The 144179-nt window shown below is 36.2% G+C and overlaps 8 protein-coding genes, 1 long non-coding RNA gene and 1 other non-coding gene across 11 annotated transcripts; 3 read left to right on the top strand and 7 right to left on the bottom strand.

Moving 5' to 3' along the window:
• Nucleotides 1-19899: 19899 nt before the first annotated feature.
• On the bottom strand, nucleotides 19900-19972 carry TRNAV-AAC (transfer RNA valine (anticodon AAC)). Its single transcript has one exon. It is a non-coding gene; the product is annotated as a tRNA-Val (tRNA).
• Nucleotides 19973-20630: 658 nt separating this feature from the next.
• On the bottom strand, nucleotides 20631-41969 carry LOC140756549 (organic cation transporter 1). The gene is made up of 12 exons (XM_073092072.1): nucleotides 41215-41969; nucleotides 31899-32089; nucleotides 29972-30062; nucleotides 29263-29373; nucleotides 26604-26707; nucleotides 24943-25136; nucleotides 24414-24534; nucleotides 23818-23953; nucleotides 22878-23496; nucleotides 22250-22381; nucleotides 21627-21808; nucleotides 20631-21334 (listed from the first exon to the last, which is right to left on the bottom strand). The coding sequence occupies exons 1-12, from the start codon at nucleotides 41344-41346 to the stop codon at nucleotides 21155-21157; spliced, it is 2193 nt and encodes a 730-aa protein (XP_072948173.1). The 5' UTR covers nucleotides 41347-41969; the 3' UTR covers nucleotides 20631-21154.
• A 7151-nt stretch (nucleotides 41970-49120) lies between these two features.
• On the top strand, nucleotides 49121-58791 carry LOC140756546 (facilitated trehalose transporter Tret1-like). Its single transcript, XM_073092068.1, has 9 exons — nucleotides 49121-49260; nucleotides 49902-50011; nucleotides 54344-54463; nucleotides 54948-55103; nucleotides 55458-55625; nucleotides 56096-56225; nucleotides 56736-56965; nucleotides 57321-57515; nucleotides 58005-58791. The coding sequence occupies exons 1-9, from the start codon at nucleotides 49200-49202 to the stop codon at nucleotides 58254-58256; spliced, it is 1422 nt and encodes a 473-aa protein (XP_072948169.1). The 5' UTR covers nucleotides 49121-49199; the 3' UTR covers nucleotides 58257-58791.
• Nucleotides 58792-59234: 443 nt separating this feature from the next.
• LOC140756739 (uncharacterized) lies at nucleotides 59235-61977 on the bottom strand. Its single transcript, XM_073092286.1, has 3 exons — nucleotides 61618-61977; nucleotides 59753-59906; nucleotides 59235-59410 (listed from the first exon to the last, which is right to left on the bottom strand). Exons 1-3 carry the CDS (start codon nucleotides 61975-61977, stop codon nucleotides 59235-59237), a joined length of 690 nt encoding a protein of 229 aa, XP_072948387.1.
• A 16776-nt stretch (nucleotides 61978-78753) lies between these two features.
• Nucleotides 78754-81543, bottom strand: LOC140756738 (uncharacterized). The gene is made up of 4 exons (XM_073092285.1): nucleotides 80773-81543; nucleotides 80074-80154; nucleotides 79424-79586; nucleotides 78754-78917 (listed from the first exon to the last, which is right to left on the bottom strand). Exons 1-4 carry the CDS (start codon nucleotides 81541-81543, stop codon nucleotides 78754-78756), a joined length of 1179 nt encoding a protein of 392 aa, XP_072948386.1.
• Nucleotides 81544-82246: 703 nt separating this feature from the next.
• LOC140756664 (uncharacterized) lies at nucleotides 82247-95554 on the bottom strand. 2 transcript variants are annotated; one of them, XM_073092218.1, is made up of 9 exons: nucleotides 95318-95443; nucleotides 89037-89154; nucleotides 88042-88168; nucleotides 86673-86830; nucleotides 85812-85866; nucleotides 84970-85169; nucleotides 84472-84623; nucleotides 83341-83463; nucleotides 82247-82940 (listed from the first exon to the last, which is right to left on the bottom strand). In XM_073092218.1, the coding sequence occupies exons 2-9, from the start codon at nucleotides 89152-89154 to the stop codon at nucleotides 82758-82760; spliced, it is 1116 nt and encodes a 371-aa protein (XP_072948319.1). In that variant the 5' UTR covers nucleotides 95318-95443; the 3' UTR covers nucleotides 82247-82757. The 2 variants fall into 2 exon arrangements, with proteins under 2 accessions (XP_072948319.1, XP_072948318.1); XM_073092217.1 differs by lacking the exon at nucleotides 95318-95443 and adding an exon at nucleotides 95483-95554 and having other exon boundaries at nucleotides 82248-82940.
• Nucleotides 89317-92694, top strand: LOC140756737 (uncharacterized). The gene is made up of 3 exons (XM_073092284.1): nucleotides 89317-91268; nucleotides 91998-92180; nucleotides 92608-92694. Exons 1-3 carry the CDS (start codon nucleotides 89562-89564, stop codon nucleotides 92692-92694), a joined length of 1977 nt encoding a protein of 658 aa, XP_072948385.1. The 5' UTR covers nucleotides 89317-89561.
• Nucleotides 95555-104393: 8839 nt separating the features above from the next.
• Nucleotides 104394-111712, bottom strand: LOC140756667 (uncharacterized). The gene is made up of 5 exons (XR_012103909.1): nucleotides 111683-111712; nucleotides 108242-108338; nucleotides 106720-106849; nucleotides 105507-105595; nucleotides 104394-104686 (listed from the first exon to the last, which is right to left on the bottom strand). It is a non-coding gene; the product is annotated as an uncharacterized LOC140756667 (long non-coding RNA).
• A 14367-nt stretch (nucleotides 111713-126079) lies between these two features.
• LOC140756666 (uncharacterized) lies at nucleotides 126080-139295 on the top strand. Its single transcript, XM_073092219.1, has 9 exons — nucleotides 126080-126207; nucleotides 130752-130848; nucleotides 131917-132049; nucleotides 134087-134172; nucleotides 135062-135119; nucleotides 135937-136136; nucleotides 137089-137240; nucleotides 138444-138566; nucleotides 139123-139295. The coding sequence occupies exons 2-9, from the start codon at nucleotides 130752-130754 to the stop codon at nucleotides 139288-139290; spliced, it is 1017 nt and encodes a 338-aa protein (XP_072948320.1). The 5' UTR covers nucleotides 126080-126207; the 3' UTR covers nucleotides 139291-139295.
• A 694-nt stretch (nucleotides 139296-139989) lies between these two features.
• Nucleotides 139990-142717, bottom strand: LOC140756736 (uncharacterized). Its single transcript, XM_073092283.1, has 3 exons — nucleotides 142560-142717; nucleotides 142069-142268; nucleotides 139990-140165 (listed from the first exon to the last, which is right to left on the bottom strand). Exons 1-3 carry the CDS (start codon nucleotides 142715-142717, stop codon nucleotides 139990-139992), a joined length of 534 nt encoding a protein of 177 aa, XP_072948384.1.
• Nucleotides 142718-144179: the final 1462 nt, after the last annotated feature.

The raw sequence follows: 144179 nt of genomic DNA, 5'->3' as shown, positions 1-144179 counted from the left end.
AATGTTCACAATGCATTATATGGCTGCTATAATATCAATTAGTAAAAATAAAAATAAAATAAACAAATGTTTTTGTGGTACGGAACCCTCAGTGTACGAGTTCGATTCGCACTTCACCCATTATTTGAATTGAATTTAAATTGAAGTTGGAATTGAAAACGTCTTTTGTCTCGAGAATAAAAACAATTGACGTCGCCTATAATAGTAGGGGAGCCCAAGACGGGATTTCGAGAGTGACTCGAACGCGGCAGATTAAGATATGGGAGATACCTTACATCCTATAGAGTATCTTAAACTATCCATTTGGGGGGTTCAACCAGGGAAGTCCATCAGACTATTAATAAAAAAATGTATTATCTATAGTAGCTTAATTACATTCTGAAAACAATAAATTTATAATCTGATGATTTGAGGGCGGCGTTAGGGAGTAATAAGGTTGCAAAAAAATCTATACCTGGACATACTCGAGTGCGGTAATTTTTTTAATATAAAGGAAATAATGCTAGAAAATATGCACTATCTGATAGCGCCATTTATTAGCTTGGATCCCTGGAAAGTAATGGTGTATAACAAACTAAAGGAAAAGGCAAATTTTATGGAAAATACATTATTCTTCATACATTCTCATTCTATTTTTTTTTCAAATCGTCAGTATAGAAAACCCCTCCACTAAATCGTCAGATGAAGGGTTATGATAAGTAAAACATCAGTTGGAATTTCCTGTATAATAATCTTATCCTGTATAATAATCTTCGAAGAGTCACTGACAGTCTTTCGAATCGAATCGTCAGTTTTTTGAATGGGCGACTCATCTGAGGTAGCTTCATATCCCCTTTGAAAATCTAATGCGCTGGTTACTTTTTTTTCCATTTTTACCTCTCGTATGACTATCCCAAACCAGCAGATAAACATATTTCCGGCATCAGAGATATATACTCTATCACTAACCTGCCGCGCCTTGAGTATGTCTGACTCTGCTTTTAACATCTTTCGAATCATCTAGACACTATTCCCACGGTGAATCGAAAAATATCACACAACCTTTTCTTCACTCTAACGTGTAATCTACACAATCGTATAGGACCTATCGGCGCTCGAGTTTCTACCCATTTAACATCATCGGCTCCCCTACTACTCTTACATTTCGCGGACAGAAACACAGATTCATTAACGGCAAATGTAACTTTGTCATCCTATATAACTTATATAGGATACAAAGTTATTTAATGTAGTTGGTGTATCTAGATAACTGGACAGAAATTGCAAAATATTTTAGTTTTCCCATGAGTTATATACTAAACACTAATTGTATTCTCAATTTCAACCTTCTATGTCTGCTAGAAGTGCCTTAAAGTTTTGATGATCGGTCAGTCAGTCAGTGAGTGAGTGACAAAATTACGAACTTTGACTACTTGTAATTCTTAAACTACTGGTTCAAATTTAATGAAATTTGAAATATACCGTGTCTACACAATGCTTGCTTGGCTCCTGAAAATTCAAGCTTCTAGCTTCATATGCAACGAAGTTACAGGGGGTCGAAAATGGGCCGAATTGCTTCGAGAAAAGTATGCTACGGCCGTGCCGCTTTTTTTGGCTTTGGCTCGACTTGGCGGAGGCACTGCCGTGCCTCCAGATACTAGTTTTCCGCTGGTTGGCGAAATTCGAGTATAATTATTATAAATATTCTGTGAATTTTTTAATTGATAAAAGTAAAACTTGTCAATACATCCCAAAAAAGTAATAGGGTTCTGATTTTACCCATTTAGGAACGGAACCCTAAAAACGGTTGACAAACAAAAGGGTAAAAGGTTAATACTGTGTTGTTATTGCCTATGTATTTGGGAAGGTGGAGGAACCCTTTGTAGTTCGACTTCGGGGACATCAATGTAAGGTGGTGTCGTAATGGATATCCCTTACGACAACACCTTCCACTCTGGAACGTTGATAGGTCTGGAACCTATCAGAGGCGCTCCAGCTTAGTCTTCAAGGGTAGCAAGCAATCCATCAGTGAACAACGTCAGATAAGACTATAATTCTATGTGGTTGATCACAAATATCCATGGGCGGCAGTAGCCATTTACAGCCATTTGCAGGCTCAATTTCATAACAAAAGCAGTAAAATTAAATAAAATATAATTTACAAATTCAGGTCAAATAAAGAAAGTAGGCATATAATAATGACTATATTTATAATTAAGCATTTAATTAATAAGTGGAAGTGAAAATTTAATAAATTGTCTTTTGTTTTAATATTTTAAATATTAATAATTTTATGTGCAGATACCGTTAAAATCCTACCATTTTATTTTACATTTAATTTTACGACCTTTTACACAATTTCTAGGGTTCCGTACTTTACGACAGAAACAGATAAACTACGCAGTCAACCTAATGGTAAGTGGTTACTGCCGCTCATGAACATCTGTAATCATCATCAAACCATTACCTACTTTCCCACTGCTGGTCACGGGTCTCCTCTCATAATGAGAAGGATTAGGCCATAGTCCACCGCGCTGGACAAGCGCGTTTTGGTAGGACTTCACATACCTTTGAGATTTTTTTTTTAATTTTTTTTTTTATAAATCTCTCAGGTTTGCAGGTTTCCTTCACCTCACGATGTTTTCCTTCACCGTTTAGCAAGTGATAATTAATTTCTAATACGTTTATGTACGTAAGAAATTGAAAAATCAGCGTTGCACGCTTGGGATTTGAACCTCGGACCACTCGATCGAGCGGCCGAATTTCTTAACCACTAGGCTATCACTGCGTTAAAACAACCACAACATCTGTAATCAACCTCGAGTCCTACCTGAGGTATTTGTACCCAACAAATATGTTTCTACCTCAGATAAGATGGACCGCCTTGCATTAGTTTGTCTCTCTTATCACACTAGAACACAGTTGCTGTTATTAGACATAAATGGGTCTAGGGGTATAGCCTTGTCCCTGTAGTTCCGGGACTAGAATAGGGCTACGGTAACTCCTGCCTGTCGTAAGAGCCGACTAAAAGGGGGCTTCCGGGGTTGCGGGCGGCAAGAGTGGGAGCTCTAGCCGTCCAGTAAGCGATCCCGGGAAGGACGGCGGTATGTGTGGTCGCATAGCGTCATGTACACCAAATGGTGCGGGAGGAGCGAAAACTGCTCCCCCAGGGCAGAGCCCGATCGGGGCATCGCGCTTGGAGGACTCCGGTTGCGTTCCGTCGGAGATCCCGGAGTTCTCCAACAAGCGTTGAGGACGGCCACCGGGGGGGTTTTAGTGCGGTAAGAATCCCACATAACCCGGCGTCGCTCCCACGTCGTCGGGTACCTTTTGAAGGTTTCCCCCTCGTTAAGAAAAAAAAAAAAAAAAAAAAAAGGGTATAGCCTTCGAAATCGAACTACAAACGGTTCTACTCGTATCACCCTTAATAAATGCTGGTTCCATACATATTTTCAAAATTTATTTATTTACTAGTGTTTGCCCGCGGCTTCGCCCGCGTATAAAAGAAAATAATATAACATTCTAACATACATAAAACTGTAAATTCGTATCTTCAACTTTACTAAAGATCATCACTTGATCAAATACATAGTTTACGATTTAATCCCTACTAATATCGATTAAAATAATCTATGTATTGGTCCCTAGTTCCCGTGGGATTTCCGGGATAAAAACTATCCTATGTCCTTTCTCGGGTCTCAGACGGTCTTTGTACAAAATTTCATTAAAATCTTTTCAGTAGCTTAGGCGAGACAACCAGACAGACAGAGTTATTTTCGGATTTATAATATTAGTAAGGATAAGGATTAATATATAGGGGAGTCCGGGAGAGATGACCCGCCTTCCACTAAAATGCTCATAAATCTTTCCATTCTTACAAATTTGCTATTTCTATAAATTGTATCTGAAGCCTCATTATTTATCTATATTTTCTTATAAGAAAGTTTAATACATTATTAATAGTTTATGAGTAATTAACGATTTCTACCAAATTGACATTTGGCTAATATCTCCCGCCTGGGTGGGAGACTTGACCCTCCAACTAGGGAGCCTTTACCCGGGTTTAAAAATAGGCAAAATAATTATTGAAAATTGTAATTCTACAAATATTGTAATTCTACATAATGCAAATTGAATCATAAGAATATGGTACATAATGTTACATAGTAAATGAGGACACGAACAAGGTACTTTGGGCATCTTTGATATATATATATACATTGAGATTCCTCCTCGGCCAAAATTGATGGTGAATTGGCCATAGACGTTTCATTCATGAATACTGATGCTGATGTTGAAGGCTCTGATTGACGTTGTACAATAAATGTTGAATGTAATTCGATAGTGGTTACATTTGGAGGTAGTTCTGCAGCTACTGAGAGTTAAGAAATCGAAGAAACATCTTGCTCTTGCAGTTCTCTAGTCATTCCTCTATCTGTTACCGCGTAGCATAAAAAGTCTTCATCTGCAAAGGTGTCGGGGTTAAAGGGGTGTATCCCAGTTTTTCAAAATCCACTCAAAATATTGGATTAGCTAATAGTCTACGACATAATAGTTCTTACAAATCTGGGTATATTGTAGATCGTAACAGTTCGTCCTGGGTTACTTATCATGCAATTATTCATGGCTGAGTTATATCTAGTCTTGAAAGATGAATAAATGGCAACATGTTTGTAATGGGGTGGTAAAGTCAGCAAAGTTATTCCATTTGATTTTGCGTATTTCACGACTTCAATAACGACATGACTTTCGTGGTTGTCGAGGATAAACAGAACACGATTTTGAAGAGACGCGTTGGAATATTTCACAAAATGCTCCCTAAATTTGACAAAATCTTGTTGGTTTGAGGTTTTCAAAGAAATCAGTAACGCTTTTTTTATTAAAGCTGATTTGGAAAAACTTGTTGCTTATCAATATCGCCTAAAGCATTTCTTATTACTGACAAATATAAATTACTTCTGTTTCTATCTGTTTCTTTCTTTTTATATTTGAAAGGATTTTTGGATGATTATCTGAAATAAAATAAAAAAAATATTGCGGGAGAAACGAGACTGATAGCGGGAGAGATTACCCTGGGTAAGGTCTCCTCCCAACGCCGGGGTAATGTCTCCCACCCCACGCCAAGCTGTCTGTTATTAAATTTTTATAAAAAACTATGACACCTAAGTACAAGCTGTCTGCCGTGAATGTTACTAGGATATTATCAATTACGATGTATATAAATGACGTGCTGAAATTTAGTCACAGTAAACAATAGAAATCAAATATAGAAAATTGAAAAAAGTTACTTTCCGGGCACGAAAACGTATTATAATTTCTCACTTCTAAACCAAACTGCCGATTGCAACGGCATCGCGTAAGCGAGGTGGGGGGCGCCTATGGAGTTTAAGAAATTTGACAACGTCGCAATATCTAGTTCTACAAAGGTTCTTTGAGCAGTGGCTAATATCTCCCACCTGCTAAACTCTCCCGGACTCCCCCTATACTCCAATTTACTCAATGTTAGAACCTACAATTATTTTTTAATTCATATCAAAATCAGTACAGTAGGTAATATACTATCTCTACCACCGTTAGGCTACCTACTTTAATGTACCACATTTAACAACATAAACACATCACATACCCTAACATATACAAAACTAATCTAGGAAGCCTAAACATTAATCTCTAGGGAAATACACGAAATGGGTCGACCACTAGGTCTCTACTCGATTTTACTTTCAGCGGACAGACCGTTCTGCATACATTTGAATATATTTGCATAGTTACGTATCGCAATTTCTCGATTGAGTTTAGTGTTAATGGTAAAAGTTTGATAATACTACGCAATGCATACTTGTTTGGGTTAGGTTGTAGATGACTAAACGTATAGACTCCGTACACGCTCGGGTATTAAAGTGCGTGCCAAACTGCTAGTCCGCTCTGAAGTTGCGAGCAGGTGTAGTCATAAAATTTGCTATGGCGTCGCGATTCTATATTCAGAGCGGACTAGCAGTTTTACGCGGACTATATATTAGTTAAATTGATCTGATATAACAACGCTAAGAATATTATTAACCGCATTATATTAATAACCGCATTTTATTATTAAGTTAGGTGGTAGAATCCGTTTCGATCGGGAAGGTCCAAAGTCCAAACCTAATTCTAGTGTGAAGCAATTCTTGCTTTTCGGTGGAAAGGTGTGGATTATCTTAAATTATCTTATTACGTGATTATCTTAGTCTTCAGACATAGCAATGCATCTATGGTCGGCTTCAAATAGAACCATGGTAACCATAGCTACTTCAATCTTCTAAATAGCCTATACTACAGATTTTACTTAATATTTCGTGGTATGGTATTAAATTTAGGTCGCGATTGCTTTGTCGAATCAGGGAGCTCTACATACAACAGACTGAAAACAACCTTCTTGATATAAATCTAACCTATTTTACCAAAGGACAAAACCTTTACTACTCAAGATCGTTCCGTCAATTTGTTTGTTCGCGTGTTGAGGTCTTAGCTTCCTGATAAATAGAGAAAAAATATTTTTCCTTGCTAATAATTCTTAATTACTCTGTCAAGTTATTATGTAAATTATGGTCTAATCAATGACGCGCAAACATGATTGTTTGTTGATAGAAAAATAAAAATACACTTCCGTGAGATGTTTATTAATTATTTTTTTATATTTTCGTCCCTTCGAAATTTGACAAATATTCGTCGTCATATCATTACTTACTGGGCACGGGTTTCCTCTCAGAATGAGAAGGATTAGGCCATAGTCCACCGCGCTGGCCAAGTGCGTATTAGTAGACTTCACATACCTTAGAGATATTTTTATAAATTTCAGGTTTGCAGATTTTCTCACGTTTTACTTCGCCGTTAAAGCAAGTGACAATTAATTTCTAATACGCACATAACTTTTAAAAATCAGAGGTGCCTGGGATTTTAACCTCGGACCCCTCGATCGAAAGGCCGAATTTCTACGAGGCTATCGCTGCTTTTTTCTGTCGATTTCTATAGTTAGTAATTATCAAATCTTTGGCAGACATTACACAGAATAATTATATTAACAACAGGTGTTATCTTGTATATAAAATTCTCGTGTCACAATGTTAGTTACCGTACTCCTCCGAAACGGATTTACCGATTTTCACCAAACTGTATATGTTTATTCAGTAGGTCTGAGAATCGGCTACTATCTATTTTTTATACACCTAAGTGATAAGGGTTGTTCACTCTTAACATTTTTTATTTATATGGCAACAACATTTGCCGGGTCATCTAGTTATTATATAAACAACATTTATATATTCGGCATTAGTTTATAAGATGCTAGGATGGTTGAACTTTATGTGGTTCGACTCCTGCGGCACCACCGCCACACCTATTTCTATCTAATAACAGCAGTGTTAAGCGCTGTTGTGTTGTGGTTTACCTTCCAACTTAGTCCTCAGAGGTAGCTACGCATCTGTGGCCGATCTCAGGTCGATCTAATCTTATCTGGGGTTGACTACAGATGTCCATAGGCGTAGAAGCTATTTACTATTAGGTTGATTGCTCGTTTGTTACTTACTAAATTTTAATGTAGCAGTCTATAATATTTTTCGTAACTCATCGTCCTCGGCTTTACGCGTTAACTGAATTGGATATGCATTTTGTTCAAATTATTTTAGTATTAAAATTTGGATATTAACTGGTTATTAGATTAAATAAACTTAGTTATTTATAACAGTCCTTAACGAAATTGGTCCTGAGTTATCGAATAGGTAAAGTTAAGTATTCTAACTAAAATTGTTAATATAAACGTTCTGAAAATGAACATTGCACGATTTGTCCTAAAACGATGTATTTGAGTTTGAGGGGTCGGTATCCAAAGGGTAAAAACTTTATTACTAACCCTCCGCTGTCTGTCCCCCTGTCACATGGTTCAATCTCTTGAACTATAATAGATAGACGCTTGAATTTTTTACAGTTATAAATAGTGAAAATTTAGTAGTACGGAACCCTCCGATTGCGAGTTTGACTCGTACTTGGCTAATTATTGTATCCTTAAAACGACCCTAATTTGCGACTATTTATTTAAAAATCTGTTATTTATTGGTCTTTTTTTCTGGTTGTTTTTATTCGGTACCCTTAACATACCACTGTAGAAAGCCTGTTTTTCTACTAATGACCAAATCCAACTACCAAAGATACATAAAATAAAAGAGGTTTGTGATAAAAGTAGACCACCAGTACTTATAAGGTAACGTTCGAATTTTAAAATTCCTTACATTTAGATTGTAGCATTCAATTATGTAATCTTTTCCTCGTGAATTCATTAAAATTACCACAAAGTAAATCTTAACCGTAATTACGTATACACAGAGTGTAGGTACATTCAATACGAATTAGGGATGGCGATTTTTTCAACAAAATCGATTCTTAAATCGACTCCGACTTAAATCGAATCGAATCGAAATGATTTTACAAAAATCAAATTATTTTCGATTTTGTTTTCGTATTTTCAATTACATTAGGTGCAATTAGAAAATAAAAAGGTTACTATAATAAACGATTTATTATAGTTTCAGTAATTTAAGTTATTTTTGTAATTATATATATTAAAAAAAAACAACCATTAGGTGCAATTAGAAAATAAAAAGATTACTATATTAAACGATTTATTATAGTTTCTGTACCTAATTTAAGTTGTTTTTGTAATTATTTAAAAAAATACAATAGATTTTTTATTTCTTTTTAGTAATAATCGAAACGAAAGAAATCGAATTTCGATTATCTAGTATGAAATATCGATTCACTGAATCAATATAGTACTATATGTCGATTAGAAGAATGAATTATTGGTCCAAAATATCGATTTTTTGATCACTCGATCTCAGATCGCCATCCCTACTACGAATGGTATTTTCTTTTAACAATTAGCCAACGTACGAATGTCTCGTGGGACTATTCCCAACGTAATTGTAATAAGAACTCCTAACGACTTTTGATCGCCTGGTACTTTGGTCGTGAACAATACCGGAGTCATTTTGACTTTTTTGTATGAAATTTGTGTTTTTCTGGTTATATTTTTGAAAAATAATTCAATGAGATTACAATTTTGTTTGTTACATTTACAATATTGTTTGTTATACTAAGTTAAAAGTTTTAATGAAAATCCCGTTCGATTCTGTTTAATTTTAAAAGGTTGATAGATTTTTGCTTTTCGAGTTCAAATCCAGTAAGCTCAGACGGAATTGATCACTACGTCATTCAGGTCATAACGAACAAAAAAAACCAATGACGTATTTAATAATAGTTTTACATTGACTCATCAGGTAATTGTTTTTTTTTATTTAAAAAAGTATCATGCAGTCCACTTGTTAGTAAGTGGCTACTGCCGCATGGACGTGTGTAATCAACCCCAGATAGAATTAGAGTCATACTCTGTCGTCGACATGTGCTTTGCTACCCATGAAGATTAAGTTGGAACAGTAACTCCCTTACCACATCCTTTAAACCGGAACACAGCAGCACTTTTTTGTAATATAGGAATAGCAGACGAGCATGCAGTCCACCTGATGGTAAGTGGCTACTGCCGCCCGTGGATATCTGTATTCAACCCCAGATAACCTACCTGAGGTCGGCCACAGATGCGCCGCTACTCCTGAGGACTAAGCTGGAACGCCTCGAAAGAGTATGTCGCCCTTACCACACCCTTCAAAACGGAGCACAGCAGCGCCTAACACTTCTGTTATTATGCAGAAATAGGTGTGGTGGTGGTGCCGTCGGAGCACATAACACTACTGTTAGTAGTTTCTGTTTCCCTAATTCTCCAATTTTTTCTTCCCTACCCAACGAACTGCAAGTGCATTGTCCGGAGCCCGAGGGCCTCGGAGGCCCTTAACCCCGGTGAAAGTACTGAGCCATCTCGCCCAATTGGTTCATTCACTCCAGGAATAGGGATGGCGTGGAGTAGGTACATAAAAGTTTCTATTTAAAACTTTTACAAGTCAGGTAATATTTAAGTAATGACACCAATTAAATTAAGTTGGAATTTTAAGTTAACACTTTTTATGTATAATTTTTTCATGAAATGACGTCATACATACGTCATAATACATTATATATTATATTTCATTTTTATAATAAAAAAATGATATTATAAGCATATTATTATATTGTTTATTTTTTAAATACTCTATTTAAAATGTTTTAATCGACTTAATCATATTTTCCTTTTGAGAAAGGGTATAAATCTATTTATGATTTAAATAATTACAAAAAGAGACGAAATAATTATGAAATATTTTAACCATCGACGTTAGATATTATTTGTTACTTGTTAGTTATGTTTTAATAGGATAAGACATTTAGTTATACTGAATCTCTAATTAAACATTTGACTCATCCATGAAAATTTAGCAAAAAACATTTTTAAATGTAACACAAATTTGTCTCTTAATTTTCAAACACAACGCCGTCTCTATACCACCTCTGTCCCGAGCCTCCAAGGCTGCTGGGCGGAAGAAAGCTCGGAAAGGGACAGTGGAATTCCTCCCCCCACCATAGAGTGCAATGCCTTAGGGCATTTCTCTTTGTAACTGGCCGATAGTAAAAACAGGATAAAGTAGATACGAGTACGTATTAAGTAATAGCGTAGTGGTTTAAAAAGTCTCACGCAGGAGTCCGAGGTTCAAATTTCAAGCATGCACCATTGATTTTTGATTTGAGTGATTGAATTTATGTACGTATAAGAAATTAATTATCACCTGCTTAAACGGCGAAGGAAAACATCGAAATAAAACACATAAAAAGTTCTCAAAGGTATGTGAAGTCTACCAATACGCACTTGGCCAACGTGGACTAATCCTTCTTATTCTGAGAGAAGCCCGTGCCCAGCAGTGGGACGATAATGGATTGTCGATACTGTGGAAGTCCACAGCCGATTGGTACTGGTACAACCACCTTTAAAACTGGTGTCTAAAAGAAGCGAAGAAATTAAAGAATCCTTCGTGGTGACACCATCGTCACACCTATTTTAGTCAAGAAAATCTCTGCTAAGCGCGGTAATATTTTGATTTGTGATAATTTTATTACAATTATTTCTTATCGTCTCATCCCCTAATTTATTATTCATCTCTCTTTCATTTGACTAATAACTCGAAAGTGAAAGTGTCTATTTATTTTAATGTAAGGGATCATTTTCAAGGTCCTTTTATGTAAATTAGATGGTTGTTATAAATTTGTTATAAGTGTTATAACTCTGTGGTTCAAATGTGTTTCTTGCAATACAATGAAATGTATTGCAGTTTGCATGCAGTTCACCTGATGGTAAGTTTTTTTATAATATACGAATAGCCGACGAACATGCAGTCCACCTGATGGTAAGTGGCTACTGCCGCCTATGGACATCTGTAAACCACCCCAGATGGGATAATATATTACTACCTGGAGCCGGCCAAAGGTGCGCCGCTACCCCTGAGGACTAAGCTGGAACGCCTCGGAAAAGTATGTCTCCCTTACCACACCCTTCAAACCAGAACACAGCAGCGCTCAACACTGCTGTTGCAGAAGTGGCAGAAGTAGGTGTGGCGGTGGTGCCGACGGAGTCGAACCACAAGTGGTAGCCAGGAAAATCTGTAATTAACCTACGATAAGATTAGATTCCTAACTAAGGTCGGCTATAGATGCGTCGCTACGCCTGAGGAGAAAGCTGGAATGCCTCGAAAAATATGTCTCCCTTACCACAACCCTTCAAACTAAACAGCAGTTTAACACTGTTGTTATTAGGCCGATGTGGCGGTGGCGCCGCCGGAGTCGAACTACAAAGAGTTTTTTGTATAGTTTGGTACAGAGGACCCTCAGATTTTGTCTATTAAGGTAAGATGTAGGTGTGTGAGTACCAAAATCCCTTCTAACGAACCTATCTAGCAGTGCGGAGGCTGCGCGGGCGTCGGTCGGCGACCCGGCCTTGCACGTGCTGGGTACAGGGCAACGATGTTTTGGAAACTATGTGCGCCTATATATTTAGTCTATATATGTTGTAGATATTTGCCGTTATTGTCCATAGTGCTGGTCAAGTTCGTATTGATAGACTTCACAGGGTGTGTGGTTGGAACTCTTCTTTTTTAGAACTTTAAGGCGCTGAATACCATTTCTTTCATCGCATAAGCTAGTGATCATTAATGGATTATACACATGTATCTTTGAAATGTCTAGAGTCAGAGATCTAGGATTTTAATCTGGAGAGATATATATGTATATGTTTTCTTTTGTGTTTATTGCGATATCTTGGAATCTGATTACATTATTAAAATATTTTGTAAAATGGGTATGATCTTTCTATTATTTCAGATTTTTAATCTGGATATTCAATGCATAAAACAATGATTCTATGCATCTCGTATCATCGTATTTTAATATATACGATTATGGTTATAAAAGAGAAGAGGTTGTAATGCAATAAATCTATTCAATACTGATTATATTTTTCTACAATTTCATTAATGTCATTTATATTAATTTCATTTCATTTCACATAACTATTTTAACGGGTACTCACGATATGCGGTTTTAATTTCTTAATGGCCGATATTGAACCCAGTTGAAAGATAACGGTAATAATTACATAGTAAAATGTATCAATTCCGCGATAATCTTCTTATATATAAAATTTTCGTGTCACAATGTTAGTTACCGTACTCCTCCGAAACGGCTTTACCGATTTTCACCAAATTTTATATGCATATTTCAGTAGGTCTAAGAATCGGCTATTATCTATTTTTCACTCCCCTAAGTGATAAGGGTTGTTCACCCTTAACATTTTTTTATTTATATGGCAACACAACGTTTGCCGGGTCAGCTAGTTTTAGTCTAAAATTATATATCTTGCTATAGTTCATTCCAAAATGTCTTGCGGGCGTGCATGCGCGTGCGCCGGCGGTGCGTTGACTCCACTGCAGTTTCGTGATCAGATACTGCTCAGATGAGATGCAGTGACAATTACAAGTTCATTAGTTTTTTGTTTGAACACTTTTTATTATTAGAAAGAACCTAAATCGTTTCGATAACAACAAAATTCAATTATGATACTAAAATTGATATCTTTGTTATAAAGTAATTTATCAAACCAGTATTATAGTTTAATGAGCTTTTGCCCGCGGCTTCGCTCGCGTTACGAAGTAATATTTCCATCCCCTATTTTATCCCCTCGTGGGTAGAATTGGTCAAAATCCTTTATTAGCGGATGCCTACGTCATAACATCTACCTGCATGCCAAATTTCAGCCCGATCCGTCCAGTGGTTTGGGCTGGGCGTTGATAGATCACTATGTCAGTCTCACCTTTGAATTATATGTACCTATTTAGATTAAAACATATAGGAATTGCATTTCGGATATTTTAATGTTTGGTCTAATCGTTATCACTTTTACAGAGATATCCAGAATCCTTCGTGGTTCGACTCCAGAGGCAACACCGTTACCAATATCTATCTTATAAGAGCAATGTTAAGCGTTGCTGTCTTTCTGTTTAAAGGGTGTGGTAAGGGAGACATACGTATTCGAGGCGTTCCAACTCAATCGTCAGGGGGTAGCAACGCATGTGTGGCCAACTTCATGTAGTACTCTAATCTCCATTATCTGCAGTTGAGTAAAGATGCACATGGTTTGTCATTTACCATCAAAAACAGGTGTGACGGTGGTGCCATCATAGTAAAACCATGAAGACTCAATCTTTAAGTAATTCGCAATAAGGTGTGACAGTAGTGCCCCCATAGTTAATCCACGACGGCTGTCACCTTTTAAAAAAATCGCAATTTATCTAAAGTACCAGGCGAACAGAACTCAGTAGGTGGTCTCTGACTAATTTATAAAGAAAATCGGTCCATTCATACAAAAATTCACTTCAACATCATTCTGAGAAGACATCGCCTTACCATTGTTGGTGGCCTGGTGCTGACTCAGATCAGATTCGTTGAAGACATGTGTTTGTTTGTTGTTATTTTGTATGTTTAAAGGTGCTCTGGTGGTAATTTTTTGTCATTTTTGTAGCTGGTAGAAAACCTTCGTGGTTCGACTCCGGCGCCACCGCCACTATTTCTGCCTCATAACAGCAGTGTTAAACGCTGCTGTGTTCTGGTTGGACGGGTGTGGTAACGGAGACATGTCATCCATGACCGACTACAATTGCTCAGCTACCCCTTAGGACTAAGTTGGAACGCCTCGGAAAACATCTCTTTTACCACATCCTCGAAATCAGAACACAAGAGCGCTTAACACTGTTATAGGCAGAAATAGTGAAATCTGTGATGCCAAAAAAATGGCATTATAAAATATTACTGTAATAATTGTTTTATTAAAAATTAATTATACGGGTAGGTAAATTGTACAGTCTGCGACAAACTTATATTAATATTTGTTAATTAGGTATATAACTTATATTTTGCATGAAAGTTATTAAACTCGCTATTTTTCGATTTACTTCAGTTTTAAAAAAGAAGATTATGTTTTTGCTATAAATGTTACAAAACTGTAGTTTATATCTGTTTGTACGTATAATAATAATTCAAAAGTTAATCACGGCGATGTCCGACATAGGTCATGTAACGCCATCTATTGACGAGTTGCGCAAAGTTTCTTTGTAAGAAACATTTTTCTGGAATTATTTTGCATTTAAAAAAATACTGGCCTAATACAGGTCGAACTCTATACGGTTCCGAACCACCGATTTTTTTATAATTTATTTTTAGTATTTGTTATCACAGCAAACATAGAAATAAGTACAAAAAATTATACTATAGATTGTATAAATTTTGGTATTTTTCGCTTTATCTATCGAACCATATATTAGATAATTTCTAATATATGGTTCGATAGATAAAGCGAAAAAGGCAGAACAATACAGTTTCTTGTACGGCGATCCCCGTTTATCTTCAAGCTTATGATTTTTTCGTATTTGTTGTTACAGCGGCCACCGTTATACATACGCTGTAAAAAAATCAAGTCTATCTATACGGTTCAAGAGAGAGAGAGAGCTCTGTGACAGACAGACAGCGGAGGCTGCATAATAGGGTTCCGTTTTTCCCTGTGGACACGGAACCATAAAAAACCGTCTACCGTGTACGCGTGCAAGGTAGCGGAACCGCGTTCGTTGTGAGATGGTCCGTCTGATGTAAGAGTTAATGAAGTGAAATGAAACTTTGACCGTGACAAACTATCTCATTTATTTTTCAGGGTTCCGTATGTAATGTTCTATTATTATTTGACTGATAAAACGGTGTGGTCTAAAGTAGCTCAGCTTCACATGTATAGGTTAAGTTTACCACTGTAAAATTATTTTTAAAGAGTGTTATGGAATTTCTTTCGCCGCTTCTTCTCCATAACGAAACACCTTGTGATGTGGCGGTAGATGTATTGACATTCAAAAAGTGATCTGTAAATAACCTATTTTGAATAAAAAAAATTGATTTGATTTGATTTAGAATACTAGGCACGGATATCTTATTTTTACCTAACAGCGGAGGGTAATGTTTTTCGAGCCTATATATCGACCCCTCCTACGTATAATATCGTAACCCACAAAAGTACCGTTTCGTTTTTATTGCATAAATTGCCTTATTTTAATGTGTTTTATCGACATTAGTAACGTTATATAGCGTATAAAATAAAAATTATATACCAAATTTCATAGAGATACATGAAGAAATGCACATTTTAGCATATTCGAAACTTTGAAACGCTCTCCTGTAAAGTTGTCATTTTGCAGTTACGATATTATATGTAGGAGGAGTCGATTTGTATCACTCATTCTTTGTCACGCCCTGCTGTTATTCGAAAAATATGTTCAATGTTCATCATTGTAAAATTGCAAAATAACTAAGTTACGGGACCAACGGTACTCAAGTGGAACTGACTTGAAAATTTTGACACTTTTTGTTATCAACAAGCGTGACACGTAATAGAGCAATGGCTATCCGATCGCCATAAAACATAGACATTGCTACAGGGGGTTATATAAATTTGCAATCGTCAACTAGACCGGAACGTTTGAGATACAGTATGTTGTTTTTTTGCGGTGAGATATTGTTATATATCATTTGTTATATAAATATTATTTATTTTTAGCGGATATTGATTTATTTTCACAAAATATTTAATAACACGGTTGACTGTACCTAACTATATGTATGTTTCTAGTTCAATAACTAAAGTAATAGATAAACCATTTTCCTGTGTTATATAACAAGGTATTTAATGGTGGTAGAGCTATTCGTGATTCAATTGTGTTGGTACCACTGTCACACTTATTTCTTATAAATTTGTTTATAACTATTTTTAGTTTTATACATTACGGTTTGACAGTGATACTTATATCAGTGTCTACTATGCTGATTTGCGCAGGGTCTCCAGTTCAATTACCATTCAGTTTTTTAAGGATATTTTTTGAACTTCTTATTGGGCTATGATGTGAGTATTTATTTTTAAAGATAGTTTCAAATATCAAGCGTATTTTTATTCAAACTCAGATCTCCTGTGAAGATATCCAATATCCATTACTATAAGCTTTTAAAATCTCTTTTTGATTTTTAGATTTCGCGTTTTTAGCTTAGACTTTTTGATCAACCTGTAGCTATTTCTTATTGCAACCACTTTTACGCAAGAAGACCGAGAGGAATCGGCGATCATTTCCTGATCTACCTTCATAACCTAGGACACTTTGACACCATTACCGACCCTTAGAATCCCCTATCTAAATATATATAACTCAAAGGTGACTGACTGACATAGTGATCTATCAACGCACAGCCCAAACCACTGGACGGATCGGGTTGAAATTTGGCATGCAGGTAGATGTTATGACGTAGGCATTCACTAAGAAAGAATTTTGATCAATTCTACCCCTAAGGGGATAAAATAGGGGATGAAAATATTACTTCGTAACGCGAGCGAAGCCGCGGGCAAAAGCTCGTAAGTGATATAGTCCACTGTACAGAAAAAACCCGACTACTTAAAAATAAAGCCTATGTCACTCCCACAATTTAGACGAATCCAACGACACCTCATATGTTTAAATCCGTTAAGCCGTTTGGGCAGCAGGGCTTGCTAAAGAATAAGACATACATACATGCGTTTGAAGGTGGTAGAATTCTGTGCTTCGACTCCGGCGACACCACCGCCACATCTATTTCTACCTCATAACTGCAGTGTTAAGCTGCTGTGTTCGGTTTGAAGGGTAAGGTAAGACATATTTTTCTGGTAAGGGAGACATATTTTCCGAGGCGTTCCAACTTAGTCCTCAGGGGTAATGGCGCTTCTGTCCTCAATGTAGGAATCTAATCATATAGACTTGATTACAGATGTCCATGGGCGGTAGTAACTACCATCAGGTGGGCTGCATGCTCGTGCTAGTCATACCTTATAAAAAAAGCTTTAAAACATTACCATCCACAATCGGTTAAAAATAATTTCCGCTGTTAATGACCTGATAATCTGAGTTGGTTAATCTTCAACACATAATGCAGTTTGCTGACCTCTGAAATGCACTTTTATCAGTCAATGCATTTTTATCGGGCGATACCTATCGGTTATATTTTTTGCTTGATGTAGAGATAAAATATCTGCTTCATAATGCATTACTATAACTATCTTTATATGTGAAGATCATGATCCTTTGAACATCATTTGTACGAATAAAATCGAAGTGTTTGTCTTTAATATCAAAATAACAGCCTTTTCTGAACACGTATAAAATTATATGCGGTTCCTCTGACGAATAAACAATTATTACATTTTTGTCATAGGACCGTGAATGGTCAGAAGTGCCTTTTTTTCTCCTTCAAAACGTACCCGGTGCCATGGGAGCGAATCAGGGTTATATGGGATTTTTACTGTACTAAAACCCCCGATGGCCGTCCTCGGCGTTGCTAATAGGATTCCGCGATCTTCAACGTAACGCAACCGGAGTCCTCTGAACGGCTTGCCCCTTCGGGCTCCGTTCAGGTGAGTTCAGCTCGCCACACCGTCTGGCGTTCACGATGCTATGCGACCGCACATACCGCCGTCCTTCCCGGGGTCGCTTGCCAGACGGTTCGATCCACTCTCGCCGCCCGCAACCCCGGAGCCCCAATTTAGTCGCCTCTTACAACAGGCTGGGGATACAGTAGCCCTATTCTGGTCCCGGGACAAGGTAGTGCCTACCACGCAAATCTTCCCGAAACGTCTAATTTCATTTGCGATCTTTCATATATTTTTTTACGGAACATAGGTACAAGAGTAAAAGCAAAAGTCTTTGTAACATCGCACAGGGGCCTCAGATAGATTAAAATTATTACGAATAAATCTAATTTTAAAGACAAATATAAAAATCCGTGTAGTAGAAATTTGGGTTATGTTTTCTACATATTTTCACCTATGATGTAGAAAGTTTTTTTTTTAAATATAAATAATTCTTAAAACTAGCAAACTTAAGCCTTATTTTGCACTCTTCTTATAGAACCACTGTTTCGTTGACATGTAGCTTGCATTAAATTACACAAAAAAAAAAAAACAATTTTGATTTAATTATTTAATTTTCTCCCTTATACATTATTATTTTTGGTCGGAAAGACCAGATGGCATAGTTCTCAAACAATTGTATTTAAGTACAATTAAAAATATTATAACTAACTCGAACTCGACGATCTGCGCCGTAGAACAGTTACCATAGCGGTCTGATGCGGGTTCGATCCCCGGCCAGACCAATATCTGAATGAGGAATTTAGATATCTTTTCGGGGTGTCGGTGTTTGTGTACCTACTCATCTTTGTGTGTTCATGGCACACACAACACAATGCAAGGGCTGTGAGTGTAGAAAGCGTGTTTCTAATTAAAAACAATTTTTCTACTTGACTCAAAACTATTTTACTACTTAATCTACAGTTCATATAAACTTCATGTGTTAAAAATAATTGCATTACCTTATATTCCTGCATTTTTATCAGTCATTGCATTTTTATCGTGCAATGATCTTTTATGTTTTTTCCTGAAAATGCAACGCAAACTGAGTTTGCGTTTGCTCTGCAAATAGATGAACGATAAGGATACATTATGCATTGAAATTGCAATACAATTTTATATACAATGACGTCCTTTCTTGGTTATTAGTAAAACTTTATGAATGAAATTTACAATATGAAAATTAAGTCGCATTTTTTATGATTTATTTAAATATTTGAAGGTGGTAGAACCCTCTATAGTTCTGCCTTATAATAGCAATGTTAAGCGCAGCGGTGTTCTGGTTTGAAGTGTGGTAAGGGAGACATACTTTTCGAGGCATTCCAGCTTAGTTCTCAGGGGTAGCGGCGCATCTTTGGCCGACCTCAGGTAGGAAACTAATCTTATCTGGGGTTAATTACAAATGTCCAAGGGCGTTAGTAAATTACTGTCAGGTGAACTGCATGCTCGTTTGTTTTCATAATATTGTAAAAAAATAATAATTCACATTATTCTTATTTACTCAATTGACTAAATAAATCGCGACGTAAAATTAATAATTATATCCCGTAAAAATCATTTAACTTGCTAAATATGTGAAATAGTATTTTTCTAAAACTATATTATAGTCGATAAATAATAAGTAATAATAGAATAAACATTTAATTTTATTGTTATCTTTGTATATTGACATCACAGCGACATCTAGCGTCTAATGGCAAGATATATGCTGACATCTAGCGGTGGAAAGCAAGTAACTGTACACAGTACCATCTATGAACACATTTTTTACATCGTACTAGTCTTAGGTAGTTTTCTAAGTTGTTAATAGATGGCTCTGTGTACAGTTTACTATGAATAAGTCCTGCTTGTTTGTTTATTGATATTATAAAAAAAAAATGGAATAAAGTTTGGAAAAGCGTAAAAATTAAAAACATTTGGTAACAGTAAAAAAAAATTAAAATAAACAAAAACTATGTTTCCGCCCGGGATCGAACCGGGGGCCTTCTGCGTGTTAGGCAGATGTGATAACCGCTACACCACGGAAACGATTGAGAGTAAGTGTGAAATTTTGACATAGAATTAATGTATGTAAAAGTCGTCATAATAAGGTTAAATGATCGAAGGTTATTAACAATTAAGTGCGTCATACTATCAATCGTCACTATCAAAACAGTGTGTGTATTGCATTAATTGTATTGCAAAATTAATAACGAACTACGTATTTGGAAAATAAATAAGTTTGAAGCATTTTTGAAGGTGGTAGAACCCTTTGTGATTCGAGTCCGCTTGCACCACCGCCACACCTATATCTACCTATTAAGAGTAGTGTCAAGCGCTGCTGTGTTGTGGTTTGAAGGTTGTGGTGAGGGAGACATACTTTTCCGAGGCGTTCCAGCTTAGTCCTCAGAGGTAGCGCATCTTTGGTCGACCTCGATGGGAATATCTAGTACTATTTGGAGTTGATTACGGATGTCCATGGGCGGCAGTAGCCACATAAAATAGCCACAGTAGCCATATATAAAGAAATGCTGTACAGCAACGACATCAGTGTCACACAATAAATACCAAAAGACCGGTTATTCTGATTTTGGGAAGCGGTTTTTGCTTAAGAGTTGTAACTAGACAATACTGTTTTTGAGCACTTCAAACCAGTTTCACTCAATGGGAAATTTGAGGCTTAATGAAAATGACAATAATTGTTAGACTAAATAAAATTTATTATTAATAATAATACTGATCTAAAATAAATAGGTCGATTTTTTTTTAATTCTATTAACATTGTTATCAAAGATAAGATAGTAATAAAAATATTATTATAAACGTAACTAAAAAATGCCTTAAATAGGTACTTATAATAAATTAAAATATTTACAAGTATTTTTTTCAATAATTGATATTACAAAATACTAAGACTAGAAATAGGAAAATTATTTCTTATAATTAAAAAAAAAACACATTTAACTTAACATCGACGAAGTAACAAATAGACACCTAACTCAACAAAACTCTTCTAAAAGACTGTTATAAGTATTCAGTTTTCCCTACCACTTACAATCTATTTTATGTTAACACATAAAACACTTGATGTTTAAAAGTCAACACTACTCCACTTCTTAAATCCGTTATCTTAACACAGCAAACGTCAAACATTTTAAACCCACCTCAACACTGTAAGCTATCCAGACGAATACACTTTTTAAATTTTGTGAAGTTAACACATATATTTATCTAACACTTAACACTCTGAACACAACTCAACACTTTGAAGTCTCTGCCGAACATTTCCCCATCTTCAAGTGTTTGTGGCAACGGCATGTTGAGGGTCTCTGGTAGAAACAGTGACGTCACACCACCCAACATGCTCAGAGCACCCATAGTGATCAAGGGCAACGACCTCGCGTAGACCGCCTGAAAGAAAAAGAAAACAAATTTACGAACTAAATTTTCAAAAACTATGTTGTTAGTTTCTTTGGTCTGTGAATTTAAATAATTAGGTACTTGAAGTAGCAAAATTAGTTCTACCTACTCTTTTTTAGTCTTGAGTGCGGAACCCTTATGATGAAACCTTGCGCAGTAATTCATATATTTTTTTTAATTAATAACGGTAAACCACGCGGGTCGTCATAATAATAAATTTATTATGACGACCCGCGACTCAGGCTTCTCTCAGGAGTCCCGTAATTATACTTAATCCACTCACCAAATGAACAATATACGGGCAAGCCAGCAGACCCAAGCCGGCTATGAAAGAGGCGGCTCCCATGGCCTGGGATCTCAGGACAGTTGGCAGTAGCTCCCCAATCAGCACGTAGAAGACCGCGAATGATGCCGCCGCACACAACCGACCCAGCATCGCTAGGGCTACTGTCACCCACGGCGATTCTGGAACCAAACTTTTTATATGTCGCGGATCCTGCTAGAATTTCTTTTTTTTTATAATATAGGAGTAGCAGACTAGCATGCAGTCCACCTCATGGTAAGTGGCTACTACCGTCCATGAAAATGTGCGGAACATCAGATAAGATTAGAATCCTGCCTGGGGTCGGCCCCAGATTCCCCGCTACTCTGTGTAGCAATCTCTTCTTGTTCTTGAGAGTAGCGTAACATCAGTGACAAATTTCATGCAAGACTCCTATTTTATAATAATGGATTTTGTTAAAAAGAAACAGCTCAATTATTAAAATACTGAATCGTCCTAAATACATTGATTTTCTCATATATACAAGCTCTAAGATGAACAAAACGTAAGCACATCAGTATGATTATGGCATCTACTGTAAAATCACCTTTTACCAAAAAAACTATAAATGTCAAACAGGTTACCTTCAGATACAAGCACACAGCTGAGACAAGCCAATCCCCCGATACACATGAACACACAGAGGGTCCAACGCCTTCCAAAACGCTCCATACACCGCCACGCGATAAAGTATGACGGTAGTTCTACAGCTCCACCTAAAATTAAGCGTGAACTTGAGCATAGATGCATGTTCGAAAAACCCTCCAGAGTCTGGAACGAAATATAGCGTTGGATATAGCTTGAAAATCCGGACTTGGATATACGAGTAGTTTTTGTTTATAATACAGGAGTAGCAGACGAACATACAGTCCACCGGATGGTAAGTGGCTACTGCCGCCCATGAACATCTGTAATTAACCCCAGATAGGATTAAATATTCCTACCTGAGGTCGGCCACAGATGCGCCGCTACCCCAGAGGACTAAGCTGGAATGCCTCGGAAAAGTTTGTCTCCCTTACCACACCCTTCAAACCGGAACACAGCAGCGCCTAACACTGTTGTTATTAAGTAGAAATAGGCGTGTAGGAAATTTATTACTATTCGATAAAATTGAAATATTGTAATCATTTTGACTATAAAAGTCACTATATTATTACAGTATACTTAAGCATAATTCATAAAAAAATTAGATACAGACAGTTCGGTACTTACCAATAAAGAACGCTAAGTAGTCATCAACACCCAGATTAGGAGTGTTATAACTAAGGCTATTATATACAACACCTAGCGCCACCCAATCAAATGTGAGAATGAAGAACTTCTTCCTTATATTTGGATATCTGAATATATCTAGCGGAGACGCCTTGCAATCTCCTTCTGAGTTCTGATCATCCATTCTTTTATTCTCCATGATATCTTCTTCAGCTTCTTCTCTCATGAACATTCTGCTGACAAATTGAAATGACTTCCTCCTTAACGTATTAGCTGGTGATTTGGGTGACGGTTCAGTTTGTGTCGATTTTTGCAATGTCTCCGTATTCAAATGTGTTTCTTGTTGAACCTTATCTTCTTTACGCTCATTCCTCATTTTGGATTTCTTATTCACTATCTCAGCAACTTCTAGAGCTAATATTCTTTCTAAGTTATCCGTTCTGTAACGTTCGTCTACATCGGATACTCTTCTAAAATCCGGTTTGAATGTAAGCATGTTACTTATTCTTCGATCCAAATATTCCTCTTTGTCATTTGGTATTTCGGAGAAGTTAATTAAGTGGCCATTGACGGGAAGCATTGATACTTCTGCATCGCTCAGCTCTGTTTTAAGTCTTTTCTGAAAATATTAATGTGAAATGTTGTAATATATTTCAACATAACATAACTTATATAGCGAAATTTTACTACATTTATTATTCTTTGTTCTAAGCCTCTTTCACCCATTTGCTTGTTAGTATCAAGCCTATTGGTTTATGAGATTCTCTTTTAGATTTTGCTTTTAGTTTGCTACTGTTACTGTTATAAGTTTACCGTAACACCCAAAAATAATACCAGTTTAAAATAGAGTCTTAAAACAAATTTGTTAAATATGACAGTAGTCTAAAATATCTCATGAAAATCACAAGATTTCTTTTACTTACAAGCAGTAAACACTTACATGAATTTCTATCAGAAATCCTCTTGATAGCGTGATTCCATTCTTCTGAGCGAGGTCTCGGAGGACCTTTTCAGCATCAGCTATTCGACCTCTGCCTACCAGCCAGCGAGGAGATTCAGGGATGAGCCAGTAATAGCTGGAAAAAAGTCGCAGTCCTATAATACGGTATTCTAATTACACGTTGAAGTCAACACGACCCGAAAAAGAAACTATAAGAATATTAAGTGACAAAAAATCATGAATTCATCATCAATCTAATCATGAACTAAAATCTGCAATTTTGAGTATGTCATTATCTACTGTCGTATTTAAAAGCAAATTCAGATATAAACCATCAGTATTCATGATAGTATTTGTAAGCACCACCAATTAACACTGAAGTTGATTAAGGATCACTGATGCATCGCTGCCTTAACTAAAATGGGAATGCTTTCTATATGTATTTGATCTTTACCCTGAACACGGCAGCGCTTGATCCTGCCGATTTGCCTAAAAATATAGTCTTTGTACTAAATGTAGTCTGCCCTTGCGAAGACAAACCATTAACATCTACAACTTGTCAGACACTTATAAATGAATACCATAATACAACTTACCCATAAAGTAGCACAAAAGGAAGACTGGTGGCCAGCGAGAGATGGAACCAGTCTCGCAGAGCGTACGCCAGGATGGCCAGCAAACACATGCCTGCTGCGAACATCATGCCCACGACTATTCCTGAAATACAAATAAAGTTACAAGCTCTATGTTTAAAATACCATGTGTTAAAGGTAAATAAATATGTAAGGGCTTGAATAAGAGTGTATTACGTAGCTACGAGATTAAAAATATGATTGACCACCAACGATTATCTTGAGGATTCATTTACATTGCTTTACATACTATTCAGACATAGAGCGTATCAGACACGTATCTTGGTAGACAAAAACTAATTGTGTAGGAATCCGAAGATCGGAAAATTTGTAGTGATAACGCTACTGTGTTTTGGTTTAAAGGGTGTAGTAAGGGAAAGACACTCGTCCGAGGCTATTCAACTCAGTTTTTAAAATAAACAACGCATCTGTTGCTTATATAATATCAGGTGAACTATATGCTGGTTTGCTAATTTTTCATCATAAAAAATACCTGTATAGGTCCTGCGGGCAGGTGGCATGAGCTCCAAAGCTAGGATGAAGGGTAGTTGGTACAGCGCTGGGAAGAAGAGGCCTCCAGCAATCCTGAGCGCTACGTAGGTCCAGTAGGAACCTGGGAACGACGCAGCAATGGTCAGGGGAACTTGTAGGAAGATCATCAGCAGGATTGTTGGCCGACGACCGTATCTGGAATATAAATAGTGGAATAAATACTAAATGAGCAGATTTTTATGCCATTAAATTAATGTAGGTGGTCTATAGTAGTAGTAGTTTGCGTAGGTGGTCAACATTTTTAAACTATTGAAAATTATAAAACAGTATTCTTCGAACGGGGACGTGCTCCCTCCACAGACATTTCGCTAAAAAGTTGCGGAATTGTGGATTTTTTTTATAATATAGTCCACCTGATGGTAAGTGGCTACTGCCGCCCATGCACATCTGTAATCAACCCCAGATAGTCGTGAGGTCGGCCACAGATGCGCCGCTACCCCTGAGGACTAAGCTGGAACGCGTCGGAAAAGTCTGTCTCCCTTACCACACCCTTCATAATGGAACGCAGCAGCGCCTAACACTCCTATTATTAGGTAGAAATAGGTGTGGCGTGGCGGTGGTGCCGCCGGAGTCGAACCACAAAAGGTTCTACCACCTAAAGGCTGGCTGGATGCTGGCTGCCTGACAAATGAGGTAACCTTAGTAATCAAAACCCTCAAGTATTGCAACGCAATGTGTAATTGTCATAAGGTAGAACGTTTTTCTAAATGGAGTTAGTTCAAGATATCCACTTACTGGCGACCACTTATCATGAAGTGCTACTCTATGCTACTTCAAACTTACATGTAAAAAAGTAGGTTGGGTTATTTTGCCTTGGTTTTGTACCCAGAAAGCAGATAGCGACCGAGATCTTGGAAAGTGAGTTCATTAATCAGTGTTTCAAATACCCATAAAATGACACGCGTGGGATGAAAGACAGCCCATAATTAACTGGCAAAGTGAACGTTCGCGCTACGTCCAATAGTAAGACTGATGACAAAAGTATATTTTCTTACATCGAGATATACATTTTCAACATCTTCATAATACTCAGTATGAGTAATCCTCTTTTTGTTTATATTTAAGAGATAAAAGGAATAAATGAGTGTACCTGTACAGTCTTAAATGGACACAAAGATAAGATTAGATTTATCTGAGATGCGTTGTGTGAACTAAATTTGAGTCGACGAAGCGGATATCCCACCACACCGTTGAAAGTGCCTCAAACTATGTTTAATAGGTATATAGGGGAGGTAATGATACAGTAATCTAACCCTATGGTACCCTACTGGTACTCCCATCTTGAATGTCATTTGTAGATTTTAAGGTAATTGAATGTAATTTGTAGTGTGTAGAATTCTTCGTGGCGGCACGACCACCACATCTCTTTCCAACCTAATAATAGTAGTGCTCTGCGCTGCTTGGGTTGAAGGGTGTGGTAAGGGAGACATACTAATCCGATGCGTTCTAACTTAGCCATCTGAGAAGATAGGTTTCTAATCTTATCTGGTATTACATATGTCCATTGTCCATGGGTGTTTGTAACCACTTACCATCAGGTGGGTTGTACCTGAACTGAAGTACCTGGAAGCATATATTGAAGCAGGTTATATCAAGTATTACCTATCAGACATCCATCCAAAAAATAGATTCCCAAAAATAGAGCCGACCCAAAATAAAGTGTTGCTTGTTCGCGGCAGCCAATCATTTTCGCAGACTAAGGAGAACTGGAAATTAAAAATATTTATAAATATATGACAGTAATATTTAGGTGTGTATTTTGGTGGAATAAAGTATGGTTCTACTGAAAAGGTATAATCTATTTCTAGCGTTATGCAGTTCTTGCGTTTCAGTGGAAGAATGACTGACCTACATATGAGGCGATCATCGTGGCAACATATTAGTGATCAACTTCAGGTTATCCTGTTCTATCCAAATATGGTTACAGAAATCAACGAACGACAGTTGCCTCTTATTGTAAGGTGGATTGCATGCTTATTTATTGTTTAATAACAAAATTACCGTCATTCCTTGCATTTGTTATCGTTAACTCCATAGAAAGTAGAATAGAATCAGACGTAAAACTCAGATTTCAATTGCAGCCATGCAATCACCCTGCTTTCCCAGTTTTCAGCTGTCTCCTGTGACCCAGAAAGAAGTGATGACAGCCATTACGTCAATTAAATCAAGGGCCATGGGGTGTGATGACATTAGTAGGACCATGATTTGTCAGATAGTAAAAAATCTTTTACCAACAATTACGCACATTATAAATTTTTCTTTACTATCGGGCCACTATCCTTCTATTTGGAAGAAAGCCTTTGTGCGACCTCTTCCTAAAGTCTCAACTCCTTCCCTACCAAATCACTATCGCCCAATCTCTATACTTCCATTCCTTTCTAAAGTTTTGGAAGTCTGTGTTCACAAGCAACTTTCCTCTTTTGTGTGTAACCATAACCTACTGAGCGTATATCAGTCTGGGTTCCGTCCTGGTCATAGCACCACTTCTGCATTGATCAAAATCACTGATGATCTAAGACGGGCCATGGATAACAGAATGGTCACAGTAATGGTGCTAATTGACTTTTCAAACGCTTTTAACACAGTCGACCACGATATTCTCCTTTCCATCCTTTCGCACTTAAATTTCGCCCCATGTACCCTTAAGTGGTTTGCATCATATCTTCGCGACCGTCAGCAGGCAGTTCGTCTAGAGCGCAAGAGCTCTAAGTGGGCTGACCTTACTGCTGGGGTTCCGCAAGGCGGTATACTTTCTCCTTTATTATTTTCGTTATACATTAACTCCATCACTTCACTTATTAACTGTTCGTATCATCTATATGCTGATGATTTACAATTATATGTGCAGACAAGTATCGGTGAAGTTGACAAAGCTATTCAGGCTATCAACAGTAACTTACAGGCTGTGAAGGATTGGTCTAGTCAGTATGGTGTTTCTGTTAATCCTTTGAAGTGTCAGGCCATTATAGTAGGTAGTTCGAGACTGCTGTCTAAAGTCGACTTTGCGAATTTACCCGCTATTACATATGACAATATCACTATTCCTCTGTGCAATGCCGTGAAAAACCTTGGGCTTGTCATTGATAGTAGTTTGAGCTGGCGAATGCAAGTCACCGAGCTGAGCCGAAAAGTAAATGCCACGCTACAATGCCTATATCGGCTTAAAAATTTTCTGCCGCACAGAACTAAAGTTGCGCTAATTCACAGTCTCGTTCTGCCTGTTATTGATTACGCGGATGTGTGTTATCCAGACCTGACGGATGAATTTCTTGATAAGCTAGAGCGCCTTCTTAATAATTGTATCCGATTTATTTTCAACCTACGTAAGTATGATCATATCTCTAAATATAGACGTCAGCTTAAATGGCTAACTATTCGTCAAAGGCGTAACTCTAGAATTCTCCTGGTTCTGTATTCTATTTTACATGATCCAGCTTCTCCTCCGTATCTAAAGGAAAATTTTCAGTTTCACTGTTCGTTTCACGGCAGTGGACTACGTTCGTCCAGAATTCTTAAAGTCAATATTCCACCGCATAATAGTGGTTTTTTCCAGTATTCCTTCACAGTACAGGCGATACTACTTTGGAACGCCCTGCCCGAAAACATTAGGAAAGCCACTTCTAGGAATACCTTCAAGAGAATGGTTCGGGAGCATTACTTACGTATGTCCTCCAATACTTGAGTCTTTAAACTCTCCTTAATTCACTGTGTTGTATATATTTATTTGTATATATTATATTTTTATTATATATTTATATATTATTTATTTATATTTATTTATAATTATTATATGTAGATATTGTATGTTTTTTTCCATAGTTGTATTTATTGATATTTTATTACTGCTTATGTTTATGCCTACCACATGCTATCGCCATCACCCAGGGTCGACTGGCAGAGAATGCCATTAGGCATTAAGTTTACCCTTTGTAACCCTTAGTTTAAGGTGTACAAAAATAAATAAATAAATAAATAAATAAAAAAGTACGGTATTATCCATTCATTCCGTTCCTAATGTATTAAATAAATATCTGCATGCACACCGTAGACATCCGCTCTCGCCGACGGCTGTGAGAGAACTGACCATCGTACATCAGCTGTCACTACCGCTGTCAGTCAGCGGGTAGTCAGCTGTCACTACCGCTGTCAGGTAGCGGGTAGTCAGCTGTCACTACCGCTGTCAGTCAGCGGGTGGTCAGCTGTCACTACCGCTGTCAGTTTGACAGCGACGTAGAATACCACAATTACCATTTGTACAGACCTCCGTGACTAGGGTCCGTTTATAATGTTCCTTGTCGAATTGCCAGCCGTTCGTGCAAGCCGCTGGTATCGGAGTCCTTATAGCTGGGATCACCTTCTTCACTTTGGATATCTAGAAAAAAATATCCAAATATTAGTATTTAAAATTACCCACATTTGTAAAAACTCGAGAGTTCTTTATAAAAGCTTAATAGGTCAGCTCAGCCATTGAATAGTTCAGCTCTATAACAAATTTTTAGTAGCTTTTAATAGTGTATTTAATGTTCACGTTTAATAAAAAACATTATCATATGTTATATCATTTTGTTTTTGACAGCATGACAGATTTTAACATATAGGGTATCGTTTGATTCGACTAAATTCGGGAGTAACGTAGCGAGAAAAATGTAATTGTCTATGGGGTAACCACGGAACAGAAAAAACTAATATTTACTGTTCCGTGGTTACCCCGTGGTTACATAACAGAAAAACTAGTTTTTACACGCTTTATATTAGCTTCACTTGTATGTTTGTCAGTGAGTAACTCCGTTTTTCAGTAGAAAGAGATCAACATACATCCTTATCTTACCTTACCTTTTTTAGTTCATTTTATCATAAAAGCGTGTTTTTTAGTTTTTTTGAACTATATTTATTTCTGTTCCGTGCTAGTAACCATAGACTATATTTTTAAGCAGTTATAATAATTTCTAGATTAAAATTTAAATGCCTACTTGTTTGTCTCGTTCCTCATTTCCTAGAGCCGCTGTTAATTGTCGAATTCTGACCATCCGTAAACTTCCTGCTTCCCGGACGAGTTCTGACCTGAAAACAGAATTTTGTGTAAAGGCCGAAGACCCTTTGTGCTAGTGTTGCACTGTGACATAGTAACTAGAAACGTGGAAGCGATGTTTCAAAAATAATAATTTATTTCTGTAGTGCAGTGCTAAAAGCGCTGCTGTTCCGCTTTGAAAGTCGTGGTAAGATGTTTCAGCTTAATTATCAGGTGTTTAATCATATCTGGAGTTGAATACACCTGTATTCAACTCTAGCACTCAAGGCACCTGCCTATGAGCAGCAGTAGCCTCATTAGGTCGACGGCATGCTCGTCTGCGAGTCCTGTATTATAAAATAAACATACACTAGTAAATATGTCACTACGTCGTCGTAAATATATCACTTACGTGGCGTGGCGTGGTCGTGATAATATTGACATTTATTATTCTGGGTTCCATGCCTGGTTATGCAAGCTGATTAATATCTAAATAATGAATATTGACATTGACCGTTACTCCTTCTAGTATACGTATATTTTTATATGTGTGCCTTTGGTACATATAGGGAGTCTTGTAGTCGGGATGTGAGTGTTTAAAGTGATATTTTAAAATTTTAAATTTTAACTAATAATTTCATATAATAAAATATGAAAATTGAAACTGTGCCTTTATGTTTGAATTCAGAAACACTGTTGCCGTAAACTTTGTTTTTGCTTACTTTTAAACACAACATTTAAGCGGTTATCTTTAAGTGCACATAAATATAAAGACGGCCTCTAAATAAAAACTCGTAAATTTCAATTTTAGAACTATCTTGACCTATTTATTCGCCATAAATAGTCTATCTTATCTCGCCACGCGCTCGCTACGACATAACCCTTACCCCGAACAAGTATTTGTGTTGTAGCGAGCTGGCATTCTTCCAATGTTTGGTAATGCGTCGAAAATCAGACATTCTATAGGTAACCCGAATACTGTTTACAATTCAACGCACGGCACTCGTATGCCTACGAATTGGCAATAAACATGTTTACGTTTAACCAGCACGTTGTAGTAAACGTTAAACGGCTTAACGCGTTTTATTCGGTTTTATTTGTATGTAGAATCCTGTGGTTCGACTCCGACGGCACCACGGCCACACCTATTTCTACCTATAACAGCAGTGTTAAGCGCTGCTGTGTTCTGGTTTGAAGAGTGTGGTAAGGGAGACATACTTTTCCGAGCGGTCCAGCTTAGTCCTCAGAGGTAGCGGCGCTACTGTGACGGACCTCCGATAGGAATCTAATCCTATCTGGGGATGATTATAGATGTCAATGGCCGGCGGCAGCCACTTACCATCAGATGGACTGCATGCTCGTCTGCTACTCCTAAATTACTCGTAAAATAAAAAACGTTGGTATAGTAAACGTTAAACGGCTTAACGTGTTTTACTCGGCACAGACCTTTGTATGTAGAACCCTGTGGTAAGATTCCGGCGGCACTACAGCTACACCTATTTCTGCCAAATAAAAGCAGTGTAAATAATTATAATCTATCAAATTAGAACACATGAGCGCTTCACTGCTGTTTTAAGAATAAATAATGTAACGGTAGTGACTAATCGTTTGCCGATAAATCTTTAATTTAATATCTTTTGTGTTGCTAGAGTCGTACACTCCATCCTCATCCTGGGGTATTGTGAGCGACTATCCTAATTATGTACCAGAACGAGTATAGCACATAAATCTATTATAGTTACCTATTATCGTCCAAAGCAGCATATAAGCTCTTCGAGTGAATCACGTATTGTCTGCAAGTGTTGTACACTCCATCCTCATTCTGGGGTATCGTGAGCGACCATCCTAAATTATGTAGTAGTGCAAAAATCAATTAAAATTAAAGTTACCTATCATTAACATATTCGTCCAAAGCAGCATATAAGCTTGTTGGGTCTATCACATATCCTCTGCAAGATTCATACACTCCATCTTCATCCTTGGGTATCGTGAGGGACCGTACCAGGTCATTTGGCAGGCCGAGGACCTGGAGTTCTGGAGGCGGCGCACACCAATGGTCCGGGGTTGCGTTTGTGAACACCTGGAAAGATAATAGAAGTGGACTTTTACTAGTCTGCGACAAGAAGATTTTGGTTTTGGAGTGTGTATAATTATGTCGCTGGAAGACGGAAGGTTGGCAGTAGAAAGAAGTCGTGGTTACGTAACATCCCAGAGTGGACCGGAATAGCCAGCGCCGCTGAGTTATTTCGCAGAGCTAAAAGCAAGGAGGATAGCAAGAAGCTGATAGCCAACCTTCAATAGTATGGAACAACAGTCAAAGACATAGATAAGTGTAGATATCTCACCGCCTTGTAGTTGAAGGAAGCCATTAAATGACTTAAACGGCTAACAGAAATGTCAGCCGTTTACTGGCTGTCATGGTGTAATTTACGCGGAACAATGCCGACATGCGCAGTTAAGACACGAAATCGAAGAAAAAGTGCGATGAAATATCGTTTCATTCGTAAGTGATCTAAAAACTATTTTTTTTAATATTGTTCAAACACGAAAATAGATGACAGTGACAATTGTTAAAAGGTTACATTTTCTTGTTAGGAGCGAGTAATCTTTACTAATCTATGGTCAAAGATAAGGCGTTCCAACGCGTAGCGAAAAAAGTCTAAGTCTATGATTCAAATCAAATCAAATCAACTCAGTCTTTATTTGCAAATAAGGTTATACAATAGGTGTTCAATTGATACAATGATCTCTTATTTTGCTAAATAGCATGCAATTATATAAAATTATAGTTAGTAGGTATTACAATTATTAATTATGTTTATGTCAATTATTTTATAAAATATATTTTAGGGTCAATTTTAACAATGTCAATATTTTATTTACTAAAGTCACATTGAAATAATTTTATCATTTAAATATTCATTAATTGTGTAATAACATTTTCTTAATAATAATTTCTTAAGTCTACGTTTAAATAGTTTTATATTAATATATTTTAGTTCGTCGGGCAAGTGATTAAATAAAATTGGTCCCATTCATAATAGTACGAGAGCTAGCAACGTCGAGAAAACAAGAATTTCAGGTAGGCCAGTTTTTAGATATGCTCTCTCTCTCACTCTCCCGGACATCATACGGGCTATCTGGCTGGCGACAGTGGTTGCGCTCATCAGTGCGCATCGTACCTGTACAGGTAAAATATCAATTTTTCAAATCATTTTAAGAAGTTTTTTTTTTTTTATTGTTTTTATTGGACTTTTTGCAGTATGAATCTATTATTGCCAGGCATTTTTAGTGTTGTTTTAATTGTGCCAAGCGCCAATTTTGAATGCAAAAATTTTTTTTTTTCGAATTATTTTAGTATGGCTGAAATTTTAATATGATGTTATTTAAGTAACTAAAAACACACATTTAATTTGCCAAGCAATAATTCGATTGTTAACCTTCGGCCAAATCGATCTAAAATTGAAAAGTGGAGTGGTATCATTTTACTTGGTATAGAAATAGTTGTCAAATAAATTACAGAAAAAGGATTGAAAACTATTAAATTAATCTGTGGATTAATACGGAATCAAAACAATAATTTATTTTTCTACAAAATCTCGATTTTTAATCAATAATTGTATCACAAAAAAAGGGGGGCATTTTGATAGTCGTCGTCATCATCTTCATCACTGCTGTCATTTTCATTGTCATCATCGTCTTTTGAATTGGTATCATCTTTTTGTAATAAATTATTATCTGCAATAAAATGAAAAATTTTATACTTTTTTCGGGTAAAAAAATTTATAAGTGCTTTTATTTTTAATTTTTACCTTTAATTATAATGTCGGCAACTAATGATGGTAATTGTTCCCCAACAAACCAGATAAAATCGTATTTTCCGTCATTTATGGTCCAACCGGAAGCTTGCGGCGATAAAGATGTTGGATATTTTAAATATGCATTCCTCCAGAACTTTGTTAACCGTCAGTGTCATTAATTTGCTCTGGTAACTGTACACTATCATATTTAAGTTTAAAATTTACACGTATTTGTAGAACTTCTTTACACTTTTTCAGTTTATCTTCTACAAAAGAGATTATTTTTCCATTTCTGTCCTTACAAAAAACACACTTCAATTTTTCACTAGCCATTGTAAAACAATTTCATTAAAAACATTAAAAATACCGGCAATAAATGCATCGACGTGACTAAACTAACGCCATCTTGACTACAAACAGCTGTTGTCGTCTATCTCGCTTGCGCGACTAGCACGTGATTGTCTGCACTCCTCCAATATGCCCAATCACTTTTCAATTTTAGATCGATCTGGCCGAAGGTTAACAATCGAATTATTGCTTGGCAAATTAAATTTGTGTTTTTAGTTACTTAAATAACATCATATTAAAATTTCAGCCATACTAAAGTAATTCGAAAAAAAAAAAAATTGCATTCAAAATTGGCGCTTGGCACAATTAAAACAACACTAAAAATGCCTGGCAATAATAGATTCATCCTGCAAAAAGTCCAATAGAAACAATAAAAAAAAAAAACTTCTTAAAATGATTTGAAAAATTGATATTTTACCTGTACAGGTACGATGCGCACTGATGAGCGCAACCACTGTCGCCAGCCAGATAGCCCGTATGATGTCCGGGAGAGTGAGAGAGAGAGCATATCTAAAAACTGGCCTACCTGAAATTCTCTCTCAAAAACGTTGCCAGCTCTTAGACGATAAACTTAGAATTTTTTCGCTATGACATCCTATATCTATGGTCCCATTACATATATACTTTTTTTGAAAAAACTAGTTTTAATGGTGTGATGCGGCAGTACATAATATTTGTTTCTTGTTTTACGATGATATTTGGTGTACTTGATTTGAAATAAATCCATATGTTCATATACAAACGAACAGGCCTCCAATATATATAATGCTCATGCTCAGGTAACTCACCAATGACCGATCTTCAATAAGACTTCAGTGCTATTTGCGACAAATGTATGTATGGTGGTGATTGTTTACTGTAGGACTACCATGAGTTTACAAAAGTATTACTCGCTAGCGACTGCGTAAAATAAATGTATGAAAAATTGTACAGCGCCTCTAGTGGTTACTCGTAGAACTAAATTCCGTAGTGACGTAACTCGATACGTAAAAAACCTATCGAAATCAAATCGCTAGCGAATGTCATTATGATCTATTGCCATACAAATTCGGTCCCATGAGTCATTAATTTGACAGACGTTGTCAAGAAATACCGTAACGATAGTAGTTATGTTATTCACTAGCAAAATGACAATAGTTTTCTATTTACAATTTCTATAGTGGCGTTTCTATGCCAACTCATGGTAGTGCTACAGTTTTATAAACAAAATCTATATTCGTACAAAAACAATTTGATATGATTTGATTTGACATTACACTCAATGCGCAATAAAATACTGTTTGTCAAACCAACACTTTTTGTCCTGTATTCTTAGTGTGAGTTTTTACGTTTTTACAAAAATGATTTTGTATTTGTTTACGTATTTCCCATACATTTCCAATCGGTTCTGATACAGTTCGCTCGGGGCGCTGATTGGAAACGAATGGGCAAATACGTAAACGAATACAAAAACAGTCATTTTTGTAAAAACTCATACTAAGGGTACAGATTCATATTTAGAGTACTTAGGTACTATTATATAACGTCGTCTGATAATGTCGAAAGGTAAATTCGCGGTGAAATCAAGTTCATATATCTTTTACAGTAGTAATAGTATTTGTCGAATTTTATGTATTTCAGTGGTTAGTTATTTATTACAAATTGAGAGGAATGAAAGTTGCCTAAAATGTTTTACAAGATGTGTGAACTTACATGTGTGAAATATTATGGCCTAATACGGTGTTCCGCAAAGTGTGAACGGTGGCACACTGGTGTACCGTGATCATTAGTTGGTGTAACGCGGAAAAATAAGGTAAAATTATTAACCGACTTCAAAAAGGAGGTGGTTATCAATGCGGCCGGTATCTTTTTTTTTATGTATGTACACGAATTACTCCGCCGTTAGTGGACCGATTTTAATAAAATTTTTTGATTGTATAGAGACAAGCCGGAAGTTGGTCCCATTTAAATATGGTTAGGATCCATCTATGGGTTCTGGAGAAAATGAGGGGAACTCCTCCACCCATGTAAATATAATTTCGTTGGATAACGATGTAAACAGCGTGTCTAAATGAGCGCCGACTTCAGAAATATGTACTAAACCAATATTTATTTGAAATATTTTTTACTTTGTAGTGACATAGAAGTCGGTTGTATTTTTTGTTAATTTTTTTTTAGTAAGTAAGTAAGGGTAAGTAAATACCTACAATAATAACGCGAGCGCACGAGTAAGGCGTTTTGTTTCGTTCACCTAATTCTTTGGTTTCAATAAATGTTCATTAATATTACTTAAAAACCTATTTTTCATTTGAGGTGTACCTCCATAAATTTTAGTTTTCCTAGAAGTACCTTGAAGACAAAAAGTTTGCGGAACACTGGCCTAATAACCTCTTCGTATTCTGAGAGAAGATTAAAAATACTATAATTCTGCTTACGAAATACTTTATTGACACCTTACATATGTGTACCTATTTACAAATACGTGAAGACGCTAATCCTCACAGCAAATGCTGTGAGGATTAGCGTCTTCACAACTTTATTCGTCAAATAATCGAATAAAGTATCGATACTACACTAGTGCACTAATGCAGTGATAGCCTAGTGGATAAGAAACTCAGCCTCTTGATAGAGGGGTCCGAGGTTCAAATCCCAGGCACGCACCTCTGATTTTTTAAAGTCATGTGTGTATTAGACATTAATTATCACTTGCTTAAACGGTGAAGGAAAACATCGTGAGGAAACCTGCACACCTGAGAGATTTATTAAAAATATATATATATCTCAAAGGTATGTCAAGTCTACCAATATGCACTTGGCCAGCGCGGTGGACTATGGCCTAATCCTTCTCATTCTGAGAGGAGACTCGTGCCCAGCAGTGGGACAATAATGGGTTGTTGTTGACTACACCAGTAGTTTGCAGAATAGTAGTTATTACTTATCGGATTATTCAAACTCGTTCAATATGTCATGTCTGACAAATGATAACGGTTTTGGCCTTGAATCAAGAATTTGAACTCAAAAAATACACTTGTTTATCCATTACTAGCTTTGCTGTGCGGTTTTACTCCTTTTTTTTGTGTACCAGGGGAAACCTTCAAAAGGTACCCGGTGTCGTAGGAGCGACGTGGGGTTATGTGGGATTCTTACCGCGCTATAACCCCCCCGGTGGCCGTCCTCGGCGCTGCGTAGAGGGCTCCGGGATCTCCAAAGGAACGCATTAAGTATTATCCTTGTTTGAAGATTTGAACTAAGTTTGAAGGTGGTAGAACCCTTTCTGGTTCGACTCCGGCGGCACCACTGCCACACCTATTTCTACCTAATAGCAGCAGTGTCAGGCGCTGCTGTGTTCCGTTTTGAAGGGTGTGGTAAGGGAGACACACTTTTCCGAGGCGTTCCAGCTTAGTCCTCAAGGGTAGCGGCGCATCTGTGGCCGAGGTAGGAATATCTAATCCTGTCTGGGGTTGATTACAGATGTCCATGGGCGGCAGTAGCCATTTACCATCAGGTGGACTGTATGCTCGTCTGCTACTCCTATATTACAAAAAAATACATACTTAAAATTAATCTACTTAGTGATCTCTTTGTAATCGCCGACATATCTCTATTGTATGAAACACATTCGGATCATTATCTCAATTGTAAATATGACGTCGGTATTTCTCAATAATATCTAATATATACTTAGTTCTAAAGCTGCAGAAATTGTGTTTTGCTTGTACTCGCTGATTTAACCTTTTTTATATTATCGTTACTATTATCTTTCTTTTTTAGTCTGAGACAAAAACAAGGAAAACTGATAAGTAAAAGTGAAAAATTGGCAGTTATATTCCCGGCGTTGGCGTCCATTTCTTACAAGTTCACAACTAAAAGAAAATATTTATTTTGGAACGTTTACGATTATGAATGTGTTATTGACAAACTATATTTTACTGCCGACGTATAGCCGTGTTTACTAGTATGTTTCTTATAATATGTCTATCAATGCTAGACATAGACATCTGTAATTAACGTTTGTTAAAAAAAACAGTGTTAGCCTAGTGGTTAAGAAACTCGGCCTCTTGATCGACGGGTCTGAGGTTCGAAACTTAGGCACCTCTGATTTTCAATGTTATGTGCGTATTAGAAATTAATTATAACTTGCTTAAATGATGAGGGAAAACATTGTGAGGAAACCTACATACCTGAGAAATCTTTAAAAAAAGTTTTCAAAGGTATGCGAAGTCTACCAATACGCACTTGGTCAGCGCGGCCTAACCCTTCTCATTCTGAGAGAAGAGCCGTACTCAGCAGTGAAACAGTAATGGGTTGATGATGAATAAACGTTTGTAGGTGTTAGAGCCCTGTGTGGTTCGAGTCCAGAGTCACATCTACCATCTAATTCTGCTTATGATTAGGGTGTAAGAGTGAGGATGACCCTTAATTGCGTCCTCAACTCCTCCTCCTCAACCGCAATTTTCAAAATCGGCGGCAGCAAAAGCAAATCTAGGAAGCAAAAGTGGCGACAGACCACTTTTGCTTCCTAGATTGCCCCTGCTGCCATAACATTGAAGTTGGTAGAATCCTTTCTGGTTCGATGGCGGCACCACCGCCACACCTATTTCTGCCTCATAACAACAGTGTAAGCGCTGCTGTGTTCTAGTTTGATGGGTGTGGTAAGGGAGGCATACTTTTCCGAGGCGTTCTAGCTTAGTCCTCAGGGGTAGCGGCGCATCTGTGCCCGACCTCAGGTAGGAATATCTAATTCTATCTGGGGTTGATTACAGGTGTTCATGGGTGGCTGTATCCATTTACCATCAGGTGTACTGCATGCTCGTCTGCTACTCCTACTTATATTATAAACTACCTGACCCGGCAAACTTTATACCGCCTCAAAATCCATTTATCAAATATATATCATATAAAATATAGCCGATGTTACTCGTGGATAATGTAGCTTTCGAATGGTGAAAGAATTTTTTAAATCGGTCCAGTAGTTTTTGAGCCTATTCATTACAATCAAACAAACAAACAAAGTTTTCCTCTTTATAATATTAGTATAGAAAAAGGCACGTGTGTAGAGATACTCCCGATATCGCCACGACCGCCATGTACCCTAGATTGCCCCTGAAGCAGATGTGTCAGTAATCCGTCTGAGTTTATTGTAACTCGTAAGTTACCTCCGACACTCAAAACAACCCAACAAATGCATAGAGGAAATACCAAGGATTAGAATATAAACAGAAGTGCATTTACATATAAATACCGCGAACTATTATACCTACATCGAACTAAGCTTTGAAAGACTGAACTGAACACGTGTTACACCATTTCTAACCTAACTACTTTAGTTTAAGTCACGTTACCTTATAACAATATGAACGTGATGATGAATGTAGTGTGTTGCTTAGACACACCATTTATTAGTAAAAGCAATTATGAGCTCTTAAATACTTATTCAAACTGACATATTCAAGGTTAAGCGTCTAAGGAATGTAAATTATAAATAAAAAATGGCCGAGCAATTTATGGTTTGAGAAAAAGGCGCGCATGAATAATGAGGTACGTACTGGTACGTATAAAATAAATTTATTTACAAAATATATTATTTTTAAAATAGTAAATAATAATAACGTTTATTTCAGACGTTGGTACATCCATATGTCGTTAGTGTGTTAGTAATAATTGTATTTATATTATGTTAGTATTGTTAGTTATGATGTTTATCTTATACCAATTATTATACATTTATCTTAGACCAATGGCTATCTCCATACAGTGCCTTTGAATAGAGTAGTCCGGTCTAGCGCAATCATCTTTAGGATGCTGTTGGGGCTATTACGCAAGCGATGTAAAAAGTTACAAACAAATATGACTATATCTGATTGTAACTGCCGCCCACGTACATCTGTAATCAATCCAGATAAGATTGGACCTACAGATGCTTACCCTTACCATGAGTTTTCAAAATATTCCACAATTTTACGTTACGTTTACTCAATCCATTATTCTGTTCCGTTTGCTTCAGTAGACTGAGTAAATGTAACAATAAGTAAGTGCTCAAGTCTTTTTGTCTGCTTCACATGTTCGCAAAAAACAGAGACAAAACATAAAGGGCCATTTTATCAATATAGACATTTAATGTTACGTTACTGACAGTATAGTTCTGATACAATCCGCAAGGGGCGCTGATTGGAAATTGTATGGGCAAATACGTAAACAAATACCAAAACAGTCATATTTGTCAAAACGTAAAAACTCCTGGTACGGGTACTGACCTGAGGACTAAGTTGGAACGCCTCAGATAAGTATTTCTTCCATACCAAACCCGAACCGAAACACTGCTGTTATGCTAAAAAATAGGTGTGGCGATCGCACCTACGAAGTCGAACCACAAAGAATTTTATCACTATTGTAAGTCCAGATTTTCACGATGATATTTTGTGACTTTTTTTACATTGTCACATTTTTTTTACTTTTACTCCTGAGGTTTGCCAATTTGCATTTGACGACCTTAGTGGACTATGGAAAACACCTTTAAGTAAGGAGACACATAACCAGCGTCGCCATGAGCGTCTCTAGCAAGATTTGAAGTAGGCATCCCCTCAAATCTGAAGATTTTTGTACCTACGATACTGCTGGAATCAAATGGAATGACTTCTTTTTATAAAATAGATTATCAGATGAGCACGCAGTCCACCTGATGGTAAGTGGCTACTGCCGCCCATGGACATCTGTTATAAACCCTAGATAGGTTTAGATTCCTACTTGAGATCGGCCATAGATGCGCCGCTATCCCTGAAGACTAAGCTGGAATGCCTCGGAAAAGCATGACTCCTTTACCACACCTTTCAACCAGGGCTTAACAGCGTTAATAGAAATAAATAGATGTGGTGGTGTTGCCGCCGGAGTCGAATCACAGAGGGTTCTTCAAATAAACGTCAATAGGGAACTGCTTTCTATCAGGTAGTATAATAATTACAAAGAATAGTTCATACCATGAAGAGTCCTGGTTTGAAGATTTGAACCCTTCGTGGTTCGACTTTAAATACGCCACGTGTTTGAACATCTTTACATCAAAAAGTATTTAGTTTAATCTTACCTGAGAAAATACAAGAAAAGAAGTAGGTATAGCCGCAAGTCCACACAGAAGATAGAAGAGCAGAATGTGCCACGTGCCACTCTTAGTGGCAAGCACCGCTGCCTCATCAAGCTCCTTGGTCCAAGAAGACATCTTGGTGGCACGCGATCACGAATTATCAATCACTTCGTTCAGTTTGATGATCACGTAATCAATATCACTCATTTCAATATTATTTTGTGTCTAATTTTAATATTATTCGGTGCCTAACAAATAAAAAGAGAAAAACGAATGAACACTTTTGTTAGTCAATAAATCACTATATTTAGATTGATTTAATTATTACCGTTCGAATAACGATACTAAAATATTAAGTTGAATATTATTTATAGTTTATTAACATTTGAACTCTAGTTTAACAATGTTTTTTAATTATTCTCACCACCTATTCAATTAAAAAACTGCACTATAAAATATTCACAAGCGGTATATTTAGAAATAATAATAGTTTATTTGATATTTAGGCTTCCACGAATTAAAGATTTAAGCATCTTCAATATTGTTTATTTTGTTTAAATTTAAAGTCTATTTCTTAAATAATCACAGCACTAAATAATATTCACGCACAAAATATTTAATATTTATTTACAAGTTAAATATTCACATAGCATTAATATTTTAAATTTTAATTTGAATAGCCGAATGTGAGTTACGCGTCACAGTTACGTGCGGTATTGGCAATATTTCATTCAGAACTGAGTACTCAATGAAGTTCACTACCTACTGTAGTGTAGTGGATCGAAATAATGCTATACGCGTTCAGTGGACACTGTTTCGGTTTGACAGTTCCGAGTTCGATTCTCGGTCAGAGCTGTGTTTAGGCCAAGTACCATGCCGAAGTGCTAAGGTTTCCAACACCTTTTAGATGCTTTATTATTTTTTGTCTCATTATGTTTTTTTGTATTTCACATTATTTGTAAAGCAACCTACGAGTAAATGGCTTAACGGATTTTAACATATGAGGTGTCGTTGGATTCGTCTAAATTGTGCGACTGACATAGGTGACATATTCATAAGCAGTTGGTTTTTATTTAAATTATTACAGAACATTTGCATCTATAGCGTCAGCAAGGACTCATGTCTTATGTAGGTTTGACAGATTTCCATGGGCGGCAGTAGCCACCTCTACCATCAAGTGTACAGCATGCTCGCTTGCTATTTCAATGTTTTGAAAAACAAATAATGTATTTTTGATATATTACTTGTATGGTATTTGATAGTAATTGTATGAATGTTTAAATGAATATGGTAATTAATAATTAAATGAGTACAATTAATACTTATGAATGTAAATTATGATAATGAGATTTCTTTTTCTTCTTAAATGATTTGTAAGACGTCTTGTAAATTATGATATTTGTATACCTGAAAGGGTCGAATATAGCGAACTTTGTACTTTTTAATACCTGTAAGACCTATATTCACAAATAAAGAGATTTGATTTAATTTGAAATCTCTACCATTAGTAGTATACATATTATTACTATTAGTAGTATCACTATCATTATAGTAAATGGAGTAGCGTTTGCAACTCTACATAACCTAGAGCCATAGCGCATTTCATTCCTGCCGATCTAGGATGCATAATTTACAGTCCTGACGCATTTGACCTATTTCATTACTGACCTGCTACTCTAAGGTTAGGTTTTAAGGTCTTACTCTATCTCGGACCGTTATAAAAACATAAATCATGTAATCTGTCTTACTCTATCTGAAGCGTAGTTCCGCGATATATACAGCGTAATAGCTGAGCGACTCTGGCAAGGTTTCAATTTTGCACCTCCAGATATATTTCAATTTTGTAACTTTCACAAGGTATGAATTTTGTGCCCCTGGCAATATTTGAATTTTGTGACCCGGGCGATATTGAAAATTGACGCCTCTATGAGTCGATGTGTTTATGTGTACAAGCGAAAATTTGAATTTTTGTTTCCTCCAAAATTTGAATTGTACACCGCAAGGCAAGATTTGAAGTTTCCGCCCCTAGTAAGTTTCAATTTTGCAGACCTAGCAGGATTTGAAGATTGCACCCCGGACTTTACATCTGAAAAGAATTATAATCTTGCTGACCTAATCAATCATAATCTTGGTAACTTTTTTCGTCGACTTATTTAACTTCACTTAGAGGTTTGAAAACCTTCGTGTATTATTGACTTATAACCCGTACTATCCTTACAAATTTAAAGAGCAGCGTGATGAAGAAAGCTCTGGTTCTTCCAATTGGACAACCCACGCCCAGCTTAGGGGTAGACTACAATGATGCTTACTTCGTTACTGGCATTTTTATGTAGATGTAAGTCAAAAATATAAGTTTTATCATGAGGATTATGATGACAATCAAAACCTTGTCCAGAAGGCTAGCCAATAAGAGAATGCTACATGCTTGACCGACCCGAGCAGACCTTACATGCATCGGTAGATACGCATCGAATCATACGAAATGAATGAGTTATTGAGTGTGTTAGATACAATACTATGACAGGTGTGTTTAAGCAAAATGGGTCTTCTAATTTGTTCTCTTTTTGTTATCTTTTAGTTTTACTCTTCACAGACTTGCGGTGGTTAAGAAACTTGGCCTCTCATTCGGAGAGACTGAACTTCAAATTCCAAGCATGCACCTCTGCTTTCGAAGTTGCGTAATAGTAAAGTTATCGTGAGGAAACCTGCACTAAAAATCTTGACGGTTTGTGAACAAATAGGCACTTGGCCAGCGCGATGGACTATGGTCTAAGCCTCTTAGTCTGACAGGTCCGTGCCCAGAAGTAGGATGATAGCGGTAGGCGTGGACGACGACACACTTTTTATCTTTGTTCAGTTTATAGCAACTGATTATTCATTTTTAACATGCACATAACTTTGACGTTTCTGAGGTACGTACATAGGAATCAAATATCGTACACCCCAATTAAGAAGCCAAGTTACAACCACTAAGCCAATCTGAAGGTGGTAGACCCCTTTGTGGATCGACTCCGGCGGCACCACCGCCAAACCAATTTCTACATAATAACAGCAGTGTTAGGCGCTGCTGTGTTCCGTTTTGAAGAGTGTGGTAAGGGAGACAGACTTTTCCGAGGCGTTCCAGTTTAGTCCTCAGGGGTAGCGGTGCATCTGTGGCCGACCTCAAGTAGGAATATCTAATCCTATCTGGGGTTGATTATAGATGTTCATGGGCGGCAGTAGCCACTTACCATCAGGTGGACTGCATGCTCGTCTGCTACTCCTTTATTATAAAAAAAAACTAAGCGATCACTGCTTCACTAAAATTCAATCTTCGTCTATCCGTCCAAATTCGGCAAAAAAAAAACTGTTTTAAGAAGTTTCTCCAAATTTCCGTCGAAACTTAGTTTTCAAATTTCCGTTTAAAGAACTTTCTCGAAATTTTGGTCGAAACCTCAATTTCATACCAAGTACATAGCAATTCCAAGATGGTTGACATTCAACTTCATTGTTCCGCGTTGTCTATTGATTAATGGCTGCAAATTGGGTATAATTGGTCCCTCGTTACGACCGGACCATGTTTACATCCAATAGTGACACGAAAACATTAGAAATCATCTGGATAGCTACAGGCTGGAGTCAACTTAATCAACCCATTTCTGTTCTACCGCTGAACACGGGTCTCTCAGAATGACAATTTTAAAGGTGGTAGAATCCTTAGTGGTTCGACTGCGGCGACACCACTGCGACACCCATTTCTACCTAATAGCAGCAGTGCTAATCGCTGTTGTGTTATGGTTTGTATCTGCATCTGCGGCCGACCCCAGAAATCTAATCTGGAGTTGATTACAGATGCCTGTGGGCGACAGTAGCTAAGTAGCTACTCGCAAGTGCCATCCGATTGGCTGCAGGCTCGCCTGCTACTCCCATATTATAAAAAAAGAGGGAGAAAGGTTTAGGCCATAGGCTAATTAATTTCACACACTTTTGAGAACTTTTTTGTGAACTCTCAGGGTTTCCTGTCGATGTTTTCCTTCACTGAGGACGCTTATCCTATTTCGGATTAGTTACAGGTGACCTTGGGCGACAGTAGTCACTTACCGTCAGGTTACCAACTTCAATAATATGTAAAAAATGAACCGCAAACTTGTTTACGTCTGTTGTTATTTACTTGGTTACGGTTGTGTTTGTTGTTTGTGTTTGTTACGTGTTGTTTGTTGTTGTTGTTCTTCTTCTTCTAAGTTTTTATTAGCGTCTTCTTACTTAAATTTTGACATTGAAACTATTTTCAGATGGACAACTATTATGTCTAGTTTATATAACATTAATCATGATTGTAACGTGGATTAAATTGGTCTTTCGTTAATTACGTCTATTGGTCTTATTATAATTAAATGTCATGTGAGTAGTAAAGACAATTTATCTTCGTTTAATAAAATTGTGACTTTGGCGGAAGCATACACATAAGGGGAATATAAAATTTAAAATTATAGCCCTTTTATTTTTTTGTTTATGAGGGAAAACTTCGAAAGGTACCCGACGACGCGGGAGCGACGCCGAGTTATGTGGGATTTTTACTAAAATTCCGGATGCCCTTTTTAATCGCCTCTTACGACAGGCAGGGGACACCGTCGCCCTATTCTGGCCCCGGGACTAAAAGGACATAAAACAATATATTCTAGTATTTTAAAATCGGACACTCAGTTGAAAAGTTCGATTTTCAAGTCCTTTTTTGTTATCGAGGGGGAAACCTTCAAAATTTACCCGGTGCCGTGGGAGCGACACAGAGTTATGTGAGTTTCAGTGTTTCAAGTCCTAGGCACGTGATTTTACAAAGTTATGTTGTCATCAACCGATTATTGCCCCACTGCTGGGCACGATTCTCCTATCAGAATGAGATGGGTTTTGACCATAGTCCATCGCGTTAACCAAGTTAATCCAAGGACCAATTTGATCCAAGATAGTGATAGCTCGATCGAGGGGTCCGATGTTCAAATCCCAGGCACGCACCTCTGATTTTTCGAAATTATGTGCATATTAGAAATTAATTATCACTTGCTAAAACGGTGAAGGAAAACATCGTGAGGAAACCTGAATACCTGAGTGATTTTAAAAAAAACTCAAAGGTATGTGAAGTTTACCTACGCACTTGGCCAGCGCAGTGGACTATGGCCTAATCCTTCTCGTTATGAGAGGAGACGTGCCCAGCAGTGGGACAGTAATGGGTTGATGATGATGACGATGATGTTAACCAAGTGTGATTTGATAGACTGGTAGACCTTTTAGAACTTTTTTTAAGAACCATTAGTAGTGTTTCCGGGAAGGAAAATATAGTGAAGAAACCGGCATAGCTGGGAGATCTTTAAAAAAATTTTCAAAGGTATGTGAAGTCTGCCAACAGGCGCTTGGCCAGCGCGGTGGATATAGCATAATCCTTCTCATTATGAGAGGAGACCTGGATGTGGAGCAACAATAGGTTTACGACGATCTGTGGTAGAAAGAACATAAACAGATTGATTATTAATAATGGATGTAAGTGACACATGATGATCCGTAGAAACCTAGCACCTTTCCGCAACATCGGCGAAGCGCGAACAATGACGTCACGTTGACGTAGGCATCTTGATTTATGTCGTATGTAGTCCATTGTAATGTTAAGCCCGCTCCACATTCTCGCGAGAATCTTGCGAGAATCTCGCGTGAACGCGAGAACACCCGTTTCGTATAGGCTCCACATTCTCGTTTCTCGTGCTTTTCTCCCGTTCTCGCGAGATTCTCGCGAGAATGTGGAGCGGGCTTTATACAATTGACGTACAAAAGTTGTGTGATTTCCTTATATCTTTTAGCATAAGCATAGACCTCAACTTGCGTTCAAAATTTGGTTGTTTTTATGTTTTAGAGGCATCACCGCCGCACCTATTTCTGCCTAAGAACAGCAGGATAAAGCACTGTTTCGCTTTGAAGGTATCGTATAGGACAGCGTTCCCCAATCTTTTTCAGTCCACGGACCCTTAGGAAATCAAGTAATTTTTTCACGGACCCCCTTAATAGAATTAGGCCCAAAAAAAAAACAATCCCAGCCAAAACATAATTTGAAAGAACGGTTTATGTATTTTGTTTTTGTTTTTTTTTAATATATTAATTAATAATAGTGCTATACATCATTGGATGCATCTTTTTTAATTTTTAAAAATACCGTGTGCTTATCACGTTTTTCTAACAAAACTGGTTTGCTGATTTTTCGTTTTGCGGCCCGTTTCCATTTAATAAGCAATTTATGTATGGTCCGGAGATGACACCGCAGACCCCCATACATATACTCGCGGGCCCCCAGGGGTCCGCGGACCACAGGTTGGGAAACGCAGGTATAGGAGACATAATTATCCCAGGCGTTCCATCCAGTTACCACTTACCAGGTAGACTGTGTGCTGGTTTGAAAGAAAAATGGCTTATTATTTCGCGCCAAAAATCCGGCACTTAGATTTTTTTCTAACATCTATCTAAGGACACATGGATATTTGAGAACAATGTAATGACACCTGTGGAAATTCATCCATCCGTTTGTTAGATCCGAGGGTATAAAGAAAGACAAACATACAGACATAACAGACATCGGGTAAAAAATAGCATAAGTTTACAGAATAGAATATATCGCATACTGAAAATGATATTAAAAATTAAATAGTTTTTATCAATAAAATTATACTACATACATGACCTGCCATCTAGTGAGCAACTATAGAACTAAATAGCTACACAGAATGTTATAGTTACTGTAGTTGTAATTATGTTACGTGTCACTAGATGTCGCTATTTACAATAACTAGATTTGGAAACTTATCTAATTACTCTACAAACTAAAACATTTTATTAAACAATTGTATAAAAGCGGTATTATTAAGCAATCCATATATAGATAAATAGACCTTCGAGAGTTCCATAGCTTTGTGAAAAATAATTAACATTTATATAATTTCAAAAAAAATCAAGCAATTATTAGCTAAGCTAGCTTTAAATCAATAATTAAAAATTTTCACTAAATTTAGAAGTTAGTAGGATGGTCAATTTTTAAGACAATTAATTTTGACCGCCTTTTATTTCGTAATTCGACAATTTCTACCATGGAATAATTGTTTTAAATATTGTATTAAATAGCTTTTATAATAATTGTTTTAAATAGCTTCGATCAACAATACCAACTTCTTGATCGAAGGTAAATAGTCAAAACATTGTGTATAGTGTCAAATTATTTGAAAATCCCGACGTCGGTAATACCGCTTTTTCGATACGATAATATCGTATCGACAATGATTATTTTATATCGATATTATTGATAATGCCGGACTCCAAAAAAATCTACCCACTTTTAAAAACAAATCACAAACAATTAAAATTAATATGTCAAACAGTACTATTACAGAGAGTTATTATAATAGTACTGTATTATTTAACGATTACAAAATAAAATTAATTACATTATTAATATTAAATACGAACTCAATCGTTTTCATGTGAAATTGTAAATTACAGAATTGCGTATAAACCATAGATTAGTAAAGATACTTCGCCGCCTTGAAATTGAATGAAGCCGCAAATGGCTTATTATAGTTAGTTCTTTTTTTGAATTCTTGACAAATAAAAACATTTTTAGAGAAAATTTACGAATAAATAACTAATACTGCGTAATTTTCATGATAATTAAATAATTTATAATAATAATTTCAAATATTTTAGGGACATTTTAGCACGGAGACGTGGCAAATGTTTTTTACGCAACTGTTTCAATTCTCAAAACTGGGTACATTTTCTTGTTAGGAGTGAGTAATCTTTACTAATCTATGGTATAAACGGTAACAATGGAGTTACAAAATTGTGTAATTTATTTATGCATACCGACATAATTTTGTAACAGTTGAGCATACTGGGATTATTGTAAGAACAGCCTTCGTGCCGTTTTCGTGTATTAATTGTGTAATTTTTAAGAATTATATTATTTTAGTGTTTGTAAAATGTATACATTTTATTTTCGTGAAGGGAGTAAGGTGAATCAAATATTATGTGCTATTTTAAGTAAGTAATATTTTATTTATACAGTTTTATTTGGTTTGTTTACTTTGAGAATGTTTGCATTTTTGTGATAAATTAAACCGGTGTTACTTTAAATTAATTTGACTTTGAATTTACCATGAAAATATTTAGATGTACAATGCTAAAATTAATATTAATAACTATAAATAATTAGAAGCTTTTATTTATCTTTGTTAGAATGCGGAAGACATTTTATAACTAAATTTTAAAGCAGTGATCCTCAACCGAACTGAGCTCAATGGAGCTGAAACGCATTCGCTCGCTGAAAAAGTGAATCGGATTATAATACAATATTATTATGACATAGAGCTGATCTGATGATGGTGACGGAAGGTTGATAGGAAAGCTGTAGTAAAATAGTGTAACCTTACCGAGTTTTGGTTCGTTTACATAAATTTAATGTCAACTGCATAGAAAAATCTCCATCTATAGTAATCCCGCATAATCCTGGGGTCCTGGGTGACATTGATACACAAAAATATCCCTACTAAGAAAAACAAGCAAATTGATAGGACCGTTTGCATTTCATACCGATATGGTGGCCACTCCGTTACGTGAGTCAACCGAAAAATACAGATTAATCAAAAAAAAAGTATAAGTAATTTAAGTACTATGTTTTCCAGTAAATCTTCCCGCTTTCGGCTATGGGATGAGTATGGGCTGGATGTCTCCCATGACCCTGCTACTTCAATCTAAGGATTCCCCAAAAGACATCCCGATTAGCGACGGAGTGGTATGTAAAATCTCAAATATATAAACCACTAGCTTTTAACCCCCGGCTTCACGTACGGTCAGAGGTCGATGACAACAATATTTCTTTTTTCTTTTATATTTGAGCCTTTTTTTTTTGTTTTCGAGGGGGAAACCTTCAAAAGGTACCCGACGACGTGGGAGCGATGCCGGGTTATGTGGGATTTTTACCGCACTAAAACACCCCCGGTGGCCGTCCTCAGCGCTTGGTGGAGAAATCCGGGATCTCCAATAGAACACAACCCGAGTACTCCGAGCGCGATGTCCCGGTCGGGCTCTGCCCTGGGGGGAGCACTTTACGCTCCTCCCGCACACCTGGTGTTTACGACGGCATGCAACCACTCATGCCGCCGTTCTTGCCGGGGTTGCTCTCCGGACGGTTCGAGCTCCCACTCTTGCCGCCGGCAACCCCGGAAGCCCCCTTTTAGTCGCCTCTTACGACAGGCAGGGGATACCGTAGCCCTATTCTAGTCCCGGAACTACAGGGATATTTATATTTGAGCCTAACGATAAAGCAGACGTGCTACCTGATGGAAATTAGTCAACGTCGCCTATGAACATCTGTAACACCAGAGGAGTTTACCAATGCATCTCATCTTTGAAGGACAATTCTTTTTGTACCTTTTTTGAAGAGCCCCATGTCAAAACGCTCCGGGAATACCTCAGGAGGAAGTTCATTCCACAACTTGCACTTGCAATGCATTCCACAACTTTACACAACTCATGTCATAAGTTGTTTTTATCTATACCCCGGGAACAGAAAACAAGAGAAAACAGAAAACAAGTACCTTATGTGCTTTTTGGACCCCTGACAACATTTGTACAAAATTTCATGTGAATCAGTTTTGTATTAGGTATTGTATTGTAGGTTGTATTGTTATTAGGTAGAAATAGGTGTGGCGGTGGTGCCACCGGAGTCGAACCACAAACGGTAGAACCCTACCACCTGATTAATGTGTGACTAGTTAACTGATTAATCAGTGATTAAACACTGACATCAATAATCAAAGGACGGTCAGCCGAGTGACTTATTCTATAGTTGAAATTTATTTATTGTACATATTTTGGTCACAGACAGTCATGTATTACATTACGAAAACTTAATATAGGTATGTGCTATGAAAACTTAATACGTGTGTAGCTAACTTGATATATGTTATCTAAATTTTGAGTGCCAAGAATGAATGTATTAAAATACATAAGACAAGTTTTTAAATATTGAATTATATCTCAAGGTACAAAAATAAGTAAGATTGAAACTTTTTACGGTTGATTACAAATAATTATGTATAGTATTCCTGGATAATTGCTTTTTTGAACATGCGCTGCATTGTATAAAGGTAATTAGTATATTTAAGTGTTAAAGTAATGCCAATTAATAAAATTTATGGGTCTGATAATAGTTTATCAGACCCATAAATACTTACTTACTTACGTTACTTTGAAAAATGTACGAAAATGGGATATCGTGTCTTCATTAACCAAAAATTTGCATAAAAGCAATATTAAATATCCTTCTTTTGGTAAAATTGTCAAATTTATTAATATTTGAATTAAAATTAGCAATAATATGCTAAATTCTACGTAGGAGCTGTTTTCCTGTCACGCGGTTTGCATCGCGCGGAATAAACCAATATTAAATATCCTTCTTTTGGTAAAATTGTCAAATTTATTAATATTTGATTAAAAATTAGCAATAATATGCTAAATTCTACTTAGGAGCTGTTTTCCTGTCACGCGGTTTGCATCGCGCGGATCTGGTCATGCGTACCACTTGCATCCTATCGTAACACTAATGATGTTTCTGTCTTGCATGCCATAAATACACTAGTAGAGTACCCCAAGTTAATTGACGCGTGAGTGTGCGACATGCATGCGTGTGTAGACCCGCGTGTCAATAATAAAAAAATCAAATGCATGTCCTTTCGCGCATGTCACTTGAATATCTATCTTCAGCCCACATTAGTCCACTGCTGGACATAGGCCTTTCCCAAGGCACGCCACTGAGCCCGATCTTCGGCTCTCCTCAGCCAGCTAGTTCCCGCCGCCCGGCGCAGATCGTCGCGCCACCTTGCAGGAGGCCACATCTATCGAAGAGCCCTTCGACAGATGTGGCCAGCCCATTGCCACTTCAACTTGCTAGCCTTTAGAGCTATGTCGATGACTTTGGTCCTCATCCGAATTTCTTCGTTGCGGATCTTATCTCTCAGAGATACTCTTGAATTCTATTGTTTAATTCACATATGTACAAAGACTGCAGTGAGTTAATAATGCGTGCGTGTGCGACACGCGTTTGTGTGTAAAGAGCAAGGTCTTGAGGGTATTTATCCTTTCGTGCGTTAAACACGCCCACACGTACACATGTCAAAAGAATCCTATCGTTTTATATGCACACGCATACGCACAAAGACTGAATCGAGTTAATCAACGAGTGCATGTGGAACATGCGTGTAACGGAAAAGAAAGTAAATTCCCGCGTGGCAACAAATTTGACGCGCGAACACGCTACCGCCGGCAACTGCTCAGTATCTCAAGTTGCTTTAGGAACTATCACTCAAGCAATAGAAATGTGTGCCAATGTGTGGTCAGCCTAAAGGTCGATAATGACTTCACTTGACAGAATAATATGAAGTTCGTTGTTCTTTTAGAATGCGAATAGGCATAAAGGAATAAACATATGGTATTTCAATGTCAACATTATTTACTTTGTTACAGCTGGCAGGTGACAGGGTTGCTAACCGTACTATAATTATATTTTTGTATTGTACTCGTACTTACTATATTAAAAATATACATGTATAGTATTTATGTATAGTATAGTCATAGATTAGTAAAGATTACTCACTCCTAACAAGAAAATGTACCCAGTTTTGAAAATTGAAATAGATGCGTAAAAAAGTTTTGCCACGTCTCTGTACTAAAATGACGCTATAATATTGGAAATAATTACGTAATTATTACGTAAATTAGTTATTTATTCGTAAATTTTCTCTAAAAACGTTTTTATTTGTCAAGGATTCAAAAAAAGAACTTACTAAAATAAGCCGTTTGTGGCTTCATTCAATTTCAAGGCGGCGAAGTATCTTTACTAATCTATGAGTATAGTATAGTATATAATAAAAATGCACATGTATAGTATACATAATGTACATTATACTTTATAGGTACTTAATTATAATTTATTTTTTACTGATACAAAAAATGACTTTGTCGAATTGAATAGTTAGAACCCACTTTTTGTTTTTTTTTTTTAGTTTTATCTAAAAATAATATATTTTTGAAGTATACTATATTCCTATGTGGGTTATTCTTAATACTTGTGGTAAGAAGTATGATGACCTTTCATAGATCGACGCCAGAAACACCACCGCCAAATCTACATAACAGTATTGTAAAGAGCTTCTGTGTTCTGGTTTAAAAAGTGTGCTTATACGAGGTGGTGTAAGCTGTGTGTTTGACCGTAGAAAAAAATAAAAAGAAATATTTTTAGTACATTCTTAACAGATTTTTTTAACGTCAATGATATTCGCAAGGTATTTTATTATGCCTAAGAAGGAAAGAAACTCAATAACACACATCATTCATATTATTACCCCATATAGGGTTGATTAAAGTCCGCAGACAGCAGTAGCCACTTACCATCAAACGTCCGCATGTTCTTTCCATAATGCTTTTTTTAAATCAAAATTTTAAAAAGTTGACAACCCTATTTTGCACGCGTCTTTGACTAATAACCCATTGAATATGAATTCGATTCGTTACTCACGTGAGGTTATTTTTACACGCTTAGGATTTTACATTTATAACGCTCCATTTGCGTTATAACGCGTAAATTATCCGAATATAATTGATAAGGCGTTATATAAAACTTCCGTCATTGTATTGATAATGTCTTGACAAAAGATAAAATAAAAAACGTGTATGGTTCAATCGGGGAGGTAACAACGCCATATTTTGCAAGAACCCTATGTTCGACTCCGGCGGCATCACCGGCCTCACCTATCTCTGCCTAACAACAGCAGTGTTAAGCGCTGCTGTGTTCTGGTTTGAAGGGTGTGGTAAGGGAGATATACTTTTCCGAAGCGTTCCAGCCTAGTCCTCAGGGGTTGCGGCGCATGCTTGGCCGATCTCTAGGCTGAGGAATATCTAATCCTATCTGGGGTTGATTACAGATGTCCCTGGGCGGCAGTAGTCACTTATTATCAGGTGGACCGCATGCTCATCTGCAACTCCTTTATTATAAAAAAAACAAACAAGTGAATTGCATGCTGGTTCACTTCTTCAACCTTATATAATCTTCAATCAATCTTTCCAGGTCTCCTGGATGGCTGGTGCTGCATACCTCACCTGCGTACCAACGAACTTCGGCATGGCGTATTTGGGAGACAGACTAGGACGGAAGATAACGTTGATGTTGACGTCATGCATTGGCGCTGTATGTAAAATTCGATATGATGTTGTTTGAGCTAAAAGTTAAACAGTCAATGCATTTTCTCACAATACACAAAATATTCTTTGGAATAAAATAAGGCGCCTTTTTCGCAATAGGTACACCTCTCAAATCAGACATTCTGTGGCATAGACTTAGATTTCTCGCTAATATCTATGTTCTGTAGATTTTTTAATAAAATTGTCTTTTTGATAAACTTAGACTTCTGATCCGACTATGATCCCATTGTCACACTTGTTTCTGCTTTATAACCGCACAGTTAAGTGCTGCTTCTGATTTGATGAAGGCAGTAAGGGAAGCACTTTTAGACATTCCAACTTTATCTCAGATAGCATTGTGATCCTATCTGGGTTTAATGACCGCCTAAGACAGTTACCATTTACTGATGCTGCATGCTCGTTCGCTACTTAAATGTCCTAAAAATTAGCGTATTAATTTTCTTCTTTTAATTCTTGAATCATACTTTCAGTTGATCTGGATTCTTCTACTCTGTTCGTTGGAAGTGTGGGCGTTAATTTTGGCTCGAGTTCTCGTCGGAATCATCATGTCTGGTTGTTACGTCATCTGCACCGTCTACACCAAGGAAATTAGCGAGGATTCCATTCGAGGAGCATTAGGATGCATGGTATGTTCTGCTTTTTTACAAGCTTTAATTTAACTTATCTTACTTGTTTGTATGTACTTGAGGGTCAAATCTTACAATCGAATTTCAAAACAGTTAACCCAATCCGATCATTTTTAAATTTCTTTTGAATTATTAACGAAAAAGTGATTTTATTGTTTCTTTTACCTTACGTTACTGATAACAATTATAATGTGCTATTTAACCTTTGTACTGTAAAATTCTTGGAATCCATTTTTCTAAACGTTTTTTTAAATTGAATGAGATTTATTTTTCATATATTGAGGAGCTTTATATTTTTTATTCATGTTTTAGAACTTGTTGACTAGACTTTTAAGAATTATGTTTGATTATCAGGTATCATTGTTCATCACGACAGGAAACTTGTCACTATACATAATTGGAGACATGTTGAATTATCCCACGATCCTCTGGATTTGCCTGGCCGTGCCCCTGTGTCATCTGGTTTTGTTTACCTTCATGCCAGACTCGCCATCGTATTGGGTGAAGAAGGGAGACGTTAAGGTAATTTGCTGTAAAAAGGGATTAATTTAGCGTTCATAACGTGATTTGTAATGTCTTGAAGTGTTTTCAAGCACAAAAGTGGCGAAACTTCCTTTGTACGTTTTAAAATTTAATAATTCAATTATTATATTTTTTTTATATTTGAATCTAAAGATAAAGCAGACGTGCTACCTGATAGAAAATAGTTAACGTCGCATATGAACATTTGCATCACCAGAGGATCCGCCAATGCATCGCCGGCTTTAGGAGAGCTCTTTTTTCACCTTTTTTGAAAAGAGCACCATGTTATAGCGCTCCGGGAATACCTCGGGAGGAAGTACATTCCACATCTTGCAAGTCCGTGGCAAGAAAGTTCGTGCAAACCATTTATAATTTCAAACAAACTCTTGAACTGCTGAACTCATATAAAATTGTAAAAAAAAATGTATCTTGAAAAGATAATGAATAGGAGAATATAAACACTTTTCCAGGAAGCAGCCAAGGTATTAGCGTGGCTTCGTAATAGAAGAGAAGATGACATTGTCATCAATCAAGAAATAGGACGAATCATAGAGGAGCAAGAAGTAAAAATAGACAAGAAGTTCCTGTTGAAAAATATATGTAAGTACCAGAATTCAATAAATGTAACTACTAACAACATTAGTAGAATAATTCTGACAAGCAATCATCATCACAATAGGGCATATATAGAGCTGGATACAGATCTCTTCTGTGTCATTTAGAACTCCTTATACACTTTTACGCACTTTTTACAGAACTCTCAATTATGTATGTTTTCTTGGGATACTTTTTTAACATATAACTTTGAAAAATCAAAAACGCGTGCCTGGGACTGCTTCTCAGATCCCTAGAATGCGAGTCTTTCAGACCACTAGGCAATTACTGCTTCAGCCGCATTGTCATACAATAATTAAGGGGAATTCACCTAAGCTGGTAATTAAACGTTATACTTCTACAGTTCATTGATGTTTTTCAACTCTTAAGATATGAAATCCATCACAGGTCACCTTTTGGTATCTCTTAGAACCAGTATGCCTTATACTAGCTAACGTTATCAACCCATTAAAACCAGAATCATAGTAAATCGTATAGTTACTATTTCTCTTTCAGTGACTGACAAAACATTATCAACAGCGTTTACTATAGCAATAGTAGTGATAGTAGCTCGAGATGTTTGTGGCGCTGTCGCAGTTTTAAACTTTGCTGGAGAAATATTCACGCAAGCATCAAGTGGGAGAAAACTGTTACTGAATGCCAACCAACAGGCAATGATGGTCGGAGCTGTTCAGGTTACTGGGTCCATGCTGGCCTCTAGTGTGGTTGAGAGAGCTGGCAGAAAGGTAAGAATTAGAGAATAAATAGTTATGACAGTGGAGCTTCTATATGAACTATCCCGTGACGTCGGTGCTATGGACATATACAAGGATGAACATACAAACGCACTAACTGATACAGAAATCTAAATTCGTCATTTATCTGCCAAGCCGGGGATTGAAGCCTGAAGTCGATTGGAGATGCGTTGCCACTCCTAAAATTCAAGATATGCCTATAAGCCTTATATGTAAGTAAGCCGTCATCACACCCTTCAACCTAGAAATGCTAGAAATTCGGTAGAAATGTGTATGCCGGTAGTACCTGTCCAGTGGAACCTTATGTAACTTAAGTTCAAACTTTAGAATTTTCCTTATCTTCCAGCCACTTCTCGTCATAACTTCTATATTTGGTGGTCTAACCATGTGTATGCTGGCTACATGGTTCCTCATCCAGGACTACGGGATTATCGCACCAGCCTGGATACCGGTAACCACCCTCTGCCTCGCCATCTTCAGTGACTCTTCAGGGCTGAAGCCTATTGCGCTGGTCCTAGCTAATGAGATTTTCTCGTTTGAGGTAATTGCTTTTACTTTAATAATGCCGTTGAGCTGTATTATATCTCTACTTAAATTTTCTATTGAAAGTAATTATTTTTGTTGGCATAACCACAATGTCCTCACGTTTAGAATAAAACTTCTCTCGGTGACTAAAACAAAAAACATGTGTAAATCTGTCATTAACGAAAATATATTTGTTTAATTATTTATTTATACTTAAATATCTTCAAAGGTACATCACTAAATACTTTAGATTGTAATCACTTCAAATTTCGATATCGATACCTGTTTCATCACTAGCTCCCGAGATTCGATATTTCCAAGGTCCTCATACAAAAATGTTAGATATGCTTTCATTATTAAATATTTATTAGCAATGTTTTATATCTTAGTCTTAATCTCTGCAGTTAGTTCAATGTATCATATATTTTGTTTTTAACAATAAGTCTATTTGTATTTTAGGTTTCTTTTATATAGCACTTATTTAATACATAATTATTTATTCCAGTACCGTGGAACAGTGATGGCGGTGGTCGTATCCATAGCATCATTGGCAGACTTCTTGCAACTGCTATTCTTCAAGCCATTAGCAAAGTTAATCGGGATTTACATGGGATTCTACTTCTTCGGTGCTGTGTGTCTGTTCACTGCTGTGTACGTCTTTGTGGTAGTACCAGAAACAAAGTCCAGGACTTTGGACCAGATATATGAGGACTTAAATCCAAAGTCTAAGAAAAAAGAAGCTGATTGGGTTGGATAAGTCAGAATACTTATATTGGAGACGACAGTTGTGTGTGTGAATGTAGATGTTAGGAAAATTAAAATAATGAGAATAGAGCAATTTAACATAATGTAATATTGATAATAAGATACATGTAAACATGTTATATTAGATATTTTTTTTTATAATATAAGAGTAGCAGACGAGCATACGTTCCACGTGATGGTAAGTGGTTACTGACGCCCATGGACATCTGTTATCAATTTCAGATGAAATGACATTCTTAGCTGAAGTCGTCCACAGATGTGCCACTAAACCTGAGAAATAGGTGGTGCGGCCGGAGTCGTACCACAGAGGGTTCTACCCCCTTTAAGGTTTCTTAAGATAATTAATAAACAATATTTTTCTTTTTTAATGATTCAGTATCTAGTCTGCAATTAGTGAAGAGTTGTGTATCGTCCTTTATTGTTAAGCAATCTTAACCTATATTTTCAATGTCAAATTTTAAAATGTAGCAAAAATTGGTTAAGGCTGATTATTACTAATAGATGTAATTTAATGTTTATGAACCTAATAAAGAAGTAGAAACTCATCTGTTACTTAATATAAGCTTATTGTGCTATCGAGAAAGAAATGTGTCATTAAATCACAGATTTATTTTATAAATATGTTACTTGTAATGTATGATTTTTCTCTTTCATTGCGTTTTATTTATCAGAAATATATTTTTTACAATAAAAGATATAAGTAATTGTTACTTCTCCAATATCCTTAGGACCATTTTCCTTCTGACTCCAAAGGCATACATTTTTACCTAACTTCGGTGGGTAATGTTTTACGAGAGTATGTATGTAAGTATATTATGTGCCATTCTTTGGTAAGCACTACATCCCATAGATTCGGATTTTAGCATTTAGACTCCTAGTGTGAATTCGTCAAAATAGTGGGAGAGTCATAGGCTATATTTTCGAAGTAGTTGATTTTTTGTTTAATCATGCTTACTTTTTAACATTGGGATTATTTATTTAGTGTAATAGAAAACTGTAACAGTACTATAGTGTAATTGGCGACTTGTATGAAGATCCGCAGTGGCACCGCGCCGTCCACCACCATCAGACCACACGCCGACATCTTCCTGAAGACCGCTCGGTTCACTCGCCTTACGTTCTTCAGAAGAATCATGTAGCCAAAATCTGTAGAAAAGTGTAATAATAATTCATTCAATTTGTTTCAAATAGAAAACAATAGTCATTTTATTGGTATAAGTTTATATCCTGCATATTTTGCAGTCCACCTGTGGTCACTGCAGCCAGTGGGCTTATGTAATTAACTTGTATATAGACTATGTTTCTATCTGAAGCTTATAAAAGATTCGTTGACTCTTGCGTACTGAAGTGGTCGCCTCCTATAAGTCTGCCGGCATGCATGCAACGCAAATCTGCTTCAGGCTAAAAATAGGTACGGCGGTAGTATATTCCTGGTAGGATAATACTGGTTCTACCTCTTTACCGGTATCCATTTATCAAAGATGTTACCTTCAGTTCTGTAGCTTAGGGACAGGATTACTGTTGTTTCAACCTTGTGAACCATTAAGTAGACTTCCTCGACGGTTTTAACAAATAAGCATAACAACATAATGCTCTTCAACGACCAACCGAATATGAATAACCTTGCTGTGAAGGTGAAGAACTGAAAGAAGGAATTTAACATTTAATTGGTAAGTTCCACCCCTCTGGGTCTCATCTCCGGAGGCAACAGCGCTATATATATCTGCCTAATAACAGCAGTGTTCAGAGATGCGTTGTTCGGTTTGAAGGGAAAGAAATCCTTTGTGGTTCGACTCTCGTTCGGCGGCACCAACGCCACACCGATTGCATAATAAGAGCAGTGTTAGGTTAGGTTAGGTTAGGTTTTGAAGAGTGTGGTAAGGGAGACCTCAGATAGGAATATCTAATCCTATCTGGGTTTGATTACAGATGTCCATGGGCGGCAGTAGCCATCAGGTGGACTGCATGCTTGTCTCCTACTCCTATAATATTATATTATAAAAAAGGGTGTGGTAAGGGAGACATACATATCCGAGGTGTTTCTTATGGGTAGCAATGCATCTGCAGCCTCAGATATCATTTACCATTAGGGAGACAAGCATGCTCATTTGCTACTTCTTTTTATAAAAAAGATGTTTGATGTCAATCACAAATTGAAAGATTTAGGGTGTATGCATAGATTAGTAAATATACTTCGCCTTGAAATTGAATGAAGCCACAAAAAGCTGATTTGTCAGTTATTTTTCGAATTCTTGGCAAAAAAAAACATTTTTAGAAAAAATTACGAATAAATAACTAATACTGCGTAATGAACATAATAAATAAATGAGAATTTCAAATATTTTAGGGACACTTTAGCACGGAGACGTGGCAAAACTTTTTTACGCAACTATTTCAATTCTCAAAACTGGTTACATTTTCTTGTTAGGAGTGAGTAATCTTTACTAATCTATGAGTGTATATTATGTATAGTAATTACTTACAGATGAGTGGTTAAGAATATTTAATTCACTCAAGTGTATTATCAGATGCACATGGATCAATGCATGTGCAAAACTATCTGTGATATGAAGCAAGACCTAAAAATAAAGAAAGAAATGGATTAGTTTACACAAATTCCGTACTTTTGCGTTGCGTTTGAATTTTTTTATTTAAGGGCTCTATGGAGGTTTGGAATCATAAGATGGGAGAGATGGGGAATATAATTTCTACCACTGCACTGAAGTATTAGCATGAAGACCTTAAGATCTCTTTAAGTTGCGGAAATGCCTATAACGCGCTCTAACTTAGTCCTCTGGAGTTACTACTCCAGATTTACTAAGCATCTGTAACTAGTATCTCCACTAGGACTTCAGTTCTATTTAGGGTTGATTTTAGAAGACCATATTCCATAGAATCCACAATGTCTCATATACTCGTAACAGCAAGCTTAACAGCAAGCTTGTTTAAAACACTTTATTTCCATCAAAAATTGAAAAACTCACCGGCAGTCGAAAGATAAACTTGAATATTCTGAAAGTATCCAGTATATCTAAGTAAGTCAGGAACATTTTCTTGCAATACGTTTCAGACTTCACATCATCTCTCACAGATTCCATTTCCTTGATCCACAGTTTAAAACAATTCGTTATCAACTTTAGAACTCTAGTAGAATATGTCACGCACACATCAAAACATATTAATGACAACAGGTATAGTGATTGTGTTACAGTTAAATCTGCTTTAACATAATATATATGAAGCACTAATAACAAAACATAGCTCATTACAAGCGATATAACGTTGATCCAGTTTCCCCTGGTTAGTTCATTCAGACTTTTCTGCCCTTGATGATAAAGCATTGCGTGTATTGCCTGAATCCTGATTATAAGCTTAACGTTGTTGTTGCTTTGGAAAATGTTAATTATACAGAAACAAATGAACGCCATGATGCTGAGGATAGAATGGCAGATCAGAGTGGCGTACATACATTTACTGCTGGTGTAAAAATTCTCTAGAACGTGTAACAGATGAATTAAGACGAACATTGTGTTGCTGAGTAATGACACTAAGAAGTACGTATAACTTCGGGGATGTATGAAGTTATTCCGAATTCTATATTTTGAGAGGCAGAAGATGCTTTCCATAACGTTTAATGGCAGCAAATTGTCTTGAACGTTTTTGTCTATATAGTTGCTTTCAAGGTATTTTTTTCTATTTCTCAAAAACTTCATCTTTGTATCACACAAGTAAATAACTAAGTTTAAACTTGTAAACAGTTTCTTATTATTCTATTGCTTATAAAAGGTTTGTGTTCAATGTCATTTGCTTTTTCCCCTTTTTAAAATTGGTATTTTTAACATTTACTTGTTCATAAATTTGTAGACCTTTTCGTTAGAATTATTATTCAAAATATTTTTATGCTACACGTTCAACGTCTCTTGTAATATAACCTGATGAATTCTTCTTGACTTTATATGATTTATATAGGCCGTGAACGAAATAATATATTAATAATTTGTTTATCAAATAAATAAAGCAATATTACATAGCATAAAACAATAGACCATGAAATATAAACAATTATTAGAAGAGCTTTCCAATTTCGATGTGTTGTTAATTTGTTATTGTAAGTTTGTGTTTTGAATAGACAAAGACTTAATCACTAATTACAAATAGTTATTAAAAAATATAATATTTTTAGAGTGACGGTTAATTCTAAAAATTTGTCTTAAATTAAAAACAAAAGTTAATTTAAGGATCATTAATAAGAAAGAGTTATTATTAAAGGTGGAACAATAAAGCAATTAATCTATATATATAAAAGCGAAAAGATACTCACGTTCGAAACGTATTAATCAAGGTTTTGCCGAAACTACTGAAGCTACAATCATGAAATTTGGAATATAGATTTATTTTATAATGTAGATGCGCACTAAGAACGGATTTTTTGATATTCCACCATTAAGGGAGTTAAATGGGGGTTGAAAGTTAATATGAAAGTCCGTCAGTTTTAAAGCAAACTGGATGAAAATTGGTATTTAGCTTTCTGATTTAAAGTAATAAAAATCTAATCTAAGGGCTTTTTCAAAATCAACCCTAAAGGTGGTTAAATAGGGGTTGACAGCTTATTTTAAATTTTGCCATTTTGAAAGCCAGCACTATGAAAGTTAGCCATTGCCTTACTGGTTAGATATAATAGAACTTTAGTTCTACCGCTTTTGGAAAATCAACCCCTATGTGGGTTAAATAAGGGTTGTAAGTTTGTATGGAATTCCCCCAGTTTTGATGTAAACTCTTTGAAATGGGTATTTGGGGTTTCGATTAAAAATAATTAAATACCTATTTCACCAGTTTTGGAAAATCAACCCTTAAGTTGATAAAACAAGGGTTGACAACTTATTATAAAATTTGCCAATTTGAAAGCCAGAACTATGAAAGTTAGCCATTGCTCTACTGGTTAGATATAGTGGAACTTTAATTCTACAGTTTATGGAAAATCAACCCTTATGTGGGTTAAATAAGGGTTGTAAGTTTGTATGAAAATCCCCCAGTTTTGATCTAATCTCTATGAAAATCTGTATTTAGCTTTTTGGTAGAAAATAATTAAACACCTATTTCATCGTTTTTGGAAAATCAACCCTTAAGTTGTTAAAATAAGGGTTGACAGCTTATATTAGAATTTGCCAATTTGAAAGCCAGCACTAAGAAAGTTAGTCAATGCCTTACTGATTAGATATAGTGGAACTTTAATTCTAGCGTTTTTGGGAAAATCAACCCTTATATGGGTTAAATAAGAGTTGTTAGTTTGTATGAAAGTCCCCCAGTTTTGATGTAAACTGTATGAAAATCGGTATTTGGGTTTTGCGATAGAAAATAATTAATCACCTATTTCATTGTTTTTGGAAAATCATCCCTTAAGGTCGTTAAATGGGGGTTGGAATTCTATTTCAAACTCCGTTAATTCGGAAGCAAGGTCTATAAAAATTTGCATTTGGCTTTCCTGTTGGAAATAGTAGAACTTTTTAACACCATTTATGGAAAATCTACCCTTAAGAGGGTAAAATAGGGGTTGAAAGTTTGTTGGGTAGTCCGCAGATTTTGAAACAAAGTCTATGAAAATTGGTATTCAGCTTTCTGATTGTAAATAATAGACCTATTTTACCGTTTTTGGAAAATCAACCTTTAAGTTCGATTAATAGGGTATAGAACTTTATTTTAAAATCCGTTCATTTGGAAACAAGGATTGTAAAAACAGCATTTAGCGTTCTGGTTCGAAATAATAGAGCTTATTTAACACCGTTTATGTAAAATCTACCCTTAAGAAGGTAAAATAGGGGTAGAAACTTCGTTTAGAAGTCCGCAGCTTTTTAAGCAAAGCCTATGAAAATTGTTATTTGGCTTTCTGATTGAAAATAATAGGATACCTATAAAACAGTTTTTGGAATATCAACCCTAAAGGTTATTTAATAGGGGTTGGAATTTTATTTTCAAAACCGTTTATTTGGAAGCAAGGACGGTAAAAAATGTAATTGGTTGGGAATGATAGAACTTTTTTAACACGATTTATGGCAAATCTACCCTTATGAGGGTATAATAGGGGTAGAAACTTCGTTTAGAAGTCCGCAGATTTTGAAGCAAAGTCTATGAAAATTGGTATTTTTCTTTCTGGTTGTAAATAATATATCACTATTTTTCCATTTTCACACACCAAATCAACCCTTGAGGTCGTTAAATAGGGGTTGGAACTTTATATATTTTATAATCCGTGAATGCAACCACTATGAAAAACTATCATTGGACTTAATGAAGTATCTGAGTCACTATTTTTTTTAGATCAACCCTTAAGACGGCTATAAAAGGGTGTATGCATCATGCCTTTCTGTTTACACATCTGTTTCAGCATTTTTAGCAACTCAACAATCAACCCCATTAGGGTGCTATAACTAAAGAAAGTTTCTTTAAAAACCGTTATTGAAGTTACTTCCTTTGGCGTGTCTGGAAAAAGAACAGAGTGCAGAGAAGTTTAGTGTAGGGCAAAATTCCACGGGCCGTAGTAACATATATTTTTAACATGGCAATGTATTGCGCGTGCTGAAGTGCAGAACAGCGGTTTTTTAGGGTTCCGTACCTAAAGGATAAAAACGGAACCCTATTACTAAGACTTCGCTGTCTGTCCGTCTGTCCGTGTGTCACAGGGCTCTATCTCTGGACAATAGAATAGACATGTGAAATAGATAAACATGTCAAATTTTTACAGAGGTTGCATAACGGTGGCTGCTATAACAACAGTTACTAAAAAATAAAAAATAAAGTTGAAAACAAAAAGGGGACCCCATACAACAAACTGCTATTCGTTATTTTTCCAACTAACTTTTGAACCGTTAGAGGTAGACAGTTCAAATTTTCACAATGTGTGTACTTTAATGGCTGCTGCAATATTAAATACTAGAAATTTAAAAAAATGAAAATTTTGGTTGTACTGAACCCTCAAGGTGTGGGTTTGACTTGCACTTGGCCAATTATTAGTAACGCACAGACCCGCGGGCCACAAGGGAAAGTCGCGGGCCACACACCACCCGTGGGTGTCGGGTTGCCGACCGCTGGTGTTGAATATTAGCTTTCAGAAATTTGCTGATAAAGTATTTATTGATGCATATGTACAATGTACATAGGATGTTTTTGAAATTCTACTAAGGAGGTAAAGGAAGTGTTATATGTATGTATACGGGAATCTTTTAGGTTCGAACTTAGAAACGTGAAATTTCAGATAACGTCTATTCAGACAAATGCACGACCACGTGGACGGGTGCAAATTTTATATATGATAATGCGTAAGTCTGTTCAAATTGGCCTACATTTTGGTATACTGATTAGATACGTCGCAACTACTTTGGACACACTATGTGCCAACATTTTGTCCTGCCGTGGGGTATGGTTGTGGTTATGCGTGGATTAGTGATGGTGATGTGATAGATACATAGATCTTGGATTAAAATTTTGAGCTAGAACAGGGCTACAGTATCCCCGGCCTGTCGTACGAGACTAAAGGGGGACTTCTGGAGTTGCGGGTGGTAAGAATGAGAGCTCTAATCGCCCAGTCAGAGATCCTGGAAAGAACCACTGTATGTAAGGCCCCATAGATGGACGGTTCCTATGGAATAGTGTAAATAATAAATATTGTATCCTACATGAAACTTATATTTTAAATAAAGTTTAATTACAGTCCACTAATTAGAGTTTTAGTGTATGTTTCTGAAGAAACCTTGACCAATTTAGGTACACAGTGACGAAAAAAAAGCTTTTATTAATTAAATATTAATGCTACTTTATCGTTAAAATTGTTAAAGGTACAAATTTACGATTACAATTATTTGTATGTCATATCATATTTTCTTACGCGGGCGAAGCCGCGGGTTCTGCTAGTTGCTTAATACAAACTGCGCGGGTTGAGCCATCGATAATACATCAGTTGTGTAAACTACTTACCTGATATTAGTTTATCGATAGAATAACACTTTAGCTTCCAGACGGCTGAAGCATTTCCAGACTATTTCAATAATAAATAATTCAAATCAATTTATAACCATCTATACTAGTATTTTAGAAAAGTGAAAAAGATAAAAGCTCTAATATCAAAATGCATTCAGTGACCAATCGTGTTTTAGACAAAGATATTCAGACTATTTTTAAACCCTTAAATATTATGCAGTACATATTTTTCAATCCAAAGTACATAATATGGAACGATTCAGTCAAGAAGAACAGTATTCTCGGCAATATCGTTTGTTTTTTGGGCACAACAGTTGTAGTAATTTCTCATCTAATTCGGTCTATTTTGTATCTACGATATTACACTACCACCGTTTTCTTTAGTGTTTTGCCGATTTTTGATTTCATCTACTACAGCTTCGGTTTCTATCTCAGTTTTTGCATAACGTTGTGTTACAGTGACTCAAATATACAACTCCTTTTGCTTATTCAAAGTATCTTTAGAAGTCTAACATCTATCAAACAACAACTAGTCCGTAAATTCAATGCCAATACATGGATTCAGATTGTCTTAATTATCTCCTTTTACGTCTGTACTATAAGTTCGCATTTCTTTCATTTTGTATGGGTAATGTGTGAGATAATTCTGTTAATATTTTTGCTTCATTTTGATATGAACGTTATATATGCGTCTCGGGTTATAAAGATACTGAAGTTGTTGCTTTTAACATGGAATAGCGAAAGAAAATATGTTCTGAACAGGATGAAAAATAAAAGATCAATAAAAAGAGATGCTAACGATAATAATATTTGGAAGAGAATTTCTGACATTTACGTTGATATTATGAAATCATATACTATTTATGCTAAAGTTTTTCATGTAATGGTAAATACATATGTATTAAAATTAAGTTGAAAATTTTGTACCGTTTCAATTTATTTAAAGAAGTTTAATGTAATAGAAGATGTTTTTTTTGCAGATACTGTTTTATGTTGTAGAAACATTCACTCATACACTTATTTATGTACAAATTGTAATTGAGGTGTTTACATACTACAATGCAGTCGACGTGTATGTAAGTAGAATGGAATTCCAAAAAAATGGCAGATTTTTTCATAAACCTCAGGAAAGCAACGTATTTAAGTTCTTAAGTCTCTTGCCTTGTTTGAGGTTAATTTACGATAGTTTGAAACGATTTTCATATTGTATTATTACTATTCTATGTTTCTGCTTCTATTATTAATATTAATAACACGAATTGAAAATTTGTTTTCATGACTTACTTATCATCTTGTACTTGAAACAAAGGTTAATTAGCTAGTCACCATATGTTTGTTAGAAACATCTTATTCTCCTATGCATTTCATATTTCGTTTCATCTATCATTTCTTTGTTTCAGCCTATAAATTCAATATTTGCTCTAACAATGGTATTTGTTTGGATCATAAAAAATTTAGTGTGCCTTTGCACTTTGAGTTATGAGTGTCAAATGTTTTACGACAGTGTCAGCGAGTGTCATATGGATTGCTTGATGATGATGACGAAGAAGGAATGTTCAGGTATGATCGATCTTAGAGTAGGTTAGGTTAGGATATTGGATAACCAATTCACATAGATGTACCTTGTTCTTAATTTCACTGCGGCAGCACTATGATTATAATGTAGATTTCAAATGTTTTTGCTATAAGTATATTATTTAAACTATACCTCAACGAATACCAAAACTGTTCAATTATAAACTTAAGATAGCAGTATAAAACTTTGACATTTAATCTAAGGGACATGACACGTATTATTGCATTTATTTTACCAAAATATCCCATCTGGCTTTTCAACCAGTTCAGAATCAAAAGAGGAAAGTGCAAAACTATTTATTCCCAGGTGAGAAGCTGGATGAGATCAAAGTTAGTAGATTGCAATAGTCTATTTGCATGTTGCAGTTGATGAACGATTCGTGAGCAAGAACGTAGACCGAGCAACTCGCTTCATGTTCGAGAGAATGGAAGCCTGTCGATTCTTCGTGGTAGACTCTAAGCTACCTCTTCATCTGGTTGGTGGTCTTGCTACATACACAACTGTGATTTTACAATTTGCCATTGAAAAAGTTTTGCGCGATGGAAACAAGTGAAGATTTATTGACTTCGTTGGTTTTTTGGCAAATTGATATTGGAATTTGGATTAGATTTTATTATTGTTTACTTTTTAATATCTGAATATTTGAATGAAATTGAAATTGGGATTAATTCTAAGATCAAACAAAGTGTGATCTTGTCACTTCATGTCACTCACGTGATCCACTTATAAAAGTCTATTTCATATTTAATTACGTATAATAGTTTTTAATCAGACGATGCTAATGGGAGACAAGAAACGGTTTAGTTGTTTACATGTTATTAATACTAAATTTATCCATTTTTGCGTACCAAAGACGCTTGACTCAAGATACCGGAGGATGAAAAATTAACATTTCTAATTAGCAGCAATTGACCAAATTTTGATCTTTGGTAGGCAAACATTTGATAAATTGAACAATTCATTATGATTATTATGGGCATTATTCAATATATTATATGACATGTCTATGGTATTATAATTATACTGACTTGTCACTGTCTGGTTTTTGTTACCCTGTCCATTTCCCGTCCCATTAGTTCATATTACATTTACATAATAATGAAATTGTGTTAGCACGTTAGCACCATCATTTCTAATAGTATGAGTAATACCAAAATAAGGGTTAAGTAATTATCCAATAAAAGTTATTTTGTAATGTATTTCTTCACTTCTTCATTTCACTTTCATTTTACATATTTTACATCTCACTAAATCATCTCATTAAATTATATATCATACAAAAAATAATCATACAAAAAAAATTGTATGTAATTACTATTTATGAATTCTACGATGGTAAATAATGAGATGAATGCCGACCGTGCACTTCAAAACTCACTGAATATATGAGGTAGAAATTTGTATAGCAGTGTGCCTTTTTCAAAAATATACTCGTAAATAAAGATTTTAAAAAATTGTATCAGAACAACATATTATATAATTTGTAAGATCCACAACGTGAATTGGCATCGCAGACTGAGCTTCCCCAATCTTCTGCCGCTTAATTTAAATAAGTTTTAGTTAAATGTCCACACTGCGTAGGAACTGTGTTAGTAAATTTAAGATTCTGAGGGTTGTAGAACTCCTTCTATTCGACTCAAGCGGCACCACCGCTACACCTATGTCTGCCTTATAATAACAGTGTTTAAGCGCTGTAGTTTCGGGACTAGAATAGGGCTACGGTATCCCCTGCCTGTCGTAAAAGGCGACTAAAAGGGGGATTCCGGTGTTGCGGGCGGTAAGAGTGGGAGCTCGAACTGCCCGGCCAGCGGCCCCGGGGAGGACGGCGGTATGTGTGGTGGCATACCGTCGTACGCATCAGACGGTGTGGCGAGCGTCAAGCTCACCTGGGCGGAGCCCATCGGGGCAACGCGCTAAGAGGACTCCGGTTGCGTTCCTTTGGAGATCCCGGAGCCCTCTACGCAGCGCCGAGAACGGCCACCGGCGTTTTAGTGAGGTGAGAATCCCACCTAACCCTGCGTCGCTCCCACGGTACCTGGTTCCTTTTGAAGGTAACCCCTCGTAAACAAAAAAAAAGTTTTTAAGCGCTACCGTGTTCGGGTTTGAAGAATGCGGCAAGGATAATATACTTTTCCAAGGAATTCCAGCTTAGTATTTAGGTGTAACAGTGTATCTGTGGCTGACTTCAGGTATAAATCAAATCTTATCGGGGGTATCTACCCCCTGTAATCTACAGATGTCAGTAGGCGGCGGAGTTATTAATAGCAGTACACAGTCAATAATGGACACTTCATCCAAAATTTAAAACAAAAGTCAATATCAAAGGTCGAACTATTAAACATTTAATTACTTAATGCATACGACGAGGGAAACCTGAATAATACATTAGTATACCACTTTCCTTGTATTAATGTAACAATAGAATAACACTCTACCTTCAAGACGCTTGAAGCTTTTCCCGTCTATTTTAATTATAAATTAATGCAAATTAGTTTAGAAGCGTAACGATCGTATGAAAAATTGCTTTCAGTGAAATAATTAGTAGTAATAAATCAGTGAATAACAAAATGCGTACAGTGACTAATAATGTTTTGGATAAAGATATTCAAGCAATTTTTAAGCCTTTAAATATAATGCAGTTAATATTTTTTAATCCAATATACGTGATCAGTAACAATATAGTCAAAAAGAACGGTTTTTATAGAAACTTTATTTGTTTCATGGGCACATTAGCTATCGTAATGTTGCATCTAATTCATTCTATTTTGTTTGGCCGATTTTACACTAAAACCGTGTTCTTTACTGTTCTACCGATTTTCGATTTTATCTACTACACCTTCGGTTTCTTCCTCAGTTTTATCATTACATTGTGTTACAGTGATTCAAATATACAACTCCTTGTGCGTATTCAAAATATCTTTAGAAATCTCTCGTTTATCAATTATGGACATATCCATAAGTTCAACGTTATTACAAGGATTCAGATTGTCTTAATTATCCTGTTTTACTTCTGTATTATCACTTCTCATTTTTTTCAATCTGTGCGAGTAACGTATGAAGTACTTTTGTTAAGTATTTTGCTTCATTTCGATATGAACATTATATATGCGACTCGGGTTATAAAGATACTAAAGTTGTTGCTTTTGACATGGAATGAGGAAAGAAAATATGTTCTGAACAGAATGAAAAATCGTAGGTCAAACGAAAGAGATATAAATGAGAACGCTATTTGGAAGAGAATTTGTAATGTTTATGTTGATATTTTGAATTCATACATTATTTATGCCAAAGTGTTTCACGTTATGGTAAGGATATATTTAGGTCAGATTACATTAGATTTAATTTCTTATAGTTATTCCGGTATTGTTTCTTGAATGAAGTCTACTTGAACAGTAAATATAATTGAAATGGTATATTTTTAGAACATAGGTTTAATATAATTGTATATTCCTTTGCAGATACTGTTTCATGTTATGGAAATATTCGTACATTCACTTATCTACGTACAAACTGTAATTGAGATGTTTAGCTACTACAGTGCAGCCGAAATATACGTATGATAAAATCTATTTCGAAAAAGATTTTACTGGTTCAAAGAAGCTTGTATTTTGGTTATCTCATCCTTGTTTTTTTCAGCCTGTAACTTCAATATTTGCTCTAACTACTGTATTATTTTGGGTCATTAAGAATTTGCTGTGCATTTGTACTCTGAGTTATGAGTGTCAAATGTTTTATGACACTGTCAAGCTGTCTCAAGTCGATTGCTTGATGATGATGAGAAAGGAATGTTCAGGTATGATCAACGTTTCTATGGTTCCAACGTTGCTTCGATTAAAGTATCTATGACATGACCTATTCATTCATGACACAAACACTAAGATCCAGATCGCAATATTATCAATGCTTATTTGGTTGAAGATTCAAAATCAACTTCGTAGCAAAGTAGATAAAGTGATCGCAGCATCACTTAGCTATCGTATCGATGATAATATTTTGCATAATTAAATAGGCTTTTACTAAAGCAGTTTACAATGAAACCGCTACATCTGTTTGTACATTGTCGATAACACTAGAGTTGGTACTGCTTGGTTCTGGTTTGAAGGCTTGTTCGCGTTGCCATCACATGTGTATAAAACACTTAAAATTTCAAATGGAAACCCGTTTTATGTAATATTGGAGTAGCATGCAGTCCACTTGATGGTAAGTGATTATTGCCGCCCATGGACATCTGTAATCAACCCCAAATAGGATTAGATATTTCTACATGAGGTCGGCCGTCAGATGCGCCACTACCTCTAAGTATGTCTTCCTTACCACACCCTTCAAATCAGAACAGCAGCGCTTAAAGCTGCTGTTATGAGACATAAATAAGTGTGGTGGGAGTGCCGTCTGAGTCGAACCACAAAGGTGTCTGCCTTCAAAACCTATTTAGATAAGAATGTAGGATAAGTGAAATAACCTATTATTGCATGTTGCAGTTGATGCACGAATCGTGAGCAAGAACGTAGACCGAGCAACTCGCTTCATGTTCGAGAGAATGGAAGCCTGTCGACTCTTCGTGGTGGACTCTAAGCTACCTCTTCACCTGATCGCTGGTCTTGCTACATACACAACTGTGGTTTTACAATTTGCTCTGGAGAAGGTTTTGCGAAAGTAAGAAGTTAGGGTGACTAATTTATCTACGTATGAAAGACATTGCTGTTTATTGAAATTTTGGAATTTCACATTTGTACATTTAAGAGAGAGATAAAAGTTATGTAAATATTATGTAACTTTTTTTATTTAAACTGTTTATGCAGACGATGTAAAGATTCATGAAATTCATGAATTTGGGAACTATTAGACTAAGGAACGGGAAGACGAAAGATTATTCAATTACGGTCTTCTCCTTTCTTATTACTATGATTACATAGATTAGTAAAGATTACTCACTCCTAACAAAAAAATGTAACCAGTTTTGACAATTGAAATGGTCACTGTCATCTATTTTGGTGTACGTATATTTGGTGTATATAAAAATGTAGTTTTTAGATCATTTACGAATGAAACGATATTTCTCCGCACTTTTTTTCGATTTCGTGTTTTTGTGGTTAAAGATCATTTATTCTCAAAAGAATTGGTTACAATTCACTTAAATGAGAACTTAAGATTAAATACATTCATAAGTAATGAGCATGAGGGTAGACTGCAAAAATTATGTGGATTTTACTTATAAACAACACTGCGACGGCGGTAAAGACGGAATCTGTTAACAAAAGGTAACGTAGCGATAGTGCCGGCTGGATGCGACTTCATGTTAAAGTTAGAAAGGTGAGCGTAGTCGTTTATTTTTGTTTGTTTTATTTTAATTTAATGTTAATTTTAATACATTTTAATTTGTTATTTGTACAGAAGTGTTATTAAATGTTATGTGATGTTTATTTTAATGTATCATTATTATTATTTTATTTAAATTATTTCAGGTAAGTTAGGTTAGTGTTCAGGTAAGAGGTAAGTGTATTTTTTTTTTATTTTTTTTTTATTTAGTTTATTGACGGTGGATGTTCATTGACACTTCTACATAATATTGTATATAGTTTTATTACATTTATGTGTTCTTTTATATATTATTTTATGTATTCGTTTTTATTTTTATTATGTTATTGATTGTTTTTAGCTTTTTTTTAAAATAGTATGTGTTTGATTTAATCCTATGTTATGTTCATTTTATTGTTTTTAATAAGATATGTTGCTTGAGTAATTTTTTAAAAATGTTTATTGATTTGGCTTCTTTGATGTTCTTTGGGAGATTATTGTATAATTGTGCGGATTCGTATACTAGACTTTTTTTACCGTAGCTAGTTCTTGGTGGTCGTAACAACAAATTATTTGCGCTTCTTAGTTTAATTTTTTGATGACTAGATTTTGTTTTAAATTCAATTTGGGTGAATATATATTTTTTTAATATTTTATGAATTAAAATGCATGTGTAATATCTATATGATTGTGTTACGTTCATTATTTTGGTTTCTCTGTATATTTTTTCTGAAGGTGTTAAATAAATGTAGTTGAATAGTACTTTAATCAATTTATTCTGGGTAATTTGAATTGAGTCAAGATGGACTTTAGCAGCTGACCCCCAAACTTCAATAAGATAATCTATGTGTGGTTTTATAAGAGCGTTATATATCATGTACCGCACTTGTTTGGGCATGTATTTCGCAACGTTGCGAAGAGCACCCGTTAAAGAAGTCATTTTTAATTTGATTTTTTCTAATTGTGGCTTCCAATTGAGATTTTTATCCAAGATAAGGCCAAGATATTTTTCTTTTTCAACTCTTTTAATATTTTGATTGTTTATCTTTAGTGGTTTATAATTAGAAATTTTCTTATTTTTTGGTAAGAATATTATATAATTCGTTTTGGTGATATTTATTGTTAAAAGATTAGACAGAAACCATTCATTTATTAAGTTTAGATCATTTTGAGCTTTTGTTACGACGCTTTCAATTGTATTACCGAAATAGAACAAACTGGTGTCATTTGCATATAAAGTTAAGTATCCTTTTAAGCCAATTTCTTTAATGCTGTTTATGTATATTAGAAACAGCAACGGCCCAAGGATTGATCCTTGAGGCAGGCCGCATGGAACGACTTTTGGGCTACTTATTTGATCTCCTAGTTTAACAACTTGATATCGGTTTGAGAGGTAAGTTTTAAAAATTTCGAGAGCGGACCCATGTATACCAATATTTTTTAATTTTTGTATTAGCAATTCGTGGCTTACTGTATCGAATGCTTTTTTGAGGTCGATGAAAATACCGAGCGCTATTTGTTTTTGGTCTATGTTTATTTTAATATTTGTAACTAGGTCAACTGTGGCCGCAAGAGTATTAAATTTGGCTCTGAAACCGTATTGCTTGTCGAAAAGGAAATTTATTGAATTTAAATATTTCTCTAGGCGCTGATAGATAATTTTTTCGAAGATTTTTGAAATGACTGGCAATACTGAGATCGGACGGTAATTTGAAGGGTCGCCTTTGTCACCAGATTTATAAATTGGAGTCACTTTCGCTACTTTTAAGTTGTCAGGAAATGTTCCTTTGTCTAAGCATGTATTAATACATTGTGTAAGTTCGTCAATTATCAAGAATTTCACGCATTTAATAGATTTTATACTGATTCCATCTATACCTGAACTTGAATTATTTTTTAAAGTATCAATTATTTTAATAACTTCTTTCGGAGTAGTTGGTGGCAGATGATAAAGTCCGAGATTGTCGTGGACCATTTTGGGAGCATAAGGCTGGAACGTATGATATTTACTCGGAATTTCATTAGCTAATACTGAACCAATGGTGGAAAAATAGTTGTTAAATCTTTCAAATATCTCTCTATTATCAGTAATAATTCCCTCAGAAGTACGAAGTTTAGTAGGTATTGCAGTCTCCTTATGTTTATTTACAGACAATTTGTTTATTAACGACCACATTTTTGATGGGTTGTTCCTGCAATTGTGAAATTCTTTGTAGTAATATTGTTTCTTCGTTTTTTGAATTCTTCCTACCAACATATTTCTTTTTCTTAAAAACTCTTCTTTTATTACTTCACTTTTTGGGTTTCTTTTGTGGAGGTTCCATAATATGTTTCTTTCGTTTAATTCATGTATTATAGTTTTATTTATCCAATCTTGTCGTGGTTGGTTTATTATCTTCATTTTTGGTATTTTACTTTCACTGATACTAGATAAAAGTTTGTCTTCTAATACATTGTACTCGTTTTCTTTATTTGTTTGATTGTTTGCTTCCAAAATACTGTAGAGTTTATTGTAATTTATTGCTGTATAACTCATTCTTTTTAGAGGTATGGGCTTATATTTTTTAATTTCAAAATATAGCTGTTTATGATCAGACATAGCTGATTCTACAATTGCCAAATGAAAATCATTCTCTTTTAAATTAGTGCATATATGGTCTAAAATTGTTTTCGTTGTATGAGTCTCACGTGTACAATGGCTTTCTTCAATTTTATTTAATATTTTGTATCCGTTTTCTGTTAAAACTCTTTTGTAGTCCATGGTATGTTTATCTTTGTTTAGTAAATTAAGATTAAAATCGCCAAACACGACAGATCTTTTACTTTTTTGAAGCTGACGAGAATAATTTTCGAGAAAACTGTTGACATTAGCTCGATTTGTTCTATATATAGCCCCAATATCAATAGAAAATTTGCTTAAATGAATCCAGAGGTAATGATTTTCATTAAGGGATTGTTCTTCAATGAGGTTATGTTTGAGGTTATTGTGTGCGAAAATTGAAACTCCTCCACCTCTTATGTTGGATCTATAGTTATAGTAGTGGGTATAGCCGGCTAATTGATATCTTCTAGCTTCGTCATCCGATTTGAACCATGTTTCAGTCAAAACAATAATGTGAACAGTAACTTTGAAAAGACTGTATTGCGCATCTTAGCTCATCAAATTTTCCTGATTTGACTAAACTTCGAATATTAGCATATAGGCATTTTAGGGATCCATTGCTAGTAGTAATATCTCGATAGCAGTTCGTTATCTGGTATGTGACACTGTTAATAGTAGTAGGCAGAGTATTAGGTATATTCACTGGGTACTGGAGTTTTTTGATGGGAACTCAACAATTTTAGGTATTCCTTTGACATATCTGATACTCAAAGTTGCTTCTCCATTTGCCTTGCGGCGTTCAAGTTCTTCCTTCAAATTCTTTAAATATGATTGCTGTTTTGGAGTTTGGTCCGGGTAAACTCTTATTGAGAGATTTTTAAGTTTGGTTTTATTACGTAATATAGATATCGCCGTACATTGGGATGCAAAGCATACTTTGATAGGACGGTTTTTGCCACTAAAGGGTTTACCCAAACGAATAATTATTGCTGGTTCTGGGCAGCTAGAATCTAAAATTTTCAGCAATTTGTTCACTTCAATCTTGTCTTGCTCAGAGTTCTCGCGTAAATTTGTAGAATTTGGTTCGGGCATACCCGTAATGATGATATTTTTGCTTCTTATATTGCGATCATTTATTTCTGCAATTATGTCTTCACTCTTGCATGGAATTGATACAGATCCTACAGAGGTGGATTGCTTAAATTCTTGGATGTTTGATTCTAGCGTTTCAACCTTTTTAAGGGTTTTATTATCAAATTCAAGCAGCTAGTTGTATCTTCATTTTATTTTGTTCTATAGTGACATTGTCAATGGTTGACCTAATATCCTTTACATCCTCTTTTATTGATGTCACATCCTGGGATAGTTTATTAAAATTTTCCGTTTGACTTCTGTTAAAATCCTTAAAACACGACACCAATTCAGATATCTGATTTCTAATATCAAGCAATTCTTTTTTAATATGATCATTATCATCAAGTTGCTTTCTCTTATTACGAAGGGTTACATGCTCTTTGGCAGAGGACTCTGAGTAAAGATTTCTACTGGAAAGCTCTGGGTAGGAACCACTACGCTCAGCATTCGGGCCGCTTCCAGTCGGCGATCGCAGTGTACTCATGTTGATCTGTGTATACTCACGGGCAGGTAATGCTTCTATACGCAGCGATGCGGGAGCGAGTCGAAAAATAAGGAGCCCGTCCTTTTTACCCGAAGAGGTGAAGAGCGGTCACCGCGCTAGTGTTTCGTTTAGCGCAAAGGAACAATGTTGTATTAGCACAAAACTTCACAATCTATTAGCAGTCTTAAACTTAGAAATTAACGGACGACACTTAATTGGCAGTAATTAAGGTGTTTTTAAAAATAATCTGCGACACGTCCACTCTGTATGCTCATTACATCCAGACAACAACATTTAACTGCACATGTCGGCATCGTTCGGTGTAAATTACACCATGACAGCCATTAAATGGCTGACACATTTGTTAGCCGTTTAAGCCATTTAATGGCTTCCTTCAATTACAAGGCGGTGAGATATCTATACCTATCTATGTATGATTATGATAAAGGTAGTATTTAATTTACTTAACTTAAAAACATTTACATTTTTTAATGATATTACTAGCTGACCCGGCAAACGTTGTGTTGCTCTGTAAATAAAAAAAGGGTAAACAACCCTTATCAATTAGGGATATGAAAAATAGATAGTAGCCGATTCTCAGACCTACTGAGTATGCATTATCAATTTGGTGAAAATCGGTCAAGCCGTTTCGGAGGATTACGTTAACTAACATTGTGACACGAGAATTTTATATATAAGATACTTGAGACTTAGAATTACTTATATTGTATCGTATTGTATTGTCGTTATATGATTTTGCCTTTTAATTCTGTTAAATTGATAAAGGTTCATAATAATAAAAATGTATGTATTAACCATAGATAAGTAATCAAAAAGCAGTGATAGCCTAGTGGTTAAGAAACGCGGCCTCTCGATCGAGGGGTCCGAGGTTCAAATCCCAGGCACGCCAGGCACGCACCTCTGATTTTCAAATTTATGTGCGTATTAGAAATTAATTATCACTTGCTTAAACGGTGAAGGAAAACATCGTGAGGAAACCTGCATACCTGAGAGATTTATATAAAAAAAAAAAATCTTAAAGGTATGTGAAGTCTACCAATACGCACTTGGCCAGCGCGGTGGACTATGGCCTAATCCTTCTCATTCTGAGAGGAGACCCGTGCCCAGCAGTGGGACAGTAAGGGGTTGATGATGATGATAATGAAGTAATCAATTGTATTAACTTTATACATAATGTTAAAGTTATGGTATATTTTATTGTAGTAATATCTAAATGAGGTAAAGTAATTGCTGAATAAAAGATGTGTATTATGTATTATTCATTTTAATTTTTGCTCTTTGACATAGTTATATTTTTGTATCAATTTATCACACCCCTCAAACCAAAACAAACGCTTGACACTTACTTGAAGCCTAAATAGGTGTGGCAGTTTACCATTCATGAATATGGTAAAACATGTCAAAAATTATAAAAACGCAAATTGCAGCAAAACTATAATATAGTTAGCAAGTAGCGCCACCATGCGGAGAGGTAAGGCAGCGTCCACTGAGAATATTCCCCACGGACTGAGCATCTCCAATCTTATTTTGCTTAATCTGAAGAAGTTTTTCTTGAATCTGCGCACTGTACCTGCAAGTGGAAAGATGTTTTGGATTAGCAGAAGCTTTTGTTATTCGAGTTATGGCAATACGGTTTTTTCATAACTCCTATATTATTAAGCAGACGAGTATGCAGTCCACCTGATGGTAAGTGGCTACTGACGCCTATGGACAGCTGTAATCAACCCCAGATAGGATAAGACATTCCTACTTGAGGTCGGCCACAGATGCACCGCTACCCCTAAAAACTAAGCTGGAAGGCCTCGGAAAAGAATTTCTCCCTTACCATACCCTTCAAACCAGAACACGGCAGCGCTTAACACTATTGTTAATAGGCAGAAATAAGAGCTTTGAAGAGTGTGTTAAAGAAGACATACTTATCCGAAGAGTTCCAACTTAGTCCTCAGGTGTAACAGCGTATCCTATCTGGGATTGATTACAGTTGCCCATAGGCGGCAGTAGCTGCTTACCATGAGGTGGACTGCATGCTCGTCTGCTACTCCTATATTATAAAAAAGGACTTAGCTAGATACTTACAAGAAGGATGATAAGCCAAATACAAGATGACTTCGACTTGAGCTGCAGCGATTCTTCTATACAGTACCTCGCAAGTAATACATAAAAATGTTTCTGTAATTAAGCTCTTAAACACCCATAGTATAACGCCATACAAGTGGCTGGAAGTGACCTTAGGATCAGCCTGAAATTATAAATATGGCAATATCATTAAACTGACTTCTTTCTTCATCATGAGATACTTCAATATAGTTTTTGCATCATAAAGAATTCATAATTATGATCATGTTTGAAATAGATTCTTCATCAAAAAGATTTTCAAAAGAAAGTGAAGACCTTCGTGGTTCGACCTACTACTGCTTAATAACAGCAGTGATAAGCGCTGCTGTGTTCTGTTTTGAAGGGTGTGGTAAGGGAGACACACTTTTCTTTAGGATCCAACCGTATCTGGAGTTGATTACAAATATCCATGGGCGGCAGCAGCCACTTACCATCTGGTGGACTGCATGCTTGTCTACAACTGCTATATTATAAGTAAAATACTTTCGCTACTAATGTCTATCCAAGGTTTTTCTTATCAAAGATCGAAATTTGACAAATTGGATTGAATGGTTGGATTAATTATTAATAATGGGCATTGGATCTACGTATAAAACAATAAAATGAAATACCGAATTGTTTTTGATCCAAAGTATCAGAATCTCGAAATAAGCTAATGCTTGCGTGAATGCTATCACAAAGTGGAATAGTATCTGAAACAAATAATGAAACATAATTTTTACATTTTGCTTTTAAATAACTGCAATTTAAGGTGCCAGTATTATCAAGCATTTTAAGAGGAGGATTGGCGGATTTCGGCTTCGTAGAGCTTCGTTACTCTCATTTATATTTGTGTGATTTTTAATGATAATTTCTTCGTCGTTGCACACTTTTCGGGGTTATAGGAGTATTCACATTGTATAAAAATCATAATGGATATAACACTTACTTCAAGACACTTATAAGAAATAAGTGTTAACAATTCTAATATATATTGTAATATTTGGTGCTATAGGAACTAAATATACGAAGAGGTAGCCGATTACGGTCGACAGCCACTTTAATGCCAGGTTTACATAATCGCCAAGTACAGACCAGTAGACGCAAGTACGAATATATAAATTTTCACACGTGTCTATTCGGCACTGGTTATGACATTCGTCCGTCTTCCAGGGATGTTTTTCAGTGCGAATGTCCTCGTATATGGCGTCTACATGTTCATGATTGTTCAGCAATGATGAACATGTAGACGTCGTCATCATACTTCGCCCAATGTTCGCGACTATTTAAATCTGACAAAAAGTTTGTTTACTATTAATGTTTGCACATACCGTCCACCTTGATGATTTTTTGGTCAATTCTAAAGCATTTATTATCATTTCAAATTTCAAAAGTTTTTCATCCAGTTCTATTTCTTCATTTTCATTACTTATTACATTTTCGGGATACATTCGTTTTTCTTGTAACATTTGTCGCCAAGTATCCGTCTTGCAGGCTAGGAAGTAAGCTATAAATACTATGTATAACAGTTCCAAATCAAAGATTAGTGTTGTCGCTATGAACGTCGCTCTAGACCAGTTCCATAAAGGATCTAGTAATAGCTTGAAAAACACAAGTAAAAAATAAACAACAAGAAGGCCAGATGTGGACATCCAAGACAAATACTTAAGTTTCCTATCATCAGCACTGCTTTGCAAACTTTTGTTGATTTGATGAAGAATCAGCAGAACATCAACATTCAGTTTACCTTCAATAACATTCAAGAAACATAGAATAGTATAGTTGATGGCGTATTGTACGTAGGTAATAAGATACATGGCAAAAACCGTCGAGGTGTCGAATACAGTGGCGAAGTACCGTAAAGTACAGAAGAGTAACATATAAGCAATGAACATTCCTAGGGCACACGTGACCAAGTCTCTTTTAGTGTTGGGAGTAACGTAGTTATCACGAAGATCGTATTTGCGAAGACAGAAAATCATCGTCAAAAAATAAAACGGCGTTAATAGGTTTTGAAATTCTTTGTCCACCACATTTTGGAGTAAATTTTCACTCGGATGCAGATCAAATTGGTATCGAGACTGCATTTTACGTTGAGCCATTGTTTACTTTGGACTGTCGCGTACTAGAACTGAATATTAAAGTAGGTATATATCACTTCATCAAATTAATGCTTCTAGTTATAACATGAATGGAAAAGTCGATTAAATTAATGGCCATTTATGACACAGTATTGTGAACTGAACTTAGACACAAATAGATAAGGTTTACTGTTAAAGGTGGGTTCATTTTAATAAACTTGAGCTAGAAGACAGCAATAAAACTGTTTATTCATATATAATAGAAATTAGGTAATGAAATAAATTATTTATGATACCTAATAAAGGAGGCATTTTTGTGTTAATGTTGAAAATAAATAGAAAGCAAGTATGAAGTCCCGATTTTAAAAGTTCGATGGTTCATAATTCTGATCATCATAAGATAAAACGGAATTCAGGATTCAGTTTTACAATGGATTTTGAAATATAGTTTTTGAAGTATAGTGCCATAGAAGGAGACGTACCTGCTTACCTTCACATATACTTTGGAAAACATTTCCCTCCGCATTCGGGTAAAAAATGAAAACATCACTTATAGATTACCCGTCGTACAGCCAAATTACCCTTGTGATGCTTTGTTATTATAGATTGTTTTAGGAGTAGCAGACGAGCATGAATTCCACCTGATGATAAATGGCTACTGCCGCCAATGGATATCTGTAAACAACCCTACATAGGATGAGATATTCCTACCTGAGGTCGGCCACAGATGCACCGCTACTCCTGAGGAATAAGCTAGAACGCCTCGGAAAAGTATGTCTCCCTTACCACACCCTTCAAACCAGAACACACCAGCGTTTAACGCTGCGTTTATGAGGCTGAAATAGGTGTGGCGGTGGTGCCACCGGAGTCGAACCACAAAGAGTTCTACCACCTTCAGGTCTGGAATAAATAGTAAATAAAAAACCTGATATATAAAGTATTTTATTTTACACACTCTCTCTGTATACCGGAGGTGTAGAAATTTGAGCTATTATCTCAATAACCAATCAAATAAACGTTATCACGGCCAATTGAAATATTCACCCCTGTCAATACTATCAATACTATACATAATATAAGATTGTAATTAAAAATTATATTATTGGACCTAATAACAGTTAACTAAATTAAAATATTTTTTTGTGCAAATATCTGTGGGGCATATTTTCTTCCTTAACAAAAAACGACTACCACCACTAGTATTAATCGATTTTAACGGTAAAAAGAATTTTGCGCTAGTTGCGCGCCCATTTGTTTTGAACGGTTAGTTTTAATTCATCCTTCTTCACTCCTGATTCCTCCAGAATTCTTTTCAGCCAGCTTGATTCAGCTGCTAGGTTCATAAATAGGATTTCATTGAAGAATCGCGTCCTCAAACGTCTCGTCTTGCCAAGTCCCATTATCGTGTATTCCCCAGTCTGTAAACAGTATAACAGTGATATTCAACCTTTGACTTGAAGATCCAATTCATTCTGCTCTCAGAATGTGAAGGATTAGGCCATAGTCCACCGTGCTAGCCAAATGCGTATTGTTAACCTTCATATACCTTTGAGAACTTTTTTAAGGTCTCTCAGGTTTCCTCGCGATGTTTTCCTTCACCGTTAAAGCAAGAGATAATTATTTCTAATACGCACATAAGTTTGAAAAATCAAAGGTGCGTGCCTGGGGCTCGAACCTCAGACCATTTTGCTACAAGAAGCGACAAACCATTCATCCATTTTGACGAACTTTCGCCTTTAAAATATTAACAGGATTAAGTGATATCTATAATTAATTATTACAGGATTGAAGGTGATCTCAACTGAAATATTTACTTACTTCATTAGGACAAATTATTGGAGCACCAGGGACTATGATCGGATTAGTATAGTCCAAATACACACACGCTGAACCAGGAGGGACTGATGCTCCACAAGTCTCATTATAAGTCGATATGGGTATCTGAAATAAAATGAGACATTATGCTAAGTTTAAGGGTTTCGTACCCAAAGGGTAAAAACGGAACCCTATTACTAAGACTCCGTCTGTCTGTCTGTTTATCCGTCTGTCACATGGCTGTATCTCTGGAACCGTAATAGATAGACACTTCAAATTTTACAGAGGCGACTATAACAACAAACACTAAAAATAAAAAAAAAGTTGAATATAAAAAAGATCCCCATACACCAAACTGGTATTTTTCGATATTTTTTAAAGTAATTGTTCAACCCTTATAGGTAGGCAGTTCAAATTTTCATAACGTATTTACCTAAATGGCTGCTATAATAACAAATACTAGGAATAAAAAGAACAATGTTGGTACGGAACTCTGCATGCGGGCTCGACTTGCACTTGGCTAATTATTACGATTGCTATGGTATTCTATAGAAACTGTAACGATGGCGCAACTCCTCAACAGATGGCGCCATATGTACGCTATCGAAGTTTTTTAAGCTTTTGATTACATGCCGCTTCCAAAGCATATTTTTAGTGAGATCTTTGGCAAACATCCCAAAATTATAGGAAAATTTCCATAAAATAAAAAGTTCAATTATTTATTCACCGTTATTAGGCACAAATAGGTGTTGCGGTGGTGCCGCTGAAATTGAACCACAGGAGATTCTACCACCTTTCATACTTGAACATACTTCACCTTTCACACCTTGAAATGGTGCGATCATCTGTACTTCTACACATAACTTTATATACGGATAGTTTTTCTAACCTCTTATTATACTTTCCTTGTTAGTTTGGATGTATCTGAGGGCCAAACCTTGCAACTGAATTTTAAACCAGTTAAACCAAAACGATTGAGTTAAAAGTTTGCAAACACGTTTGGTCTAGGTGACAATTCATGATTCGTTTTGTGACGTCATTCTAAATGCTAATATGGCAGACCTATTTTTATGACACCCCTTGAAACAAATAAAGCGTTTTCTGAGACGTATTCGTATAATATGTTATACGTACCATTTGAATAGCCTCCTTATTGTCGACCGTAGCTAGTTCACAGTAAGTTTGATCAGAGTACCCAGGGTCGATACAGGCTTCTTGAGGACCCATTATATTCCATTTGATGTTCTTTTTCGTTACCAAAATTGCCACGTCATTATCGAGGGTATCTAAAATGAATTGACATTATTTATAGCAGGTATAGATTGTGGTTATAATTTGGCCTCTTGATCGAAGGGTCCCAGGTTCGAAACCCAGGCGCCTCTGATTTTCAAAGTTATGTGTGTATTAGAAGTTAATAATCACCTGTCCTGAACGGTGCATAAAATCTACATAAGGCAACATTTATATCCAACAGATCTTAATAAAAATGTTCTCAAAAAGATGTATGAAGTCTACCAATACGCACTCGGCCAGCGCCGTGATCTATGGCCTAATCTGATTTGAGAGGAGACCCGTGCCAGCAGTGGGACAGTAATGGGTTGACGACGACGACATGTGTACCAAATACTTTACCACTATTGTAATGTGGATGCTTTATTCTTCTTTGAACTAGGTAGTCGGCTTCAGGGTTAGCTGAGCTGGGTACGCGGGCCCACAAAGTCTGGGTTGATGCTTGGAGCACGCATGTCGCCGTTGTGAGGATCACTTTGGGGCCAATCATGACTCCCATGCAGAAAAACTCTGACTCAGAGGAATATGCGTCGCTTCCATTGCTAAAAATAAAAATAGTAGCTTCAGTACGTTGTTTTCATAACTTTTCCTGCAACTATAAATATAATAAAGGTGGTAGAAGTCTGTAGAACGACTCCAGCAGCACCACTGCCACAGTTATTTAAGCGCTTCTGTGTTCTGGTTTGAAGGGTGTGGTAAGGGAGACACACTTTCCCGAGGCATTCTAGCTTAGTCCTCAGGGGGAGGGGCGCATCCGTACCCGACCTCAAATAGGAATCTAATCTTATGTGGGGTTGATCACAGCTGATGTCCATGGACGGCAATAGCTACTTACCATCAGGTGCCCTGCATGCTCGTGTGCTATTCTGCCGTCGCAATTACAAAAGGAACAACTAACATTTTGCAAATGTTGAGATAATCGAGATTAAAATATTTTTTGAATTTTGCTTAAAAAAACACGTTTAAATTGGAAGGTGGAAGCACAGATTAATGAATAGTTACGTGGAAGACACTTGACAGATATCATATGTTTTAATTAGCAAAAAATTGTTACAGGCCCTGGTAGAGATTTCTATTACTTAAAATCGCTTTTTTTATTCAGTAAAAAAGTTATTCAAAAACGAAATAGGATGATTAATTTTGCGCCATCCTGTATATTATAAAAAATATTTTTCAATACGTACTGATATAACTTGACGCACCACGGACAGGTTTGACGATATGTAATGCATTTTGGATCTGAAAGATAAGTATTTTTTATAAGATTGAGATAGAAAAATGCGGTCTACTTGATAGTACGTGGTCATAGATATCTATAAGGCCACGTAGAACAGGTCTACCTGATGCCGATCACAGGTGCGTTACTGCTAAGGACTAAGATCATCGCGAAGGTTTATTTTGTTTTCTCCTCCAAATAAATTATTTATAATATTTTATTATTATATTTTAGATATATGTGTATATATTTGGATATGTAGTAAGTATTACAATATTTATGTATTTTGACACCTGCCGCAAATTCTCTCCACTCACCAAGGGTTGACTGGTAGAGAATGCCATCAGGCATTAAGTTTGCCCTGTTGTACCTTAACCTTGTGTTTGTGTTACAATAAATATATAAATAAATAAAATACTGTTACATATAACCTAACCTATAGTCTTTCGTGTTGATTTGGTTAGGTTAGGTTGGAACAGATAAGAAAATATATAAACAAGCGAGCAGGGCGTGGGAGCACCCTGCGAGCTGGTGGTTCCGATTCGTACAAATTAAGACCCTACTTTTACTGATGATTACTTGAATACTATTTTATATTATGTTCATACAAACATTAGTATTCGATCACTAAAAGGGTAAAAAAATAAATAACATACAACCGACATCTATGTCACTACAAAGTGAAAAATAATTTAAATAAATGTTAGTTTACTAAATATTTCTGAAGTCGGCGCTCAATATATTTCGTTGAATCGAAACAGCGTGTCCAATATGAGCGTCGACTTCAGAAATATGTACTAAGTTAAATAAAAACTTGTGAATATGTTACCACGTGTATTGGATACAGTTGTGGTTTCCTCCGGAGGTAGTGTGGTGTCGGGTATAGTCACTTCTGGTTCAGGTGTTGCTGTCGTGGTGCTAATTATATTCTTCTCCGGGCAGCACGTATCATACTCTCCACTGCATTCTTCAGTACGTCTTTTAGATCTGGAAGAAAGTGGCACATTACAAGCTTTTAATTATCATACAGGCGTGGTAAGGGAGACAGACTTTTCCGAGGCGTTCCAGCTTAGTCCTCAGGGGTAGCGGCGCATCTGTGGCTGACCTCAGGTAGGAATATCTAATCCTATCTGGGGTTGATTACAGATGTCCATGGGCGGCAGTAGCCACTTACCATCAGGTGAACTGCATGCTCGTCTGCTACTCTTATATTATAAAAAAAAGGTGGTAGAAACCTCCGTGATTCGATTCCAGTGGCACCACCACCTCACCTTTTTCTGCCTAATAACAACAGTGTTAAGCGCTACTGTGTTCTGGTTTGATGGGTGTGGTAAGGGAGACATTCTTATCAGACGCATTCCAATTTACTCTTCAGGGTAGCAACGTATCTGTGGCTGCTCTCAGGCAGGAATCTGAGGTTGAATTATCTGTGAATGATTACAGATATCCATGGTTGGTAGTAACAACTTATCATCAAGTGAACTGTATCGTTTGTAACGATGGGCCTAATTTTGTGACTAAATTTTTTAATCTATTCCAGGTCTAGGTGTTAAACGTACTTGTGTTTGTCTATGACACACGGCTTTGTGCGCATAGATTAGTAAAGATTACTCACTCCTAACAAGATCATGTTACCAGTTTTGACAATTGAAATTGTCACTGTCATCTATTCTAGTGTTTGAAAAATATTAAACAAATGTAGTTTTTAGATCATTTACGAATGAAACGATATTTCTCTGGACTTTTTTCGATTTCGTGTTGTTTTTGCACCACTTAACTGCACATGTCAGCATTGTTCCGCGTAAAATACACCATGGCAGTCGGAAACGTAATGGGGAAATAGTCAGCCATTTTATTTTAAAATTTTGAACAATCATCAAGAACCGATGACGATATAGGATTTTAATAATTTTATCTCATTCAGTTCATCGGGATCGTCAGAATTAACGATTTTCCCACTCCCACTCCCACTCCCACTCCCACTTCCACACCCACTCCCACACCATATAGTGTTTACGACGGTATGCGACCACACATACCGCCGTCCTTCCCGGGGTCGCTTGCTGAACGGTTCGAGCTCCCACTCTTGCCGTCCGCAACCCCGGAAGCCCCCTTTTAGTCGCCTCCTACGACAGGCAGGGGGTACCGTAGCCCTATTCTAGTCCCGGAACTACAGGGACAATAATTATTTTATCTACCTGATTATCGAAGAAGTTTTACCAACATGTTCTATTTCATGATCATTAATGCAGAAGCGTATATGGGTGCATATGCCAGGTGTGTTAGACCTCGTATAACACGGCGTAAAAATACGTGGTAGGGACGCTGAAATATAAATAAGCTGGTATCATCATCAACAAAAAAAAATAACAAGGTTCCTAACTCGGTTAAAGAATTGCCGTACAATCGATTTAAAAATGAACTAACAATGTGGCTTCAAACGAAATGCTTCATAATTAATTTTCAATACGCACATAATTTTGAAAAACAGTGTTCAACAACTAGAGTATCCCTTTTTATAAACTAACATACATACATACACTACAGAAACATTACCCTCTGCACGGTACAAAAGTACTTCTAAAGCTTTCTTTTAAAGTTTTGATACTATATTCATAGAATCAATTGACTGTACCCATAGATATATTGTCAGTAGGATAATATATCTATGACTGTACCTGTTTCTGCCTCATAACAGCAGTGCTAAATGCTGCTGTGTTCTGGTTTGAAGCGTGTGGTAAGGTAGACATCTCCGAGGCGTTCCAGCTTAGTTCTCAGAGGTAGCGGCGCATCTGAGGCCGACCTCAGGTAGGAATATCTAATTCTATCTGGGGTTGATTACAGATGTCCATGGGCGGCAGTAACCACTTATAGTCCGCGCCAAACTTCTAGTCCTCTCTGAAGTTGTTGCGCACAGGTTTAGTTAGCATATACTCCGTAACGTAAGGGCACACTAACTACGATATATACCCGTGGGCGAGAGGAGGCAGCGGAGGGTGCCAGGGGACCCCCTGGCTGTCGGGACGTCTTCATTCCGCTAATATCTACAATTTGCTATTGCGACGCGTCTCGTTTTTGTATTCGAAACGGACTAGCAGTTTGGCGCGGCCTCTATCATCAGGTGGACCGCATGCTCGTCTGCTACTCCTATATTGTAAAAAAAACTGTGTACTGCATTATAAAATTTACTTACGATTACGAGGACTGTATACAAAGGGTGTATCAATTTCGTTATCATCGTTATCAAACAAATCTGCAGCAAAAGTAGTGTATAACAGTGTTAGCCAGCACAGTGGGAATAATAAATCCATCTGCAATTATTAAATGAGATTAAACAATTATATAAAAAATCTTTTATTTTTTTTAGACATATATCGACGGCAGCAAAGAACAAACGGCTATCTACAAGTTGTGATTTTGTAGATAGATTTTGTAGATTCTTTGCTGCCACACTGATACAATATAGGTGTAGGCGACGCACTATTTGCTTATTTATATTATTATTTTAGCGCAGAAGGTTTTAATGTATTTTTCTTTAAATACGTTCTTATGTATATTGTTTTTTCTATGTCATTCCTTCCTTCAAACGTTGTCATTAAATTTTCATCGGTTCTTCTGGCTTTTTCTATTAATGTTCCTCAAAATTCCACTAAACCCTTCTTTTCTACATGCCTATCACCTATAAAACTGGTCCTTCGAGCCGGATCTTACCACGACTATGTTTGATACTCCGCCTGGTGATAGGCTGATGGCTACTAAAAAGGAACTTAGTGAACGCTTGGAAAGTGAGCATGTGGTTGCCGCGGGGAACAGTAATAGCAGACAAAGGGTTTGTACAAATGAAATGATAACCTCACAAATCCCTTCGCAACAAAATTTACCGATGCCATCAGATGTAAAATTAGAAGTTAAACGAGAGAAGATCGCCTCGGCGTACGCGTCATCTATGTCAACGTCGTTTTCACACGTAAGGCGCAAGCAGCTTGAGCTGGCTGCAGCTGAAGCCAAGGCGAAGATCCAACTAGATTTAATTGAGAAGAAACTAGAATATGATTTAGCTGCGAATGATTACGAATCAGAGATTCATGCGCCACATAGCAAACGTGCATCAAGATGTCGTTCGAATGCTAGCCGAGGTCATGATTGTAGCAGTAAATCACTGGTGAACGAGTGGATGGAGCAAAACGAGGTGCAGCAGTCGCCTATTCTACAAGCGGCAGCGACAGCGACGGAGGCAGCGCGGATACCTACAGTATACCCAATTCGTACACAGGCTCAGGGCCCTCCTGTCGACAGCATACTGCAGCTCGCGCACACATTGAAGGACATTATGGTAACTTCATCTACTCAACAGGAGGAACGTTTACTCACACGGTTATCTACACCGCGTGAACTACCCAGCTTTGCTGGTGACTATATTGAGTGGTTGCACTTTAAAAGTGCATACGAGGAATCTACTCGTGTATGCCATTTTAGCGACTCTGAGAACTTGTGGCGTCTGAGAAGAGCCCTTAAAGGTGAAGCTAGGGAGACAGTAACGGAGCTGCTCATAGGTAACACTTCACCAGATGTCATTATGGAGGCATTACAATTGAGGTATGGCAATGCTGATATTATTATTCAACATCTCATCTCTCAAGTTAAGAAGCTCTCACCGCTACAAAATAATTATCAACACGATATTATAACTTTTTCAATTAAAATAAGTAATTGTGTTGCAACCATACAGAGTTTACACAAACTTGACTATCTTCGTAGCCCAGAATTGTTAGCAGCGATATTAAACAAGCTACCTAATATATTATTAAGCAAATATACTGATTACGCTTACACAAGAATGTCGTCCGATATGCCCAAACTCCAGCTCTTAGCGGCATTTTTGAAGAGGGAGGCTGAGATGGTTTCAGTTGTTGGTGTATCACAAGTGCGAGAGTTTAGAAAACAGCCTCTATCTTTAGAAACGCAACCTATTAAAAGGTTTGAAGATAAACCTCGTCTTAGTGGCTACAATCGACCTGTATTTGCTACGGCCACGCGGGCTGAGAATCCTTGTAAACTTTGTAACTTTTGTAAAAAATCTATTCATTTGTTACCAGACTGTCGAGCGTTTAAAAGGGCTATGAGGAGAGATAGTTGGAGCTATGTCAAGTCTAATAATCTATGCTATTGTTGTTTACTAGATAGACACGAAAGTAGTAGTTGCACCGCTGCCGTGTGCAATATAAATAATTGTGGACTCCCTCATCATCACTTGTTGCACTACAATAAGCCTAGCGCCACGCAAACAACATCAGCTGCGGAGCGGGAGGAAGAGCCGTCACCATCACAACATGGTCAATGTGGACCATCGTCAACATTGAGCGAAACAGTGACTCACTCCCTCGTCCTCGCTACGCAAAGTACAGTATTACTTAAAATAGTTAAGGTAAATTTACGTGGGCCTAAAGGTATTGTAAGTACTTATGCTTTATTAGATGATGGCGCTTCTATTTCTATGATAGATAAGGGGTTAGTGCAGGAGTTAGGTCTTACGTCATCACAGAGTAGTTCTATTAAATTTATTGATGCCTTTGGCGTTGAAGTATTTCAATCGGACGCTCCGAAAATATGTACTAATATTAGTGGCTTTTATGAGAATCAATGTTATGATGTTACTTTGAGGCAGGTTGAAAAATTAAATTTACCTAAACATAACTTGTCACCTATTAATGATATTAAATGTGGTCATTTGTTACCTATAAAAGATATTGTTTGTAAAGAATGCATAGTGCCTCGCCTGCTAATAGGGGAAGATAATTATTTTCTAATTGCGCCGTTACAAATTCGTCACGGTAACAAACAGGAACCTTATGCTACGAGATGCCGTTTGGGGTGGTGTATTCATGGTTGCCTTCGTCTCACTCACTCTTCCGTGAACGCACACACATTTCATCTCGCTCATTCCGAGGTGCACCAACATTCAACAGTTATTAATGAACTTAATGAATCGACGAATACGGCACATTTGAGAGCGGTACGTATTCTGGATAAAACTGCACGTCAAATAGGTAAGCAATGGGAGGTAGGTTTACCCTTCGTCAAGGATGAATTCTGCATGCCTGACACCTATGATTATGCCCGTTCCAGGCTTACAGGTATTATGAAAAAAATTCAGGCAGACAGCATTTATGGGGAGATATACCGGAAGGAAGTGCGGAAGCTCTTCGACCAGGGCTACGCTCGAGAACTAGATGAGTCAGAACTTTCGGCTAGTCACATTTGGTATCTGGCTCATTTTGGGGTTCTGAATCCCAATAAACCCGAGAAACTAAGGTTAGTATTTGACTGTGCGGGAAAGGTAAAAGGTGTTTGTTTAAATGATTTCCTTCTTACCAGCCCTGATTTAAATAATTCTTTATCAGGAATTATGTTACGTTTTCGGGAACATAAAATTGTTGAAACGGGGAAAGAATTTTTAAAACAAATAATTCATACAGTAATCGAATGTAATTATATTACATTAATACGAGCAACGGCTAGGGTATTACTTTTCATTAGAAAATGTCAGCGAAAAGAGTACACCTTAGACATTTCTCTAATGAAGGAGGCAGAGGACCTACTGATAAATAAGTGCCAAAGCGATAGTTTTGGTACCGAATTGTCTCTCCGACGTGTGGCAGCATGGCGTGGCATGCCTCAGGTAATTATTTCAGATAACGGAACCAACCTTCGAGGCGCCGATACAGAGCTGAGACGTAACATAGCCGAGATTGACATGGTGTCAGTTCGGGAGGCTGGAGCCGTACGCGGCGTGGATTGGCGCTTCATTCCGCCAGGTGCTCTTGAGATGGGAGGCAGCTGGGAGCGGATGATTCGAACAGTTAAGTCTTACTGAAGGTTATTTTGAAGGAACGCGCACCTCACTCAGATACTTTGTCTACGCTATTAGCTGAAGTAGAGGCCTTGGTTAACAGTCGACCCATCACACATGTTTCGAGTGACCCCTACTACCCTGAGGCGCTTACGCCCAATCATTTTTTGATTGGAACATCTTCTACTAGCCCTCAGTTTGGTAAGTATGACGACTCTGACTTATGTCTACGAAAAAGATGGCGAGTTGCTCAGAGACTAGCGGACATGTTCTGGGTTCGCTGGTTGAAAGAATATTTACCAACTTTACTGCCACGTCAAAAATGGACACAAGAAGCTAGATCCCTTGAGGTAGGTGATTACGTTATCCTTACCGAGTCTAATCAAGAGAGAGGTCACTGGCGTCACGGAGTAGTGAGTGCGACCCATGCAGCTAGGGATGGACGCGTTCGAATAGTAGATGTGCGTACACGCACAGGCGTACTGCGTAGGCCGGTGACACGCGTCGCCTTACTATCACCACAGGACTGTAGTGCTATTTAGCTAGCACTAAGGAGGCAGATATTGTAGGCGACGCACTATTTGCTTATTTATATTATTATTTTAGCGCAGAAGGTTTTAATGTATTTTTCTTTAAATACGTTCTTATGTATATTGTTTTTTCTATGTCATTCCTTCTTTCAAACGTTGTCATTAAATTTTCATCGGTTCTTCTGGCTTTTTCTATTAATGTTCCTCAAAATTCCACTAAACCCTTCTTTTCTACATGCCTATCACCTATAATAGGAGTACGAAGTACGGACGAAGCTGGAACGCCTTGGAAAAGTATGTCTCCCTTACACACCCTTCCAACCAGAACACAGCAGTGCTTAACGCTGCTGTTATGTGGTAGAAATAAGTGCGGCGCTGGTTCAGCCGGAATCCAACCACAAAGGGTTTTACCAACTTTTCCTTGCGAGGTTTTTTTCAACCAATTGCTGGCAGACAGCAGTATTAAGCGCTGCTGTTTCGAGTGTGGTAAGAGACATACTTATCCGAGTGACACCGCATTCCTGACCTTAGGTCCATGAAACGTCATTATGCAATGAGACGATAAATGTCCATGACGGCAGTAGCCACTTACCATCAGGTGGACTGCATGCTCGTCTGCTACTTCCATTATAACAACTTGATTTGTTCATTTAAGTGTGAGTACATTATGTCGCTACTTTGCAAGAATAATGGCACAACTCAACATTCATTTCTTTGTTAAAGATACAATTTATTTTAATGTGTCCTAATAGTACTTTGGTTATATAAATAACTACTTATAATTGTATTTATCATTATTTTAATTCTCATTTTAATAAAATATTTCAAGCAAAAAAGTAAAAAAGGTAATTTTCCAGGAGACACTTTGGAATTAAACAATTTATTCCAAAGTGTCTCCTGGAAAATTACTTATTTTACTTGTCCCACTATTCTTGCAAACAAGCGATATATCAAAAATAACTTTTTCCAGAATAATATTGATCTGCCATTTTGGGGCGTCTGTCTATAGGTTTAAAATGACGTAGTTTATGATAAACTTGACCCTCATTAACGAACTATCAGGGCATGATAAAAAACTTCAAAAAAAATCATGAAATATATATAGTCCGACTAACTTTTCTGTGCGTGTGGCGATTTTCGAAAACAGTATTTTTTTCCAATTTCTCAAAGTAAATTGTTTTAAATATTGTTTAATTTAATAAAATTACAACCTTAAAAACTACAACTTATGGTATTTGTCACAAAAATAAAAAAAACATATTCGATTCATAATAATATGCAAAATATTGATAAATAAAATATTTTTGAGGGTGGTAGAATCCTTTGTGGTTCGACTCCTGCGGCACCACCGCCACGCCCTGTTAGGCGCTGCTGTGTTCCGGTTTGAAGGGTGTGGTAAGGGAGATAGACTTTTTCGAGGCATTCCAGCTTAGTCCTCAGGGGTAGCGGCGCATCTGTAGCCGACCTCAGGTGGGAATATCTAATCCTATCCTTGATTACAGATGTCCATGGGCGGCAGTAGCCACTTACCATCAGGTGGACTGTATGCTCGTCTGCTACTCCTACATTATAAAAAAATATATTCGATAAAATTTTCCACTTCTTAGGAAGTTTTGACAACCTGGCAACATTGCAATGACCAGTGGCGCGTCTGCCACGCACACAGAGAAGTTTATCGGACTACATAACGTGACGATGACGATTACTGATGAGATTGGGCCAATGGCTTCCATGAGGACTATATTATCAATGTATATCCGAATATACTGGAATTAAAAGAGGATAGAACACGCTAGGAAAATTATAAAACGGAATCATAAAAAACGACTTGGACTTTTTTTGAGACAAACTTTTATTATTTTAAAGATTTCCATTGTGATTCAACAGAAACAATAAATGCTCACCACAAATCCACCAAAAATTTGCACTATTTAGAGATATATATCGACTATCTATAGATAATATAATATTTTCAATTTCGTTTTGATATTAGTTTTTTGTGTAGTTAAAAAAATACTTCTCCCTTCCTAAACTGCGATCCTCTATTTATCCACGAGAAAAAATATAATATAAATAATAAAAAATATACATAACTATAAAAACAGAAAACCCGACGGCTATAAAAACTATTTTCCCAATATAGTCGAATCTAACGACACCTCATATGTTAAATCCGTCCCGTCGTTTGTGCTGTAGGGTGTGCTAAAGAATGAGACATGTATTACATAATATACTCGTCCATATTCAAAAATACATTACCCTCCGCACTGTAAATATATTATTGAACTATTATATACTAATTACACTACACTACAGTTTATGGCATCAAATCCGACTGATGATTAAGAATATGACGTGTTATGTTATTCCATATTTAGGGTTCCGTAACGTAAGCTGAAACCTTTTTAAACTAGGCATATCAATGTTAAAGAAGTAATATTTTTTATTTTGTGCTCAGAATTTATTTTTTGTCTTAAGTCTTCTGTACTTCCAAACGAAAACCTTAAATCACTCGTGTTATAACTTGGTATTTCGACAAAAATACATTTAATTGCAGGAATGAACACCATTTATTACGAGTGACATTTTAGTACAAAAGTAAATCAATATACCCACACTACATCAATTAATCACTACCAACATACATAACACCTTCCCCTTAAGTATAAACAATAATCATTTAAATTATAAATTAACATCCAATTATATCTGGCCATTCCTCTGGAGGTGGAATAACAATAACAGTATCATCCTGTTCATGGCTGCTTCCTGCAGGTGATCGGGTTTTATGAAGCTGATCTACATGCCTCCGATGTAATGTACCATCCTGGGCCCGCACTTCATATAATGCTGGTGCCACATTTCGGGTTACTACTCCACGCTGCCATTTTACATTCATGTTGTACATTCTTAATAAAACATGGTCTCCTATTTCAAAGTGCTTTTTCCTTACTTCTCTTCTACCTTCTTCCCCCGTTATTTCTAGGTCTGTGCTTGTATCTAAGTCCGGATGTAACAGTGTCAATGCTGTTCTGTACTTCCTGCCATTCAACATCTCGGCAGGGGTCTTTCCCGTCACAGTACTTGGAGCAGTACGCATATGAAATAGCATTTTCGCTACTCGCTCTGCCCAAGGCATATCTATCTGCTTCTTTAGTCTTAGCTTAATTGACTGTATCATCCGTTCCACCTGCCCATTTGTGGCAGGATGATATGGGGCACCTGTAATGTGCTTAATGTTATTTTTGGTTACAAATTCCTGAAACTCTTGTCCGGTAAATGCAAGTCCATTATCTGATATCACAAACTCAGGCAACCCATGATCTGCACAAGCCTTCCTAAGCACAGTAACTACACTTTTACTGGACATTGATGGCATAATTTCAATAATAGGCCATTTACTGTATGCATCTACTAATATTAGAAAGGTTTTACCCATGAATGGACCCATAAAATCTATATGCACTCTTGACCAAGGTTTTGTAGCATCTGGCCAATGATGTTCAGTACATGGAGGGTTATTTCTGTTTAACTGGCATAAGTCACAGCTCGCTACCATGTTCTCTATATCACTGTCTAATGAAGGAAACCAAAGATATGCTCTTGCCATCATTTTCATTTGTACGATTCCATTATGCCCCTCGTGCAGTATATTCAAAATTTCTTTTTGCATCACTTTTGGTATAATAACTCTATTTGCCCATAGAATACACTCTTTATTCAGCGATAGGCTTTCTCTTTTTCTGTAATATGGCAATAGTTGATCTTCGACAACTGTTGGCCATCCATGTAACAAAAAAAACTTTACTTTTTTTAAAACTTGATCATTTCCTGTCTCTTTAGCTATTTCCTTTGAATTAATGCTAGTAATGTCCAACTGTTCAAATAAAAATATGTCTTCTTCCTTTTCACAATCATTAGGATTACATTGGGTAGGCCACCTACTCAGGCTATCCACATTTCCCATTTCCTTGCCAGGGCGATAACACAGTGTATAGTTAAAGGTATTAAGTGTGAGCGCCCATCTGAGCATTCTTGCTGATACTAAATCAGGTATAGGCTTTTCTGGACCAAATATGCCTAATAGGGGCTTATGGTCTGTATATATGGTAAATTTACGACCTAACAAATATTGTCTAAATTTCTTTAGGCCAAACATTATAGCTAATGCTTCCTTATCAATTTGAGCATAGCGACGTTCATGATCTTGCAATGTCCTCGAACTCATAATAACTGGTCTCTCTGTACTATCAGACATTTTATGTACTAACATTGCTCCCAGCCCATAGTCACTGGAATCACATAACATTATTAACTCCCTCTCTAAATTGTAATGGACCAGGGTCAAATCTGATGTTAATTGTGATTTTGCTTTTTCAAAAGCTTCTTGTTCTTCTTTTCCCCAATACCATTTAACCCTGTCTTTTAATAATTTGTATAATGGTTGCATCAATGATGCTTTGCTCATCATAAATCTTTCATAAAAATTATACAAGCCTAAGAAAGCTTTTAGTTCTGTTTTATTTCTAGGAATTGACTTTTCTTTGATCTCTTGAACCTTTTCTTTCGAAGGATGAATACCTTCACTGTCAATTTCATAACCCAAAAAGGCCACGCGGTTCACTGCAAACATGCACTTCTTAATGTTGAGCCGCAGTCCAACCTCATTAAGTCTTTGACAAACATTCAGGACACGTTGATCATGTTCTTCCATATTGATGCCAGATATTACAATGTCATCTAACAAGCATGCAACTCCTTCTATGCCCACTAGTAAAGAGCTCATTAACCGTTGAAATATTGCTGTAGCTGCATTCACCCCATATGCCAGACGATTCATCCTCATTAACCCTAAAGGTGTATTTAAAGTAAGTAGTTCTGCCGTCTCTTCATCAACTTTTAACTGGTTGTAAGCATGTTTAAGGTCAATTTTTGTGAAACATTTCGCACCTGAAAGTTGAAAAAAAGCTTCGTTTGCCGTGGGCAAGGGATAACTATCTGCTATACATGCTATATTAACTGTGCTTCTGTAATCCCCGCATAATCTTAACGTTCCGTCGGCCTTTGGCACAATTCTCAAGGGAGTTGCCCAACGTGAATGTTTCACCGGTGTGATAATACCATCTCTGATCATCCTCTTTAACTCGTCAGCCACTTTAGTTCTCAATGGAAATGGCACTGGACGAACCCGCTGAAACACTGGACGCACTTCAGGTCTTACATCTATGTGCACTGTCGGACCACTATACTCATCCATCTTGTTATCAAATAATTGAGGAAATTTATTGTTAACAACACTAACAATTTCTTTATCACATATTGCATTTATTCCCTGTAGTGATATTCCCAAATCCTCAAACCATGTGCGTCCTAGTAGGGCTGGTCCCTTACCGCAGCTTACTAGCAGAGGTAACTTAACTTTTTTTTTATTAAATTCAACGACAACCATTATTTCCCCCTTAATATTTAACTTTTCATTAGTCCAGGTTACCAAGTTACTCTTACATGGTATTAAATTATCAGGAAACATCTCTACATGTCTCAAATAAACACTATATGGTAGAATGGAATGTGCTGACCCGGAGTCTACTTCCATAGCAATCTGTACTCCGTTAACTCTCACATCTACCATATATGGCTTCGACCTCACAGTATTACAATAAACTGCTGTACATGCCCCATCATTCATACCACTGGTATCCTCTTTTGGCTCCTCTAACAAATATTCCATTGCTGTGCCACCTCTTCCATTTCTATATTTGTCCACCTGCATCTTTGATTTTCCGGTACTACAGGCCGCCTTTATGTGGCCTCTCTTATTACATTTATGACAGATCGCGTTTAAAAAACGACATTTCCTGTCTCCATGACGCTTGGCACAGTGTGGACATATTTTGTGACCGTCAGAATGGCCGGTCACTACCCATATTTTACATCGAAATAATTACTAAGAGTTGCTACCTAGTTGCTACTAGTTGCTATTAGTTGCTACTAATTGCTACCTTCGATTAAAAAAAGATAAACTACTTTTTAAGGTGACCGGCCATTCTGACATCAGGATGGCCGGTCACCTATCCAGTGAGTAGAAACTACGCAAATGAATAGAGTTTTTTTGTAATCAATAGTTGCTACCAAATTACTACCTACATATGCATCGTATTGGACTTCAAAGCTTTTAAGGAAAAAAAATTATTACGGATTTAATATAAGAGGACTAAACGCCTAATACGCCTGTATAATTAAAAGAGAAAACCCGAAATTAAACCTATTATGCTTATACATTATACAGGCGTTTAGTCCTCTTATATTAAATCCGTAATATTTTTTTATCCTTAAAAGCTATGAAGTCCAATACGATGCATATGAAGGTAGCAATTTGGTAGCAACTATTGATTACAAAAAAACTCTATTTATTTGCGCAGTTTCTTCTCACTGGATAGGTGACCGGCCATCCTGATGTCAGAATGGCCGGTCACCTTAAAAAGTAGTTTATCTTTTTTTAATCGAAGGTAGCAATTAGTAGCAACTAATAGCAACTAGTAGCAACTAGGTAGCAACTCTTAGTAATTATTTCGATGTAAAATATGAGTAGTGACCGGCCATTCTGACGGTCACCATATTTTGATACTAATTGCATTTACATCCATTGGCTCATTTTCATTCCGTGCAATACCCTGAAATGTGTCTTGGTGCACCACAGTATTTCCCATACATTTATTTAACTGCATAGATTCAAAATTCAAAGCCTGTTGCACTACTCGGTCATAAGTTAATTCATCTAATTTAATTTTCAATAGTTCTTTCTTTAAGCTTTCGTCATTTACTCCAAGAATTAACTGTTCTAATATGCGCCGTCTTATATCTTCGAATTTGCATTTGGAACTTATCTCATGTAAAGATGCCAAAAAACTAGTGATTGATTCGCTTGTTTTTTGTTTTCTTGCATAAAATTTCTCAGTTTCTAATATCGGGTGCGGTGTAGGTACAAAAAACTTGTTCAGTAATTGAACAATTTCTTCAAACGAAACTTCACTCGGTTTTCTTGGTGATAACAGCGATACAATTAACGAAAAGGTTTCTTTTCCACATTGGGACAAAAATAGGGCCCTTTTCTGCACGCTCTCTAAGCTTCCCGCCGCTTCCAATGCGAAAAATAGTTGCTCTCGATAGTTCTCCCAATTGTCCTTCTGGGCGTCAAACTTTCCGGGCAAAACAATATTCGCAACATTTACGACGGACATTTCGCGAAATTTACTCGTCGCCACTGTTATAACTTGGTATTTCGACAAAAATACATTTAATTGCAGGAATGAACACCATTTATTACGAGTGACATATTAGTACAAAAGTAAATCAATATACCCACACTACATCAATTAATCACTACCAACATACATAACAACTCGTATGTTCATCTGCCTGTTTGTATGGACCGATTAATTTCAAATTTGGAATGCAAATACGTATAATTTAAATAAATTAATGTAAGGGTCTTAAAGGGGCATATTATATAATAAAAAAACATTTTTGGGTCTGAGTGTTGTGAGTCACCCTTCCAAAAGAAAGTTCCCTTTTTTAAATATGAGAGTTGCAGACGAGCATGCAGTGACCTGATGGTAAGTGGCCACCGCCGCTCATGGACATCTCTAATCAATCCCAGGCAGGATTATGTTCCTACCTAAGGTCGGCCACAGTTGCGCCGCTGCCCAAGAGGACTAAGCTGGAATGCTTCGGAAAAGTATGTCTCCCTTAATACACCAAACCAGAACACAGCAGCACTTAACACTACGCAGAAATACGCGTAGCGGTGGTGCCGCCGGAGTCGAAGCACAAAGAGTTCTACCACCTTCACGTTTGGGGTTTCTTATTTATTTAAAATTCTTGTACCTAAAGTTGTTCTTGTAACCTTGTAAGCGGTACGAAATCGACTAAATGATGAAATATAGTTGACAGTTTGACAGGCCACAAATGGCCACCAGTTTGTGGCCTGTCAAACTGTCAACTGGAAAAGCAGAGATGTTAGAAAACAATAAAGATTAATAAATAAAAGAAAATCATAATAATAATTCAAATAAAGTAACTAAGTTATGAGTGATGAATATCTATATAAAAGCATATGGACACATGAAACTGTACATATATAATGAGAAAATATGTGTTGACGTTTGGGTCAAGTTGATAACCTATAAGATAAGTTATATGTCGCTGATAGTAAATACCATCAAATTTATTATTTTTTAAGCAGTTATAAAATAAAGTTGTATATATAGTACCTTAAAATCTCGCAAAAAATAAGGTTGGTTGCAAATTTCAAATTAAAATACGTAATATACCACCAGCTCCATGGCTCACTGACGACGTTAGAGTGTTAATAAATAAGAAAAATTCTGCTAAATCGAAATATAAGTCAGATGCCAGCGACGATAATCTCGAACGATATAAATCTGCAAGAAATCGCTGTAATATGATGTGTAGAGATGAAGACCCTAGCAAGGTCTGGAAATTTCTTAAAACATTAGGAATTGGGAAATCAACAAAAAAATCTCTTCCGCACAATCTTGATTTAAACAATTTAAATTGTCATTTTTCCGTCACTTCTTGCATAGATGCCAAAACAAAAGAAAATACTCTTAATCGCCTTTCTCATATTCTCAATCCAAATTATCCACTATTTTCTTTTAGTCAATTTTCGAATCGTGATGTCGAGAGAGCGCTACTTTCAATACCATCTAATGCGGTTGGTAGCGACTGCATTAGCCGTAAATAATACAATTATGTCTGTCTATCTAAAATTACTACAACAAAAAGTTTTTAAAGCTTTTATGTTTGCATATATATGCAAACATAAAAATAATTCGCCAAGTACGAGTCGAACTCGCACATGGAGGCTTCCGTACTACCAAATGTTCATTATTTTAATTCATTTTATGATTTTCAACAATACTTAGTCATATGAAACAACAATAGATGGCGTTGGGGTGATGATGAATGAAACGTACATTTTCAACAATACTTAGTTATATAACACACAAATAGATGGCGTTGGGGTGACGATGGGACGACGATTATACGTAATCAAAGTATAATAAAATTAAAATAAGTATATTAAAATATGTTTTATGGTTCTTATTTGTATTTATTATAATACCAGTTATAGTAGTAAACATATTGTAAAAATTTCAACCGTCTTCCTAATACAGTTTAACAGTTTGATCGAAAAATGCCGAAAAAATCCGGTTTGTTGTATGGAGACCCCCTTTAATATTCAACTTTATTTTATTTTTAGTATTTGTTGTTATAGCTGCCACCGTTATGCCTCCTCTGTCAATTTCATGTGTCTATCTATTACGGTTTAAGCAGTAGAGCCCTGTGACAGACGGACAGACGGACAGACGGACAGACAGCGAAGTCTTAGTAATAGGGTTCTGTTTTTACCCTTTGGGTACGGAACCCTAATTAACAAGAAATAGTACATTACGATACGCGTGGCCAAAGTAGCCTATTTTTGCACGGCGTGAAGTTAGCGCCCGAGCGCAGCGAGGGTGCTAAACGCCGTGCAGATAATAGGCTACTTTTGTCACAGGTATCGTATACTATTTTATAGCTCGTGTGACATAAACCCGCTTATACTTGTGAAGAAATATGAAAAAATATGATAATTATTTTGAAACTTATAAATGATTGAAACAAAAAATTATGAACTAAAAAAAGCAATAAAAATGTGACACAACCAAAACCATTGAAATTTAGAAAATTTAGTAATTATTCTGCACTTGTGATAAAGACAAATCTAACACCACACATACGTCGAAATCTATCAAGCCATTTAGGCTACATACGGGCGTATTAAAGAAACATATGATAAGCAATCACATAATGTACTAATACATAACTAATACTAGTGATACAGTAGAAAATCGATTACCCGGACCTTAGTTATAAATATTCGCGATTGTTCGGATTGTGATACGTGAACAAGTAACTTTGTAATAACCCTTATAGATCAGCCACATTTTGTGTGACTTGTGCATTTAAATTCCGGAAAGTCGCCAAATCGCAACAAAATAGTTACTATAAAAAACAAAAACCCGATTGCTAAAAATATAACCTACGTTATCGCCACAATTTAGAGGAATTCAGCGACACATCATGTATCAAAATTAATGAAGTCGTTTGAGTTTGCCAAAGAATGAAAAATACATACGTAACAAAGATATAGTCGAAAAACATCACCTTCCTAAATCGGTTTAAATAGCTTTTCTTCATAAACTCAATAATCAACAACTGTCAAATACGACAACAAATAGGTCGCTTAGTCGAGATTCTACTGGAGTAGTATTATGGCTAATTTTGATAACGATTCCTAATTTAAATATCTCCTACTGTGTAGCGAAAATAAAACAAACACAGTCAAAACAAACAATAAAATTCGATAAAGCCCAATAGTTAGTCTTATAGTGATGCTATTGCTTAGTATGTACACAATGGCAAAAACATTTATAAATACGTCCAAAATAAAATATTAAAATAATTATAGCTTTAAACAAAATACTCATTACTCACTTTTAATTTTTAAATGGCATTTAAAAGTATGAAACGTTCATAGCTATGTTTATTTTTTTCAACTGTGAGGGTAGTGTATTAATATTCGTACGGTGTAAAAATCGGCTACTTTGGACACAGAAATGCGTGGCTAAAATGCGGGTTTAGGTCACAGAGTGCTATAAAATATTATAATTTGCCAACAATATTCAGTGAAACGGTGTTTCTTAATACTGCATGAAATTCCTTTAAGTATAAAGTCAGAAAAGAAAGAAGGAAAAGTCACCTGAGTCGCAGAAGGTTAAAAAGATAATTATGACAGTTGTATCATTTTAGAGAAACTTAGTGTAAGGGTTAAATAAAATACATGGCATGTTTGATTTAAATGTTTTATAAATAAACACTTTACACTAATAAAAGCAGGACGACATGCTACAATCTATTTTGAAACTATATAAAGTTAAATAAATAAAAGAAGAATATTGTTTTACATAATTTGTGACAGAGAATATAGATGAAAAATATAATGAAAAATATATAACAGAAGGAATTATATTTACGGCAGGGGATGTCCTATATGGTTAACTAAATGCTAGTTTGGTAATTCAAAGTGGTAAAAGCCGGCACCACCACGGCACTTAATAACAGCAGCGTTAAGCGCTGCTGTGTTCTGGTTTGAAGGGTCTGGGAGACATAACTTTCCGAGACATTCTAGCTCAGTTCTCAGGAGTAGCGGCGCATTTGTAGCCGTCCTAAGGTAGGACTCTTAATCGACTTAATTTGGGGTTGATCAGATGGACTGCATGCTCATCTAACATTCTTATATTGTATATATAAAAAATCTTATAAAAAAACTCTTTACTCGTATGTATATGTATTTCTTGTATCTGGACCCATTTGGTTGTGGGAGGCGACTCGTTCCTAAAACAGAAAACAACTTATAATATTCATTTATATATATATGCGCATATATATACATACACTCGACACTCGAAACATTACCCTCCGCAGTTGCGTCACTTAAAGATTAAGCGTAGAGTCAATATGCCTTGATGCTTGCTGTATTTTGGAGCAAAATACACATTGGTGATATTATAGCCTATGCACATATAACCTAGTCAATAACATAGTATTTCATATAGCCTCGCCTATAGTGTTTCGTATTGAAAAGGTCAGGTTAGGTTGGAACATATTAGACAAAATAGAACCAAGCGAGCAGGGCGCGGCAGCGCCCTGCGAGCGGTTGGGTCCAATCCGTATGAATTCAGACCTTACGTTTTACTTTATACTTACGATCACGTTTATACAATTTTATGTTATATTAATATAAACATTAGTATGCCAACACTAAAAAGGGTAAAAAATAACAAAAAAATAAAACCGACTTCTATGTCACTATAAACTAAAAAATAATTGAAATAAATGTTGGTTTAGTAAATATTTCTGTAGTCGGCGCTCATATTGGACACGCTGTTTACGCCGTTATCAAACGAAATGTATTGAGCACCGACTACATAACTGTGGCTTTCTACACTCAACCAACATTTATTTGAATTATTTTTTACTTTGTAGTGACATAGAAGTCTATTTTTTTTATAATATCGGAGTAGCAGACGAACATGCAGTCCACCTGATGGTAAGTGGCTAACCACACAGAATCCTAGTATGGCACTTTGAGTGTAGAAAGCGTCTCTTTAATAAACATTAAATCAAATTTGTAAAAAAAAAAACAAATAGTTACCTTACTGCTCAGGTTTTGGCGGGGAAATTTTAGTTAAATTCACTTCGGAACAGCACCATTCTGTTTCGGAATTGCATCCAGCATCCATCCTTGAATCAATTAAACAGATTATTTAATGGACTTTATGTAATATAAATGTGTAATAAAATACCGCGAATACATTATAATTCTTAAATCCTTGACAACCAACTCCACATGTGTCATAAAACATTTCTTCATATATCACAATATCTCTTTCTCTATTTTGGCCTCCCTCAACAAAAACTCATTTCCCGAACCGGAATTTGCATCGACAAATTCATTATCAGAATCCGGACTTTCCTCCCCACTAACATTTTGGACCTGAGCTTCCGGAGCTGTCGGACAATATTCTCGTGACTCTACTCTACTGGTCACGCAGTGTCCCGAGACACTAATATCATCGGATCAGATCACATTCCTCGGAAGATGAGTTTCCTTTATACACTAATAACTGATCAGCATGCTTTATAACATACATATTTGAATTATCAATATACACATAGAACATACGTGAGCCTAAACATTCTTTAATAATACCCATTTTCCAAGTATGTTTAATACCATTAAGGAAATAATATTTTACCAAGACTTTATCTGCTAGTAAAAAAATTACATTTATTTTGCCATTAAATTGTTTACACTGGTTCGTTTGAGCGTTCAAAACATAATTCTTGGCTACAGCGGATAAAGATGGTGAAGTGGCTACAGATGTTGAAGACAATAGATGTAACCGACAACGATTGCGTTGTCGCTTTGGTGGTTGTCGTCCATTGGGACGACCTATCATCCATTGGGCCGGTGAAAATGCTGTAGTCAAAGGAGTAGAAGCTCTATAGTCAAATAAAAAATTATTTAACATCTTTAGAAAATATTTCTGAGTTGTGTTACTATCCGTCACAGCTTTTAAACATTTTTTACCGTTTTTACGCTTTTTTACGTTTTTTAGTATGTAAAATATCTACACACATCACGCGAGCGCACTGGCGAGGCGTTTTTTTCCGTTCATCCAATTCTTTGGTTTCCATAAATAACTAATTTTTAATTTGTGGTGTACCTACCTCCAAAAAATTTAGTTTTCATAGATGTACCTTGAATACAAAAAGTTTGCGGAACACTGTCGTAAAATACATCCGTCCTCGATAGCGAGATCGATTCAGATGTAAGAGTATTTTACACTTAATAAATGGTGTACCTTAGCTGACTCTCTAAGATGATACCTCCGGACTCTATTTCATATGTCTCGTCATTGCAAAAAGAGGGATGGACACAGAGGCCGTCAACGCCTAAATTTGTTTTGCACGCCTTCGCTTGATTTGTAGTAGCTGGAAGAAGAAAGAAAGAAACTTCTATTAGGATAATTACAGATGATTACCATACCATGCCCATACCATAGCATACCCTTACCATGCGATTTTACGTTTTGACAAATATGACTGTTTTGGTATTTGTTTACGTATTTGGTACAAATTCCAATCAGCGCCCCTAGCGGATTGTACCAGAACTATAGTGTCAGTAACAAAACATTAAATGTCTAAATTTACAAAATGGCGCTTTATGTTTTGTCTCTCTTTTTTGCGAACATGTGAGGCAGACAAGAAGACTTGAGCACTTACTTAACGTTTATTCAGTCTACTAAAGCAAACGGAACAGAATAATAGACTGAGTAAACGTAACGTAAAATTGTGGGATGTTTTGAAAACTTATGGTAAGGGTACAGATGACCTAAGCTAGTTATTATAAAAATAATTGGCCAATTGCGTTCCGAACTCGCCCACGGATGGATCGGTACCACCGTAATATGTATTTACATTTATTTTTTTATTTTTAGCATTTGTTAACTTATTGCCATAGAAGAAACTGATTGTGAAAATTGTCTACCTATTACAGTTCAATAGATAAAGCATGGTCTTTCACTGTGAGCCTTATACGACGACTCTAGTCGCTCAGCAAGCTATGGAGAGAGCTATGCTCGGTATTTCCCTACGCTATAGAATTAGTAACGAGGAAATATAGAGGAAATAGGAGGGTAGGAAGGTCCTCGAATGGAGACCACGTCTCGGCAAAAGGAGTACAGGACGCCCCCCTACCTGGTGGACTGACGACCTGAAGCGGATGGCGGGTAACCGCTGGATGCAGACGGCCCAAGACCGGTCGGAGTGGCGCAGACTAGGGGAGGCCTATGTCCAACAGTGGACTATTAAAGGCTGATGGATGGATGGATGGAGATAAAGCAAAAAACGCCAAAAAAAGCGGTTTCTTGTTCGGCGATCTCTATTTATTTTCATGGTATTCTTATGTTTACATATTTGTTATTGTAGCAACCGAAACGTGAAGGTGGTAGAACCCTTTGTGGTTCGACTCCGGCGGCACCACCGCCACACCTATATCTGCCTAATAACAGCAGTGTTAGGCGCTGCTGTGTTCCGTTTTGATGAGTGTGGTAAGGGGGACATATTTTTCCAAGGCGTTCCAACTTAGTCCTCAGGGGTAGCGGCGCATCTGTGGCCGACCTCAGGTAGGAATATCTAATCCTATCTGGGGTTGATTACAGATGTCCATGGGCGGCAGTAGCCACTTACCATCACGTGGACTGCATGCTCGTCTGCTACTCATATATTATAAAAAAGACACTGATTTATGCTGTAAATAAACGTGGCGGTGGTACTCCACTGGACGAACCAAACTGGTTCTACCTTTCGAAAATTTATACCAACTTTGATCTCCACTGAACATCGTCTTGGTTTCCAGCTGGGATGTGGCAAAACCCACTAACATCAGCGCCAACAATCCTAGATGAGTTATCGATGCCATCTGTAATAATAACATATTCTTTTAGTGTTTTGGTAATCATCTAAACAGGAAAGTCACTTATGTCAAATAAGAGTTAATTTTATTTATAAGGTGTCCAGGGATCAAATCCTAGGCACCTCTGATTATTCAAAGTTATGTGCATACGAAAAATTAATTATCTCTTGCTTAAACATTAAAGGAAAACATCGTGAAAAAACTTGTATAACGGAGATATCTTAAATAGAATAGTTTTCAAAGGTATGTGAAGTCTACCAATTCGCATTTGGCCAGCGCGGTGAACTATGGCCTTATCCTTCTCATTCTGAGAGGATACCTGCGTCCAACAGTGGGGCAGTAATGAGTTAATGATGATAATGATGTGTTTATAAGTTTTTTAAAGCAAGCTTTTTACTAACATCATTTTGTTTTTCTTCTTAAAACATGGGGCATGACATAAATTGATACGCCATATTGGATTTAATACGACGTCACTAACCTAATCGTGTATTGTCATCCAAACCCATAGATCAGTAAAGATTATTCACTCCTAACAAGAAAATGTAACCAGTTTTGACAATTGAAATTGTCACTGTCATCTATTTTCGTGGTCCGTCGTGAAAAATCTTAAAAAAATGTATTTTTTAGAGCATTTACGAATGAAACGATATTTCTCCGCACTTTTCCTTCGATTCCGTGTAATTGCACCACTTATCTGCAGATGTCGGCATTGTTCCGCGTAAATTACACCATGACAGCCATTAAATTAAATGACAAGGCGATGAGATATCTATACTTATCTATGTTCAAACCAAACGTATATGAAATAACAGCAGTGTTATCCTGCTCCTTCTGGTGTAAGCGATGGTACATAGTCATGGGTATTGGCTACTACAATAAAATACCCGACCACATCTTGAATCTCACAGAAAAAGTTTAAACTTGTAATTAAACGGACGCTATGTAAAAAATCGTAGGTACTCTAGGCTGAGTGATTATTTGATTGATATGACGGTGTGGTCTGAAGCAGCCCCAGCTCCACATGTACCACAAGGTTAAGAGCCATTGTATGAAACATTTTTTTTTTTAAAGATGTGTGTTATGGAGTTTTTTTCGCCGTTTCTTCTCCATAAGGAAACATCTTGTGAAGTGGTGGTAGTTGTATAGACTTTCAAAAAGTGCTCTGTAAAGAACCTATTTTGAATAAAAAAAATTGATTTGGTTTTTTGATTTGATTTGATGCGCGTGAGACATACTTATCCGAGGTGTTCCAACTTAGCAAGGGCAGCAACGCATTTACTACGAAACGCAGGTCGAACTATTTTCTAGGGTTGACAACACACCTCCTTGGTTCCTTACCATCAAATAGGCTGTACAAACGTAACATCGAATGATCAGGAGTTGGACGAATGTTATTTTATTATACAGGTAGGAAAAGAGCATGCAGTCCACCTGATGGTACGTGGCTACTGACGTTCATGGACCTCTGATCACCAGGTACGATTAGAGTCCTAGGTTGGTCACAGGTTGTCCCTGTAGTTCCGGGACCAGAATAGGGCTACGGTATCCCCTGCCTGTCGTAATAGGCGACTAAAAGGGGGCTTCCGGGGTTGCGGGCGGCAAGAGTGGGAGCTCGAACCGTCCAGTATGCTACCCCGGGAAGGACGGCGGTATGTGTGGTCGCATACCGTCGTAATCAGCAGATGTTGTGGGAGGAGCAAACGCTCTCCCAGGGCAGAGCCCGATCCAGCCATTGCGCTTGAAGGACTCCGGTTGTGTTCCGTTGGAGATCCCGGAGTTCTCCAACAAGCGCTGAGGACGGCCACCGGGGGGGGGGTTTTAGTGCGGTAAAAATCCCACATAACCCGGCGTCGCTCCCACGTCGTCGGCTAGCTTTTGAAGGTTTCCTCCTCGAAAAGAAAAAAAAAAGGTTGGTCACAGGTACATTGCCACCCCTGAGGACTAAGACCAGTCGGACGGCCTTAATACCACTGGAAAGATGAAGCAGTTAGGGACCTCAGGGAGCTAGGATAAAACAACTGGCAAGAAATTGCACAGGATCGGGAGAAATGGCGACTTCTCGTATTGGAGGCCAAGACTCACTTCGGGTCGACGAGCCACCGGAGTAAGTAAGTACGAGTCCATATATCTATCCAGAAAAAAATTCCAATTTCGTCTTAACATGCTCTGGTCCATGTAGATGCCAATAATTAGTCCATTTGGACAATAATATCCCTGGTAACTTTGATAAAATAATAGGTGCATGTGTATACCTTGTCTCGACTATCGTCCCGGCCCATAGTTTGGACCGCTGCGATGAAATTCACTTTACTGAAAATGGCACGATCTCTTTATGAATTTCTTGAGATACGGGATGTATTTTCCTTATGTTCTATAGGATTTTAGATAAAATGATGTCAGGATTACTAAACTGCAACTATAAAGTAGACATAATTATAATAGGTGAAGCTGCACTAATAAGTAGTGCGAAGACTGCTTCTTTCACGGCTCCATGTAGACAATTTCGAAGTCGCCACATGTTCTCCTTACTAGAGAATTTGCATATCGCTGTAGACTCCTCATATACATTTTGGGAAGTCGGAGAAATAAAGCATTCCTTTCATTCTTAATAGATAGAAGTGACATGCAATATATTTCTTTTAAAAATACAAATATATCACAAAAAAGTAAAAATATTAACTATAGCGACACTATTGTCAGCCAGCAGCCTGCATCGCCACCAAAAGTTATTAAATAAAAGACGGATTTTATTTCAAATAAAACTTTGCTGCTAGAAATCAGGGCCTGATGATGCAGCTGGAAAAAGGCCATAGGAAATTAAGCGATACAACCTTATCGTGTTTGGGTTCGTATGATTCGTTTTATTGGTACTTTGGTGCTAGATGGTAAACAGGGTCTGATGATGCAGCTCGAAGATGGCTATAGGAACTCGGTAATAAAACGACGCAACCCCATCGAGTTGGGGCTCGTATTGACCGTCTTAACGAGTACTTTGGTGCTAGATTCAGACATTTCGGATGTTTATAATGCTTTTTTGATTTGTTACCTCCGTCAATGTAACACGCTTTTATAAAAAAATAGGTCTGATATAAAAACGCAAATATTTAATACATCGGGTTTCAATTATTTTTAACTTTTTAGTTTCTTTTTATTAACAAGTAATAAAAGCTTGTCGTTAAAAATATTTGATTTGATTTTATAACAAATGATGATAATTATTTAAATATATACATAACTTAAAAGAACCTGAGGTTTGACCTGCGCCTGATTAAGAGGCTGGGTTTTGACCGAGCTATCACTGCTTCAGTTTATGATGATAGCGAGATAGATAACATGGAATTGATTACCTTCAACACACGTCGTCACGCAAATGTAATATATAACTGACTGACTGCACCAACAACTGATTTTTTATAAAAATATCACGGTCGGTGTCATTCGACACGGAACCAGTCTTTAAGCTTTGCAAGCTTTTTCATTTGCGAAGATTTATTCAAATATGATGCAATAACTGGTTTTGAAAGTTTTAAGTAATAGATATTTATGAATTAATATAGACAATGTTAGGTATCGAATGAAACAACATGCCAAATATGTATTTAAATGTACTGAATGTTTGGACGTAAAAATAAGTATTTGGTTTAAACCTACTTGAAAAAATAATTTTATGGAAAAAATATTTTTTCGAAATTTTACTTTTAATAACACCAAGCATCAGTTTCTTGGTGCTTGTCACTATTCAAAATTTATTGAAAACCAAATTTATATTCGTTGTTAACTTGTTACTATAAAATAATTTAATTTAAATAGATCTAGCCACATTGCATAAAACCGTCCAATATTAAAACACCGACAACGTAAAAAATAGATGCCAAATGCAGTACTTTTTTATAATATAGGAGAAGCAGACGAGCATGTAGTCCACCTGATGGTAAGTGGCTACTGCCGCCCATGGGCATCCGTAATCAACCCCAGATCGGATTAAATATTCATTCCTAAGGTCGACCACAGTTGCGCTGCTACTCCTGAGCTCGAACGCTATGCTATTACTGCTCATTATTCTAACTACTTAAAGACATTTCATGCAGTATGAAGAAACACACACAGAATATTGTTTGCAAATCAAAATATTTTCTTGTTAATTCCTACAACACATATATGCAAACATAAAAACTTTTTGATATAGTAATTTTAGATAGACATACATAATTGTACTATTAGCAGTCTGTTCGATTTGTTCATCTAAGATAACAAGTTTGGGGAAAATATGTAATATAATTATAAAAGTGATTTTATTGTCTGATTAAAAATCTGTATTTTGTTTTATAATCTTTTGGATATTTTTGTTGCTCATTGACATTTGACATCCTTTGGTCACAAATAACGTCAATCATATCACATGAGGTCGATCAATTCTTCTTGAATCTTGAATGAAATAGCAGACTATCATGCAGCACATGTAATGATGCTGTCACTACTCGTAACGCATCGGTAACCGCATACGTAGACGTAGAGAAAGAAGATGCGTTGCCACATCAGGTGGTAAGTGGCTACGGCCGCCCATGGACATCTCTAATCCACCCCGGATAGGTGCGGTCGGGCACAGATGCCTAAGCTAAGACCTTGAGGACTAAGCAGAACACAGCAGCGCGTAACACTGTTGTTATTAGGCGGAAATAGGTGTGACGGTGGTGCCGCCGGAGTTGGACCACAGAGGTTTCTACCACCTTCACTAACGGCACAATTCTGAACTTATTTTGATGAGTTACATAGAAATCCAAGCGTAGTTTTATCAAAAATTTTGTTATCAATAGTCCATTTTGAATTTTACCAAGTAAATGCGAATATTAATGTAGTGATAAACTTTTAACCTAGATAACGTTAACAGTTTTCTGGGAACTTCAATCGAAAAAGTCAAAAACAAAATAAAATAATTTACATAAAATACATTTATACACAGAGAATTATTATAAAACTAAAACAACTGCTTAAATAATTGCCTATATGGAATCGAATTATGTCATACAGTTAAACTCTGTCAATCCGTCCGTTTCTTAACCACAAGGCAGTGATAACCCAGTGGTTAAGAAACTCGGCCTCTCGATCGAGGGGTCCGAGGTTCAAATCCCAGGCACCTCTGATTTTTTCGAAATTATGTGCGTATTAGAAAATAATTATCACTTGCTAAAACGGTACTATGGCCTAATCCTTCTCATTATGAGAGGAGACCCGTGCCCAGCAGTGGGACAATAATGGGTTGATGATGAAACTCCGTCAATCTCCGTCAAACTCCGACATGTGGCCTGATCGTGGCCTGATGGCCTGCAAAAGTTAAGATGTCATCCGGGATCAGCATAGAAAAATATGTCAATGGGTATCAGTTTCATATTTTATTTATTATATTTTATTATTCACGTTAGGTTTTGAAAGTTTTCGCTTTTTCCGGCACTCCTGGAGTGTAGGAGCAGGAAAACAGGTTTATTTTGGCTAGGCTACAGCTTATCAAGTTACTTAGTTATTAGTTACAGTTTTTCAAGTGTATCTAGCAAGCAAACAGTTTATCTTGGCAAGGCTAACTTTGAACTCGGAAATCTGGCGCCGGATACAGCATCAAAGCGCGTACACCTTGACGTAGTCGACGACCAGCTGGGAGTCATCGTACCAGGAGTCCATGGAGTACCATGAGTCGACGTCCTGGAGAAAGTTCAGCCTGGCCTTTATGGCGCTGTTCCTCCAAGGCTTGGGAGTCGAGTGGTGAGTGATACTCCTCTCTGGAAACTCCGTAATCCCATCCGCCGCCACTCCCAACGATAATCGGAACTGAAACAATTTTATAATATATAAAAAAACGCTTTCTACTCTCACACCCACACTGGGACTCCGTGTGTCGTAGGTGCCGTGGATCCCACACTCAGAAATAATATATATATAATACATCTGCGCGGCACATCTATGGCCGACTTCAGGTAGGAATATCTAATCCTATCTGGGGTTGATTACAGATGTCCATGGGCGGCAGAAGCCACTTACCATCAGGCGGACTGCATGCTCGTCTGCAGATTATAAAAAAAAATACATTCGAAGAACATTAACTATTGCAGTCCCAAAATTGTGCTTTTTTGATATTTTGGAATGGTTAGGCAATAATTTTGCAGGAATTGCTTTAATTGTCAGTATAAAACTATATGTATTATCATTTATGCGGTAAAATACAATATTCATTTACTGCGCTATCGTGACATATTTACTTCTTATAGTCTTACGAATTTTCGATCAGGGCACGTGTCCTGACGCGAATTTAAAATCTTTTACCCATCACAAAAAGTGAACAACGCCTCTAAAGAAGCTTTCGCTTCAACAACGATGAAACTTCCAATACAAGTATTTTGTAATTACTTCCATAACATATTTGTATGACTGATTAATCAATTTCATCACATACACATCATCCAATATCTTAAAAATTACTTTAATCTTTAAATTATAACTTTTGATAAAGTTGATCAACTGTTAACTTAAGATACGTACTATGGACATATTGTCAATTTCTTAAATTCTAAAACGCACAGACAAACATACAGACTAAAATCTAAAAATGATAGAAGTTTCTATTAATACTCACTCTCAGTTCTCCTACTTTTGCAAATATCACATTTTTGAACACGCAAAAGTTATTAGGGTTCCGTACCCAAAGGGTAAAAACGGAACCCTATTACTAAGACTCCGCTGTCTGTCCGTCTGTCCGTCTGTCACAGGGCTCTACCGCTTAAACCGTAATAGATAGACACTTGAAATTTTTACAATGTATATAAATCATGGGCACCTATAACAACAAATACTAAAAATAAAAAAGATGAATATAAAAGGGGGTCCAAATACAAGAAATCAACACCCCTACGTTACTTGTAACGCCATCTTGTTCACTTTGGGTTAACTTTATCAGGTTATCAACGCACACACTGCACACGTATTGTCTAATTCATTATAAAATTAACAACAACCTAAAACTTTATGAACTACATTTTAACACATTTTAACAAACGCTCTATGAATATAAGAAAACATTCGAGTTCAAACACGACGATCAACAATAACATACATGTCGGAAATCGCGGTACTGAGGCGCTTCCGGAGCGCTAGCGCCATCTAGTGGCACTCGATAAAGTTAGTGTTGGAATGCGCCGGTGTGGGAACCGACCGGGCTTGCGAGTAGTTGCGAGCGAGACGAGACTAGACTTTACTGTTGGCGGTCGGCCGGTGCGGACACTAAAATTATCACGCGTTCCTCGAGCTACTTATACCTGCCTACCTAAGTTAATTCTAATCGAAGCAATTCCTGTGTGTTCCTGTGTTGTAATAATGACCACTGAAGCCTACAGAAGATTACGATGAGCGATAAAGAACCACCAATTCCGAAATACATTAGTTAAATATGTTTTTTATTATTAGTTAATAAAGTCAGTTAGAAAGTTATTGATATGATATATAATATTGACGATTATTTAATTATTTATTTATTTTGCTAAGTAAATAAAATGATCAGTCGATATTTACCAGTAAGAATACATTTAATAAAAACGCCATCTTATGATGAAAGCTAGAACTAAAACGAATTCTCATTGAGTTATATTTAAAATAAGCGCCATCTATGATCTAACTGTCATCGATCAGCTATATTCACAAAACCCCAATAGATGTCGCACCACTTAGTTTTTTTGATATTAAACTCTACATCCTATGAGTTAAAAGTTAAAATTGCATAATGAATTAAAGACTAACTAACATTCACGATTCACGAAACGCCGTGAGCCGCGACCTGAATTGACCTGTAGCACTACCATGAGTTTACAAAAGTATTACTCGCTAGCGACTGCGTAAAATAAATGTATGAAAAATTGTACAGCGCCTCTGGTGGTTACTCGTAGAACTAAATTCCGTAGTGTGAGCCACTCGTAACGTAAAAAACCTATCGAAATCAAATCGCTAGCGAATGTCATTATGATCTATTGCCATACAAATTCGGTCCCATGAGTCATTAATTTGACAGACGTCAAGAAATACCGTAACGATAGTAGTTATGTTATTCACTAGCAAAATGACAATAGTTTTCTATTTACAATTTCTATAGTGGCGTTTCTATGCCAACTCATGGTAGTGCTACTGATCTATTTGGGTTTGATCTGCAGATCAAACTCTATAAAATAAAATGAATAAAATAGAATAAATGTTTAAAAAAGTTATAGACACCTTCAGCTTTAATCTGCAAAGTATACACAAAAAATGTATATTTTTAAAAGTTCATTGACCTTGCGGATACTCTTGCCGTTATCTGATCAGAATAATATTTTACACACTGTTTTAACCATCAAGACATCTTTTCGTCACTATAACATTTCCAAAAATAAAAAAAAGGAATTTCGCTCCACCCTAATATATATATATATATATATATATATATATATATATATATATATATATATATATATATGTATAATAAATAATGTGAAAATATAAACGAGGCATGAAAAAAATGTTCGTAAAGTACTCTCTAATCGTATTCGAGTCGTGCGTGCATATTATAGATGGCGTTATGCGCATAACTATTTTCCACTGAATTACCTATATTTCTTTATTGATTTTCCTTGTTGGGTGATATTTAATTTAATTTGTTTTGTTCGATACGATTAAAATTGCAACTTTAAATTAAATATTATTATTACAAACTTTAATTTAAATTTCAAATTTCATAAATTTGGGATTGTTCTGTGTTTATATATATTTATTTTATTATTTTTTTTGTATTTGTTGTTATAGCGACCATCATTATGCATCGTCTGTAAAAAAATCAAGTGTCTATCTATTACGGTTTAAGTCCTGTGACTCACGAACAGACAGCGGAGGGTTTCGTTTTATCCTTTGAGTACGGAGTCCTAAAAATCATTCTACAAGATGGCATTATAGATATGTTTCAGTATATTTGAGTTATAGGGAAATAACATTATTATTTTCCAAAGCTAAAAATCAATCTAGTAACTTTGCCTGAACGCTCCATAAGGCGCTTTCTCTCGCCTCGAAAATCGTTAATCCTGAGGATATTGATAAGGACGATGCTACAAAATTATTAAAATCGTGTATGGTCATCGGTTTTTGATAATTCTTCAAAATATTGAATTAAACTGAACGTTCAAAGTGGATGGAAATCGGGCTCAACCCAAGCTAATAAAAGCGTGTTAAAAATGCTGTTATATATGGAGTAATTTAAATTAAGCAAAATCTTGTGCGGAAATTTAATCATTGGTTATTGAAATATCATATAGAATTTAAAACAAAATAAAAAGATTTTATTATAATAGAGATATCAACGTTTTTTACAAAAAGGTACCCTCGGTACAACATAGGCGCCTGTACCCTTACCAGGAGTTTTTACGTTTCGACAAATATGACTGTTTTGGTATTTGTTTACGTATTTGCCCATACAAATTCCAATCAGCGCCCCTAGTGGATTGTGTCAGTAGTGGATAGTGTTATTATTTATTTTTATTTATTGTTTAATATTACGATTAGCCTTGAATTGTGTAAGAAAAATAATTATTGTAGTTTTCTTAAATTGTTATATTTCGCAAAGTTTTCCATTAAATATATATATATATATTTATATATATATATATATATATATATATATATATATATATATATATATATATGTATAATAAATAATGTGAAAATATAAACGAGGCATGAAAAAAATGTTCGTAAAGTACTCTCTAATCGTATTCGAGTCGTGCGTGCATATTATAGATGGCGTTATGCGCATAACTATTTTCCACTGAATTACCTATATTTCTTTATTGATTTTCCTTGTTGGGTGATATTTAATTTAATTTGTTTTGTTCGATACGATTAAAATTGCAACTTTAAATTAAATATTATTATTACAAACTTTAATTTAAATTTCAAATTTCATAAATTTGGGATTGTTCTGTGTTTAATAATAACATTGCAATGACTGTTATAAGTTATTATTTTATTATAGTTAATAACTATTAACTACGATAATTTGTTATCAATTACATAGTTAACTAACTATGTAATTGATAACAAAAGTAGTGATAGCCTAGTAGTTAGAAACTCGGCCTCTCGACCGAGAAGTCCGAGGTTCAAATCCCAGGTATGCACCTCTGATTTTCTTAATTTATGTGCGTATTAGAAATTAATTGCTCGCTTCACCACGGAAAAGCTACTGCCACCCATGAATATGTGTAATTGACTCCAGATGAAGCAGTGATAGTCTGGTGGTTAAGAAACGCGGCCTCTCGGTCGAGGGGTCCCAGGTTCAAATCCCAGGCACGCACCTCAGATTTTCAAATGTATGTGCGTATAAGAAATTAATTATCACTTGCTTAAACGGTGAAGGAAAACATCGTGAGGAAACCTGCATACCTGAGAGATTTATAAAAAAAAAAATCTCAAAGGTATGTGAAGTCTACCAAAACGCACTTGGCCAGCGCGGTGGACTATGGCCTAATCCTTGTCATTCTGAGGGGAGACCCGTGCCCAGCAGTGGGACAGTAATGGGTTGATGATGATGATGATGACTCCAGATAAGATTAGAATCCTGTCTGAGGTCCGCCACGTATGTGTTGTCACCCCTGAGGACTATGTTGGAACGTTACAGAAAAGTGTTTTATATAATACGAGATTTTGCCCGCGGCTTCGCTCGCGTTACGAAGTAATATTTTCATTCCCTATTTTATCCCCTTGGGGGTAGAATTGATCAAAATCCTTTCTTAGCGGATACCTACATAATACATCATAACATCTACCTTCATGCCAAATTTCAGCCCGATCCGTCCAGTGGTTTGGGTTCTGCGTTGATAGATCACTATGTCAGTCAGTCACCTTTGAGTTATATATATTTAGATAGGACTAGCAGACGGGCATGTAATCCACATGACGGTAATTGGTTACTGCCGCCTATGGACATCTGTAATCGTCCCAGATAGGATTAGATATTCCTACCTGACGTCGACCACTAAGGGTTAAGCTGGAATGCTTCGGAAAAGTATGTCCTTACCACAACCTTCAAACCAGGACAGCAACGCTGAACACTGCTGTTATAAGGTAGAACAAGGTGCGGCGGTGGTGCCTCTAGAATCGAACCACAAACGGTTCTACCACTCTCGAATTCTAATGTTACGCATTTTAATTTGAAATTTGCAATCAACCTTATTTTTCGCGCGTTTTAACATACTATTTATACAACTTTATTTCATAGCTGCTTAAAAAACACTAAATTTGATGGTATTTACTTTCAGCGATATTTTACTTATCCTACAGGTTATCGACTTGACCCAAACGTCAAAGTATATTTTATTATATGTACCTACTGTACCCTTAGTATGAGTTTTTATGTTTTTACAAAAATATCGGCGTTTTACGATCAAAAAACGCATATTAAATACCTGACCGTTATTTGAAACTTTATCGTGAGAGATGTTTTTGTTATCGCTTGGTGGGAATGGACGCCAATGTGACAATATTAATATTATAAATTTTTGATAAGTAAGTCCGATTATAAACTATTGCAATAAAATATTCATTTATTCTTGAGAGGTGTAATAAATACGTATGTACATAAATAGTTGCTACAAGGAATATTTGATGGGATTAAAACAGGTTTTAATCCAAGTATCACTAAATAAACATGAGCGAGAAAATAAATTTAATGGAAAACTTTGCGAAATATAACAATTTAAGAAAACTACAATAATTATTTTTCTTACACAATTCAAGGCTAATCGTAATATTAAACAATAAATAAAAATAAATAATAACACTATCCACTACTGACACAATCCACTAGGGGCGCTGATTGGAATTTGTATGGGCAAATACGTAAACAAATACCAAAACAGTCATATTTGTCGAAACGTAAAAACTCCTGGTAAGGGTACAGGCGCCTATGTTGTACCGAGGGTACCTTTTTGTAAAAAACGTTGATATCTCTATTATAATAAAATCTTTTTATTTTGTTTTAAATTCTATATGATATTTCAATAACCAATGATTAAATTTCCGCACAAGATTTTGCTTAATTTAAATTACTCCATATATAACAGCATTTTTAACACGCTTTTATTAGCTTGGGTTGAGCCCGATTTCCATCCACTTTGAACGTTCAGTTTAATTCAATATTTTGAAGAATTATCAAAAACCGATGACCATACACGATTTTAATAATTTTGTAGCATCGTCCTTATCAATATCCTCAGGATTAACGATTTTCGAGGCGAGAGAAAGCGCCTTATGGAGCGTTCAGGCAAAGTTACTAGATTGATTTTTAGCTTTGGAAAATAATAATGTTATTTCCCTATAACTCAAATATACTGAAACATATCTATAATGCCATCTTGTAGAATGATTTTTAGGACTCCGTACTCAAAGGATAAAACGAAACCCTCCGCTGTCTGTTCGTGAGTCACAGGACTTAAACCGTAATAGATAGACACTTGATTTTTTTACAGACGATGCATAATGATGGTCGCTATAACAACAAATACAAAAAAAATAATAAAATAAATATAGTTAAAAAAACTAAAAAACACGCTTTTATGATAAAATCAACTAAAAAGTAGAAAATAATTTTCAATCTAGGAATCAATTAAGGAACAGTAAATTGTATAATTGTAAAAAAAGCGTGGAGTGCTCCACTTATCAATTTTCGAAAAGCACCCCACACTTTTTCCACAATTATACAATTTACTGTTCCTTAATTGATTCCTAGATTGAAAACTATTTTCTACTTTTTAGTTGATTTTATCATAAAAGCGTGTTTTTTAGTTTTTTGAACTATATTTATTCCCTTAGGGGGACGACATATGTTATATGACCTACATAAACTGAATCATGTTTAAATAGAGATTTTACTAATATATTTATATTCTGGATCGATTTCAAAGATGGCGTTATGCACAAAACCATTTTTCACTGAATTACCTATATTACTTTACTGGTTTTCCTTGTTGAGTGATTATATTTCATTTGATTTGTTTTGTTCAATACGATATTGGGTTGTTGTGTGTTCAATAATAACTTTATAACGAAACTTATGACTGTTATAAGTTATTATTTTATTATAGTTAATCGTTTACTATGTAACTGATAACAAAAGCATTGTTAGCCAAGTAGTTAAGAAATTCTAACGAGGGGTCCGAGGTTCAAATCCCAGGCATACAACTCTGATTTTCCAAAGTTATGTACGTATTAGAAATTAATTATCACTTGCTTAAACGGTGAAGGAAAACCTGCACACCTGAGAGATATATGTATATAAAAATGTCAAAGATATGTAAATTGTGAAGTCTACCAATACGCACTTGGCCAGCGCGGTGGAATAGCCTAATCCTTCTCACTCTGAAAAGAGACCCGTGTCCAGCAGTAGGCTAAATATGGGTTGATGATGATGATGTAATTGTTGTATGTTTAGAGAGCGAAGGAGAATGGATCTAATATTGGCGCAATGTTGTTAATATTCACCATTTCCAAAATGCATAAACCTACTATTAAAGGTACTTCCTAGTATGATAAAAAATACTAAAAATAAAAATGAATAAGTGGTACGGAACCCTCTGTGTACGTTATCTAGGTCAAAAGTTTATCATTAATATTCCCATTTACTTGGTAAGATTCAAAATGGAGTATTGATAACAAAATTATTAAAGAAACTACGCTTGGGTTTTTACGTGACTCATAGAAATAAGTTTAGAATAGGGCCAAAGGTTAATGAAGGAGATAGAAACTTCTGTGGTTCGACTCCGGCGGCACCATCACACTCACTGCCTAATAACAGCAGTGTAAGCGCTGCTGTGTTCTGGTTTGATGGGTGTGGTAAGGGAGACATACTGTTCCGAGGCGTTCCAGCTTAGTCCTCAGGAGTGGCAACTCATCTTCTTCTTTCCAACTACATCTACGCCTTTACGGTTACCGATGCGATAATGACAGCATCATTAGATGGGCTGCATGATCGTCTGCTATTACATACAAAGTTGATCGACCTCAATTAGTTATACCCCTCGATATGCTACTATCGATAGACTGACTATAGTGTGGCAATAGTAAGAATATCGATTCGACTATCAATAGTACCGTGTTTTTTTTTCTTTTTTGTTTTCGAGGGGGCAACCTTCAAAAGGTACCCGACGACGTGGGAGCGACGCCGGGTTATGTGGGATTTTTACCGCACTAAAACCCCCTGGCGGCCGTCCTCAGCGTTTGGTGGAGAACTCCGGGATCTCCAATGGAACACAACCGAAATCCTCCGAGCGCGATGCCCCGGTCGGGCTCTACCCTGGGGGGAGCACTTTACGCTCTTCCACACTGGTGTTTACAACGGCATGCGTCCACACATGCCGCCGTCCGTCCCGGGGTTGCTCACCGGACGGTTCGAGCTCCCACTCTTGCCGCCGGCAACCGCGGCAAGAGCGAAGCTCCCTTTTAGTCGCCTCTTACGACAGGCAGGGGATACCGTAGTCCTATTCTAGTCCCGGAACTACAGGGACAATCAATAGTACCTACACAACCGATACTATCGACACTATCGATTGTATCGATAGTAGAGACATGTCACTATTGATGATCTGTACTATATTACCGATAGTATTGATAGTATCGGTTGTGTCGATACTATCGATAATCCAATCGATACCCTAATTGATCTTCGAAGAGAACTATCGATAGTGTATCTATTGATTGTTCGGGTTCGCTAGTAGTTGGGGAGCCCAAGAGGGGATTTCGAAAGTGTCTTGAGCGCGCCAGACTAAGATATGGGAGATAACTTACACCATGTAGAGTATCCTAAACCATAAATGAGCTTTCCATGTCGGGGCGTTTGCAGAATCAAAAAAATCGATCACTGAACATGATCGAGCGTGGTCAATTTGCTTTTTAATATAAAGGAAATAATGCTAAAAAACGGGAAACATCTGCCAATTACCACACGTCGAAGTAGTGAAAAAAAGTCATTTTGAGAAAAAGAAACATCCTGTATTATTATGCTATCTGATAGTGTCTCTTATTAGCATGAACCCCTGGGTAGTAATGATGCATCATAAACTAAAGGAAAAGGCTCATTTTTAGGAAAATACATTACATCAAATCAAATCAAATCAAATCATTTATTTTGCTTAATATATACAGTTGTTATACATACATTCTCATACATTTTTTTAAATCGTCAGAATTAGAATGCCCCCGGCTCGAAATTGAAAAATATCATATAACCTTTTCTTCATTCTACTGACTAATCTATAAAATCGTATTGGTTCCTCACTTGACTCACGATTTTTTACACATTTAGCATCCTGGGCTCCCCTACCATAGACCACTTGTGGTACGATTGACGTCATTTGTGACCAATGGATGTCAAATGTCAATAAGTAACAATAATGTCCAAAAGACTATAAAACAAAACAGATACAGATTTATAACCAGAAATAAAACACTTTAATAATTATATTACATATTTTTCCTCAAACTTGTTATCTTAGACGAACAAATCGAACAGACTGCTAATAATGCAAATATGTCTGTCTATCTAAAATGACTACGTCAAGAAGTTTCTGAAGGTTTTATGTTTGCCTATGTTTATAGAAATAAACAAGATAAATATTTTAATTTCCCAAAAGTAATCAATGAAACAAAGGACTACAAATGGACAATAATACGGTGTTTCTTCATATTGCATGAAATTCCTACAAGTAATTAGAATAATAAGCAGTGATAGCATGGTGGTTGAAACTCCGCCTCACAATCGAAGGGTGCCGAAGGTTCGATTCTAGGCTTGCACCTCTGATTTTTCAAAGTTATGTTCGTATTAGTAATTAATTATCACTTGCCTCACGGTGAAGGGAAACGTCGTGAGGAAACCTTCCTGTAAAATTTATCAAAAAATAACTCAAAGGTATGTGAAGTCTACCAATACGCACTTGGCCAGCGCGGTGGACTATGACCTAATCCTTCTCATTCTGAGAGGAGACCCGTGCCCAGCAGTGGCACAGTAATGATGAATTCACAATCTTTAAATCCATATCTTTTGGACTGGTTACCTTACAATCTGGTTCCTGAAACACAGTTTCAACTAACTCAGGTACCAGAGGCTTCAACTTCTGAAATGTACTTACAATTTTTGTGTCAATAAAAAGTTATAATACTCGTAAAGTAAGTATCTTTTCAATGGAATTGAGAACTCAACAGATTATAGCCGATTCGATGGAGTTTCGATTTTTGACTCTTTGCCACAAATCAAAGGATTAAGGGATGAGCTTGCAACGCGACCACACGTCCACTATTTTACTCGTATTTTATTATTTGATACAAATTAATAATATATATTTATTATCATTTATTTGTATGAACATATTACATTTAAATATATCAAATTGTCATTTACTTATATTGATGTGAAACATCTATAGCCGCACGTAAAACCGATTTCTGGCGTGGCGACGCATGCCGTTGCGTCGCCACGCTATACGATGGTATATATATACAGTCTATATGCAGTAGTGTGTACGGTGTGGCGACGCGTCGCCATGCGCAATCGAATTCAATAAATAGTCATCGTTATCTGGAAAAAAATCGTAATATTTTATTTTATCATTATGACATATTTAGTTCCTATCACAATATGTTCTTTTCTGCATATTACTTTTACAAAATAATGTCGATGTTTCACATCTGCCCGTCCCGTGACGGCTCACATTTTTTTTTATTTTTATAGACTAATTTTATGATTGTTTATATTTGTTTAAAATTTCTTTAATTTATTTAATTGCGATGTCATAGTTTTTTACTATTTTATGATATTAGGAATCCTGTAACGTTATATTATAATAATTATTTAATTAATATTTATTTCGATATTTATGCTTTTTCAGAGGTTTGGAGTTTGCGGCAAGTATCATACAAGTTAATAGATCAAAACAATAGAAACAATTTATGGAAATGTAAGTAGTTTGAAGGTGGTAGAACCCTTTGTGGTTCGACTCCGGCGGCACTACCGCCACACCTATTTCTACTTCATAACAGCAGTATTAAGCACTGCTGTATTCTGGTATGAAGGTTGTGCTATCCGGAGACTTATCCGGGGCGTTCGAGCTTAGTCCTAAGGGGTAGCGGCGGATCTGGGGTCGACCTCAGGTAGGAATATCTAATCCTATCTGGGGTTGATTACGGATGGATCAGGTGGACTACATGCTCGTCTGCTTCTTCTATATTATAAACAAAAATAATGCATTTGGAATCTATTTTTTTTCGTTGTCTATGTTTTAATACTGGATGGTTTTATGCAATGTGACTATGTAGATAAATTTGAATTATATTATTTTATAGTAACAAGTTACCAACAAACATAAATTTGATTTTCGATGAATTTTGAATAATGACAAGCACCAAGAAACCGATGCTTGGTGTTATAGAAAAGTAAAATTTCGAAAAAATCTTTTTTCCTCAAAATTATTTTTTCAAGTAAAAACAAATACTTATTTTTACGTCCAAACATTCAATACATACAAATAAATAAAGAGCATGTTGTTTTATTTAAGCATACTTATATGTATTTAAAATTTTAATAGCTTCCGCTCATTATCTAACATTGTCTATAGGTATTAATTAATAAATACCTATTACTTAAATCATTCAAAACCAGTTACTGCGTCATATTTGAATAAATCTTCGCAAATAAAGAGCTTGGAAGTCTGCAATTAAAGACTGGTTCCGTGTCGAATGACACCGACCTTGATCTTTTTATAAACAATCAGTTGTTGGTGCGGTCAGTCAGTGATATGTTACATTCGTGTGACGACGTGTGTTGAAGGTAATCAATTCCTTATTATCTGTCTCGCTACCATCATAACCTGAAGCAGTGATAGCTCGGTCAAAACAGCCTCTTAATCGGGGGAACTTCAAACCTCAGATTATTCAAAGTTATGTGCATATTTAATTAATCATCACTTGTTATAATGGTGAAGGAAAATCGCGAGGAAGTACACTTAGTAGTTTATTAAGTGGGCAGAGGCATGGTACTAGTATCTATCGGTAACTATTACCGTGATAGAGGGGTGTGAAGTCTATCAATTCTCATTTGGCCAGCGTGGTGGACTGTGGCCTAAACTTCTCTCACTCTAAGAGGAGACCCGTGCCTATTAGGGCGACAGTAATGTTATCTTATATATAAAATTCTCGTGTCACAGTGTTAGTTACCGTACTCCTCCGAAACGGCTTTAGCGATTTTCACCAAATTTTATTTGCATATTCAGTAGGTCTGGGAATCGGCTACTATCTATTTTCACACCCCTAAGTGAGAAGGGTTGTTCACCCTTAACATTTTTTTATTTATATGGCAACACAACGTTTGCCGGGTCAGCTAGTTATAAATAAAGTTTAGGCCATAGTGCTCACAAGACTTCCCGCACTTCTAAGAATTTTTTTTTTAAAGAAATCTCAAGCATTAAAGTTTCTCCATTACGTTTTCCTCGTTCCTTAAAGCAAGTGAAAAATTCTCTAAGGTCATAATTTTTGTAAAATTACCAAAAAAATAATAATTATAAATTTTTGAAAACTTGTTCACAAATTTTGATCTATTTTCGTTATTAACTTTGTTATTTTTAGTTTTACAACAAAATGACGAGAAGAGTCAAAAATGTACCAAATTTAATTTGAGACCATAATTGTTTTTACAAATTTAGTTTCTACCACCTATGGTGTGGTCGCATATACTGCTATAATATATTATTTTCGTAATTATGATATATAATTTGGTAAGGTAAGGGAGACATACTTATCCGAGGCATTCCCGCTTAGTACTCGGGGGTAGAGCGACGCATCTGTAACCGACCCCTGGTAGAAAACTAATCTTTTCTGGGGTTGATTACTTACCATCACTTACCATCAGGCGAACTGCATGCTGATCTGCGACTCCTACATTATAAAAAAATATAATAAGGATCAATAAATTAATGGATCGCCGACCATTCTTATTTACAATTTATTGATAAAAAATGTAATCTTGCTTACAAAAGGTCATGTTTATATTTAGTAGTATAGATATAGTATAATCATACAATGATACTAGCTGACCCGGCAGATATTGTGTTGTCATATAAATAAAAAGATGTTAAGGGTGAACAACCCTTACTTGTATCACTTAGGCTGAGACCGCACTGCGATTAAACGCACGCGTTTAACCGCAAGACTGAAACCGCTAAAATATAAAACATATTGCTTTCTATACAAGTGCACGCACTAGTGACTTTTTCAGTCGACTGATTTATTGTTACATTTTGACCGCGGCTTGTTTAAAGCGCGGTTTTTTGTCTCCCATAGTAATTGTATGGTGGGGCATTGATATAAACTAAAGATATGTTATTAGTGGGTAAAACATGAAATATACAAAATACACCAATGGGAGTGAATCGACTCCAGCCGCTCTCGCGGCGGCGTAGTAACTGACACGTATGTATGTCTGTACTACTGTATACGTTTAACGTCATTATTTTAGTCTTCTAAGCCTCAAAATGCCTTCTTGGGCAATGCTTAAATGTACAAATTATGCAAAAAAATACCCAAGATTCATGGAATCACATTTCACAAGTAAATGAGGAGAAATCATTATATCTTGATTGTTTTTCGTGCTTGGTCCGCTATAATTACGTAACTGACAAAATAGAGATAACGTATTCCTTCCACAAGTAGTAATAGAGAAGCAAAATTTACGTACATATTTACGTATGAATGAATGAGTTACTTTCGGGTAAGCAAAAAGAAAAACGTGTATTTGTGTGTTTAGTGTAACACTTATTTGTGTTGTTTTGTGGGCAGGTAACATATCTATAGTTTTAAATATCATTGGTTTTTTATTCAGTCTCTAACCCCACAACACGTGCTGTTCGCCTGAAATCTATGATGAGACTGAAATAAAATTAAGCCAAAAGAAAACCGCAGTGCGTGTTCGTATGCGTTTTGGCGTTTTCAGCTTTTTTTATTCAGTCTGCGTTTAATCGCAGTGCGGTCTCAGCCTTAGGGGCATGAAAAATAGATAGTAGATTCTCAGACCTACTGGTTAACACTTACCATCTGGTGGACTGCATGCTCGTCTGCTACTCCTATATTATAAAAAAAATATACGTATCATATCCGTTTGAATGACAAAACACGATTAGGTTAGTGACGTCATTCTGAATCGAATATGGCGCACCAATTTATATCATATTTTAAGTTGTTTTAAGAAGAAAATGAAAAAAAAATTATGTTACTAAACTTTATAAATAAATCATTATTACCATCTCATTACTGCCCCACTGCTGGGCGCAGGTATCCTCTCAGAAAGAGAAGGATAAGGCCATAGTCCACCGAGCTGGCCCAATGCGAATTGGTAGACTTCACATATCTTTGAACACTATTTTTTTAAGATTTCTCCGGTATATAAGTTTTCTCAAGATGTTTTTCTTTAACTCTTAAGCAAGTGATAATTAATAAGCAAATTAATTAGTAAATAAATAGCAACATCGCCACCGCCCGGCCAATTTTGCAATTGTACTGTGTGTTGCAATATTCCTGAATAAAGTATTTTCTTTCTTTAATTTTTCATACGCACATAACTTTGAATAATCAGGGGGGCTAGCCAAGTTGACATTCTACAGTCGCTTGCGCTGTAGAAACGCTATAGAAACGCTAAAATGTATGAAATTATCAATGATCACGTGATCAAAATAGCGAAGTAGAAAAGTCGTAGCCAAGTTACACGATAGAATAGAACGCTAGCGATTCTACAATGCCCATGTCATTGCTTTTTTCCATACAAATGACAACCTTTGACAACCTATTGACAACCTTTTGATTTTTTTGTCAAATTTGTTAGCGAAGCGTATTCTAAGATAAATGTCATAGTGAGCGATCGCGCCGACCCTGTAGAAAACGTAAACGCTAATAAAATGGCGAATTCTGTATCAGCTGTTTGTCACTTCACTACGCGCTATCACTGCATTATAGACTTTAATTACTTTTGATCATTTGAAAATGTATACCTACTTTAAATTTGTTGAAATTTGAATATGGCTCTCTTTAACTATTGTATCCTAAAATATTATAGAAATGAATTGCACAGACGTTTTTCTATTTTAAATTAATATGAACATATAATACAATAGATAAGTAGATAGGATAGAACTTAGAGTTATTCCAGTGCTTAAATAAAAATATTGTCTCAGTTTAACTGTTTTATTGAATCATTATTAATCCTTCTCATAATAATTTTACTTGTAACTAAACAATTTATTTAAATCTTAAAATAAAAATATAATATCCGTATCCTTTTTTTCATTATTATCTCCTGTTTCTCTGCAATCTCCCTGTCTAGGCATAAAGCTGGTAGTTATGACGTTTATTTGTTGAGATGGCATGTATGGTATACACCCAGTGACATACCCATTTATAATTATTGCCTCCTCGGAAGCCGCTCCTACGATGGGAGAAGATCCTGAGTAGCTCTCCTTTTGATGAGCTTAAAAGTGCGGGTGGATTTCATAAGCTCACTAGCAAGCCCATTGGGGTGTCCTTATATGACGAGTATATGATTTTAGTTTATTTGTCACTTCCTCTTTCCCTGTTGTCTCTGCGGCATCAGCTATCATGCGAAGCATTTTCGATTGGAAGCGTTGTGTGATGTCCAAGTTTGAGTTGGATGCGGTTCTCCAAAGCTTAGATCCATATGACCATATCGGTTTTAGTATGACTTTGTAGTAGTCAAGTTTGTTGCTGAGAGACATTCGTGCCATGAACCAGTAAATTTTACGAAGTTGGACGTCCAGATATTTTCTTTTGGTCACATCACAAATTACATGCAATCGCTGTTACTGTCATTAGTAATATCGCTATAAACAATACTATATTTGTATGCTCTTTGTAAACAATCACCAATCACCATAGTTACCGTTCATAGACATTATTAAGTTTAGTTTTTGCAAATAGTTTTAATTAACAAAATACATGTACTATAAAATATGGTATATTTTTTATGTATATTATGATGTTATATTTTAATATTACTATTAAATAATTAATCATTACCATGTTGGTATTTTGGCTGGTGTAGAAACCAGACGATATTATATTTGACGGCACATTGATATTAAATGTGATCGCTAACCATAGACTTATCGTATATGTAGAATGAAACTTGCTAACGAATAGAATAGAAAACGAATAGAATGCAAAGTTTGTAACATGGCTAGCCCCCCAGAGGTGTGTGCCTAGGATCTAAACCTTGGCCACCTTATAATTACAATTGACGCTTATTTGACATAAGTGACTTTCCTGTTTAGCTCATCGCTAAAACACTAAAATAATATGTTATTATTACAGATGGCATCGATAACTCATCTAGGATTGTTGGCGCTGATGTTAGTGGGTTTTGCCACATCCCAAATGGAAACCACGACGAAGTTCAGTTTAACTGAAAGTTGGTATACATTTTCGATTTTGTCGTTTTTGTGATATATTTTCTAGTAAAATGGTATCCAATATAAATAGATGTGAATGTGGCGAATAATTTCAAATATCAAAAACATCTTTTTTGTATAACACAAATATATTTTTTAAATTACCTAAAAATGAAAAGTTAATACTTGGTACAATTCATGGAATTGTAAATGTGAAGACAGACTCAAAATTAACTACTCTTGTGTTCACTTACACTAATGCAAAGCCCAGCTTAGGCCTAGCGGAATATACTAAGGCTGCGCTGTCTCTCCGTCTGTTCTCTTTCTCTTGAACCGAAATAGATATACACTTGAAATATTTACAGAGTACGTATATAATACCGGTTGCCACTTTTTCCCAAATTCAAATAAGAATAGCATGAAAATAAATGGGGGTTGCCATTTATTTTCATGCTATTCTTACTACATTTCTTGCTACAAGAAACTGCTACTTTTTGGCGTCTTTCGCTTTATCTATTGAACCGTTATACTAGGTAAACTGTTCAAATTTTCTCAATCAATTTACTTCTATGGTATGATAAATACTAAAAACAATTAAATAAACCAAAATTTGGTGATACGGAGCCTTCCGTGGGCGACTTGGGAACGCATTGTCCAATTATTTTCATAATAACTCGCTTAGGTCATCTGTACCCTTACCATGAGTTTTTACGTTTTGCCAATGACTGTTTTGGTATTTGTTTACGTATTTGCCCATACAATTTCCAATCAGCGCCCCTAGCGGATTGTATCAGAACTATAGTGTTAGTAACGTAACATTAAATGTCTAAGTTGACAAAATGGCGTTTTATGTTTTGGCTCTCTTTTTGCGAACATGTGAGGTAGACAAAAAGACTTGAGCACTTACTTATTGTTACGTCTACTCAGTCTACTAAGCAAACGGAACAGAATAATGGATTGAGTGAACGTAACGTAAAATTGTGGGTTTGTTTTTATTGTCATGGTAAGGGTACTGTAATTGTTATTTGATTTCCCTTCTGTTATTTTATTTGCGTTGCAATTATCCAATTTTTTTTTTCTTCTTCCAGCTAGGACTGCAAATAAACCGAAGTCGTGCACAACAAAATTAGGCGCTAATGGCCTCTGTGTCGATCTCTCCTTTTGCAATGACGAGACGTATGAAATATTGTCCGGAGGTAACATCTATGATAGTGAGCTAAGGTACATCATTTATTAAGTCTTCTTAAGATTCTTACATCTGTGTTAAGGGACAAATATCACCTGTGTCAGTGATAGCCTAGTGGTTGAAACTTAGATCTCCATCGAGGGGTCTGAGGTTAAAATTAGAAATAAATTATCATTTGGTTAAACGGTGAAGGCTAGCATAGTTAGGAAAACTCCACACGTAAGAGATCTTAAAAAATCTCAATGATATGTGAAGTCTACCAATACGCACTTGGCTAGCGCGATGGACTATGGCCTCCTAACGCGGTGGACTAAGCCTTCTCATTCTAATATCCATTGTTCTCAAATAATGTAGTTCTTAAGAAAAATATTTCTGATTCATTTTGGATTCCCTTCAAGTCTGCCTGAACTGAATAAGCTACCTACTTTTGATAGTCAAATCATACCGCCGATGTTTACATTGTCTCTCAAAAATAATTTTCTTAAAACTATATTATTCCTTTTTCAGCCCTAATGGTGCGCACAGGATGAGGAGGTGTTGGGATTAACCTAAGGTTTAGATTAAGGATTAGATTACGCTAAGTCTAGGCTTTCGATTATGTTTAGGTTTAAGTATACCTTCCGGCAGGGCCCGGAGAGGAGGGAAGGAATTATGTGAGGAAAGTCTCGACAAATGAATGACCGATATTTCAATTTAGAAATGTTGAAATATTAGCGTGTCGTGTAAGCAAATATATTGGCTTTGTGGCTTTTAATGTCCGGGCCCAGGGCCCCAGGGTCCCCTGTGCCCTTAGGGTAAAGTCGGTAGCTTTCGCTTGAGGTTCCATTTTATCCTTTAGTAATCAATCAATCCAATGTTTTGCCTGTCAAAAATTTAATTCTACTTGGCCAAAATTGTCTAAAAATCTATCTTTGGTATATAAAAATTGGATAGATTTCTACACACTGCTATATTTCAAAAACTATTATACATACTGCATACAACTCATACACTATAATAAAGGTGAGGCCCCTTTAGTGCGTTGCGTTGCGCTTCGTCACATCGACGCAAGCGATCAACGCATTGTAAGCCATACACTGCGTTGCGTTGCAATGCATTGTCACATTAGATCAAACGACAGCGCGGTTCTCCCCATCCTGCTTCGACACAGCGTACTAATTTATAATAGCATATCATAAAATATATGTAAAACATCGAAGCGTTAACAATTTAACACGCAACGCAATAATGGGGCTTCTTTCTAACGCATATCGCTTTCCACTAAACCGCTTTGACGTAACCATAGATTAGTAAAAATACTTCGCCGCCTTGAAATTGAATGAAACCACAAACGGCTTATTTTAGTAAGTTCTTTTTTTGAATTCTTAACAAATAAAAATATTTTTAGAGAAAATTACGAATTACGAGTAAATAACTAATACTGCGTAATTTATGTAATAAGTAAATTATTATTTCAAATATTTTAGGGACATTTTAGCACGGAGCCTTGGCATAACTTTTTTACGCAACTATTTCAATTCTCAAAACTGGGTCGTCATGTTAAGAAATGTATCCTCTCAATCCATTCGGATTCCGTTGGCAGTGATGGCATTAGTCGTAATATGATCATTCCCATCCTAGATCTTGTAACACCCGTCATCGCATACATTCTTAATTATTCTATTTCCCGTAGTTTATTTCCCTCAGTATGGAAAAACGCTCAAATTATTCCCTTACCTAAAAAGACAAGTCCTGTTTGTTGTTCCGATTTCCGTCAAATATCCATCCTTCCATTTCTATCCAAAGTTTTTGAGCGTCTTATATATAACCAGCTTAGTTCCTTTCTTTCCTCGCATAATCTTCTAAATCCTTACCAGCCCGGCTTCAGGCCTGGTCGTCGTCTTAAATCGTACTGCTGGGCACAGTTAGTATGTCAAAATTGTCTGGGATTCTTAGTTTGGTTTAAAGGGAGAACTCGGCTTTTTGGTACAATTCTTATATGAACTAAGTATATTTATCTACATATAAGGTGGAAGACACCTTTGCATTGACTCCGGGGGCACCAATCAAATAATCCGTTTAATTAATTCAAGGATGGCTGGATGCAATGGCCAATCAGAGTGGTGCTGTTCCGAAAAGAATGTAACTCAAATTCCCCCGCCAAAACCTGAGCAGCAAGGTAACTATTTGTTTTTTTTTTATTTTACAAACTTAATGTTTATTAAAAGGACGCTTTCTAAACTCACAGTTGCACACTAGGTTCTGCGTCGTTAGCCACTTACCATCAGGTGGACTGCATGCTCGTCTGCTATTCCGATATTATAAAAATACTCGTAAATAAAACAATCCTATATCTGTTGTAACAGCAGTGTTAAGAGATACCGTGTCTATTGATCATATATTGTGCCGAATTCCTGCTACACGTCAACAGAATCACGCTATCGAAGTTTTCTTAACATCTCGTTTATATAACATATACAAGCTCCATACTGTGACTGTTCGAGCATGGCCGCTCTTCGGACTTGTTCACATAGTCTGGTGGGAGATCTCCCACGGACAAAATGTGTTGAGGGAAATACACATATCTCTGTGACATTGCAATTTACACCCGTTAATAATCCATTATTAATAATTAGTCTATAATATTATTGCCTAACAAATATCGAAACTTACTATTAGTAGAATGTATGTTAGTTTTTTTATTATTATAATATGAAAGTAGCAGACGAGCATGCAGTTCACCTGATGGTAAGTGGCTACTGCCGCCCAGGACATCTGTAATCAACCCCAGGTAGGATTAGATATTCCTACCTGGAGTCAACCAAAGGTGCGCGGCTACCCCTGACGACTAAGCTGGAACGCCTCGGAAAAGTTTGTCTCCTTTACCATACCCTTCAATCCAGAACACAGCAGCGTTCAACACTACTGTTATGAGGCAGAATTAGATGTGGCGGTGGTGCAACCGGGGAGAACCACGGGTTCTACCACCTTTGAAGCCTTTGTTCGCTTCTTCATGTTCATAAAAAAGAAGTTGAGAGGAATTAAAAACTTATTATTTCTGTTTTCAGAGATTAATTGTATTGTCAGTAATGAAACAGATTGTCCATGGTGCGTGAAGTTATACCGGTATGTATCATATTTGTTTTCTATCCTATCCAAGATCCAAACCAGGCCAAAAGGCACAAACCTCTTCGGAACTTTTGCCCTAATAAAGTTGATAGAACCAAGAAAGTAAGGGAGAAATATTTATCTGAGGCGTTGTATCGTGAGCTAAACCTTGGTAACAACGAGTCTGTAGCCGACGTCAGGTAGCGCTCCAATTTTATCTGGGGTTGATTACAGATGTCCATGTGCGATAGTAGCCACTAACAACAGATTGACTGCATGCTCGTTTGAATTCTAAGTTATATTAAAAAAGAACATAATAGGACAAAAAGATGCACCACACCAATAAATAATATTTCAATGCAGGACAGCAACTTCAAGCTCTGCTACTTGTTTGGTTTGACGGGTATGATTACTATTAAGCCCGGCTTGTCATTAATCACTAGCTTCGCAGGGTTTGAAGGAGAGCTCTTTGATATTCTTTTGAGGAAACCTATATTATAGGGTTTCGGGAATACCTTATTAGGAAGTTCGCTACATATCTTGCATTTGGAATGGTCATGAAAAGATTACACGAGGAATTATAACTTAGTCCTCTGTAGCAGTTCTGACTGACGTCAGGACTCTTAGGGTTGTCTGTAGACGTCCATTACAGATCAACTGATCTACCCTCTGGTTGTACATTTTTTGCTAATGATGTTGTACAGAAAAAAGATTCTGCATAATTAAAATACATTTGCCAAGCAGTACATTGATGTAGCTCAAAGAATTCTGCAAATATGTTCCTTCAATAACATATTTTCTTTTGAAATGCTATTTTTTTTTATTTTCGTTTTAGTGATGGGGAGGACACTCGTATCCCGAAATCAGGGTTCTTCTGCATGGGAACGATGATTGGCCCAAATGTCATCTTATCAACAGGCACATGCATGATCCAAGCGCAGAGGCAAAACCTAACGGCTGTGATTCCAAGCTCCGCTAACCCCACCATGAAGTACCTTGTGAAATTTAGGATAATACATCCTGAGTATAACAGTGGTATGTGATCTATGTATGATGAGTTATTTATCTGTTGTTATGTAGGGACACTCTCGACTATAATGCTACATCAGCATGCTTGGCAGTTACCGTAAATCTAAATACACAAACGTGTGGGTGCGTCGCAAGCACTTGCGGCAAATTCCCTTTCATTTTTGCCAAAAAGTTAACTCCGACACTGCATCAAATCGACTAATCTAGTCAAAGACTTTATCTACACGTTTGAGTTTGTAATGATGTACGTAAGCGACATGAAAGGTTGTAGGAACAATATGTTTTTTAACTTGGTGGAACGCTTTGTGGTTCGAAACCGTCACATCCATTTCTGCCAAGTATCAGTAGGGTTAAGCTCTGCTATGTTCTGGTTTGAAGGGAATGAAAAGGGAGGTATATTTTTCCGAGGCTTTCCAGCTTAGTCCTCAGGGGTAGCGGCGCATATATGGCCAACCTCAGGAATATCTAGATAATCCTACTCGTATCTAAGGTTAATTACATATGTCCATGGGCGGCAGGCGGCGGAGAGATAGCACTGCTAAACCTTTTTCTAATGTGGATTAATTCTGCGATTCGATGGATGAATATGGAGCGACACTTGTTAAACTATCTTCAGAAGGTGTTCTTACAATAATTTATTGAGATAATAATCCATATATTTTTTATTAAACTATTATTAGAAAACTTGTTGGAAAAATATTTAAAAACAACTTTTATAAACCGGGAACATTTACTTCACTAAATTAACAAAATAACAAGTAATCACAATAAACACAATATATAATTTCGATAGCAAAAGTGGCAGAGTAACGTCCTTTACAACGATCGGAAAATAACTACCCAGTAGGCGATCTACAGTGCCTTTTTATACACCCATTTTTAGTTAATACCCTCATTTGACACTTAAATTTTCTATCTTATACCGTCGTTCCTAAAACTATATAATTTTGGATTATAGGTACCCGAGCAAACGACTTAGCGTTATTTGTGGTATATCCCGATGTGGAATGGGGTTCGAGTGGACCCAAGGGGGCCTGTATTGGTATGAAGGCTTCACTTACAGGGGATTGCATAGGTGCAGGGGCGGACGACGATGAAAATATTGATTTGGTAAGTATTGTAGTAATAAAACGCACTAGTTTTTGCCCGCGGCTTCGCCCGCGTTAAAAAGAAAATAATATGACATACTGACATACATAAAACTGGAAATTCGTACCTTCATTGGAATAACAGTGGCACCATCTGGCGAAAATTGGTCGTACCAACTCTCAAACCTTCGTGGGCTCATGGACAACAACTTTGCTAAAGATTATCACTTGATCAAATGCAAAGTTTACGATTCAATCCTTACTAATATTGATTAAAATAATCGATTGGTCCAAAAGATCGATTCTCCGATTAATCGATCTTAGTTCACCATCCCTAGTTCCCGTGGAATTTCCGGGATAAAAACTATCCTATGTCCTTTCTCGGGTGTCAGACTATCTTTGTACAAAATTTCATTAAAATCGGTTAAGTGGTTTAGGCGTGAAGAAGAGACAAACAGACAGACAGACAGAGTTACTTCCGGATTTATAATATTAGAAAGGATTATCGTTCGTCGCACCACATCCATACATACTTCGCTTAAATGCAGTCCTTACAAAGCGTCAGCGAAAGTAGCTGTATTCTGGTATGAAGGTTGTGGTAAGGGCGACATACTTTTTCGTGGCAGTCCAGCATTGTTCTCAAGGGTCCTGGCGCTTCTGTGGCCGACCACAAGAAGGAATCTTATCTTATCAGGAGTTGATTACAGATGTCCATGGTGGAGGTAGCCACTTACCATCAGGTGGACTGTATGTTTGTCTGCTACTACTATATTACAAAAAAAATGAATAAAGCTTACAGTAGAGTGATGACAGTTATATTTTGAAAAAAATATATAAACTTAATTGTTGGATTGAAATGATTTTGACAAACAGAAGTATTTTAAATCCAACATTTAGGTGACTATTTTTTGTAAATTTTTCATTAGTGTATAATTTATTTTATACACCTCATTTATAAGTTTCTTGTTTCTAATATTTTAAAAGTATATAATGATGTAATATAATTATAGTATATATTTGAACTTCATATCACTCTTCTGTATTTTAATGTCGATTAGTATGGCTTTCAAGCGTCGACTTGCATTATAATTGTAAGAAAGATTTCTTATTTCTTAAGCCGTTTCGATTTCGTGCATTTCATTCTGACAGTGATTAAAAAATCTAATCTAATTGTGAAATAAATTTCTTGTCTTTGACTTAAATTTGACTATTGATTTACTTCCAGACACCCTTATTAGTAAAGAGTGGGACTTGCGGTAGTGGCGATAACCTTGACGCGGCCTGTGGTAACGTCATTGGTGACGACTGCTCCGTGGTTCCTGGCGCTCCTGTCATGTGCAGAGTTAATGTATGTACAAGTTCTTTCGATATCAAAATCCACGTTTTCGTCGACTTCATGAGTGACTTTATTATCATAGCTATCATTATCATCAATACCATTATCGCCATCATAATCAACGCCATCTTCATTATAATCATCATCGTTATCATAGTTATTATTACCATTAACACTACTGTTATTGGTGTCATATTATTGGTGTCATAATAAACGTAATTTTCATTATTATTATTACCATTGTTATGATCGCCATCATTATCATCAAAGTTATCAAAGTGGTCGTTATTATGAATGAAACATTATATTATGTTATAAAAATTACGTATTTGATCTCTTATCCACACACCTTTGAAACTTTCTATTCGGGAAACTCAGATATATCCGATATGCAAACCTGCATATCTGCGATATCTTTCAAAAAAGTTTTCAAAGGTATGTGAAGTCTATCAATACGCACATTGCCAGCGCGGTAGACTTGGCCTAATCCTTCTCATTCTGAGAGGAGACCTGTGCGCAGCAGCGTGACAGTGATAGATTGATGTTGAAGTAATCGTTATTTTTATAGAATGGACCTATCATGATGGTGGGACTCGCCAAGCTAGGCTGCCTGAGAGAAACGTCACCTCCACCAGTCCTCCTTGGCCACTTGAACGTAGCTGCAACATGGCTGAGCGATACACTTACAGCAGATATGGGATTACGAAGGAAAACTTTTACTAATGAAGCAAATTAAAAATCTGTTATTTTGTTTTATTATACCTCTTGTCCTATTCAGTAGTGCTAGGTAGAGTCCGTGCCAATGTGCTAGTGCGCTCTGAATATAGAAACGAGTCGCGTCACAATAGCAAATTGTAATCGTAATTGTAATTGTAATTGACTAAGACAGCGCGGACCCGCCGGCACCCTCCGCCTACTTAGCTGCGTTAGTGTATATGCTACAAAGTATTTGCTAACTAAACCTGCAACAATTTCAGAGCGGACTAGAAGTTTGGCGCGGACTATACGTCTACTTTATAAAAAAACTTTATAAAATGTTTTTATACCTAGGTCGGGTTGCACCGTTGGTCCGATTAAAGTTTGCATTAATGTTAACTATAACAATAATTTTGACAATAGAAATGCAATGTTATTTCTGTGTTTCACCAAGTTATTTGTCATTAATGTCATTTGTGTCATCAAAATATTTAGTCGATGTTGACAGATACGGAAACAATAATTTTAACTGACCGAAATCGACCAGTTAACGTTAAATGTTCGTTATGATGTCATGTTAACTAACACCCATGAATTGCCTAACCGTTGATTAAATTAGAAGTAGTTGTATAAATATGAGATTTAAAACCAAACATCAAAAAAATGGAATAAGTTGCATGGTATTGACGGCGTCTTGGGAGCTTTGCCCTTCGCTAGCGACATTGTTAGTTGAAGTTGGTCAACCAAACAAGGACGCTACAGCAAATTGTAACAAGACAATAATATAATTCGCTATATAACTGAGGAGGTTAAGCGGCAATCTACTATCCACCACAAACAGACCGCAAGCGTCCATCTTCTCAAATACTACTCTGTTCATACGTAGCACGTTCTTGCATATTCCTTTAACCACTCCTGCAAAAGAATAGACATTAGTTTTTACTTTGCATTTGCCAAAAAATGATTCAGCATCTAATTTAATAGCAACATTAAATTGACATACAGAAGCAAACTGTAAACATTACATATTTTAAGATACAATTTTATGATTATAATTTTAATCTGCATCCTTCGTTTTATGGATCGCCGTTTACGATGAACGACGTTGTAATAATCCGGTATCTTCTAAAAACAGTTAGAACACTTATTTTGTTCTGCCATAGATCTAAGTGATTCTTTAAAAGTTTAGGCTTACAACTGTAATAATTATATTCTTTGAAGTGAATAAAACTGTAATCGACGAAATTTCTGCAACAGCTGTCATATTAGCAGTAAATATTACACAACCTGATATCAGCCAATTGTTTTTTAAGCTTGACCTACAAAAAATATTACATTTTTTCAAAGGTCCACAGTTTTTTTTTTATAAAAGATAGAATTAGATATTCCTACGTGACGTCGGCCACAGATGCACCGCTACTCTTGAGGACTAAACTGGAACGCCTCGGAAAAGTATGTCTTACTGCACCCTTCAAACCAGAACAAACACAACCAGCACACGCATAATACAGCAGCACTCAACACAGCTGTTATTAGGCAGATATAGGCGTGGCGGTGGTGCCGTCGGAGTCGAACCATAAGGGATTGAAGGTGGTACCTTCAAATCTACCAACTTGCGATTCCTCTATTTACTCAAGGTAGGCAAAAATTTATTGATAACACAAACCTGTATTTTCATCTGTTTTTATAATAAGGGAACAAGTTGCATTCGCTTCTTCGATTTTCAAGTAAAACATCTCAGATTCATAACACAGTTGTGACAAGAAAAAAAGATTTTTCAAAATCCACGTGAACGTCATTGATATGGAAATCCATAATGTCATTTGCTATAAAATAAAAGAAAAACTATAAAATGGCTAACTATAAGGTATATTAGGAAAAATACAGTGAATTTAAATGCATTACAATTTTTGTTAGAGATCCCAATATGATTGGAAAACTGAGTGAAGTTTGCCACAGATGCTTCTTTATAGAATTGTAGTACTAAATGAGCATCCACCTGCTAGTGCCACTAGTGCTTATAGAGCAAGAAGAAGAATAAGTGGGAACAATTATACCTAAACGATGAGGCAGACGAGCTACCTGATGGAAAGTAGTCACCGTCGCCTATGGTCATTTGCAACTCCAGTGGAGTCGCCCATGCATCGCCGGCTTTGGAGGAGAGCACTTTCTACACCATTTTTGAAGAGCCCCATGTCATAGCGCTCCGAGAATACCTCAGGAGGAAGCTCATTTCACACCTTGCACGTCCGTGGCAAGAACGTCCGTGCAAACCGAATCGTGGAGGACTGCAGTTAAGTATCCGTTATCACAGACTTCTAACTCACACACATAGAAGCTGTAAACACTTGTTAAAAGCCAGAAAAAAAAATTAAATGTTGTGCTACCTTCGAAGATTTAGCTAGAAAGGTTTCCGTTAGCCAAGTAATTTACTTACATTTTTTTTATACCCTCCATAATCTTCTGTTGTTTTAATCCATATTTGGATATAAATAAGAGCGTGTATGAAAGAGTCTATAACGAAAAATACAATCTGGAAACAAAATAGAATCGTCAATTAGTTAATACATAATAAGTATGGCATAAAAATATACCCACATACAATTCTTTAAACTACTATAGACTAAATATAGTGTGAAAACTAAAAACGTGTTAACAACTACAATGGTTACTATTACATTAACTAATTTTTCGACTTAAATGCTTACAATAATTTGAAAGGCTTTCTTATATATTGCATATGCTTCCAATATGTCCCTGTATATTTCAAAAATTCTGCCCCACATCACCTTCAAACTGATTCCGTATTCCAAAATACCTTGGGACCAGGTAAAGTTATCGGAGACATACTTTGTTTCTTCAACCCACCAATCTAGTAAGATCCTCATGAATTTTATTAACCGTGAGGAATAAATGACATTCATATCAAAATATATTAAGAAAATGACACAAAAGAATTCATATGCGGTCCAACGTGAGTGATAGCAGTTGAAAATTAAAATCGCAGAATAGAATAAGCTAGTTGTAATAACAATAAACCAAGAACCCATTTTGTAGATACAAACGTAACTGTTATATTTGTCCAATTTTAACTTCTTATAGACATTCTGGATAATCAAAACAAAATCAATGTTGTGTTTGTTTAACAAAACGGTATTCAAAAGGCCTGTCACGTATCCGATGCTGTAATAAATGCCGTCAAAGATGGAAGCGAAATACAAAAAACTGATGGTGATACTGTTGATCGCAATGGACCTAGAGCAGCGGAATATTTGCAAACATATGTATATAACTACGCAAGAAAGAGACATAATGTTTTTAAGAAAATTGTTTTTTGTGATGACATCGTTGCGGATGGTATATTTAGGAAGGAAACATAAATACTGAATAACATTTAAAGGTTTAAGTATAGCTTGGATTTCTTTGTCCAAAAAATTATCAGGCTTTTTATTCTTGGTTGGTATCATATTTAAATTTGAATCAAATATCAGGATTTTTAAATGTGTTTATGAAAATGTAAATTAATATTTATGAATTTCTTCTTAAACTTTGAACTTTCTTTCGATATACATTAACAACTGTTGAGAAAGAATCTTTGCAATTTTTGGGACTCAATATATTTAAGTATATATCATTATTATCAGTTTTGAATTAACTGTTCTGTTTTTTTTAGTTAACTAAACCGATCCTAATATGTGTTTCGTTTTAGAACTATAATCTGTATCTGGTTACTGTATGCTTATTTTTAATTTAGAATGTGCGTGTAATATAAGGATCAATAACAAAATATTTTTTCATAATGTATCATATCATATCAATTCCATTTTTATTTGGGTTCCATAGCCAAATTGGGTAAACTTTACGTAGTCTTCACTTTCATATAACAGTTCTTTAATTCTTGGACTCTTCATTTTATAAATTTGTAAAATAATATTTCCTGTACGTAATCTTAATAAACTCTTAACATAATAAGCAAACTGATAGCTATTTATACTTTCTTATTTAACATTTTTTAGAATATCTTGTTTAATATAATCTTTATAATTCACATTTGCATATCTTAATCATAGTGCTAGAACATAAAATATAAAACTATTATATTACTTATGTTTTTTGTATACTTGAACATTCAAAACTGGTTTCCAATTGAAAACAAAGCAAAATAGATAACATAGTAAAAAGAAAATATAGTTTATAAAAATATTATAAAAACCTAAAATACAAAAAAAATAATCTACACGGAACAATAGCAATAAGCAAGCCAACTCACTTTTGGATACTTATGATATTTTTTAATTAATTACTTTCTGTAAGCCCTGTATTAATACAGCGATAGGTATCTCTATAGTGTATACAGATATAGAGAGTAATTACTAAAGTGATATTAAAATGTATTGGAACACTTAATATTACTTCAATGTTTACTGTAGGTTATAATAATATGCCTGATTACCAAAAGGATGGAAAAGATGGCGCTTTAAATATACATTTTTTTCTGAAGATAGTAAAATCCTCTGTGGACTATAGGCACTATTGCAACACCTATTTCTGCCTGATAGTAGAAGTATTAAGCGCTGCTATATTCCGGTTTATTGGGTGTAACATTGCAGCCACTTACTATCCAGATATTGTTGACACATTAGTCAACAATATCTGAATTATATAAGATTTGCCATTTCAAATCCTAACAATGGCATAATGCGTTACGATGAAGCTAAATAAGAGAAGGACAATTCCACTCACTCTACAATTACTGTGATATAGTTGGCAAATGGCAAATCCTAATATAGACATAATGCGTGTTGCTGATGCTAATCCATAAAAGGACAATAAAATTCTACTCACTGCAATTACTATGATAATGTTGACAAATGATAAATCCTAACAAAATGACAGGTTAACTCAACAATTGCATGTCAGTAAGTAATT

The sequence above is a fragment of the Epargyreus clarus genome, unplaced genomic scaffold (assembly GCF_041222505.1).
Source record: "Epargyreus clarus isolate Ecla_fem2 unplaced genomic scaffold, WU_Ecla_fem_2.2 ptg000035l, whole genome shotgun sequence".
Classification (NCBI taxonomy): Eukaryota; Metazoa; Arthropoda; class Insecta; order Lepidoptera; family Hesperiidae; genus Epargyreus; species Epargyreus clarus.
Note: the sequence above shows the minus strand (reverse complement) of the source record. Positions and strands in the feature narration are given on the sequence as shown.

Bases quoted from the DNA above. Each gene is read 5' to 3' on its own strand.
- LOC140756549 (XM_073092072.1), bottom strand. From the start codon at position 41,346: ATGTCTTCTTGGACCAAGGAGCTTGATGAGGCAGCGGTGCTTGCCACT. The intron at 29,374-29,971 runs GTAGGCATTTAA...ATTTTTTTCTAG, and splicing joins ATGAGGAACGAGACAAACAA to ATATCCAAAGTGAAGAAGGT. The intron at 23,497-23,817 runs GTAAGTGTTTAC...TAATATTTTCAG, and splicing joins GATTTCTGATAGAAATTCAT to AAAAGACTTAAAACAGAGCT.
- LOC140756666 (XM_073092219.1), top strand. From the start codon at position 130,752: ATGGCATCGATAACTCATCTAGGATTGTTGGCGCTGATGTTAGTGGGT. The intron at 132,050-134,086 runs GTACATCATTTA...AATTAATTCAAG, and splicing joins ATCTATGATAGTGAGCTAAG to GATGGCTGGATGCAATGGCC. The intron at 137,241-138,443 runs GTAAGTATTGTA...ATTTACTTCCAG, and splicing joins ACGATGAAAATATTGATTTG to ACACCCTTATTAGTAAAGAG.
- LOC140756736 (XM_073092283.1), bottom strand. From the start codon at position 142,717: ATGATACCAACCAAGAATAAAAAGCCTGATAATTTTTTGGACAAAGAA. The intron at 142,269-142,559 runs GTCTCTTTCTTG...TATTACAACTAG, and splicing joins AATTTTCTTAAAAACATTAT to CTTATTCTATTCTGCGATTT. The intron at 140,166-142,068 runs GTATTTTGGAAT...ATTCTTTTGCAG, and splicing joins TAACTTTACCTGGTCCCAAG to GAGTGGTTAAAGGAATATGC.
- LOC140756546 (XM_073092068.1), top strand. From the start codon at position 49,200: ATGTATACATTTTATTTTCGTGAAGGGAGTAAGGTGAATCAAATATTA. The intron at 56,226-56,735 runs GTAAGTACCAGA...TTTCTCTTTCAG, and splicing joins GTTCCTGTTGAAAAATATAT to TGACTGACAAAACATTATCA. The intron at 57,516-58,004 runs GTAATTGCTTTT...TATTTATTCCAG, and splicing joins ATGAGATTTTCTCGTTTGAG to TACCGTGGAACAGTGATGGC.
- LOC140756737 (XM_073092284.1), top strand. From the start codon at position 89,562: ATGTTTGATACTCCGCCTGGTGATAGGCTGATGGCTACTAAAAAGGAA. The intron at 91,269-91,997 runs GTAAATTTACGT...AAAAAAATTCAG, and splicing joins TATTACTTAAAATAGTTAAG to GCAGACAGCATTTATGGGGA. The intron at 92,181-92,607 runs GTAAAAGGTGTT...ACATGGTGTCAG, and splicing joins TATTTGACTGTGCGGGAAAG to TTCGGGAGGCTGGAGCCGTA.
- LOC140756738 (XM_073092285.1), bottom strand. From the start codon at position 81,543: ATGGCTCAACGTAAAATGCAGTCTCGATACCAATTTGATCTGCATCCG. The intron at 80,155-80,772 runs GTATGTGCAAAC...TATTTGTTTCAG, and splicing joins AAAAATCATCAAGGTGGACG to ATACTATTCCACTTTGTGAT. The intron at 79,587-80,073 runs GTATTTCATTTT...TTATAATTTCAG, and splicing joins TTTGGATCAAAAACAATTCG to GCTGATCCTAAGGTCACTTC.
- LOC140756739 (XM_073092286.1), bottom strand. From the start codon at position 61,977: ATGAAGTTTTTGAGAAATAGAAAAAAATACCTTGAAAGCAACTATATA. The intron at 59,907-61,617 runs GCAATACACGCA...TCCTTCTTTCAG, and splicing joins AGCTTATAATCAGGATTCAG to TTCTTCACCTTCACAGCAAG. The intron at 59,411-59,752 runs GTAACATCTTTG...ACTTTTCTACAG, and splicing joins CCTAAGCTACAGAACTGAAG to ATTTTGGCTACATGATTCTT.
- LOC140756664 (XM_073092217.1), bottom strand. From the start codon at position 89,154: ATGGATTTATTATTCCCACTGTGCTGGCTAACACTGTTATACACTACT. The intron at 86,831-88,041 runs GTAGATAAAATA...ACTTTCTTCCAG, and splicing joins AAAACTTCTTCGATAATCAG to ATCTAAAAGACGTACTGAAG. The intron at 85,867-86,672 runs GTAACATATTCA...CTTATCTTTCAG, and splicing joins AACTGTATCCAATACACGTG to ATCCAAAATGCATTACATAT.